The 129251-nt window shown below is 45.9% G+C and overlaps 1 protein-coding gene across 1 annotated transcript; it reads right to left on the bottom strand.

Moving 5' to 3' along the window:
- Positions 1-12036: 12036 nt before the first annotated feature.
- Positions 12037-102575, bottom strand: NALF2 (NALCN channel auxiliary factor 2). The gene is made up of 3 exons (XM_075007677.1): positions 101281-102575; positions 25988-26159; positions 12037-24989 (listed from the first exon to the last, which is right to left on the bottom strand). The coding sequence occupies exons 1-3, from the start codon at positions 102070-102072 to the stop codon at positions 24589-24591; spliced, it is 1365 nt and encodes a 454-aa protein (XP_074863778.1). The 5' UTR covers positions 102073-102575; the 3' UTR covers positions 12037-24588.
- Between the last annotated feature and the right edge of the window lie 26676 nt (positions 102576-129251).

Below are 129251 nucleotides of genomic sequence, written 5' to 3'. Positions count from 1 at the left end.
AGAGAAAAGTTAACCGCAGGTGGTTGTCATACTCATACTTGTTGAGAAAACTAAGGTGAGATGCAGTGAGGCAGTAAGTATAAACCTCAGCCTGCGGGAAGAGAGATGCAGGCTTTCACTTGAGATGTGTGGCTGCTAGAAAGCCTGCTGTAACCTCTAAATGTGGATGCTCTTGAAGAAGATCAGAGGCAGCATGTGAAAAGCATAGTTGACCCTGAAACTGTAATCATCATTGTTGTGAAAAGCTTATGATCACTCTGGCTTTTTCCTCTCACCACTGCAGACTTTTTGTCAGTAGCATTAGAGCTATATAGGCAGGGCAGTGTTCTAATTATCATTAATTTTGCCCAGAGCAGGTCTACGTGAAAGTGGAAAAATACAAGAGAGGACAAACTCTTATCCACACTAGACTCAGGGGAACTGAAATGGAGTTAGCAACAGTAGTACATTTTTTTTCAAGAGAAAATGTCTAATGTCGGCATGCTTTTGGCCATCTACATTATGAATACAACCATGTCAGAGAATCTGTTTTCATCACAGCTTGCCCCTCAGGTAGTTACGAGCATTTCTAGTTTGCATCGTAGACTGGACTTTAACTATATGCTTCAGAAGCAAGCTAAAGACAGTGATTTTGGGAAGAGGGGCAGTGTAACTGACTTTTGGGGGAGGTTGACATTAATGATCTTGGATGAAAGGGGCTTATCAGTAACTCAGTGGTTTTTGGGATAGGAGTTGCAGTAATTGATGTTAGTCAGAGAAGGGCGGTGCTGATACAAATTCATTTTGGAGGGAAGAGCAAGATGAAATGAGGTCTAAGAGAAGACAGAGAAAGTGAGGAGAGGATTACGCCAGTGAGGGAGTGAAAGGGGGACACAGTGTATCAGGAGGTTAGTGGGTGTGAATGGGAGTAAGAGAGAAACTGGAAAATTAAAAGAAGAGAGAGAAGGGCTCCTCCAAGTTACAACTGTGGCAAATCAGAGGCTTTAGTCATTTCTCCATGTGACGGCACCAGATCTTCATCTATTTCCAGAGGGACATCACATGAGAGCCAGGAAAATCCTTTACTTCCTCCTTTTCATAACAGCCTCGAAGCGTAACCAGAAATTTGGTCAGGCAAAATAAATAAGTTGTGATCTTTGTCAATGTTAATAAATGACCATTTGTATAAAATACATTAGATGTGCGGAGTTTGGGAAAGCTAGAAAATTTCCTTGGTCCTCTTTTTGAATAATGAACATGATCTCAAATTGCATTTTAGATAAAAATGAGGCAAGGGAGACAATTAACACCCACTATCTTACCTCAGACACCTTAGACCTACATTTTTCAATGTAAGTGCCAAAAGTTAGGTCCTTAAATCAATGGTTAGGTGCCTAAATAAAAGAGGCCTGATTTTCAGGGAGTCAGAATGTTTAACCTGCAATGAAGTTAAAGGGAGCTGCAGGTTTTCAAAATAGATAAATAGATAGATAGATAGATTAAGTCATCGTCTTAGAATCTGTATTAATCTGTATTAATCTTCTTAACTTCTGAATGAATCTGTATTTTACTGCCACCCTACAGGTAAACAAGTTTGAAAGTGTGGTTTTGCCTCTTCTGACAACAAAGGAACATCCAAAACCTTATCTGTTATCTGTTAAATTATCTTTACAAATAATGGACATTCACATTTCATAACCAAAATCCATTCAGGGCTTCTCTACACGGTGCATTAATTCACACCAGAGAGGTGGAAATCCTAGTGTTCGCTAATATGTTGTGCACTCATTGGCCTGGCATATACCAAAAGTTCTCTAGTGCATATTAGTGCAGTGAAGTTAGACCACAGTCTATCCACCATTTAAGTTTTGGAATGATTTTTTTCCTTTAAAGTATTTTTAAAGTGTCTGTTTTGATTTAGTTTTCCAACATTTCTACTTTCCCCTGGACAGTTGTATTTTCCTTGATTTTACAGGAGAAAATTTTTGCCACTTTTCATTTCAGCCTTTATGGAATCACAAGATGGATTTATAGCTGTTCCTTTGCTTTAGCCAACTTTTCCATCTATCACTTCATTTATCTACGGAAATGACGTGGGTTTCATTTATATCAGTTTTTAATCCATATTACTTAAACCAATGCAACCCCCTTTGTAAAGACTCATGTGCTTTTAAAAGCAGCAAATTTCAGTTCATCTTTAACTCACTCCAGAATTAACTTAAGCTAAATTGATATAAGCAAGATTTATGGATGGAAGGGTGTTCACACTGCCTTTTCTAGCAGTTTAATTAAGTCACAATTTTAAATCACAGCTAGCTAAACTGATGAAATTCTATATGTAGACATGTCCTTTGAGCAGCTTACATTTCATTTAACCTCTCTTTATGACTTGGGAAGTTGACCAAGAGTATAGTTTCTAACCAGATCCCACCAGCATGTGCAGGCCCAGAATTCGAACTGGCTAATGTTACTTTTTGTAACAGAGAATCAAAAAGCTGCTTCTGTGAAATTCGCACATGGTACCGCAATATCTAACTGCTCTGGATGCATCAGTGGTCTTGCCTGCTCTTGAGTTGCCAATATCTCTGCATGTGGGTTGCACAGTATGGCTGATGCAGTCACATAAAAACAGAGGTGGGAAACAACAGGGGAGTGAGGGCTTCTAAGGCTGAGAATATTTAAGCCTTGCAGCTTGTTGACTGGAACATCAACAGGATTAGAAAAAAAGTTGTAAGGATACATCCTTGGAATCCACATGCACTCCAGTGTTTTACAATGTGAGGATAAAGCCGATCAATAGCTGGGGTTTTATTACTAATACACACAAGCCACAAGCAAATCTTGTTAGAAAGGTATGAGTCCCGGGAAATAAATTCCATTCCATTCCAATGCATCTAACAAAGTGAGTCTTTGCACACAAAAGCTGATGCTCCAAACATTCTGTTAGTCTCTAAGGTGTCACAGGACTTCTCATTGTTTTTGTGAAAAATATTTTGAGTTGTGTGTGTTAAACTACATGAATAAATATGCAAATTAATTGCAGCCTTTGGGTTCCCGGAAAGTTGTCCATGTGATCCCTGAGGTGGTCAGAAAGGTTCCAAAGAAAGAACACAGCTCAGTGGACAGTTCAGTTCCCCTTCTGGCAGACTTCAGCTGTTTTCTTCAGCACTTAACTCCTCTGCTGTTGCCTTGAGGAGCTTAGCTGTTTCTAACGCCTACATGAAGAACATCAGTGACATCCAGTGGGCAATTGAAGGAATCACAGGTGAACCAAAATAAATTTTTCATCAGCCCTGGAGTTCTGTTATAATCTCTGTTTCTTGCTTAGCGATGGTGTAGTGACAGAGAGATAGCCCTGTTTGTCGGTATTCTAATAAAACAACCCAGCACTCATGTAGTACTTTAAAGACCAACAAAGTAATTTATTAGGTGGTGAGCTTTCATGGGGCAGACCCATTTCCTTCAGATCTGGAGATATAATATTTCCAGTACAGAACTGACAGTTTTAAAATATAGAGATCCAAAAAAAACCTGAAGTAAAAACAGACAAATCAGATTAATAGAACTGAAGGGGAGGGGTGATGGGTGCAAGATATGAAGTGTCCTGCCTGAGATCATTATGAATATCAAAGGTAGGGAGAGTAATAACAGAGAGAAAGCCGTGCTAGTCTATATACTATCAAAACAAAAAAGCAGTCCAGTAGCACTTTAAAGACGAACAAAGTAATTTATTAGGTGATGAGCTTTCGTGGGACAGACCCACTTGAAGAAGTGGGTCTATCCCACGAAAGCTCATCACCTAATAAATTACTTTGTTCGTCTTTAAAGTGCTACTTTACTGCTTTTTTGTTTTAAAGGTAAGGAAACTGTCTTTAGGTAACGGCTATCTCTATTGAGACCAAGAGCCAATGTATTGAATTTGAGCATGAAATCCAGTTCACACAAACTCCCTTTGTAATCTGCTGTTAAAGTCTGTTTGTTGTAGGATGCATATTCTCAAGCCTTTAACAGAATGACCCATACCGTTGTAATGCTCTCTGACAGGTTTATGTATATTCAGATTCCTAATGTCTGAAGTTTTTGGTCTCTGTCAGTAGAAGCAGAGCAGATGTGATTCTTTCTACGGGGGTGACTAGATGGTATAGTGGTTAGAGTCAATGGGTGCATCCACGCTAGGAATAAACTAACTTCGAAGTTAGGCACTACATCGAAGTAGCCAGAAGAGAGTCTACACACATTTTCCCCTTACTTCAAAGTTAACTTCGAAGTAGAGAGCCCAGCTTTGAAGTCCTTACTCCATTCCCAGGAATGGAGTAGTGCCCTACTTCAAAGTTTAACTTCCAGGTAGGGTGTGTGTAGATACTCAACTCTGAAGTTGCTTACTTCAAAGTTGTACTTCGAAGTAAGCAACTTCGAAGTTAATTTTGCAGTGTAGACACAGCTAATATGAATTTCAGTAGATTCCCTGTGGGAGGCCCTCAGGTATTTGTCCCAGGGCCAGCATCTCTTCTTTGCCATTGTCTACAGCAATCACAGATAGGATAAAACTTCATGTCCAGGACATATGAGAAATCTGAGTACTGAATTGACAACGTTGAGTGAACTCACTGCAAAATGTAAGCAGAGCCAAAATGACTCTGAAACACTGGGTGGAGAAGGCGTTGCCAACTCCTATGATTTTTATCAGGATTCTTGTGATATTTGTTGTTTTTCTCAAAGACCTAGTTCCTGGAGTCAATTGGTTATACAGGAGTCTCAGTTTCACATGAAAAAGTGAGTTTCCCTTATGGTAGCTTAGAAAATCTTGAAAATGAAGCCCCAGGGGACCTGATAGGCTAAGAAGCCACAAGGGAAAAATAACCCCTGAATATTTTTTTTTTTAAAATCCCATGATACTTAAATCTCTTGATTTTGGGACCAGATTAATTTTTTTGACTACCTGGAATTGGCAACACTATGAGCCATTCATCTTGTTAGACACTGATTCCAACCCACATTGGGCTATATATAAAGGGAGCAAAGAGGCCTTAATTCTGTTCTTGCCATATGTTGCCCACATCACAAAAGCACCATACAATTGAGCTCTTGTTGTATAGCATCTGCTCTGGAGATTGTTTAGAGGGGTGAGATTCCCTAGCATGTATGTGGGATGCTTAAAAACGTTAATAGCAGGAAATACTTCAGGCCAAGAATGAAGTATACGGGAAGCACTGCATGAAGAATATCAGGAAAGACTACAGACCATGTGGGAAGCTAGCATCGGGCCTGACGACCCTTATGCTTGCTTCTAGTCAGAGCTATTAGGCCCAGCTCCACAAATGTATTTGGACTCATAGCTTCTATGGCCGTCCATGGCAATCAGAAATCTCAATGCCTTTGTGGATTTTGGCATTCCTATCTGAGTCTGACAACAGGAAACACAGTCTTATTGAAAACTGCTCTTATTTATGATTAAATGCTAATATATGTCCATAAATATGTATGGTGCTGTACATTGGGAAATACAGAGCTGGACAGAAAACAGGTCGGTGCTCTAAGGTTTCATAGTCTAAAGCCATTATACAGAATTGGAGAGAAATGCTACAAAGAGGATGAGTGGAACGAGACCATTTGTGTTTCAATGTTTTCCTTCCAGGAAGGTAGTGATTAAGGAAGGGGCTTGGTATATATTTTTCTTTTAGACTATTGGCCTAAAATTGATCTCACTATATAAACAAAAACTAAGCAGCTCCTGCTCCTGGTAGCAGACATTCACACTCACTTTTGAGAAGGTTATGGTTATGCTTTCTTATTGGAAATCATCTTGACTTTTGCTTGTCTGCATACTTGCGCAATGGGACTTCGATGGGACTGGCCTGTGGGATGACAAGCCGTGCTACTCTTTACAAACAGTTACTCTGTGGGAATGGGGCTTTCCAACAGAGAGCTATAAACTTGGTCTGCGTAGAATTGCATCTGATCCATAAAACCTGCCAGGAAATCTGAGCCACGTGTAAGATGAAATGTTCCTTCCTCTCCCAAACATCTGATTTAGTTAAAGCATCTGATAGTGTCTGAAACCCATAAATGGATTTATATATTTTAAAAGGGACTCTCAAGCCCTACAACAGATTGCAAACCAAGATAATAAATCCAAAACGCAATGTTTGCATTTACAAATTATTACCTTGCTGTGAGCTGGAAAGAAGGGATGGCGACATCTGGACTCTATACTTACCCAGCCCCCATCAAAACAGAATCTGTGTACCTAATCCCAGTGTAACTCCCAGCACTCTATGCCAAGTCCTCTCAAGTTTCCTTTACTAATAAACTGTATGAAAAGCCATGCACATTAAGCTCCAATTAGACTGGTTGGGACTACTTATCTCATCCTACCTAATTAATTAACTAATTATGATTTTTCATTTGTGATGATCAGATTCCCTAGACTCATCATAAAAACCAAAACCACAAACCTCGCGCAAAACTGTCCTTAGAAGAACAGACCTACCCCGAGAGACCTTCCCTACCCCACCAGTGCTCTGCCTCCTTCTTTTCAGTGTTACAAGCAACAGCCGTCCCCACTCCCTGGCTCCCTTGCCTCCTGAGGTCTGAAGAGCACCTCCATTTGTCTCCTTTTTAATTCAAGACCTTGAGTTATTTACAACTATTGTCTCTAAGGCATCAACAAAACAGAACCGGGCCGCGTGGAAAGTTGATATTTACACTGGGGAGCTATATAACTATTGGTACTGGCCTTTAGCAGCGACCTTGGACGATTCCTTTCCTGACATGGCATTTAGCAGGTATCGTCACTGGGATTAGGTCGGTTTATTTGGCAAGATCATTTTCCTCTCGTGGCAGATGTCCTGGAGAACTGGAGGACCTTGGTCCTTCCGCTTTATCTTCTCTGTTACTAACTAGCTACGCCACAGGTATAGAAGCAGCAGTTTCACTTGGCAAGGGGAGCTGTGTAGTACCACAACCCTTGTGATCTAAACCCTGAAATAAAGGTCTGGGACTGCTAAACCCCCACTAGCAAAAAGCTTCATCGAGTTATCCCATCTGAGCTACCCATGTGACTTTCCCCGTCCCCCTTGCAGTTTCTTTGATTTGCGGGCCAGTTGTGTTCTGCTTTGTCCACTCTACCAACAGCAAAAGCAAAGTCCGGGACCTTGTTATAAGCAACAAGGGAAAGGAGACTTGAGTCATAATGTATTACTTGACTAACAGGAAGGAGGATCTGGATCTAGGTCTGCCTCATAAGGTGTAGAGAAGGCGGCAATGTTACTTTTTTATTTTATTTTGGCTTAAGTGATACAGGAACATGGAGAATAACATCTAGACAATTAACACACACTTTCAGAGCAAGCAAAACAATTCATGTATTGAAGCTAGGACCTGGGACTGGAGCTGTTTGCGTGTGACTGACTGAGCTCTAGAGGCTAATGGCTTAGGCTGAACCTCAAGAACTCTACTGCACATCATCACACATTCACTTCAAGGGATTTCACCATATTGCTTATTATTTCTGCCCCTAGACAAATCTAATAACCTCTGGACAAAGTCTGCTGAAAAACTAGTAACTTACCAAACCGATAAGAATAGTTCTAGCTTCAGGCTGCCTGAGTCATCTTGATCTTGAGTCATCTCTGCAGGGACTAATCAAAAGAATCTTCCCTGGGAGATTCAGAGCTGGCCCGGTGGGGTCTGACTGGTGGGCAGGGCCCAAAGCAAGACACTGACAGCAGGGCCTGGCTGATGGGCAGTGGATGGTACAGTCAACTGGAGCACGGCTGTGAAGGTATTGGGCCCAAGGGAACCACCTGGTTTGCCTTGCCCTAAGCCAGGGCCTTGAGAGGAGGGATACCTCAAAAATCCCTAATGTATTCATGGCACCTCACACCCTGAGATGTGCACAAGCAGATGACTGGACAGTGTGGTTTACACATACTGGGTTCTTCCAAGGAAATTTTTTGTGTAATCCTCTGCACAGCAGACAGGTCCTTGGGGCAGAGATGAAAATTGGATGCCAGGCTTCCTGAGGAGAACGCCAGTCTTGTGTACGCAGACATGTCTGGCACCGAGGGAAGCAAAATGTGTACGTGTGTATACATGTGAGAAGAAGCAGGCAGGTGGCAAGGAATCTGTGGCAACCGTGAAAGACTGCAGGTTTATGTTGATGCTGCAGAGCAATTAGTTATATCTGCCTAAGGCCTGAGTGTGAAAATGGAAAGGAACGGAGAGATGCAAGTGTACACGGGGATAGTGAGTAAACATGATTACCAGATGGTAGTGCTAACCAGGTCTGGTTTAGGCCTCAGGAGGACTCATTTATTAGCATAAGGGAGTGAAAACAACTGCAAGGAAATTATTTGCTTCTCATTTGAGATACAGGGAATCCAATTCATTATGTAAATAGGAAATAAGTTGGTTAGAAAATGGGAGTAATCAATAAGTACTCCAATGTCCACTAATTTGCCTTTCCGTAGGGTTGGAAAGTGGGTATACCTGGATTGGCAGGATGATCAGCTTAGGCAACACCATTTGAATACCCCACAAAATATCTAGGGTGAAACTGTGCCATAATTCAAGGAGTATTTTCTCAACCAAATACCAAATTCAAGGACCATAGAATTTACCCTTTATTAATTTTGCTGGCAGCAGAAGTCTTTGTGGGGGAAGGACTCCAGCATCACTTCTCCTGTGCATACTTTTGGAAACTGCTGTATGGTGAAAGCTGGCATTCAAAAGCAAAATATATATTATTCTGAAGTATTTCTGTGGGCCATGGACAAAAGGAATAATTTTAGCTTTAAACAAAGGAGTGGAAGGGGGATGCACCTTGGCTGAGTCCACATCACCTGCTCAATTCTAAGAGCGGTACATTCTCTTTTATTGTGTCCAAAATCAAACAATATATCTTGGTAATGAATATCCTGGCAATCAATTTCTTCCCTCATACATTTTACAGAATACTCCGTCTCCCCTAGTTTTGTTTAATGGATTTTCCTTCCTGTCTTCACACTGCCCATTCTTTCTTCTTCATCTTTTCCTATGGTACACCTTGTTGATTTTTCTCCCTCCATTCATCTTTAATGTCTATTGTTCCCACTTTCCTCCTTTCTCTCTCTGCTTTCTTTAACTGTTCTGGGAGAAAAAGCAGGAAATTTTAACTTAATGCTGGATGAGCAAAATATAGCCTTCAGAGTTAAATTACGTAGCTTCTTGAGTATCAATCTAAAGCACTTGATTTGGTGCTGAATGTCCTTGTTCCAGTGCATGCTGGGATCTAAGTCCAGATTCAATAAATTCCAGATGGGCATCAGTATCATGTCAGTTTTCACAGTGGACCCAGTGCTTTAGTCATTATTCTTACATAAAATCCCTTATTGGAATTGGAGTGTCTGTCATTGTCCCAGACTGTCCTTAGGTTAAGCTCATTGAAAAAAGAAATGTGATGAGCAAGAAGAAAAGAAAAAGAAAGGTAGCAAAATATTCTGTGTTACTGTTCCTCTATTCTGCTGGCTCTGTCCCTGTTTGATAGTGGAAAGAATCGCTAGAACTGACTTATGAGAACCATGGGAATCTTCAGTCATTCTGTATTACTTTCCCAAATATATATTTGAGTAACACTGACAGCTCTTTCCTATGGTTTGCGCAACAGTCTCTGCTATTCACAGAATCATGGAATCCTAAAGCTGGAACAGACCACAGGAGGTAATTAAGTCCAGCCCTCTGTCCAAAACAGGACAAATCCTAACTAAATTATCCCAGTCAGGACTATGTCAAGCAGGGATTTAAAAACCTCTAGAGATGGAGATTCCACCACCTCTCTAGGTAACGCATTCCAGTGTGTCACCACCCTGCTAGTGAAATAGTTTTTCCTAATATCCAACCTAGATTTCCCCCACTGTAACTTGAAGCCATTGCTCCTTGTTCTGCCATCTGTCACTAGTGAGAAGAGCTTTCATGGGACAGACCCACTTCTTCAGACCATATCCAGACCAGAACAGACTCAATATTTAAGACACAGAGAACCAAAACCAGTAAGCAAGGAGGACAAATCAGAAAAAGATAATCAAGGTGAGCAAATCAGAGAGTGGAGGGGTGGGGGGGAAGATCAAGAATTAGATTGAGTTAAGTATGCAGACAAGCCCCTATAGTGACTAAGAAAGTTCACATCCCGATTTAAACCATGTGTTAACGTTCCAAATTTGAATATAAATGTCAATTGGTCCGTTTCCCTTTCTACAAAGGAGCGATAATCTCTTTTCAGTAACACACATACCTTGAGGGTGTTGACAGAATGGCCCATTCCATTAAAATGTTGACTAACTGGTTTGTGGATCTGGAGTGTTTTAATGTCTGTTTTGTGCCCGTTGACCCTTTGTCTAAGGGAGTTAGAAGTCTGTCCAATATACAAAGCATCTGGGCATTGTTGACACATGATGGCATATATGATGTTAGTAGAGGAGCATGAGAAAGTGCCCGTGGTTCTGTGAGTAACCTGGTTAGGTCCAGTGATGGTATTTCCAGAGAAGATATGTGGACAAAACTGGCAGCGGGCTTTGTTGCAGGGAAAGGTTCCAGGACTGGTGTTCCTGGGGTATAGACTGTGGCTGTTAGTAAGGATCCTCATGAGGCTGGGAGGTTGTCTGTAGGAGAGAACAGGCATGTCACCCAGGGCCTTCTGGAGTGTAGCATCCTGATTAAGAATAGGTTGTAGGTCTTTAATAATTCGTTGCAGTGGTCTGAGTTGGGGGCTGTAAGTGATGACCAGTGGTGTTCTGTTCTTGGCTTCAAAAAAGCTTCAAAAAAGTTCTTGGCTTCAAAAAAGCTTCGAACACCACTGGTCATCACTTACAGCCCCCAACTCAGACCACTGCAACGAATTATTAAAGACCTACAACCTATTCTTAATCAGGATGCTACACTCCAGAAGGCCCTGGGTGACATGCCTGTTCTCTCCTACAGACAACCTCCCAGCCTCATGAGGATCCTTACTAACAGCCACAGTCTATACCCCAGGAACACCAGTCCTGGAACCTTTCCCTGCAACAAAGCCCGCTGCCAGCTTTGTCCACATATCTTCTCTGGAAATACCATCACTGGACCTAACCAGGTTACTCACAGAACCACGGGCACTTTCTCATGCTCCTCTACTAACATCATATATGCCATCATGTGTCAACAATGCCCAGATGCTTTGTATATTGGACAGACTTCTAACTCCCTTAGACAAAGGGTCAACGGGCACAAAACAGACATTAAAACACTCCAGATCCACAAACCAGTTAGTCAACATTTTAATGGAATGGGCCATTCTGTCAACACCCTCAAGGTATGTGTGTTACTGAAAAGAGATTATCGCTCCTTTGTAGAAAGGGAAACGGACCAATTGACATTTATATTCAAATTTGGAACGTTAACACATGGTTTAAATCGGGATGTGAACTTTCTTAGTCACTATAGGGGCTTGTCTGCATACTTAACTCAATCTAATTCTTGATCTTCCCCCCAACCCCTCCACACTCTGATTTGCTCACCTTGATTATCTTTTTCTGATTTGTCCTCCTTGCTTACTGGTTTTGGTTCTCTGTGTCTTAAATATTGAGTCTGTTCTGGTCTGGATATGGTCTGAAGAAGTGGGTCTGTCCCACAAAAGCTCACCTAATAAACTATTTTGCTAGTCTTTAAAGTGCTACTTGACTGCTTTTTGTTTTGATAGTGTCTAGACTAGCACGGCTTCCTCTCTGTTACTAGTGAGAAGAGTTTCTCTTCATTCTCTTTAGAACTGCCCTTCAGGAAGTTGAAGGCTGATATCACATCACCTTTCATTCTCTTCTGCAAACAAAATAAGCCCAAATCCCTCATCCGCTCCTCGAGGGTCATGTCCTCCAGCCCCCTAATCATTTTGGTCGCCCTCTGCTACTCATTCATAGGTAAGAGGCAAGTTGGACACTAACAGACAAGGTATAATCTCAGCTAATCCCCCCAGAATACAAAACACGCTGTATAATCTAGTAGTCCCAAATAAAACCATAGAGAAAACAAGGGGAAAGTTATCATCAATTCTTAACATTTTATTTCTTTACTGGGTTAAACAAGGAGCAGAGAAAACCTCTACCCCAAAATACAACAGAACTGAAAGCATTACAGGTACAGAGACTATTGAACACAGAGAGTAGTAGGATAATATTTTTAATACAACTGAATTATAGCATGGTTTTGTTTTTTATTTTGTTTTTTTGTTTTTTGTCAAACCATCTTGGAAAATAAATGTAATAGGAACTAGTGCAAAAAAGTTCTAAACATGAAGCACAGTGTATAAAATGGCATAAGAAAACTGTCCCCTCACCGGACACAGTCACTTTCTTATGACAGAAGTGGGAAGAGAGAGAAATAGAGACAGGAGAAAAGAGGGTAAAGAGAAAGCAAGGGGAAGGGAGAGAGAAAAAAGAAAGCTGGAAAGAAAGAGAAATTGGGCTGGGAGGAGTAGAAAGAATATTTTTATTTCAGCAGTATGTTTTTTTTTTTCACCTCGCCACCATGTACTGTAAAAAGGACCTTTTGTAGGTCTGAGCTCAGTAGCCATCAATATTTCACAAGCACTTGAGAAGGGTTTGATCACAACCAACCTTTTTCATATACGCACAAATCCATCCTATTGGGACTCACTTGATCCCTCGTGAAATTCTCTTGTCTCACTCCACGTGATTCTCCCAGAGCTGTGCTCTCCAGTGCTCGGCTCAGTGAACGGTTGGAGAGGACATGTGTGGTGCATGAGCTGTAGGTGCAGAAACAGCATCTCCTTTGCTTGGGATGGAAAAGTCAAGAAGATTGTATAAGAAATGTCTTCCTCAGGATCCATATTATATTTTCCCCTTCACTTCCCTTACAAAAAAATAAATGAAAATCATGATGCTTGCTCTTCCCACTCTATGGTTTATCCGTGGGAAAAAAGTATTTTGTATCTCCACCCTTCCACCCTTTTAAACACATCTGAGTTTGTGGGGAGATCTCTGGTTTTTAAAAAGCTGCCCAGCTCTGTGCTACGTAAGTGGATGGGGTTAGAAGGGGTTGGCTTGATTTTAATTGGGAAAACAAAATCGGAGCGTGGTTGGCAGAGTGGCGGGAGCCGTCAACATGAGGTCAGATTTTGTGGGGAGTAACTGACACCTTCTTGAAGGTTACAGCATCTCAGTTACACTGGTCTCAGTTAAGAATGCACAGAAGCAATTCTCCAAGTAGGCAGATCTTGGATCAAATGACCGTAATCACCATAAAAACAGAACACACACTCAATTTCACTGCTGATCTGCTGTTCCTGGAACTTCAAAGAATTTGGATAGATGATATTTAATTAAATATTTAATAACTTGAACAAAGAGTATATGTAGTCTAGCAGGAGAAAATCTGATTCAGCTATCCAGTATGTCTCTTGCCTATGGATTAAGATCCCAGGGAGGAGCACCACCATTGCCCAGCATGGAGATTTGTGTGAAGGTCACTTGAACTGATGGCTGCATATTGAATGAGACTCACAAGTTCTTTACAGGATGGGTTTAATGAGGTGCTTTAGAAAGAAAACTGAATGAATGTTTGTGTCGTATGGGAAAGAGTTGGAGTCTGGATATTTGGCTCCTTCAGATGGGGTATGCAGGATTGGGTTAGCTGATAAATCTGGAACAAAATGCAGCAATGCCTTAAAGTCTTAGAATGGGAAGAATGTGTATCTGTGAAGTTCTGGACAACACCATCCTCTGATTTGCCCATAAGCAATTGCTTCTGTCTTATTCACAGGGAGGTGAAGTGAGATTCACTCATGTTGGCCAGGAATTGCCTATTAGGCTGCACCCATAGGGCTCCTCTCTGGGAAGCACATAGAATACTTTCTTCAGTTTACACGAAGAGAATGTTAAAACGTACCACACAAATATATACCAAAATGTGCCAACTTTCTTCTGAGGGAGAATACAGCGGCTGTCTTTGGCCAGTGAGTTTTGTACATGGTGTATAAATCAAATCTGTATGCTCAGGGAATGTCTGATTCAGATAGGTTAAAGTGAAATGGAACAAATTAAAATTCTAACAACATTTAAAATTAATAAAAGATTTTTTAGACTGTCCCTGTCTGAAATGATTTATGCATTGTACATGACCCCCACACGTACATCCCTTCCACACAGAAAGGAACCCTAAAAGGCTGAAGGCGGTACTGCGTCATGTGGAATTGCACCAGAGGTGGCTTGACAGTTCAGGGAAACAACTGTGGACCATAACACATGTGGTCTGAGTTCAGGTTCCAGACTACTCAGGTCAATGGGTTATGAGACCCTCCCTCATTTAGTTTTATCCAGCCTTCCCTAGCTAGAAGGATGAGTGTTTGGCTGTGACATGGGACCTTCCTATGGGGAGGAAATGGCTAAATGGGTGGAGGACTGCTCCCCAAAATGTAAGAGGCCAGAGCAGGTGCTGTTAAATACAGTTGAGACTCATCTAATGGCAAGCCCTCAGACTGCAATGTAAGTCCAGTTTTTATAATGTGTCTCCAGACAGTCCTGGGAAAGAAGGGTCAGTGGTGGGCTTCCACAGCTCTGCAGTGTTACTTCTTGGCTGGAAACAGCACAACTCTTGGGTTGGAACTGGGGCTGTTCTTCCAATTTATGAGACCCTACACAACTGAGACTGTGCCCTCCATGAGTCTTCTGTCAGAGCTTGGAGGCTGGTGGAGCCACAGAGGCTAAGGGCTCCTCTCCCCACAGTCCAGCATGAGGGAGCTGTCAGTTAGCAGCCAAGTAGGATGTGGTGGGAGAGGAGACGGGAGAAGCCCTTCCTTGCTACCACTGGCAGGAGAGAGCAGTGGCGGGGAGGGCCAGAAAAGAACCAGGGCAGCAGAGATGACAGAGCCATCCTTAGGCATACAATCACACATGGCTGCATCATGGCATGAATTTTTGGATGCCCAATTCAGCCACATGTTTCACATATGCTTAAAGACAGACCTAGTTGGAGCTATGGTAACAGTGCAAATCTTTGAGGATTTCAGTGTTCTTGTGAGAACTAGGGAGAAAAACTATACAGCCCATGGACCTTATTCTCCACCATTCACACCAGTGCAAATCAGGGATAGCCCTAAAACAGCCAGTGCATGCACCAGGAAAAAAGCAGTAAGAGTGAATGGAGAGTCAGGCCTCAAGTGTATCACATTATCATGGCTCCTGTCTGACAGCTCCGCAGTTTGTATCAGGTTTTTCCAATGAACAGTTAAATACCATCAGAAAGCTGGTGTCTACAATTATCCACACAACTGAGGTACTGTTTATCCCACTTCTCATGTGTTAACTGACTTCTGTCTTTCTGCTCCAGTCCCTCTTTCAAATATATGCTCAATAAGGCCTTTCAATTTTAACCCACCAAAATGAAAAGTTTTAAATGAACAAACAAATTATATTTTTGAGGTAGGCCCTGGTCATCTAGGCTGTGTCTACACTAGCAAGTTCTTTTGAAATATTTTTCAAAAGAAAGAGCTCTTTCAAAATATCCTGTGGAGCGCCTACACACAAAAAGCGTTCTTTTGAAATTAAATTGAAAGATTGCGGCACTCCTTTCAAAAGTGCTCTTCTGCTCCCATTTCAGGAAAAGTGCCTTCTTTTGAAAACGTGTAGATGCTCCACAGGCCCTTTTTTTTGAAAGAGCAGTCTTCATGGCACTGGATTTTTTGATCGCTGGTCCAGTCTTTTGAAAGAGCAGAGGCTGTGTGGACACTTTATTTCGAAAGAGCAGACCACTCTTTTAATCCGCTTTTGTGTGTGTGTACGCACTCTTTTCAAGGATCTCTTCCAGAAGGTCTTCTTTCTAATGATTGCTGTAGTGTAGACATAGCCCAAGAGGTTTGTTCCTGAGCTCGACCGTCTTACTAACTGAGCCAGTAAGCGAGGTCTGTATCTACCTCTGCATTCCCCTACCATACTTTGAGTAAATGAGAATAGTCACCAAACAAGACCACTATCTAAGGAGCAACACAGGTCTCAGAATAATCTTAATGAGGTGCCAATAAACTACTGCACCTCAAAAATGTAGAACAAAGTGTGTTCTCCTCACGCACATATGCTAATATCAAAAGGATGTACACAGGGACCACTTGAAACAAAATAACTGACATTCTCACATTCCCATTAACTAGACACCTGTATCTTCCCATTGAAATGTGTTAAATAGATTTTTGAAAAATCAGCATGAAACAGAGTGTGAGATTTTGGCTACTTATTGGAGACTTCTTAACCCACATGGCAAATAATTTAAAAGAGAATTCTGTCCCTGTTATTCGATTTCTTTAGGTTGGTTCCAACAGTCTACAGAAAGGATCTCACCTTCTAATAGTTTTTACAGTGAGATCCATAAAATCCTATTACATTTCTGTAGAACTTTATTACTATCAACCATATTAATTTGCGTTAAACATTTTTATGGTAAATTCACTGATGTGGGATAAGGTATCATACTGTCTTTTGTTATAAGACACCGTAAGGTTTTCTGGGCAGAATCTATTCTAAAAAGCATAGCAATAAAGTCTGGACATACACTAGTGACTCTCCCAAATAGAAATTATCATGGAATGTCCCACAATGACCATCCTTCATTTCAAGTGCACCACAAGAAAACCATGATGGTGAGAGAAAGTGAAGAGTGCTTAGAAATGGAAGGTGATACTGTACTGCCAATCAAGTACTGTGTTTTAACAGCAACCAAAGTGGTCAATACTATGAGTGAAGTTCTGTTTAAGGTGGGGCAAGAGGGACTGCCTCCTTCCAAATGTTATCTGGGATGCCGAGGGGCAGTGACTCAGCTGCCCTAATATCTTCCACTGATGCAGAGCAAAAATATATTCAATAAACCCACTTCAAGTGTTTTCTGAGTGTTACCAAGTTACTTGGTGTGTTCTGCTTTAGTTATAAGACTTTTAAAATACTTTCTCTAATGCAGTGCCTGGATGAAGAAGGGACCTCCTGGGAACCCTTCGCCTGCGGCTGTAGCGTATCCATATTTTCACAGATAAGAGGTCCAGCTAATGAGTAGTCTCTGTTAGAGGAAACAAAGCCTTTCTTTCAGATTTTTCTTCAGTTATTTTTAGATAATTTTGTGGAATTTGTATTTTATTTTAAATGCAAATCCCAAAACAAATACCCAGCTAGCTGCAGACAGAAAATGGGCAGCTGTTGCACTAATTTTCCCTTCACAACTTTCCCAGTGCACCTCATCAGTAGAGCTCAGCAACTCACCCTGCTAATTCAGGCTTTTGAACAGAACTTGCCATTAATGCCCAATGACACAGTGGCTAAGAGTGTGAATAAATATTCACCAGGTCTATGTGTCCTATGGAAAGGTAAGAGAATCCTGGCTAGCTCTTCCCCAACAGATCCCCACATAGACTCAGACAGACCCCGTAAGGGAAGAGAAGCACTTTGCCTGTCTCAAAAGGACTGTAATGAGCTACTGCTGTGAAAACAGTTTCTTTCTCTCAACGGAGCAAAGCTCAGTTGTACTGTGGGGAACATTTCATTGTACACATACACATCAATGCATGCTGTCTCCATCCAGGGAAGAGAATTCAAGTCATTGAACTAGAAGGGAAAGTAAAGAGCAGCCTTATTTTGAATTCATAGGAAGTTAAATTCATTTGGGGTCAGTGTTTTCTAAACACCCATCTGGCTGTGTTAAAATCTACTCCAGAGAAGGCTCTTCAGCCTAGGAACCCCTGTTCAGTTATGCAAGTTGTAAATGTACGTGAATGCATTCTGCAGAGAGGCTTGTACTCTCTCCTCTTGCTGTATCTCACCCTAAATAGTAGCAGGAGTAGTAAGAAATGTTATGATGTAAGCAAAGTCAATGGGCTTTATTGAGGCAAGGTTCAGTCTAAGTATGTGGACACATTCCACTGTATATCAGAGAGAGGAATAGCAGAGACAAAGGTTTATTATGAGTGTAATGTCATAGACCAGAAAGAGGATTTTATCAGACAGACTTATAATGATGAAGTCTAATAAACATGGCTTCCAACTGCTCAGTCCTGTTCTGAGAATAGCCCAGCCTGGATTCATTTAAATAGACTGGCAAAGTGTTGAATACAGCATATGGTGCACTAAAATCACAGAACTTACAAACAGCCTGGACTTGTCAGAGGAAATAAATCTTTTCAAAAGCCAGTTTCTGTTGAGATACAGCTTTTTCACCACAATCACTCTCAGTACCAAGCATGGGCATGGACAGGGAAAAAACACTAGTGCAAAACAAATCAGGGATCAGTCCTGATCTTGCCATGCTGATGGAAACACAGCACCAGGCATCCCTGAGTGCCCTCAGGTCAGGCAGATGGGATGGCTTTCCTGTTGGTACAAAAGCAGACATTTATTTATGAATCTTATGGGAGACCTGGGGGCGGGGAGGGAAGGGGGCAACTGGACTAGAGCCTTGCAATTCTAAAAGGCCCAGGGCCTCCCAGTAGTGGTGGCTGCAGCCCTGGACCCTTTAAATTGGTGCCAGAGCCTCAGGCAGCCTGGTCTGAGTGGTACTGAAGGGCCCATGGCACGGAGGCTGAGGGCGAGGAAGCTAGTCCTCAGCTCCATCCCTCCTGGGAGCATGGAGTGGCCCACACACACACTTTGCCCAAGAGCCAGGCAAGTCTATTGGCCCCATTGTGGGATACTGTGACCTGAAAAATTATTTGGATCTCATTTTAATTTCACAGAATAATTATACTGCTAGGCCTCTTTAATTACCATGTAACTGCCTAGCACTTAAGTGATTACAATTGTACAATTACATAGTAGTTACGTGCTCTAGTAGGCTTCTCACTAATTACACTGATGGTGAGGTTTTAGCTGGCCTCAACACCTACAATCAGACCTAGCTTTTGAAAATGGCTTAGCACCCTTCTGCTCCCACTGTTCTCAAAGAACTTTCTGGGATGTAATAAGTGATCTGCCTAACCCAGGCAAGCAAACTATCAGCACTTATCGATTTAGCATTGATCATCAAGGACCAAAATGGACTGCATCTGCATTCTATGTCAACAAAATGTTATTACAATCAACGGAAAGTGGCATTTCTCAAAGTAACAGTGTCATCTGGAAACCAGAAAGCAGTCTCAGGATGATTACAGTGCGTGGTGGATAGAACGAATACAGCAAGTGGAGAGAGGACAGTGACTCAATCTACATCACTAATCACGACAACCCTGAAACACGCACCAAGGTACTTTGGGATGAGGTGCAGCTCATCAATTCACATTGATTAAGATAATCAGATGTCTCAAAGCTCATAGTGCGTTCCAACAAAACTCTACCCCAACCTCCTCTAGCCTCATTCTGTGCCCCCAGAACCCTGTCTTTTTTATTTCAGTTCAGTCAGGCAGCATTTCTCCACTTGACAGTGAGCTGTGACTTGGTGGATAAAAGCCTGTCCTGAAAAATGTAGGCAGTGTCTGCAGTAGATTCAATCTTTTCTTCAGATTCAGACTCTGTCAGGTTTTGCACACCCAGACTCGGAGGACTTCACACAAGTCACATAATAAGGAAGTACACAAAAATTTCTTATATCATTATGTGGCTTCCTGCTATGACACATGTAGGACCTGATTCTCATTTATCCTAAGGACCCTGTATACTGCCCTGGCAGTAGGCTTTAGCAAGGCAAAGGGGGCCTTTAGGTGGGCAAAATTATATTTACATCCATTTTACAATCCCTTTAGATTGCCTTAGAGTAAATGAGATTCAGGGGATTACCTGGCATCTACAGAGAGCAGAAATGACATGAAACAGCCCCAAGCTCCAAGAAACAATCCACTATCCCCACCTGTGGCTGAGCAGTACCAGAGTTTTCCTCTTGGTGTCTGACCTGAACAGAACTCAGATAGGACACTGAAACAAATTTGATGACTCAGGACTATAAGCTGAGGTGCAAATTGGCCTGCTCTTCTCCATCCTATTGTGTTCTTTAAAGATGGGACTTGGTCTGTTTCTGAAGGAGACAGTTGCAATTAGGTGGCCACTCAAACCTTGACAATAGCTATGTAGTCTGGTTTCCTAAAAACGAGTCAGAGTCTGTTGTTTTTATAGGGACATTTTTGTGCATATTCCTTTGGCCTAAACATCTACACAAGTCATCATAGATACCATAAGGGCTGGTTTCAAAGGCTAAGAAAAAAAAATCAAAAAAATCCCAAGACCAAAAAAGTCTGATTCATGTTCGCTAACTACTGCACATACCAGTTCTCAGCTCAGAATGAACCAAACTGCAAATACATGGTAGCTGTTGTGAATATCCACACAATGCCAGTCTACTCACAGTGGGTACAAACAGCAACCGGACCTGTCTTGAGAAGCATCTCTAGAATCTGCCCTGAAAACTAGTTGTATTAGCCCTATAATATAGTTTTAGCCTGATGGCCAATGGGTCTGTTTGGAGCTTTGAGAATGGTTTTCATGGGCTTTATGCATTCAGAACTTTGGTAATACATGGGAAATAACATATAAACATCTTTCAAAGATTCTGAGGTTCAAGTCAAATAAGAAGCCTAACATTCAGCTGATTTTCTGAGCCTCTTTGGTCTGAAAACCGGCTGGAAATAGGAGAAAATCCAGCTTTCCCATGAGATTTCTGGTACTTCCTTCTTCCAGCCAGGCAGGAAGTAGATTTTCTCAGGATGTTTTGGTTATATCTGCTTCAGTTCAACAGAACCCAGGAAATATGAAGTATTATAAATCCTAAATGTTATGAATTTTTTGGCATTCAGACAGGTCTGGGCTTGGTTTGAAATTTACCAGAAGAACCTGTCCAGTTCCGATTTCAATTACACCTGATCCCTAACTAAAACCACTGGGCCACTGAACAAGCTCTCTCAGGTGGTGAGGTCTAGATCCTAATCTTTCTCTAAATGAGCCATGCAAAATGAATAATAAATGCTCCAGGTCACTGTGACCTGGAAAGATGGAGTGCTTCTATCTGTACACAACATGCTTTGCTGTCTCCTTGTACCGCATACTTATGTTGGACAACAAGTTCATCTTGCCCTCCCGCTCTAAAGTGAGCTCCTTCCTCACTAAGATTTGACCCTCAATTCCTCTCTCTGTCTTCATTAGTTTGTCTCCTTCTGTTCCAGGCCGGGCCAGGCATTCCTTCCTAAAATGTCTTTCATCTCCCCAGTGGTATCATCAGCCTGTTGCGCTAGCATCAGTGCGAGTGTATGAGAAAGCACCCTGAATGTGGCTCTGCAGGAGGAAATATTTGCTACCAAAGGACATAAAGACAAGCATAAAGGGAAACAAGAAGGCTTTTTATAAATATATTAGAAACAAGAGGAAGACCAGGGACAGGGTAGGGCCATTGCTCAGTGAGGAGGGAGAAACAGTAACAGGGAACTTGGAAATGGCAGAGATGCTTAATGACTTCTTTGTTTTGGTCTTCACTGAGAAGTCTGATGAAGGAATGCCCAACATAGTGAACGCTAGTGGGAAACGGGTAGGGTTAGAAGTTGAAATAAAGAAAGAACAAGTTAAAAATCACTTAGGAAAATTAGACGTCCGCAAGTCACCAGGGCCTGATGAAATGCACCCTAGAATACTCAAGGAGCTGATAGAGGAGGTATCTGAGCCTTTATCTATCATATTTGGAAAATCATGGGAGACAGGAGAGATTCCAGAAGACTGGAAAAGGGCAAATATAGTGCCCATCTATAAAAAGGGAAATAAGAATAACCCAGGAAACTACAGGCCAGTCAGCTTAACTTCCGTGCCAGGAAAGATAATGGAGCAGGTAATTAAAGAAATCATCTGCAAGCACTTGGAAGGTGGTAAGGTAATAGGAAACAGCCAGCATGGGTTTGTAAAGAATAAATCTTATCAAACTAATCTGATAGCTTTTTTTGATAGGATAACGAGCCTTGTGGATAGGGGAGAAGCGGTAGATGTGGTATACCTAGACTTTAGTAAAACATTTGATACGGTCTCTCATGATAAAAACTAGGCAAATACAATTTAGATGAGGCTGCTACAAGGTGGGTGCATAACTAGCTGGATAACCATACCCAGAGAGTAGTTCTTAATGGTTCTCAATCCTGCTGGAAAAGTATAACAAGTGGGGTTCCACAGGGGTCTGGGTTAGGACCAGTTCTGTTCAATGTCTTCATCAATGGTTTAGATATTGGCATAGAAAGTAAGCTTATTAAGTTTGCAGATGATACCAAGTTGGGAGGGGTTGCAACTGCTTTGGAGGATAGGGTCATAATTCAAAATGATCTGGATAAATTGGAGAAATGGTCTGAGGTAAACAGGATGAAGTTTAATAAGGACAAATGCAAAGTGCTCCACTTGGGAAGGAACAATCAGTTTCACACATACAGAATGGGGAGAGACTTCTAGGAATGACTACAGCTGAAAGGGATCTAGGGATTATAGTGGACCACAAGCTAAATATGAGTCAACAGTGTGATGCTGTTGCAAAAAAAGCAAACATGATTCTGGGATGCATTAACAGGTGTGTTGTGAACAAGACACAAGAAGTCATTCTTCCGCTCTACTCTGCACTGGTTAGGCCTCAGCTGCAGTATTGCGTCCAGTTCTGGGCACTGCAGTTCAAAAAAGATGTGGAGAAACTAGAGAGGGTCCAGAAAAGAGCGACAAGAATGATTAAAGGTCTAGAGAATGTGACCTATGAAAAAAGGTTGAAAGAATTGGGCTTGTTAAGTTTGGAAAAGAGAAGATTGAGGGGAGACATGATAGCAGTTTTCAGGTATCTAAAAGGGAGTCATAAGGAGGAAGGAGAAAACTTGTTCTTCTTGGCCTCTGAGGATAGAACAAGAGGCAACGGGCTTAAACTGCAGCAAGGGAGGTTTAGGTTGGACATTAGGAAAAAGTTCCTAACTGTCAGGGTGGTCAAACAGTGGAATAAATTGCCAAGGGAGGTTGTGAAATCTCCATCGCTGGAGATATTTAAGAACAGGTTAGATAGATGTCTATCAGGGATGGTTTAGATAGTACTTGGTCCTGCCATTGGGGCAGGGGGCTGGACTCGATGGCCTCTTGAGGTTCCTTCCAGTCCTAGTGTTCTATGATTCTATGACAAGAGCATGGCAGGGGGACTATAAATCCCAATCCTTGGGATGAAATCTTTGATTTAGAGGTGGGCTCCTATGTCAGGATGGGGCTCAGTTCCAGTCTATGACTGCGTTTGGATATAAGGGTGAGTCAGTCTAAGCTGTTGCCAGAAAACATCTTGACAGGTAGAGTGTTACTGTTCCAGCAGGACTTCCAGGAGTCATACAATCAGTGCTGGACATAGTTTCCCAAATAAAAGGCCACCAGCTAATTATACACTGCTGATGAAAAGATGTTCCACACGCACTGTTTCCTGATGTGCTGGGTTTTTCCAGTCCTCATCCCACATGCTGTAGGACTTTGTAACTGAGTAACTTTAGAGGGTGCAATTTGAGGCATTTCACCATTTGTCACATTCCCTGGGTCCACTGCAACCCAGTGGACAGCTCTACCCCTGAAGAGTTGGTCAGTGACATGATATTTCCATCGTTGTCAGCCTATGCACTAAGTAGGTGGCATCTGCCTCTTGCAGATTCTTGTTTCCCTAAGTGCTGCCTGCTCCAAATGCAACATGGTATTGGAGAAAACAAATCACAGGACTTGAAGGAAATTCTGGGGACACATTGGGGAATGGAGTGTTAAGAACTCTGGGAATATCATTTCCTGTTCCATTCCATATTCATCCCTCTCTCTACTGCCTGCCAACATCAGCCAGGGACGTTCTTCATATACATGTATCAAAGGACAAGAGTGGCATAGACATTCAGGCACAGAGGAGGAAGAGCTGAGGTAAGAAACACAAATCCAAATGACACATACAATGCTGTGTAATTCATCTTCCACTCCAATAACTAGCCTTAGAAATGGATTCTGTCTGTTAGCAACAGAATGAGCCCAACATTAGGGCTACCCAGCCAGAGGGGTCCCCAGGCCACACTAAGAACCTACTACTATTCCTCAGCAGGGAGAGGTTTGCTGAGAAGTTAGCTGGGGTTTGTTCTGAGGTGTTTGCTTTGCTGTATGTGCCACCTAGCAGCCTTGGGGATAGAGGCTGAGGAGATTCAAAGACTGAGGGAAAGAAGGAATAATGGATAAAGCAATTTCTTGAACCCCTTTGCATCAATTCATCCAATTAGTAGAAAAAGTGTGGGTTCCACATGAGACACAGGTCACAGGGACAGCAGTGGCTTTTCCATGGGGAGAATTCTTTCAAAGGGACCCTCTCCCATCCCATTTCCCCTCCCCTTTGCTGCACCTCTTTGCGCTAGCTCCCAGAGCCTCTACCAGGCAGGATGTACACAGATGAAAGGCTGTTGTAACCAAACCCTTCTCAAAGCTGAGTCCTGCAGCCCTGTGCACATTAAAGACTCTTCATCACGGGGATGCCCCGCGGCGAGCAGCTCTTGGGGGTGTAGGAAGGGGTGCATGTGTGCATCACCCCCAATCCTGTGCCTCCCATTGGAGGAATAGCGTGTGCCCCCCTTGGCAGGAAAAGAGCCAGCACTCTGCTTGGATGTTTCCTTTCCCCTCTGGGTCATTCATCTCTTGTTATGCTCTCATCCATGGCAGGCAGGGCCTCCAAGCTCAGCCCGCTGCTGGTAGTCCCCTCACTGCTGTGCACACTTGAGAAGGACACCATGGTGTGGAGAAGCATAAGGACCAGGACGCACAGTCTGATTTTGCTGTTGCTGAGGCGAGACCCTGCAGAGACAGGCAGCAAAGATGGTGGGTGGGGTTGGTGGTACTGGTGGTGGTGGTGATAGAGGTGATAGTGGTGGTGATAAAGGTGGGGGTCGTGGCGCTGGTAATGGAATGACTCCGACTCTGTGGATTTGGGTGATGTGTTGTAGTTGCTGTCTGGTGGGTGGTCACATGAGTCCCACTGCACATCGCAGCACTTTGCTTCCTCGTTGGATAATTGGTTCTCTAGCAACCCTGGCAAAACATAACAACAGATGGTGAGAATCAGTGGAAGTGCAGGGGAAGTCCAACAGAGAGTAAAGTCATAGGGCCTGCCAGAAAATCCACCTGCAGTAGGAAAAAAGGATTTCAGTTCTGCCTTTTCTTGGATAACTTTCAGCCCAAGGACTGTGATCCTGCACATCTTCGTCAGGGTAGATTTTCTCTGAGACTGATACCTTAGGCCTCGTTCCCCTGGACAAAAAGCAACTATGATCCCAGATCTACTTTTTTCCAAGATTCCAGGGCCAAGGATAAATCATATTTTGCAACACAGCTATGAATATTTGAGGTTGTGTCTTCATCAGATCTTACAAACTATAGAATTAGACCATGTTCATTCATGACTGGGAGAACTGACAGGAAAACTTTGTGCTATTGGAGGTGGCAGGGTAGAAAGTTCGTACTGCCCCTTACTATGCTGTACCTGTTGTATGGAAGGATAAATAGAGGACTTCACTCTCTGAGGACCTGTCATCAGTACTAAACAAACTTTTAAAAAGGAAATTCTCTGATATGCTTTTTAGCTGTTAGTGTCAATGAGCTAGTCAAACTTCAATCCAGTCACATTCTGCCTCACTGAATAGCCCCTTGAAGCTTCAGATAGAGATAGGACTGTTTTTCACTTCCTGCCTGAAACTGTCAGGTACTGCTGTTGCTTAGCTCTTAAACAGCCGTATTTCCTCTCACGGTGGCAATGCTGTATTTTAATAATGGAAAATGTGCTATGTGTCAGACGCAGAAAGAACTGAAGATTTGGCTCATGTTTTGTACCATGCAATAGAAGTGTACAGGCTGAAAGGCTCTAGAGAAATGTAACCTACTACTTGAACACAAACTGAAAACCCTCTCCATTCACCCCACATATTTGCTGGCTTATCTTTTTATATTTCCTCCATATGCTGAAATATACAAAAGGCAGAAGAGGGGAAATCATTATGAGGACACCTGTCCTACTTCGATGACCTTCTTACCCGTACAGATGAAACCAGGCAACCCTCCATAGATCAGCTCATCATTGTCAGGTAACACAAAGGGGCACCTGGTCTGCACTTCCAGGCAGTATTGCTTGCATGGAATCCGGTGTCGGCACTGTTGTTGTGTCACATTGAAATACTCGGAGCACAGCCAGGCCTTGTAGACAGCCTAAAGAAGAGAACAACACACCACAAGATGCAATGACACATCAACAAAAACATGTATACTAAAACCTCTTCATAATCTTGGGGCTCAGTGCAAGTTAAAGGCAGATGAATGGTGAGCTCTTAACTCACTGTTAAATCTCAATAAGTATTTGTTAATATATCAGTGTTACTTATGAAATTAACTGTTTCATTTAAAGCAAACTGTAAGGTGTTAGTGTGAAATTCAATCTACGGCCTAACATTTCTACAAGAGTGAAGTAAATGAACATATAGGCTACTGTCCTCTACTGGTATGTCCTTAGATAAACTCTGCAACAGCTAATCAGCATTGGCCAATAGAACAAACCAAGGTATTAACTCCAGCCCTTGTGAAGAGCCCCAAAACAAACAATGGTTGACAGAAGCATTAAACACAACATAATTATGAATCAGAATAGCATATACAATGATACTAGCTAAGACAAAATGAGCAAGGTTCTTGATTCTCCCATTTCAAGATGTATAATGCTCAATAGCCGGAGTCAGGGAGGACTTTACCTCTAGGAGAATACCACACAATATTATTATAGGGCTTTTATACTTTAAGAACATAAGAATGGCCATACTGTGTCAGAACAAAGGTGCGTCTAGCCCAGTATCCTGTCTTCCGACAGTGGCCAATGCCAGATGCCCCAAAAGGACTGAAACAGAACAGGTAGTTATCAAGTGATCTCTCTCTCCTATCATCCATTTCCAGCTTCTGACAAACAGAGGCAAGGGACATCATTTCTACCATCATGTCTAATAGCCCTTGATGGACCTAACCTCCATGAATTTCTCTATTTCTTTTTTGAATCCTGTGAAAATCCCAGTCTTCCCAACATCCTCTGGCAAGGAGTTCCACAGGTCTACCATGCGCTGCATGAAGAAAAGCTTCCTTTTGTTAGTTTTAAACCAGCTACCCATTAATTTCATTTGGTGAGCCCTAGTTCTTATGTTATGGGAACAAATACATAACTTTTTCTTTTTCACTTTTTCCACACCACTCATGACTTTATAGACCTCTATTTTATCCTCCCTTAGTCTCCTCTTTTCTAAGATTAAACGTCCCAGTTTTTTTTAATCTCTCTTCATATGGCACCAGTTCCAAAACCCTAATAATTTTGGTTGTCCTTTTCTGAAGTTTTTCCAAAGTCAATATATCTTTTTTGAGATGAGTAAACCACATCTGTATGCAGTATTCAAGATGTGGGTGTACTGTGGATTTATTTAGTGGTAATAAGATATTCCCTGTCTTATTCACTATTCCTTTTTAAATGATTCCTAACATCCTGTTTGCATTTTTGACTGCTGCTGCACATTGAGTGGATGTTTTCAGAGAACCATTCACAATGACTCCAAGATCTCTCTCAAGTAGTTATAACTAAATTAGTCCCCGTCCTTTTGTACATAGATTTGGGATTATTTTTTCATGTGCATTAATTTGCATTTATCAGCATTAAATTTCATTTGCCATTTTGTTGCCCAATCACTTAGTTTTGTCAGATCTTTTCGAAGCTCTTCACAGTCTGGTTTGTTCTCAACTATCTTGATCGGTTTAGTAGCATCAGCAAATTTTGTCACCTCACTATTTGCCTCTTTCTTTAGAACATTTAAAAATTGGTTGCATTGGATTGGTCCCAGTTCAGACCCTTGGGGGACATCACTAGTTACCACTCTCCATTCTGAAAACTTACCATTTATTCCTACCCTCTGCTTCCTGCCTTTTTACCAGTTATCAATCCATGAGAAGACCTTCCCTCTTATCTCATGACAACTCACTTTACTTAAGAGCCTTTGATGGGGGACCATGTAAAAGGTTTTCTGGAAATCTAGGTGTACTATCTCCACTGGATCCCTCTTGTCCACATGCTCATTGATCACCTCAAAGAACTCTAGTAGATTTGTAAGTCTTGATTTCCCTTTACAAAAATCATATTGATTTTCCCACATTAATTAACATTTATCTATGTGTCTGACAATTTTACTCTTTATTACAGTTTCAACTAATTGCGCAACACCTGTGTTAGAATTACCAGTTTGTAATTACCAGGATCATCTCTAGAGCCCTTTTCAAATATTGGCATCACATTAGCTATCTTCCAGTCATTCCATACAGAAGCTGATTTAAAGGATGAGTTACAAACCACAGTTAATAGTTCTGCAATTTCAGATTAGAGTTTGTTCAGAATTCTCAGGGGAATGCCATGTGGTCCCAGTGACTTATTACAGTCTTCCCCTGCCTTACGAGGGTAATTCGTTCCTGAAAAACTCCTCTTAGGGTGAATTCTTGTAAGTCAAAAATTTAATTACCATTAATTTCAATGGGAAAAACTTTTATGCGTTCCTGAGCCCTCAAATTTACACCCACTTACGCTTACCTGGCAGAGGGCACAGCTGTGCAGAGCAGGTGGCGGCAGCCCCCTAGCTGCCTGGGGACCGAGCTGCAGGGGCGGGGCCAGGATGGACTGCGCCCCGCAGCCACATCTCCCAGGGGCACCTGGGAGTGGCTGCCGGCTGCTGCAGCACTGAGGCAGACACCAGACCAGCCCCAGGTAAAGGCTGGGCTGCGGGCTCCGGGAAACTGCTGCCTGGAGTCACGGGGAACGAGCAGCAGGGGTGGGGCCAGGATGTACTGTGTGCCCAACAGCCATGTCTCCCAGGAGCACCTGGGAGCCCGTGGCTGCTGGCTGGGCCGGGGACTGCCGCTGCTGCAGTGCCGCGGTGGAGACCAGAGCAGCCCCAGGTAAAGGCTGGGCTGGGGGCACCAGGAAACCGCCACCAGGTGGTGAGCAGCGCCTGAGGCACAGCTATGCAGGGCGAGCGGAGGCGGCCCCATAGCCGCCTGAGGAGTGAGTGGCAGGGGCGGGGCCAGGATGGGCTGACTTTCTCCAGCTGCAGGGTGTCTGCGTCCCGCTGAGGCACTTATAAACTCCAGTAAATGCCTCGTAAGGCAAAGTAGTGGTCCTTAATCAAGCTGCTCGTAAACTTGAACTCTCGTAGACCGAATGGGTGTATCTCGGGGTATGACTGTAGTATTAAGTTTATAAATTTGTTCCAAAACCTCCTCTAATGACAACTCAGTCTGGGACAATTCCTGAGATTGATCACCTGAAAATAATGGCTCAGGTTTGGGAAACTCCCAAACTGTGAAGACTGAAGCAAAGAATTCATTTAGTTTCACCGCAATTGTCTTAGCATCACAATCATCCAGTGACCCCATTGGCTGTTTAGCAGGCTTCATATTCCTCATGGACTTAAAAACATTGTGCTATTACTTTCTGAATTTTTGGCTAGCTGTTCTTCAAACTTGTTTTTTGGCTTTTCTTATACTTTTACATGTAACTTGACAGAGTTTATGCTCCTTTCTATTTTCCTCACTGGGATTTAATTTCCACTTTTGAAATGTTGTTTTATTATCTCTCACTGCTGCTTTTACCAGGTTAAGAGACTGTGGCACTTTTTTTGGTACTTCCTCTGTTTTTTAATTTGGGGTTTGCAACATTTAAATTGGGTCTCTGTTATGGTGTCTTTGAAAAGTTTCCATGCAAATCACAGAGATTTTACTTTTGGCACTGTACTTTTTAATTTCTATTTAACCAATCTCCTCATTTTTGTGTAGTTCCCCTTTCTGAAGTTAAATACCACAGTGTTGGGCTGGTGAGGTATTTTTCCCACCACAGGGATGTTAAATTATGTTATTATGCTAACTATTTCCAAATGTTCCACTTATATTTACCCCTTGGATCAGAACCTGCTCTCCACTTAGGACTAAATCAGGAATTGTCTCTCCCCATGCAGGTTCCAGAACCAGCTGCTGCAAGAAGCAGTCAGTTAAGACATCAAGAAATTTTATGTCTGTATCCCCTCCTGACATGATGTTTACCCAGTCAATATGGGGATAACTGAAATCTCCTATTATTATTTTTTTTATTTTGATAGCCTCTCTAATCTCCCTTAGCATTTCGTAGTCACCATCACTATTCTAGTTAGGTGATTGATAATGTATCCCTACTGTTCTATTATTATTAGAACATGGAATTATTATCCATGGAGATTTTATGGAACATTCTGGTTCATATAAGATTTGTACTTCATTTGATTCTACTCTTTCTTTTATGTTTGGCACCTTTCCCCTCCCCAAGCACTACCTGTTCTGTCCTCCTGATATATTTTGTACCCAGGTATGATTGTGTCCCATTGATTGTCCTCATTTCACCAAGTTTCTGTGATGCCTTTTTTGTCACTATCCTCCTTAAACATGAGGCACTCTAGTTAACCCATCTTATTATTTAGACTTGTACATAAGCACTTAAAAATTGTCACAATTTATTGGTCTGTCATTTCCAGATGTGTTGGATTCTTTTTCATTTGATTGTTTCTCATCTGACTTTATCCATATTTTATCATCTGCAAGCCTCTCCTCCTTACTAGGACATAAAGAATCTCTGTTAATAGACCCCACCTTAAGAAATGGCTCTATCCAATCCATGTGCTCCTCTGCACCCATGAGCTTTCCCACAGTCCTTAGTTTAAAAACTGCTCTATGACCTTTTAAACGTTAAATGCCAGCAGTCTGGTTCCATTTTGGTTTAGGTGGAGCACATCCTTCCTGTATAGGCCCCCCTTTTTAGAAAAGTTTCCCTAGTTCCTAATGAATCTAAACCTCTCCTCCCTATACCATGGTTTCATCCACACATCCAGACTCTGAAGTTCTGCCTGCCTACTTGGCCCTGAATGTGGAACTGGAAAAATTTCAGAGAACACTACCACAGAGGCCTTGGATTTCAATCCCTTTTCTAGCAGCCTAAATTTGGCCCCCAGACCTCTCTTCTACCATTCCCTATATCATTGGTACCTACATGTACGACAAACACCAGCTCCTCCCCAGCACTACACATAAACCTATCTAGATATCTCAAGAGATCCACAACCTTTGGAGCAGGCAGACAAGTCACCATATAGTTCTCCCAGTCATCACAAACCCAGCTATCTATGTTTCTAATGATCAAATACCCCATTACTAATACATACCTTTTCCTAATGACTGGAGTTCCCTCCCCTGGAGAGGCATCCTCCATGCAAGAGGATACCACAACATCATCTGGAAGGAGGGTCCCAACTTTGGGATAGTTTCTCTCTGTTCCGGTTAAATGTTAAATATTCTCCTTCCCTGAATCTGTCACCATTCTCAACAACACAGAGCCTGTCTGAATGGAGGTGGGACAGTTCTACAGTGTCCTGGAAAGCCTTGTCCATGTACCTCTCTGCCTCTCTTAGCTTCTCCAGCTCAGCCACCCTGGCCTCCAAAGTCTGTACACAGTCTCTCAGGGCCAGGCGCTCATTGCATTGAATGCACACACACATCACCTGCCCCTAGGGCAGGTAATCATACATGCTGTACTGGCTGCAATAAACAGGAAAACCCCCACTCTGTTGCTGGGCTTCTGCCAGCATTCCCTCCTACAGACTGATTCTTTCCCATTTTGCATGAAATTTATTATAACTGCAAGAAAATGACGCCCTCAGTGTACATATCACTGTAATATCTAGGCATAGAATACAAAATTATTACATGTATTAAGGATCACATCCAACTCCTATGGAAATCTAATAGAAAGATTTCTACATAGTTCGGTGGGAATAGGGTGAATCTTTGAGTGTGCTTGAAATGACTCTTGTGCTTTTACATTCAGTTGCCTTATTTGGAATTTTACTAGAATATTTTACTCATTGGTTGGACTTCCTTTGTACACAGAGGATTATGATTAGTACTCGTGTATACAATGGTAGCACCACAAGACCCCTGTTCGGAACAGGGCCCTTGTCTGCCTGGGGCTTTGCAGATGCATAGGAAGGTACACCCCCTTTCCCAGAGAGCTTTCAGTCTAAGATTAAAACAAGACACAAGAAGTAATTACAACAACCAGCAAGACAGAAAGGAGGAGGAGGAAGGTAAATTAGATAAGTGTGACATCGGTACAATTTAAAAAAACTTTTGCTGAAGGCTGGGCTCACTGTCATCTCCTCTGAGAGGGAATTCCACAGTTAGGCACCCAGTGTGCATGAAGCTGTTTTCTGGTATCCCATGTCCTATCACCCATTGTTTCAAATCAATTAAAGGTGCATTTCACTGGAAGAGATCTGGCCTTTTGTGAGCCATATGGATATTTCCTACGTGAGCCCATTCACAATCCAAATGTAAATATATGATAGGACATATTGGCTATGTCTACACTAGCCCCGAACTTCGAAATGGCCATGCAAATGGCCATTTCGAAGTTTACTAATGAAGCGCTGAAATACATATTCAGCGCCTCATTAGCATGTGGGCAGCCGTGGCACTTCGAAATTGACGCGGCTTGCCACTGCGTGGCTCGTTCAGATGGGGCTCCTTTTCGAAAGGACCCCCCCTACTTTGAAGTCCCCTTATTCCTATGAGCAGATGGGAATAAGGGGACTTCGAAGTAGGCGGGGTCCTTTCGTAAAGAAGCCCCATCTGGACGAGCCGCGTGGTGGCAATCCGCGTCAATTTCGAAGGGCCGCCGCCGCCCGCATGTTAATGAAGCGCTGAATATGTATTTCAGCGCTTCATTAGTAAACTTCAAAATGGCCATTTGCATGGCCATTTCGAAGTTTGGGGCTAGTGTAGACATGGCCATTGTGACCCAATCACACATGATGTTGGGCAGCACAGAAGACTCAGAAGAAGCAAACTCACTCCTGCTTGCACAGTCATCAGAACTAGTTGCTCCATGCTAACCTCACAGAGCCCTTGCAGAGTGTCCGTCTTACTACACATCCTTTTTTATCATGAAAACCAAAGTAATGGTAATGGTAGTGATATAAGCACTCTCTGGAAAGAAGCAGTCTTGGAAGTATCCCACTTACAGCAGTCCATTCCCAAACTCCTTGCTACTCCTTCCATCTGCACTAAGTGTCCCAATAACCAATCAGAATCTTAAGGAAACAATTTAATGTATCCCAGCACAAAGCAGAACAGGCAGCAAAGGTGTATCTGGGTGAAACTTCCTACCTTATCTTGCAGCATGTGGAAAATCCCCCTTTTCATTTCTCAGTTGTTGTCAGAGTCCAGGAAAATGAAGGTTTGCATAATGGAGTGGAGCAGTGGCAAAGTTAAGACCTGGCTGGCAGGGCCATCCTTAGGATTTATGGAGCTGCACATAATATTATTAAACTGATGTCCCTATTCCAGATCGGAGCAAGTGGGGAGGGAGATTTTTTTGGAGATGTTATTTTATAATCTTCTGCTACACACTAATGAAATATTTTTAAACGAAATTTTAAACTAAGCTCCTGTTGACTAACACAGTAAATTCAGAAACTGACAGTATATACCTGGGGTTGGCAAAAGCCAACGGCTTCATTACCACTTGAATGGTTCTTTCACAGGTTCAGGGTTCTGCTAATAGGTCTGGCAGGATTTATTACTTTTAAGTTAACTAGATCCTTTCCAGAAGAAGCTGAACCACAGAACAGGGATAGGAAGTGATGGGTGGGTGGACGTTAAGAACCAGCGGTACCCCAAATTTTCAGATGTCCTACGCAGCTGCATATTCTGCATATGGGTAAGTACAGCCCTGCTGGCTGGGACCCATGGTGGGAAATCATAGCCCTGAGAAGCTAGCTCAGATGGACATTTCCTGCCTTTGCTAATATGAATTGTTTCAAAGACTGGCTGCTGAGAGCCCTGAAGTCAGATATTGGAGGTTTCCCCTGGGAAAGACTGAGAATAAGCTCCTACCTGCCTTCTAAATTAGCCCAGGCTCCCACAGCACTGACAGCCCCCATTGTACGATCCAATAGCACAGAAACTCTACTAGCTTGGAGCCCTGTGCTGTACTGGAGGCCATGTTCTCACTTTTGCTCTGAATGACCAAGAAGTAGCAAGAGAATATATGGTACAAAATTGCACAAAACTCCCATGTATCCCAGGATGAGGTGGAGGCATGGTGGCAGTTGAAACTTGCAGCCAAAGTGACTAATTCTGGCCCAAATTCTTCACTTCAGTAGGATATACTTAATGCACCAGGAAATACATAATCTGCAGTGTTACTTAAAGCAGCATTCAATAGAAGTTAGATGCCTGGGATATCAGGGACAACTTGTAGGTCCACTTGCCCCACACTGCTGGTTCTCCCTCTGCTACCAAACACAGGCAGGATATTGTTTGTCGTTTGTTATATAATTTTCCTTTGAAAGGGAAAATAGTGCAAGTCAGATTGAGGTTCTGGATTGACAGGTCTAGTGACATGTTTCTGTCTATCCCCACACCAAGTACAATTTAGGCTGCAGTAATATATGCTTTAATACACACATCTCCCTGACTGGCCATTGTCTGGGTGAACATTAGGAGGGAGGGCACTGGGACTTGAAGCAGATCATTCAGAGAATGACTGTGACAGGTCTGTACCCCAAGCAGCTTGTTGTTGAAATTACACAACATGCAATGGTCATAAATGAAGAAAAGGGTGTGGGAAGGCAAGAGTTACAGAGATCAAAGACCAGCCAGGAGATAAACTGTTAGTAACATGTGCTTGCTGTTAACTGCTCTCTTTCTCTCTCTCTCTTTAAAAATGAAGAAGTGAGTTAACTCACGAAAGCTCATGCTCTAAACTTTTCTGTTAGTCTATAAGGTGCCACAGGACCCTTCGTTGCTTTAAAAATGTAGTGTGATAACATTTGGGAACAGTATCTGGAATGACTTCAGAGTGAGGCCTAGCATTGGGAAATGATAACCAAATAGGGAATACATGTAAGAAATGGGCATTTTGGCAGAAAATGTGATTGCAGCAAACTCTAGAGATGGGTCAGTTGCAAAGTCACCCGACAACAATGTTTCCTCCCTAAGGCACTTTCTTGGAATAAAATATCTTGCACTCTGAGGAATCCAAATACAATGTCTCTACTCTCATGATGAAGAAATTTTTATTCCCATCTTCTCCACTAGAGGGTGCATTCATCCCACTCCATCTCGCGCCAGCAGGAATCTGAATGGCCTTCAGGTCTTTTACGGGATAAGAAAAGTAACAGTTGTACAAATGGAAACGGACAAGGGGGACAGAGGGTACAGTGTGTCAGTAGATTATGGTCTGGGTTCAAAGCTGGACTACTTCACAGGAGAAATAACTGCAGGACTTTTTCATAAGGGTGGTGGTTTCATTCTAGTCTCTCTCGGCTGATAGTAGAAAACTGCAGTGTAGACTGATATGAATCACTGTTAATGGTCTCCCTTCGCTAAGCCATTCATTGTGATCAGGAGCTGCCCCAGGTCTGCAGTGGCAGGGGGGTCAACAGAGTTCATTGTTGGAGCAGATTCAACTTTTTAGCCTTGAACATGTCTTGAAGCAATAACTGGAAATAACAGACCATTATGGACCATGATAAACGCCCCAGTGCAGTGTATACACTTTATTGGAAAGCTCCCTGCTTTACTGCATGTGTGTTCCTGGGAATCTATTGTTTCCTTGTGTTTAGAGCAGAATAGGTTTGAATACAACAGGAAGTGATTCCTAAATAGTTGAGACTGAAAATGTTGAGTTCAGTTTGCTGTTATTGGTGTCACACTATTTGTTGTTTGTGAAGGGTTAAATAGTCACAAAAATGTTCACGGGCATTCAAAGTTTGTAAATTTTTGCCCAACTTATTTCTTAGCCTCACAATCTGGGGGGGATGAACAGTGACTGTGTGACCCATTTGTACATACCTCAGAGGATGAAATTTGTTCACATAAATTCTGGTGTGATTACTAACCAATATTCTGTGAGACCTGAAGCAACCCAAATAGCACTGACTGTAGCACCAAAATCATCAGCACAACCTTCTCTGAAGTGTTTAAGAGAGACATGAACGCAATGCTGGCCAAATTATCCAAAATGGACATACAGACATTCAATATTTCAAGTGCTATTGCAGCCAGGCACGCCAATGTAAGGTCTGTTCTTTTCTATCATCCCAAGGGTTTCAGTTAGACAGTAGAGATGGGAAGGACCATTTAGGGTGTAGTTAGCTCATGGCCCGCACCAGCTTGTTCCCCCTAATCTCCTATTCTTCATGACTTTGTCTAGAAATGGAACTGCAGTATCTACCTTAGGGAGACAATTTGATAGTTGAGAACTGTGTATCCTATCAGGATTAGAAATCAAATGCCAATGTATGGATTTGCTAAGAACAAATCACATCAAACCAGCTTAATATCCTTTCTTAAAGGTTAACAAGCCTGGTGAATGGGGGAAAGCAGTAGATATGATATGGGCAGGGGAAGGTTAAGTTTTCCTAAACAGCTTTGGATGGCCCTGCCCATCGGTAGCCACTGGGCCCATTCCTATTTTCCAGCGGTGTTGCTTTGCAGGGGACTCTTCCGCCATAGACCGAGGCTGGCACTGAGGCTAATGGAGAACAGCTCGTCCTGGGAGACTGGGGAACTTCTATTGCAGTAGTAGGGTGCCAACTGCCCGGCACTCTGACTCTGAGGGTGGGGGAAGTGCATTGCCCAGAATGCTGAGGGAGGAGGGAATCACACATGCCCACCCACTAGATGCTCTCAGGCTGAGTGAGGAGTCCCATGCCACTCACCGATCTGCCAGCTGCTCCCGGGCTAGGGATCAGGGCCTGTGCTCTTCACTCACCCATCAGACACTCCAGAGGCTGCATGGGGGTGGAGGGGAGGAAGGCCAGATCAGGCTCATCTTCTCCATCTCTGGTTTCCCCCACCACCCCTGGAGATAGCTCAACTCTGATACAGATGTTGATAGTCTCACAAGACCTTCTCATAAGCAAACTAGAGAAAAACAGCCTAGATGAACTGACTTCAAGGTGGATGCACAACTGGTTTGAAAATTGCACTCAAAGGTAGCATCTACACTTGCATTTCTCTTTCAAAAGAGGCATGCAAATCGAAAGTGCAAATGTAGATGCAGCTCTTTTGAAAGTAAACCCTGTCTTTGAATGAACCCTTCTTCCCTTTTTTAATGGGAAGAAGGGGTCTTTCAAAGATGGGGTTTGCTGTAGAAAGAGCTGTGTCTACACTGCTTTTCCTCTTTCAACAGAATATGCAAATGAGGTGTCCAATACGTAAATCTGCACGTCATTTGCGTTTTTGATTTCCCTCATTTGCATGTCTCTTTCAAAAGAGGAATGCAAGTGTAGACACAGCAGTGGCCGTGTCTACACTAGCCCCAAACTTCAAAATGGCCACGCAAATGGCCATTTTGAAGTTTACTAATGAAGCTCTGAAATGCATATTCAGCACTTCATTAGCATGCGGGCAGCCGCAGCACTTCGAAATTGACGTGGCTCGCCGCCGCACAGCTCGTCCCAACGGGGCTCCTTTTCGAAAGGACCCCACCTACTTCGAAGTCCCCTTATTCCCATCAGCCCATGGGAATAAGGGCATTTCGAAGTAGGCGGGGTCCTTTCGAAAAGGAGCCCCATCGGGATGAGCTGCGCGGCGGCGAGCCGCGTCAATTTCGAAGTGCAGCGGCCACCCGCATGCTAATGAAGCGCTGAACATGCATTTCAGCGCTTCATTAGTAAACTTCGAAAGAAGTTTGGGGCTAGTGTAGATGTAGCCACTGTGGCAAAAAAGCAACCATCATTCTGTGATGCATCAGCAGGAGTGTTGCGATCGAAACACAAGAAGTCACATCTTCTTCTCCGGTACTCAGCACTGGGCACCACACTTCTGGAAAGATGTTGACAAATGATTGAAGTGTAACCCACATGCCTATGTGTGTTTAACTGTCCCATGTAGTGGTACCTAGACCACTTCACAGAGAAAGAATGTGTGTCCGCTACAGCCTAAGCTGAGTGCCAGCTGGCCTTTAGCTCAAGCTGTAGAGGCACCTGCACTAAACTCCAGAAGTCCCAGGTTTGAGTCTTGAAGATCTAGAAAGCAGGAGCTATGAGGAAAGATTGAAAAATCTGGGCTTGTTTAGTCTGGAGAAGAGAAGACTGAGGTGGGAAATGATAATGGTTTTCCAGTACATAACCTCTTTATTCACAGAGAACAGTACAAGATGTAATGGGCTTAAATTAGAGCCAGGGAGGTTTATGTTAGACATTAACTACCCTGACAGATATGAAGTTTTTCCTGAACATTGGAACAAATTACCTAGGGAGGTTGTGAAATCTTCATCTTTGGGGTTTTTTAAGGACAGGTTAGACAAATAGCTGTCATGGATGGTGTAGATACTACTTTATTCTGTTTCAGTACAATGGGCTGCACTAGGTGATCTACCAAGTTCCCTTCCAGTCCTACATTTCTGTGATCTCACTGTCTAGAACAGGTGCCAGCAACCTTTCCAAGGGGGCGGGGGTGCTGAAATTTGGCCTTTTTACTTCTGTGTACAGTCCAAGTGCCAGTGACACATTTTAAAGTCACTAACAGTCCTATTTACAACACCTTCATTAACACATAAATTAAGATGAAAAGCTTTACCATTTAGGTGGTGGTTTGTAGCATTAGCTGGTCTTTTGCTAATCCAATGGCGGCATGGCTTTGAGCAGGCTCACAACTGCGTGGGGGACAATGGGTGGGGATGAGCTCCTGCCTGGTGTGCTGATGAAAATCCACTCGCATGCTACTCTTGGCACCCATGCTAGGGGTTGCTGACCCCTGGTTTAGAGCCATTCTCTGATATTTCACCAACTTTTTCCCTTCCAATAAAGGAAAGAAAAATCTCATCCCCTTGTTTTCTCAAAAATCAATCCTAACCCCCCCAGGTGTTTACATGTACATTTCTAATAAATGTATCATGTTGCCCATTTAAATAATTGCTTAGCTAAACTAGGCTGATTTAACTCTCTTCACCTTTCCCCGTCAGTCGGTCTCTGAGCTCTTTAATGATTAGCAGCTCTTTCTGGGATACCCCTCAGTTTGTCACAACCCTTCAGTTATTAAGGTTCCTGGACCCAAATGCAATGCCCTATGGGATGGACTGTAATTGATCAAAAAAAGCAGGTAAGGACTGGATTCCATTAGGTGAAATCTTCCTCCTCTGCTCCATGTGATCACTCTTAGATTTCTTTGCCAGATTCATCATTACAGCTGTCACTGCACACTGATTGGAAATGGATGTGTTCACATGTAATTGTTTAGGAATCATCAGTTGCTTCCTATTGAGCATGCATGTTCTTCCCCATTAAAAAAAAAAAACCAAAACCTCACCTACTTTTGTCCCCAAAGTTCTTAATCAATATTGCTGCCCCATCTGGCATGGGATATTTCTGTGCCACTAAAATGCATTATTAAAGCTCTTCCTTGCTCCACCTGCACTAAAAGGCCAAAAAAAAAGAAAAAAACCAACCAAACCAAAAAAATTAGCTTGAAAACTGAGTTAACATTTATCATGTAGATTTTCCTTTGGTTCTCTTTGGTATGGTGGGGCCCAGAGTAACGTCCTTTATGGAGTTCCCAGGCTGTGTTTCTTGTCTCAGCTGCACTTGAAGCCTGCTTATGACTAACACCTGCTTGGGTGGCTCACACAAAACAGCACGTGCAGTGGCTTGCTTGGGGTGACAGTTCATCTGGGGCATCTATCAGGAACAGGAGTCAATTCTTGGACGAGGGCTCACTGAAACAATCCTTATGTGAAGTGATGGATACCCCGAGGCCAGGGGAGATGGGGCTCCCTCAGGCATGGGCAGATAGGAAAAACTCAACAACAAGAGAGAAGAGCCCCTTTCATGTTTCCAAAAAGTCTAAGTACCACATGGAATGCTGCTGTATCCCAAACACAGCAAGGACCACTCTCAAATCTCAGTGAAAGCCTGAAAAGAACTTGTTTTGAATGGTGGCAGGGAGGTTGTCATGCTAGTCTGTATCTTCACAAAACACAAAAACAGTCTTGTAGCACTTTGTAGACTAACAACATGATTTATTAGGTGATGAGCTTTTGTGGGACAGACCCACTTCTTCAGATCTGGAAATTCTGTATAGAATCTGAAGAAGTGGGTCTGTCCCACAAAAACTCATCACCTAATAAATCATATTGTTAGTTTTCAAAGTGCTACAAGACTGCTTTTTTGTTTTGTTTTGAATGGTCTTTTTGGTTTGCTCTTTCTTCCAAGAGCACTTGGTGCTTAAGATTCTGTTTGGGGATTGGGGTCCTTGTAGGTTTCTCATTTGTCTCCTGTGTCTCACTTCAAAAGCTACCTCTCATATTGCTTTTTCACTGATTTGGCCATAGGGAAGGACAAAGAAGCTTTCCACAAGACCCAAATGCAGTTGTAAATTTTGTTGCCCCACTAACTTAGGCCTTGCTTTGTAGCATTTCGTCCCAATGATCCACCTTGGTGACACAGGCTCATGTTTCTCCTTTCTGCCTTGCAGTTTCTAGTGGCATCATATGATAGATTGGCAGCAGTTACTGTGTAAATTCTGCTGCTCCATTTCTGTTGGGCAATAAGCCCCTCTTTGTCCAGATATTTCATGGGTACTGTTTTCCCAAGAGCCCCATACCCAGTGCCAAGTCTGATATTTTCTCTTTAGCACATGTTGGATAAGGAAGAACCTACTTGTGATTTCTGTGGGTATCTAGTCTAGGAAATCCTTATACCACGTGCAACAGAAATCTCCTGTTCTTGGTCAAAAATAAAGGTGGCAAAGGGCCACTGGCTAACAACGACTTGCAGCTGTTTCACAGCAAAGCCAACCAGACTGTCACACAGCCCACTTTCTAGGACATAAAAATGCTGACTTCAAACAGACAGTGGTGTTTTCCTGTCAAACACTAAATAGACCCAGAAAAACCCCAACAACATTATGTTAAAGGAATAAAAATAACAAAGGTTACTGAAGCAGCAATTCTTATGGGTTCTGTTGCTGTGGATGTTTCTGAGGTTCCTTCACCATGGCTGCCATTCTTTTCCTATAAGCAGGAAGTGAGAGAAGCTAGCACAGAAAGAAACTTTTTCTCCATTAAAATCAAAGGAAAAAACACTGCTACGAACCGTGATTTTACATTGTTTTATATTTTCTTCAGAAAAGTAAAGCTTGGTTTTAAACTTTACTGGTGTTTATTTTATAGCGAACTTTCAGGTGAAGACAAATAGCCAGGACCACTGAGGACTGGTGTGCCTCTGATATCTGCCACTTTCTCTGCTTTTTTCAGCTCAGAAGTATGACCAGAAGACTACTTCAGGGAGTAGATGGTGCTTGCTATGCCACCAAGCAGAGTGCATGAGCACAGACAAGCTCTTTCCTGGGAGCAAGAAGGACTGATTATCTATCTGCATTTGAAGCAGACACCATCTGGCAAACAAATACCTGAATGTTTAAATAGATTAGATATAAAAAAAAATATTTAGTTTATTTAGCTATCTGCCCTCCTGGTTGCTGACACCTAATATCAGCATTCAAAGTCTAGGCTTCTCCCCTTTGGTTTCAGTACAGAACGAGTTTCATCCTGTCCAGATTTCTCTTCCTGTTTGCTTGTTAACCAAAAAATGAAAGATTCCATAAGAAGAGTTATACCTTTTCTTTACCTTAAGATTTGTGTTAATTTCTTTTTAAAGCAGTTTCACTGCAATTCTAACAAATGTTGAATTTTGCAGAAATTGGCATTTGTCTGTAAACTTCATTAACCAGCTGGAAATAAATCTTTGAGCTTCACCCAACAAGCCCCTCAGCACCTTTCAAGATGCCTCTGTGCCTGGGATAAACTGGGGGCCCCGGAGGGAGAATCATCTGTAATTAACTTAACAAGCTTCTGTTTTCCCATTAAAACAGGAAGTAAGGCTTGGGGAAATCTCCCCTAGGAAACCCTGCTTGTGGCTAATCATCTGAGGGAGGGGTGGGGGGGGGCGGGGAGGGCTGGCCCAGCTGCAACAAAACTCTTCTTTTTAATTAGAGACAGGGGCTCTGCTAATGGCTGCCATGGCAACTGCAGGCAACTGCATCTGCTTATGGAGGAAATAGGATTTGCAAATTGAATGGGCAGAATACAAGGGCTGTGGATATAACAGAGGGAACAGGTAGCCAAGGACAAGAATGGAAGATAATGAGACGAATGAAGGAGGCAGGCAAAATCTCAGGTGCCATTTAATCTGATTCAGCTCAGAAAGATACAATCCTGTGGCTGGTTTCTTTTCTGCTAAAATTGCACCTGGATGAAGCGCAATTATTTCTTCCTATCTATCTGAAGAACAGGAGTATTCTCCCAAAGGCAATTCATACATGCAAGGTTGGGATCACTCAAGGAACCTTCTAAAGGACTAGTTTTATTAACTTATGACAAATTAACACCATTCCTTTCTTCCCCTTTCGCAGGGACAAACTCAGTACTCTCCCAACCTCTCTGCTTGGGCAAATTGGGCTCTCTTCCTGCAGGTATTCATTAAGCAAACACATATTTATATTTAGCAAACACAAAGATCAATTGTCTTGACCCCTAAGTCTAATCATACAAAGTCCAACTGCATTGGTCCCAGCTCAGTTTTCATAAAGCTCACCAGCCTACTTAACTTCTTAACATAAGAACATAAGTACATAAAAATGGCCATTACTGGGTCAGACCAAAGGTCCATCTAGCCCAATATCCCATCTGCCGACAGTGGCCAGTGCCAGGTGCCCCAGAAGGGGTGGACCAAAGACAGTGCTCAAGCAACTTGTCTCCTGCCATCCATCTCCAGCCTCTGACAAATGGAGGCCAGGAACACCATTCCTACCCCTTGGCAAATAGCCTCTTATGGACCTAACCTCCATGAATTTATCTAGCTCTTCTTTGAACTCTCTTATAGTCCTAGCCTTCACAGCCTCCTCTGGCAAGGAGTTCCACAGGTTGACTGTGCACTGGTGAAAAAAGAACTTTCTTTTATTAGTTTTAAACCTGATATACATTAATTTCATTTGGTGTCCCCTATTTTTGATATTATGGGACCAAGTAAAAAGCTTTTCTTTATTCACCCTCTCCACACCACTTGTGATTTTATATACCTCTATCCCCCCCTCAGTCTCTTCTTTTCTAAACTGAAAAGTCCCAGCCTCTTTAGCTTTTCTTCATATGCAACCTATTCCAAATCCCTAATGATTGTAGCTGCCCTTTTCTGAACCTTTTCTAATGCCAAAGTATCTTTTTTGAGGTGAGGAGACCACATTTGTATGCAGTATTCAAGATGTGGGCATACCATAGTTTTACATAGGGGCAGTAAGATCTTCTTTGTCTTATTTGCTTTTTTGTCTGTTGCTGCACACTGTGTGAATGTTTTCAGAGAACTATCCATGCTAGCCCCAAGACGTCTTTCCTGATTAGAGGTAGCTAAATTAGCCCCATCATATAGGCTACGTCTACACGTGCCCCAAACTTCGAAATGGCCATGCAAATGGCCACTTCGAAGTTTACTAATGAAGCGCTGAAATGCATATTCAGCGCTTCATTAGCATGCGGGCGGCAGCTGCGCTTCGAAATTGACGCTCCTTGCCGCCGTGAGGCGCGTCCAGATGGGGCTCCTTTTCGAAAGGACGCCACCTACTTCGAAGTCCCCTTATTCCCATGAGCTCATGGGAATAAGGGGACTTTGAAGAAGGTGGCGTCCTTTCGAAAAGGAGCCCCGTCTGGACGCGCCGCGTGGGGGCAAGGCGTGTCAATTTCGAAGCGCCGCTGCTGCCCGCATGCTAATGAAGCGCTGAATATGCATTTCAGCGCTTCATTAGTAAACTTCGAAATGGACATTTGCATGGCCATTTCGAAGTTTGGGGCACGTGTAGACACGGCCATAGTGTGTATACTTGCGGTTATTGTGTCCAATGTGCATTACTTTACATCTATCCATGTTACATTTAATTTGCCAATTTGTTGTCCAGTCACTCAGGTTGGTGAGATCTTTTTGGAAGTTCTTCACAGTGTGCTTTTGTCTTGAATATTTTGAACAGTTTAGTATCGTCCACAAACTTTACCCCCTCACTATTTACCCCTTTCTAGAGATCATTTATGAATAAGTTGAATAGGATTGGTCTTAGGACTGACCCTTGAGGAACACAGCTCGTTACCCTTCTCCATTCAAAAAATTTACCATTTATGCCTACCCTTTGTTTCCTGTTTTTAACTGGTTCTCAATCCATGAAAGGATCTTCCCTCTTATCCCACAACAACCTAATTTACACAAGAGCCTTTGGTGAGGGCCTTTGTCAAAGGCGTTCTGGAAATCTACGTATACAATATCTACTAGATCCCCCTTGTCTGAACGTTTGTTAACCTCTTCAAAGAATTCTCATAGATTAGTAAGACATAATTTTCTTTTACAGAAACCATGTTGACTTTTGCCCAACAAATTATGTTCTTCTACGTGTCTGAAAATTTTATTCTTTACTATTGTTTCAACTAATTTGCCTGGTACTGATGTTAGACTTACTGGTCTGTAAGTCTTCTTCAGGACTCCACAAGATTCATTACGCCTTCTCTCTGGATCTCCCCACCCAAGAACCTATCTTACACCTAGTGAGTCCCTCTAGACTGTGCTGATCCTCATGCCTCTCAACTCTTCCTTACTACACAGGCAGCCCACATACCCTGTTTTCAGGGCTGGCCCTAATTAACTGGTGCCCCAGAGCTAATGTGGGGTTCTAGGGTGCAAGGGCCAGTGGCTGTGCCCTCCCAGCTATTGTCCTCTCATAGGATGGGAGGGGGCGGGTGCACCCTCCTGGCTGCCACACCCTGCCACTGGTTCTGCTGCACCCCCGGCCACCCACAGTGCACCCTGGCTGCCAGGCTGCTCAGCTGTGGTCCTGCCCCTCCCTCGTCCCCATGCAGCAAGCACCTGTTGTCTCCAGCCCTACATGGGCTGGTCCATTTCAGCAAGCCCATGAAATTGGTGGCCCTGGGGAAAGGCCTGGCTTGCCCACCCCTAGCACCAGCTCTGCCTGTTTTAAGATGCACCATCCTGTTTAACGTTTGTACCCACCCTGAACTGGCACAAAACCAGCAATGTTGTCAGCTATCACGCATGGCTGACGTCGTCTTAGAGAGTGCACTACTCCCCCGCTGCTGGCATGACCTTGCGCACACCATACATGTGGAGTCACAGCGGTGTGGTTGGAGCATCATGCTTCTTAAAACAGTGTTGTCTGTGTGGCCTGGTCTCACACTCACTGTGCATGCAAGGTCACACCCATGGGGGCAGGACTACAGTGTTCCAAAAGTGCCAGAATATACAATATTGTGGGGAAATGCAAATGGCCACCTTATTTTCACAGGAGAGTCCTAGCACTCTCTATTCCTTTGGTCTTTTCCTCCCGATGCCTGGAACTAATCACCACAATAAAGCTCCCATACTAGGAAGGTACTCAGACCAGATGCCCTGAGGGCCTTATTAATTAAGTAATTTCTTGAGTGTTTTGATCAGGCACAGGTGCACTGGCCTTAGTTTACCCTCGAGGGCCAATCGCCCTGTGACAAGTTACTACCCAAGAAAAGCTTTCCAGGGCAAGTAAGATCATTGAGGGGCAGTGATAAATGGTTACACAAGGTGTAGGCAAATTGGATGGTTAAGAGGCTGATCAAAACAAAAAAGCAGTCCAGTAACACTTTAAAGACTAACAAAATAATCTGAAGACGTGGGTCTGTCCCATGAAAGCTCATCATCTAATACATTATTTTGTTAGTCTTTAACACGCTACTGGACTGCTTTTTTGTTTTTATAATATATAGACTAGCATGGCTATCTCTCTGCTACTATTTAAGAAACTGAGTATGAGTTTGTTGGTTGAAATAGCTGGTTATTTTACTGTAATAATATTGCACTCAGTAGTCTAACCTGGAAATGTAATGCATTCAGTGCTGGAGAATGCTCCAAGAATATACTTTAGATAGGTCTACGGTAGCTGTGGAAGATCGAACGCTTACGTTCGATCTTCTGGGGCGCTGTTTTGCGCACGTGTAAAATGGCGCATCCCAGGATCAATATTGAACCTGGAACTCCTTGAGAGCCACAAGAATTAAGGAATGTCTGAGGGAGGAGCGCTCCCGTCGACATTCTGCAGTGAGGACAGGGACCAATGTCAACAGCTGCAGTTTTAGGTATGCAATTGGCACACCTAAAACTGCATAGCAGCTGTCGACATTCCTGGTAAGTGTAGACGTAGCCTTTGATCAGTGGTCTGGGATTTTCCTTGGAAATGGTTTGGCTCAGGTGTGAAGATTCTCCCCTTCTCCTCCCCGCTTTGCTGGCCTGTGTGACTTGATAACTGCTATTTAGAAGCTCAAGCCCCATCCAAGCCAGGAAATGTTGAACACCTCAGTGGACAGTTCTAACAAACACTGGCCCACAGTCTCCTCACACCCTTATATTGAACGTGGCCTCACTCTGAATACAAAAATTTACATATGGCACTTTGGAATTTCTCATTGGCAGCACCTGTCAGTCATGCTACTGTTCAGTGCTAGTCTCAATGAAGAGGCCCTGGACTAGCTAACAAGTGGCTGTGACTGGGAATTTTGGGGTATATGCACTTTTTCACAGAATATTGACATGCAAATGACAAAAAGCCAGGCCAGGACTATGCTTCCACATTCAGTTAAGAGTATCAAGTGTAGTTTGAAATATCCCAGATGATCTGGTCCAACACGGGAAAAGAACCGTTATAGAAATATCAACACCACTTGCAGATATACCTGGATATCTTCACAGGTCTCCTGGACTGACTCAGCCTGGCTTCATTTGCAAGAGCTACTGATTTCAAAGCATAAGGTGGCATAGCAGCCGCCTCTGGGTTTGTATTCTATTTCTTAGCTAGTACAGGTTGAACATCCCTAGCCTGGCACCCTCCGAACCTGACTGGGACTGAATGAGAGAATTAGTTGGACCACAGGAGATCAATATTGTCTAGAAGCATTACCAATGCTTCCACTGCCGGCTGGACTCTTAGAAGACATATAGGGGTGATTACAGATAAATAACAGCACAGACCACTGAAAGCCAGGACTGGTGGCTGTAAACAAATTTCATGGAACTAGGGAAAACGTGGCCACACCCATGATAAGTGGTCATCCATCTAACAAAAATCCTGCTGGATTACAGATAGTGCTGGATGAGAGAGTGCTAGATTAGAGATGTTCAGCCTGTACAGCTCATCATGTCCTTTGTCTGCCTTATCTGTATCCTGGCCTGACAGTTTATGAATCTCCTCAATGAGCTGGGTGACTGCTTCAATTGGCAACCACATTCCCTAGGTGATATTTTTTGTTCTACATCATTTGACTTTTGCTGCCTTCTCACCTAACCCTACTGACTGCTTGGGAATTTGGATAAACTGTTCCTCCATTTTTGTTCTGCCTGAAGGTCTGACTTCATTTGTACTCTTACAGATTTTGTTTTCATTTTGCATACCATGTGGATAAGGAGGCTGATCTGGAAGTTTGCAGGTGTAGAGCTATGGAGGAACAGAGCTCGTAAATCTGTACCCAAGCACATCCTTTCCAACACAAAACCCTCCTCTCTCTCCTGCTCACCTTCTCCCTGGTTCTTTGAAGGTATAGTTGCATTTCCATCCTGACTTGAGGTGAACATCTGGAGTGCCCGTGCCTCATTAATCTTGGACACAAGGAAATGACTGTGGCTAATGAGATGCTTGGGCATCTCTCCAAGCCCTGGATAGAGTGTGGGAGGAAGCAGCACTACCACAGGGGAGAGAAGAACCCCCCTTAACAGTGAATACAAGGGAATGGCTAAACAGTTCACTACTCTCCAGAGGAATCACAGACAAACAAAAATACTACAGCCCAAGTGGCATTGTGCACAATTTTACAGCCACCTGGAATTTTGACATTTACAACACTGAACTTTTTCAGACACTCCCCATTCCACTGGCCTTGCTGAAAACTGTTCTATGTTACAACTGTAACAGCTGCATTTTTGGTGAGTTTTTTTCCTCTTTAGGTCCTGACTTGCCTCTTGGCTGAGCTTTTGCACATTCAGATCCATTGGCTTGGGGAAAAGACTTTGTGATTTTATTTTTTTAATAAGATTACATTTTATTTAGTGGTGATAGTGGCAGAGACCGGGTTTCTCTGTTTTGCAGTTGAATGAGTAGTAACAGAGAGAAAGCCGTGTTAGTCTATATACTATCAAAACAAAAAAGCAGTCAAGTAGCACTTTAAAGACTAACAAAATAATTTATTAGGTGGTGAGCTTTCATGGTACGGCTATGGTCTGAAGAAGTGGGTCTGTCCCATGAAAGCTCACCACCTAATAAATTATTTTGTTAGTTTTTAAAGTGCTACTTGACTGCAGTTAAATGAGGTTAGCTCAGGCAGCAGCAATGTACAATTCATCCCATTGCTGTGTCAATATGTCTCAGCCCTGAGATGGAAGGCCCTGTCCTAGGGCAGAGAGGGGAGGTCAAGATCCGTGTCTCTTTCAGACTCTGCTGAGACTGCCAACAAATTAACACTAATTAGTGTTTGTGATGTGGACACTTGGCTACTGGGACCTGGACTGACAAACTCCAGATTCATTGAACGCAAGACACTGAACAAACCAACCACTTTTATTCAGACTGGTGACCTAGCACCATAATGCGTCCTTTGTCCCCTCGAGCTAACCAGACGCCATCTGTGCTTCCTAATGTAAAGGTTCTGAGCAGAAAACATCTGATGAAAGCAGCACATTAGGAGGCGTATAGAAGTCCCACATGGCTGTCCTCAGTGTCCGTTAGTCAGGAGATGGCACTACATTAAGATGCAGTCGCAATTGTCTCCTTTCTTCTTTGGTGCCTTTCTGCCTCATGATCTTCATACAGAATTGTGTGTACTCTAGCTGGAAACCCCTGCTTTGGCCCCCGATCCCACTTGCTACTCCATGACATTTTGGCTTCTCAGGCCTTGTCAACGCTGGTAAGGTTTGTTGAGGAAAAGTGCATTTTGTTGATAAAAGTGTGTGAACATGCACACTGCAACACGTTTATCATGAAAATTGGCCATTTTTGTCTGCACAAATCTTCCAGCTCCACGAGGGACGTTTTGTCTTTTCCCCTCTCTGTGTTATCAACCAACTTGCAGGGCAGACTCCTTGAGGCATTTTGCTGCTGATTCTGGCCTCCAGGAAGTGGCCTACAATTTCCAATCAGCAGTTTGAACTCCGCTGCCCCGAAGCCAGTTGACCAGCTACTTGCCCCACCCCCTTGCAAGTCCCACAACATGTAAATCTAATTTCTAGCAGCGTGAGTACCTGAACCCCCACCCCACGTGGGCTGGCTCAGCATACACTGGTCTTACAGTGTTTCCTCAGGTGCCCATGTCTGGCCATCACACCAAATGCTCCCCAGCTTAGTCTGCCCTGGAGCTGTTGGATCAGATCAGTGTATGGAGAGAGGACTAGCAGTCCAGTCCCAGCTGTGAGTGACCCGTAGGAAATGGGACATGTATGGACACATTTCTCAATCCTTGTGTGAGGAGGAGTATGAAAGAGATATGCTGCATGCAGCCGGAAGCGGCTCCTCCCCTTCAGGGTCAGTGGGCGGCCACAAATATCCAACAACCCCCAAGTCACTCATTTTTCAGGGGTCCCACCTTGCCTCAGGTGGGTGAGAGGCAATAGTTCAAAGCCCCCTGCCTTACTTCAGGCAACTGCTGGGGAAAATTAGCTCTCATTGCAGTTTAGCCCTAGGTCAGGGCGACAGCAAACCAGTCTTAGAAGGCCCCTGGCCCTAGCTCAGGGCAGACAACAAACTCACAGTTCATAGAAAGCCTCTGGCCCTAGCTCAGGGTGGGGTGGCACCCATCCAAAAGTGCCCAGGCCTTGGAGCAAGGCGGGGCAGCAAACAAGCACAAACAGTTTAGGAGGCCCAGGCCCTAGCTCAGGGCAGGGCAGCAAATGCCACTTGGGAAGGCCCCAGCCTTAGCTCAGGGCAGGGCAACAACCCAGTTCACAGCCCCTGCCGGGCACAGACACTTCACCAGTGCTGGCTGGTGAGGGGGGAGACTGCCACTCATCAAGTGGGTGGTGGGAGTGGGTGGGGGGATGCGGGCCCACCTGCTCCACTGCATCCTGGCCCAGGGGCCCTGGCTGCAGCAGCACGGTCTGCTGGATAGGTCAGTGGGAAATCCAGACTGCAACACACCAACCCGGGGTCCTTTAAGGGCCCACTCCACCCCCTGGACCACTCTTCGCCTCCCCCCGGCACATACCCAGAGTCCAACCAACTTCTTGGGCTTGCAGGGTTCCACGTCTGGCTGGGGTGATTTAGAGCCTCAGGCTGGCTTGGGGTGCAGGCTGAGGCTGGTTCTCCCACTGCCTCAGGCTGGTTCGGGGTGCAGGCTGAGGCTGGTCCATAGGTCGGTCCTCCAGGTCCAGTGGGTCTTCTACAGGCTGGTTCCATTGGGGTCCAAAGGGCAGCAGGATCGGCAAGAGCCCAGGTGGCCCAACCCAGGCCTCGGCCTCCCTCAGCCAGTCCTCAGTCTCCCAGCCTGGGAGCCCAGAGCCGTCCTCTGGCTCCCCTGGCAGCTGGCCCCGGCAGAGTCCTCAGGCTGCCAGGCAGGGAGCACAAAGCTGTCGTCTGGCTCCTCTGGAGGCTCAGTCCCAACTGAGTCCTCAGCCTGGGCTTTTGTAGCCCTGGCCCTGCCTCCTGACTTCCAGTCAAGTGACTGGGAAGGGCCAGGCTTCATACAAAACTGCTCCTGGAATGGGTTCTTCTCTTCCGGGTAGTGGGGTGGCTATCCAGCCCCACTGCACTGCAGTGTAGAGTGAAGATGAAAGAGCTGAGACAAGCCTCTCATAAGGCTGGTGAAGTGAATCGAGGCTTCACTGAAGACCTGTTATTTCTATAAGGAGCTGGATGGTGCCCTCAGTGGTGACCACACCTCCACTGCCAAGAACGCCAGGGATACTTCAGAGCACCTGGCAGCAGTACACAGAAGACCTAATCTGGAGGCTGAAACTGTAGATGAAAAGGTTGAGTTGTGCAAGGACCAGGGGCTCTCCCCAGGGTTACCGAGTGTGCCTGGCAGCCAAGAACTCAACTACTGATGGACACAGTCAATCTAAGCAACTGTTTTCCTGGGACCAGGAAGCAGGAGATGAGAGCCAGAAGAAGTAGCTGTGGCTGGTGGACTGCGAGGCTCTTACCTACCAGTTCTATGTTGTTGGGGAACCTGGGCATAGTATTCCTACCCTCTGCTTGAACCAACGCTGATCAGAGCAGGACTCACAAAAAGCAATGAAAAGACAGATGAAGACAAATCTAAACCCTCTGGACAAGGGTGACAAAATTAAGAAAACACCCCTAGCCTCATTTGCATCAAAGATAGGGCAGAAAGACCTCTCCATTAGCATATAGTGTGGAGAACAGCAATTTCAAAGCAAGAACTGCACTGAACTCTGCAACACAGAAAGCAGGAAAGTATTGCCTGATGTGAAATCATTGCTCCAGATGTTAATGAACCCATGCCTGGACACACCCAGATCAGTAATTATCACCAGTTTTAGTAATAAATCCTCTGTTATCTAAAATACTGAAACTGCCTAATTGCATTTTGAGCTCCCTTGAAAGAATACCACCCATAGTCAGGAAAGAACAGTTGCTATTGTTTAACCTAAAGAAAACATCTTTAGCGTACTCCCTTGAACCATCAGTTTACCCATAAATAAATCTCTGTATTGCCCAAGAATTCTGTGGGGTTTGCTCATCAAATGGGTTACTAGCAGAACAGTTGGGGCATGAAAGTTGCAGTAGAGATGTGCTGAACCTGGTGGGTGTATGAATATGGCAGCTTAAATTGCTGCTTAAATACAGCCCACTGTCTAAGGACACATTTGGCACTGCTGTGCAATCCAACCTCCTGAGTCCAAGGACATATAAAGTGTCAGCTTGTAAGTGCTGATTAAATAGTCCTCTCTGATATACTCTGATAATAAGTGTTCTTGCATTCCTCTGCTTCTATGCAGAACCTAGACCCTGCAGGATAGCTCCACCCAGAGGGAACTGGCAGAAGGGAGCAGTGGAGCTCCATATAAGAACAAAAGTAACACAAGCAGCACATACATAGAACTATCGCCCTCCCGCAAGAAGAGTAAGCCTAATAAACGAGCATACCCCAAAGTAACAGCCAAATCTGGTCCATTTGCGACAGGACATGGAAAAGTGAGAGGCTGGCTGTGTTTTCGAGAGCTGCACATATTCCTGTGCAGCTAATCAACATGGCTGGGCAGCATGCTGATGCTCACGGTGATCTCCATGGAATCTTAACGACAGAGGCTGTCGAAACTTTTGGAGAGGTATTTGTAAATTTTCTGCCACAGATTCCCTGGCAGTGCTGCCTTCTCCCTCACCCATTTTAGGGAGGAGGCCTGTACCATTCAATAATCACTGTTCAGAAATTAAAGCAGAACACGGGCGGGCTGCATATGGAGATGGGAGAAAGTCACACGTCCAGCGAAGTTTGCCAAGGTTTTCTTGCTTACCCTGAGTGTGATGATGTCTGCCAGTCTGTTACCCTCCTATGCAGAAGTGTGGCATAATTAGAACTATGTTCCTGCAGATTTTCTAGCCCTAGCTGGAATTTCTTTTGTCCTTATGCACAGCTGCCATCATGCCCACTCCTCACTCACCAGGATTAAAGTGCTTGCCAAACTGTGTCCCTTGCAAGGGTCAGCAGAAAAGTGAGTGGAAATAAGGAAGGGGTTTGTAAGTGAGATGTTACACTGTCAGAATTGATGTTAACAGGCTCCTTTCTGTGCACTCTGCTGACCTGCAGAGACCTTGGTGGCCCCAGTGTACAGTGCCTCACAGAAACATAGAAAAATAGGGAGGATTTGGTTTGCAAAGAGCTAAATTAACCATCAAGTGAGTGTGGACATCAGCAACAGCACGTGGAAAGGAAGCTCAGGAACCACAAAGACAACCAGGCCTCTGCCAGGCAGGCCACAGAACACTTGAACAGGGTCACGGAGGAACAAACTGAAATCCTAAAGGGCTTGGTGAAGTAGACAGCTAACAGTGTGCCTCCCCATCCCCGGCAGATTCACAATTCTGCATCCAGTAATCCTCCCCCAAATCTTCACATTCCTTTTCTTTCACTGGGAGTCCAAATATTCCCATGCACTCCACCCATCTCCCAACTTAATTAGGATGCCCGGACCACACAGATGTATGAGTTGCAACCCCTTGCCTTATCATTTCTCTGTGTGTGTGTGTGTGTGTTGTGGGGAGGTGCTTTATTGTGTTTCAGTCCACTACTTTCTAATGAATAAAGGCACACTTTTAGAACAGTTCCATGTTTTTATTTACTATTTAACGGTATCACAAGCCAGTCGCTAATCCCAGGTGCAGGCACTAAAGGCATGTTCTGAGTATGTGTGGCACTGTACAGGGGGAGGGCATGGAAGCAACTGTTTCAGAGCTTTATTTCAGTGCCCCTCATTTTCAAAGTACACCCTCAAAGCCTCCCTGATGTTGACAGCAGCCCTTTGAACTCCTCTGACAGGTTTAGGGTCTGGTTGCTCAAACTCTGTACCCAAGCGCTGGGCCTCAGTGCTCCACCCCAAGCAAACAATCTCCCCTTACTTTCACACAAATTATGCCAAATACAACAGGCTGCGATAACTGTGGCAATATTGTCCCAAGTGAGGTCTAGCCTTCTGTAGAAACATCTCCATCTTGCCTTCTTCTCACACAGGTGCATTCAACCACCATGCAGCACCTGCTCAGTCTGTTGGTAAAATGCTCCTCACTGCTGTCCCAGGGCCCCATACGTGGTTTCATGAGCCAGAGATGCAAGAGGTAAACCAGGTCTCCTAAGATCACAATAGGCATTTCCACATTCCCCACTGTAAACGAGGTCCAGGAAGAAAGACTTCAGTTTTCTGAACAGGCCAGTTTTCCTGACGACGCCTTCATCATGCACCTTTCCAACCCTCCCCCACCATGTTGGTGTCCATGATACGCCCAAGCTCCTGCAGCATCATCAAGAAGTATCTCTTTCTGTTGCTTTACTTGGTGACAAGGTAGGCTGGTGCTAAAATTGGAATACGTGTGCTAACTATTACCTCCTTCCCAGTTGGGAAATTCTATGTCTGCAAAGCCAGCCACTACGCCATGCATACTTCCCAGAGTCCTTCATAGCAGTGTGCCCTGCATACTTGTGGCAATATGGCTCCAATGCAGACTTCCCTGCTCTGAACTGATTTGCAGGAGGGAGTTGCCAGCTTCTACACAGCAATTGCCATGTGCTTCTCAGCTGAGAGGGCAGATGTCATTCTGGTGTCCTTATGCCACAGGTTGCGGGCCAGCTTCGCTCACAGCTCCAGGAAGGTTGCTTTACACACCCTAAAGTTCTGTAGCAACTGGTTCTCGTCCCACACTTGCATGACTATGTGATTCCCCAAATCAGTGCTGGTTTCCCTAGCCCAGTAGCAATGGTCCTCTCTATACAGCTGCTCTATGAGCGACAAATACAATGACAGGTTGCCTCTGTCCATATCATGCACACTGTTAAGCTCTTCCAAATCTTCTTCCTTTGTCAGTAACTTCACGACGATCTGCACTGCCACACACAAGGCCCTAACCACAGCTAACAGAGCATGCAGAAATGTGTGGGATCCATTCTTTGTCACCGCAGATGCTGAAGTGCACAGCAGAGAGTGGCAGTTGGAAAAAGGGCATGAAAGGACACTGGTAGCCCCTGAACAAAGCAGTGCCAGATGGGACATTCTGAACATTCCCAAGATTCCCCACGCTGTGTTCCATGGTCCCACAACAGCTAGTGACAGATGATGTCACAAGGCACTGTGGGACACATACCCACAGTGCACTGTTCCTGCTCTTGACAGAGTTGCTAAGGGTGTGGACACAATTTGTTAACAGAAGGAGTAAATGTAAATATGCTTAGCTGACTTTTTTGATGACTTCTGAGGTCCACATTAGTTTCCATGATAAACCACGGTAGTGTAGACATACCCTTGGGTGATTTCATTTGCTGTCTATGTGGAGGTGCTGGGGATGTGCAGTGCTTTTTTTTCTACACAAAAAGGTGTCAGAACTTAAGCCCCATACCACCCCCATGGCCTCCCCAGCTCAACCCCCCTGGAGGGTGAGACTCCTTAGTCCCTCTTTCAAGACCTGCCCACAATAGATAGGGGGCTGCAACTGAGGTTGGCACAGCGTTAACTATACTCACCCTATACCATCCAGGAATTTCTCCTCTGCCAGGGAAGTGCCCAGGAACTCAGTTAAGCTGGCTTTGAAGCTACATTATACTGTTGGAACAGCACAAAGCTGCATTAGAGGGAGCCTGCATCTTGCCCAATCATAGTCAGGCCGTTCAGATGCTTATTAAGGGTGAGAATTTTCCGTAGTGAGTTGCTAATGATGTGCAAGTGTCAAGAACTAACTAGAACCAACATTCCTTTACTAAACTGTTCAGCATGAGCAGGAGCTAGGCCTGCACTAAGCAAGAGGCAATGACATGACTTGGTCACATAATCAGAGGAAATTCAACTTTATAGCTTTGAATGTGTCTTGAAGTAACAACTGGAAATGAGACATTCTGGATCCTATATTCTTTGTATAGGGTGGTATCCTTCAAAGAGCGTGTGCCCTCATGGTATTTCCAAAGTCACCAGATCCATGCCAGAGTAGCAACACATAGGTCTTGTGTATTGCCTATAGTTAGAGAACAGAGTTATTTAAACCCCACTACGTCCATATGGTGCCTTCACATTACATTTGTTGCTTAAAGATCCAGCACTAATAAAAGCCATGACTGACTTTGCCAGTAATATATTGGGAACCTCCAGTGCTTTCCTTGACCTGTGTCTGTGTGCAGGCACATGCAGTTCACTGGACCTCCATTTGTCCCTCCCTCTGAACAGTGTCTCTCACAGAATCAGTATGCATAACAAGCAGCTGCAGGGGCCAGTGTGATGTTCAGAGCCACACAGCCTTCTCACGCCAACCTCTGATAGAAAACGAGGCGTTGCAGTGGTAGAGGTGTATGAGGACCCAAAATTGGAAAGCAGAAGGTGCTGTGAGCGAGGACTGAAGTGCTCTGGCAGAACTGTGTAGGAGGCGAAGATTGGAATAGCAGCAGGCTGTGCTGCAGGGCCATAGGGAGGGGCACCAGCAGAGTGCTGTGTGCACACACAGCCAGCCCTACTATAGCTGTCTTTAATTAGCACTAATTTCTGACTGTGCTGCAGTGTGTAGAACTTACCCTTGCACTCTGACCCAAATAGCAGAGGCTCATGTGTGGAGTGTGGGCTGCATGCACATATGTGAGGACACACGGACACACACACACACTGCTCTAGAGCAGTGATGTGAGGAGGCCTATGGCTCTAGTGATTCATGAGCATTATTGTACCTGACTATATTCTAGGCCCCAGAACTTTCTGGGCTCTCAGAGGTCCCTTTATCTTCCCTCTCCCAATGTCACTCACACCATACATAATCTCTGATTTAGTCCAATGCAACATTTGCCATTGCAGTCTGGTTGCCATAGGAACCTGTGGATGTTGGTTTCCAGTGGTGGAGTGAGGAGGATGGGAGCAGAGAGGAAGGAGGAAGCAACAATTAGACCAGAATCAACAAGGCAAAGCTCTGAATGTTTTCTCCAGGCAGACAGTATGTGCTGTGAAAAGAGGAATGTTTAAGAGGCAGCCAATGGCCTCTGTGTTACTGCAGCTGCTGAGTTCACTATACTTTATGGCTTTGCTAAGAGAAGTGGCTGCCTGAAAGAACAAACAGCTTTCCCATCTTCCCTCTGATTCATGACACGCACAAAAAACAAACGGAGACAAAATCCCCAGTAACCTAGCTGAGTTAAATGAACCTGCCAGAGCACAGGATAAAACTTGTGTCATGGGAACTGCTGAAGGGCTTTCTTGGGGAAACAAAGGGCACCCGAGGGGTTCAAGTGCAAGCTGTAGTGTAGGCAGCTATGCTAACTAATATCCAGACACATTCTTACTCAGTAAAAGATTTGGGGGTGACAGTATGCATGACTGCAGCCAGGCCTGAGCATGGAGCAAGTATTTGCTAAGGCAAATCCATCTTGGCCCATGAAGTCCAGTCTCCTGTCCTTAGTAGATGGAAGTACCTGGTGCTTCAAGAGAAGGCAAACAAATCCCATCCCACCACTGACTGACTGATGTTTCAGTGTCATATATGGCTGAGGAGCAGCTTATTTCCAGATGCCTGGTGTGATCACCTTTCCATTTCTCCTAAGAGGATTTCACATGCAGGTCTGAGCATTACAAAATACATTAGATGAGCTGCAGAAATTTCCTGGTACCAAATCTACGCTTCAAATTTTCCTTTCCAGTTTGCAGGAAAGAGATTAGTTTAACAATGAAACCTGGTATTACAAGCCTTGCTCCTGCAACCCAGAGTTGCTAGCTCACTTAAATTTAAAAAAACAGTTCCTCCCTCACTACAGCAAAGAGCTCTCACCTTGAGCACAGAGATTCTGTGACCATTTTCTCAAATGGCATAATTACAAGTATTACTGTTCATAAAATTAGCTAGCCCTTCATCAAATCTGGTTCCAGCATTTGGCTTGCTGATCTACTACAGATTTAATAGCAGAATATGTAGGGGAATGCAGAAATTTGGTGTGTTTTTTCCCTACATTGAACAGCCGTTAATGTTTTGCATGATGACTTTTTTTAATTATGGGACAGGTTAACTTTGACATCTCTGCCCACTGTAATTTTTCAGAGCTTGCTGTGCTGACAGAACACAAAGAACCTAATTTTCACATTTATGCCCTGACTTTGGCACACACATTTTTCAATAATTTATATGGGCGATCCCTTATTCCCATGCTGTGTCTTTGACTGGTTGATTTAGACTTTAAATTTCTTAAGCCAAGGAGCATTCTGCTTATATGGCTCCTAACCCAAGGTGTCTCCATTCTTGGTTGAGGCCTCTGGCTGGTACTGTAATATAAATTAATAATTGTCACCTCTTTGCTGTTATTTATTGATTTAGAACACTACTAATTTGGATTGCGAACCCTCCAGGATTGTCCTGAAGTTTCCAGGAATTAAAGATTAATTTTTTAATTGAAGATTATGTTCCGCAACGAAACCTCTGGGGATACATCCAACTAAAACTGGCATGTTACTGAGGACCATCCAAGACTGGGGCCTGTATGTGCTAGATGCCATATGACAACAGAGTGGCAGACAATCTCTGCCTTAAAGAACATCAGTCAATATAGCCCAGAGGGACACAGGAAGGTGTATAAACACATAAGCAGAGTGACCACTGGGATAGCAGTGAGTGTCAAGATTTCTCTTTATTTTTTGAGTGGGATTTAGTGGGAATGGCATTAGCTAAACAAAAGGCAAGATGGGGTGGGGACAGGGAAGAACAGGAAAGGGGGAAAATATATAGGGTGAAGCTGAGGTAGCAAGACTGTGAGGGGCAGGGCAAGAGGTGGTTGATGTGAACACGTAATCACCAGAGGGCAGAGGATATCCAGTCAAAACTATATAATATATTTTCATGACACTGTCTGCATCCCATAGTCCCTGCTTAAGTTGTTTCTGCAGCTGTTGTGCTGCTTTCAGTGTACCTGGCAACTCCCTGCAGTTTCTTTCACAGAATTATAGAATCCTAGGGCTGGAAGAGACCTCAAGTGGTCACTAAGTCCAGCTCCCTGCCCAAAGCAGGATCAACCCCAACTAAATCATCCCAGCCAGGATTTTGTCAAGCTGGGACTTAAAAACCTTTGGGGATGGAGAATCCACCACCTCCCTAGGTAACACATCCAGTGCTTACCGCCCTCCTGGTGCAATAGTTTTTCCTAATATGCAACCTACACCTCTTGCTCTGTAACTTCAGACCATTGCCCCTTGTTCTGCCATCTGTCACCACTGAGAAGAGTCTCTCTCCATCCTTTTTAGAACCCCACCTTCCAGGAAGTCGAAGGCTGCTATCAAATCACACCCCCACCATCCTTCTTCTCTGCAAAGAAAATAGGCCCAAATCCCTCAGCCTCTCCTCATAGGTCATGTACTCCAGCCCGATAATCATTCTGGTTGCCCTCTGCTAGACCCACTCCAATGCATCCACATCCTTTCTATACTGGGAGGGGGGCGGGGTCAGAACTGGACAAAATGCTCCAGATTTGGCCTCCTCACCAGTGCCGAGTAAGTGCCAATTCTTTTCCCAAGGCATGTGGCTGGAGCATGGGTAGGATACCATGCCTGATAACGTCTATGTTACAGAGGACAGGTCCTAACATGGTAAACACAATAGTTCCTGGAGGGACCAATGATAAGGGAAACTCATCTGACTGGTGCCTGTACTTCTCCCCCTGGGTGCAGGGAATGGTACCCAGAGGATTCAGCATTGCTAAATGTTAACCATGTGATGGCTCCACAATATGGTATCAGCTTTATCCATGAACGCAAACAAATTCTTGCCAGGTGGATTTGCTAATTTGTGATGCCCCAAATTACAGACATTGGATTAAGGACAGTCTACCTTCTTACCTCAGATTCCTGTGTGAAACAAGAGGTAAATGCCTACCGCAAACTACAGGAAGCAAACTACAAGATGTGTGTGTGTGTGTGTGTGAAATCAGACAATAGAAAACCCACAGAAACTTAAGGCAGTGCAAAGTGTGGTAGGCTTTTATGAATGGGCCCCTTTGCTCCATCTCTGAAACAAGTTTGGGGGCTACCTAGCTGATAAGATGCTTGCCAAAGTGGCATTATAGTTGGAACGGAGCTGCTGTGAAGCCAATTGCACCATTCCCTGTTTTGGGGATGGGAAACTGTCATGTTCTCGCTCTGGAAACAAACATCCACTGAAATCCAGTGAGGGCACTGCAACATCTGGGAAGGGCAAAACTGTCAGAGTAATGTGCAGCTCTGCTGAACCGCCCCTCATGCCCTCTCCCCAGTAATGCCGTCTCCAGGTCAGAGGGTTGTTGGGCTGTTTCATTGTCTCATCAACGCTGCAGACCTTGTGGTGGGATGAGGGTGGGATGAGTTTTCAGCTGTGGGACTTTCATGCCCTCACACTTACTCAGTTGTCTCCCCCTCACTCTCTGAGCTCCCTCAGGGCCTGACTACTCTGGCACTGCTCTTAGTACATGGTTTCCCAAACCAGGGGGCATGAAGAAATTCCAGGGAGGGGGGCATGAGGCAAACTAGCCCCTCCCCCCTGCATCATTCCCCACATCTGAAGAAAAAGCTGGCCCTTGCTTCTGGCTCTCAGCCCCTGCCATTTCACGCGGGCAACCTGGCACAGCTGCTACAAAAAGCAGGCAGCCGGTGAAGGGCCACATGGAACTAGATGCCTCCTGCAAAGGTGAGTGAGTGTGGGGTTGGGGAGGAGGAGGAGGATGTGTTTAGATGAGGGGCTGGCGGTGCCTGGCTTTGGGTGAGGGGAGGGGCTCAGGCAGGTGGCTCATAGGTGGCTGGGGTGGCTGATCCATGGTAAAAGAGAGGTGGCGGGGGCGTGAGGTTTTCTCAAAAATCAAAAGGGGGGGTGTGATGCCAAAAAGTTTGGGAACCACTGTCTTAGCACATACTTCTCACAGTGAGACATGCAGCACTTTAAGGCCTAACAAAATAATTTATTAGGTGATGAGCTTTCGTGGGACAGACCCACTTCAGACCTATCTCTGTTACTTGTCACAGTGAGAGAAAGTTTGCATTGTGGTTGTAACTTTCAGTGCCTCTCTTTTTTCCCTCTTTTGCTGTGGTGAGTAGAGCTTTGACTGGCTGGGTCCCAGCCTGAATTGCATGCCATTCTCTGGTGTCCCTATTTATAGTGAGAAGCCAGCCTTGTGCTCTGTCTGAGGCACTGCATTAGCACAGGCTGTTCCCAGCTAATTGGAGGCTCTGCCTGCAGTCCAGAGGGGAACCCAGCACTGACTGTTATTTGCCAGTTCCCAAAGAAAGAAAGAAAGATGTCACTGTCTTTTACAAGTACATTCATCTTAATAAATGCTGTGACCAGTCAGCTGGTATTTTAGATAACTCACAATAAACATCTGATTGAAATTAATTCACATAGTATAGGTAGGAGCCTTTATTTAACATGTTCTGGGCTTGTCTGTCTCTGACATCCTTTCGACCAAATTCCAGCAGTTTGCATGCCTGCTCTTCTCAAAGCACCAGGCACTGTTGTAATCCACACATTCATTCCCCTCCTCTCCACAGGGTGTGCTATTTGGCACTAGGGCACAGGAATCTGGAACAGGCAAGGCGGGGGAGGCAGCCCTGGAGGCATTGCACCTGTTCTTTATTTTCACCATCCTCACACAAAAGCCTAATGTGTGTAGGAGTTGGCTTCACTTAGAACACCCACATTTGTCTCACACTTTATGCCTGTGCCAATGGGCCACAGTCAGGTGGAAACAGCACAGAAAACGAACTCGCACAAACCTGAGGTGAAGCCATCTGTAGCAGTTAGGTTTTTCAACTAAGCCCGAGCACAATGTTTATCAACCTTTTCATAAAGCATCCCTTTAAAAAAATATAAGTATCCCCCAGACATCTTTCACACACCTCTAAGGGTGCGCCTGCCACTGGCTGAGAAGTGTGGTCCTAAGGTAATCTGAGGCTCTGAAACAAGGGCCATTCAACCTTTCAAGCTAACTGTGCCCCTTTCAGGAGTCAGATTTGATTTGCATACCACCACCAAGGTCCTCCTCCCTTAAAACTACCTACAAAATCATGAAGAAGTATCACAGAAGACTAATACTGAAAACTTGCTGACTTTCTATCATCTTATTATCAAATAAATGAATTGTAATAGAAATACTGTTTTTACATTTCAGAGTAAGGCATATGAAGCGGTAGAAACGAGTTATTGTCTGAATTAATTTTTAGATTGTACTGACTTTACTAGTGTTTTTTATGTAGCCTATTGTAAAACTGGGCAAATATCTAGATGAGCTGATGTACCCCTAGAAGACCTCAGTGCCCCCCCAAGGGTACCCATATCCTAGGATGAGAAACACTGCCCAGCATGACTGTAAAGTCACTTGCTGGCCCTCCAACTATGCTGTGGAGGGCTGGAGAGGTATACACTTGTAATCACGCTGTAGGTTTTTGCACCTCACCTGCTTCCCACCTCAAAGCTCTTTGCTCTCATACATTTTCTTTCATAAATCAAAATTTAAGAACACAGACAGACTGAGGGACAGGGTAACCCCTCACAAACTGGTGATGCTCTTTCTGTTGGTCAAAAGGATTCATGTACTGCGGATTGGTTCTGGGTCGGCAAATAAAAAATAAACTTCCCAGTATTTAAAATGAATTGAATTTCCTCCAGTGTTTATAGCAGAATAATTAGTAACTGAGCTTTTGTTTTTAAGGAAGAGCTCCCAGTTTTGCCTCAGAACCATGATAATCCTCCTGAATTCTCACTGCTACCCTAATGCTCTGGATTGTGGCCATTTACTTTCCAGACGAGAGGAGTGGGAGAGAAGCTCTTTCGCCACAGGGGTGTCAAATGCTTCCTAGGCTGATGTCCAAAGGACAATTTCAAGTGTTTGTTAGCTGGCCGAGTCAGTAGTTATCACCACTCACTCTGATGATTTCTGAGCACCTCAGGTTCTGCCAGCTTTTGGAATGCAATGCAAGAGAATCAAAATGGCAAATGAAATTTAATGTGGATAAATGTAAAGTAATGCACACTGGAAAAAACAATCCCAAGTATACATACAGTATGATGGGGGCTAATTTAGCTACACCTAATCAGGAAACAGATCTTGAGGTTACCATGGACAGTGCTCTGAAAACATCCATGCAGTGTGCAGCAACAATCAAAAAAGCAAATAGGATGTTAGGAATTATTTAAAAAGGGATAGAAATAAGACACAGAATATTTTGCTGCCCCTTTATGAAACTATGGTACACCCACTTCTTGAATACTGCATACAGATATGGTCTCCTCACCTCAAAAAAGATATCTGGGCATTAGAAAAGGTTCAGAAAAGGGCAACTAAAATGATTAGGGGTTTGGAATGGGTCCCATATGAGGAGAAGCTAAAGAGACTGGGGCTTTTCAGTTTAGAAAAGAGGAGACTGAGGGGGAATATGATAGCGGTATATAAAATCACAAGTGGTGTGGAGAGGGTGAATAAAGAAAAACTATTTACTTGGTCCCATAATATCAAAAATAGGGGACACCAAATGAAATTAATGTGTAGCAGGTTTAAAACTAATAAAAGAAAGTTCTTTTTCACAAAGTGCACAGTCAACCTGTGGAACTCCTTGCCAGAGGAGGCTGTGAAGGCTAAGACTATAATAGAGTTCAAAGAAGAGCTAGATAAATTCATGGAGGTTAGGTCCATAAAAGGCTGTTAGCCAGGGGGTAGGAATGGTGTCCCCGGCCTCTATTTGTCAGAGGCTGGAGATGGATGGCAGGAGACAAGTTGCTTGAACATTGTCTTTGGTCCACCCCCGCTGGGGCACTTGGCACTGGTCACTGTTGGCAGACGGAATGCTGGGCTAAGTGGACCTTTGATCTGACCCAGTAATGGCTGTTTTTATGTTCTTTTGCTGTTTCTGCAACAATAATAGCATCTCCTGGAACAGTGAGTGGGAAGGGCAGATTAAGCCATAAAGGCAGCACCATTTGTAAAAAATGACACAATCTAATGAGATAGCGTTCTGAGTGGGAAGCACTATGCAGGGATATGTGAATGGATAAAAATTCCAGGTCATAATGCAAATATACTACAGGCTGAACCTCTCTAGGCCAGCACCCTCAGGACCCAAACGGTGCTTAACAAGACACTTTTCTGGACCATGGGAAGTCACTATTTTCTAGCACATTATCAACACTTCCATGGCTTACTGAGCTCATAGATGACAATTAGGGGTAAACTACAGCTAAAAAACAGCACAGAAAACTGAAAGCCAGGACTGGTGGCTGTAAACCAACTTTATGGGACCACAGGAAATTTGGCTACTCCCATGATAAGTAGTCAGCCAGCTAACTAAAATCATGCCGGATTACAGATGTTGCTGGATAAGGGAGTGCTGGACTAGAGAGGTTCAACCTGTAGTAGGGTTATACTGCTAACCTCTGAGCAGGAAAGGGATATTCAGTACCCAAAGTTTAGGGATATCAAAGACACAATAAAGTCTAACGAAACAGTAATAATGGAGAAATGGCCTTAGCTTAGCACGTCTAAACTGGTCAGGTGTCTCAGCAGGACAAAGTTTAGCGATGCAATTTTCCAATGCCTTAAATGGTTGCCTCTGAATAACCACTACAAGACTGCATGATTGCTTGATTTAGCCCTAAGTAAGGTGCAGGAGTCGATTCAAAGGGTAACTACTTAGCTATTAAATAGCCTCCCTAAAAATAAATGCTCAAGTTAGATGTCCTTGGGAAAAGGATCATATTGAAAACAAGTACTATGATGACAAACTTTAGAGAAGGGGGATTTCCAAAAAAGTGAAGGCACTAGGCAGAAGAATTCTGACATCAGAGCTAAGGAAATGAAAATATTTAGTCCCAGATTAAATGCTACATAAGCAAGCATAACAGACTCACAAAAGGCATATAAACACTTACATAGAAAAAAGGAGGTAATCACTATGGTTAAGTAGCAGTATGGTTCTTAGAACCAAACAAGTGTCCCCATGGAAATCCAGCACCACTTCAGCAACAGAAAGGAACAAACTATGACAGGTAATATGGAAGATGGAAATTGCAAAAGACCTGGGGGCGGGGGGAATTTGAACAGCAATTTGCCCACATCATAAAAGTAACATGTTAAGTGCATCAGAAGCAGAAAGCCTGTGAAAGAGAACCAGTGGTCTTATTTGATACCAGAGGCAATAAAGGCAGAAGAGAAAGCTGCTGAGAAATGAAATGATTTCTTTGCATCAATTTACACTAGAGGATATTGGGAAATCACTACTTCTCTGCAGCTACTTAAGGCACTGTCAAACTGAGGTGACAACGGAATAGTGCAGGACCAAAGGACATACATCCAAAAGTTCTGAAGAAATTTAAGAATTCATATTTTCTTAGTAACTTGGCCACTTCAATCTCTTACAGAGTGTGTCTACACTTGCATTCCTCTTTCGAAAGAGGTATGCAAATGAGTTAAACTGAAAATGCAAATGAGGTATAAATTTGCATATTTGGCACTTTGTTTGCATATTCTAATTTCAAAAGAGCTTCTTTCAAAAGAAGAAAGCCAGTGTAGATGCTGCTCTTTTGAAAGTAAACACCATCTTCGAAAGAATCCTTCTTTTGAAAGAGTGTATCCACACACAAAAAAGAGGATGGAAAATATCAATCCATTCTTTCAATACAGAGCATCCACACCGCCCCTGCTCTTTCAAAAGAATGAGCCAGGGATTGAAAAGTCTGGTCCCATGAGAACTGTTCTTTCGAAAAAAGGGCCGCCAGGGCGTATACACACATTTCCCCCCTCCCCCCCAAAAAAAATCTTTCTGAAAAAGGCACTCTCCCTCATCTGAACAAGTGCTATGTTCTTCCGATTTAATACAGAAAGAATGCATTTTGTTTGTAGACACTCCACGGGATTTTTTAAAAAAACTCGCTAGTGAAGACGTAGCCACAGAGAGAACTTTCAACAAGACAACCACCAGCCCAACCCACTTATGGAAACTACTATGTTCTACAGGGTTGACCGCAGAGCAATATCAGAAGCTACTTTCAGAACACTCATGGTCCTGGTGCCACAGGAAGGCAGGGCCCTATCCTCTGAGCTACTGAGAACATGCAACTGGCACTATGGCTACTAAAGCTGAAGGCACATTACACCTTGCATAATCAGGTTATTTATGAATGGGAATATCTTGAAGCTATTTATAAATTTTTATTTCACTGTTCCTTAGAGCATATTCTGAGCTGCCTCTTGTCCCAAGGATGCTGGATTTTAGCTGATTATAGATGAAAAGGAAGCAGCAGTCTTTCAATTCTTTAGTGCTGCATGCTAGGGAGGGGAGAGCAACCCTTCTCGCTTGACCCTGGATACTATGCTATTTGGTGCTATATAGGTGACAACGGGCTGCTTTGCACTGGGGCCAAGCCAACTTTTATTACAGAATTAGTCCCACATGATGGCAATTGGACAATTTCTTGTTAAAAACAGAAGGTGGCTGCAGGAAGGGGGAAGCTCAGGTGTTTGGAGCAGAAAACAAGAAAGAAAAGCCACTGAGCCCATGAAGGACTGGGAATAGCCTGCTAGGCAGGAGGGACTTTCATCAGGCCAGGAAAATTTGGGTTGTACTCAGCTATAGTGGGTTGTACCCAGCTAAAGGCAAGACATGTTTAGTTTTGAATTTTAATTTAATAAATCAGACCCTAAGGAGGGTGTTGTGGCTGGACTGAAAAAACCTGATGTGGGGGTTTATGTAGGGATCCAAGAAGGAAACCTGAGGTGAGGGGTTGTGTGCAGGAGTACCCTGATGACACCAGGGAGCACTGTGAGATGGTCACTCAGATGTCAAAACAGACAAATTGAAAAATATAGGCAGATCCCACTTCCATGGTATGGGGGAAGAGAGGTGGCAGCTGGCAGTTCAGGTGGCTGGCTATGCTAGCTGTCATACATGATGTGTGTGGAACATGCTCTAACTGAGTACAGGGAAAGCTAGTCATGTGCTAAGCATTTGTGAAATACACAGAAGCTGTAGCTCCCGTTGAGAGAAGTAACTAGCTCTGATTTGGCCCTTGTCAGAGCCAGAATAGATTTGGGAGTCTCATTTTAATCCTTGTTGAGCAAAGCTGAGGAACATCCCTTCCACGTGGGCTCTTAAGGGCTGGTGGCTGAGAGAAAATGAAAGGTTAGGAGGAATCCAGGATCCCTCTGTTTCCATGGTGACCAGCTGGAAGTGAGAGACTCCCAGGCCAGCATCTCCCTCCTGGAGACTGCAGACAAACATGCAGGAGAGAGAGACTCCTCTGCAGATATTAAAGGGGAAACCTTTTCTGTGCCAGGAACTCAAGGAAGGGCTGAAGCTGGAGCCAGTGCTCCCTTATCTCCTGGCAGCTGGGGAAATTGGCTCAATAAAGTAGGGACGAGAGAACAGAAATGAATCTGATCCTTCAGCTGTAGTAAATTCTGGTAGGTCCCCTCCAGACACACCCCTAGAGAGTTCCTGGGAACATAAGAGCTGCCATACTGGGTCAGATCGTGGTTTAAATTGCCCAATTTCCTGTCCCTGACCACAGTTCCTACTATAGCATCATGGTGAGAGTGCAAAACATGGACATTATGAAGTGATCCACCTGTTTTCTGGTTGGTGGAGGTGTAGGGTTATCCTGATCATGGGGTTGTATCACTGACCATCTTGGCTAAGAGCCATTGGTGGACCTATGCTCTGTTAATGTATCGACTAGTTTTTTGAGCCCAGTTATAGTTGTGGCCATCACATCACATTGCAATAAGCTCCACAGGTTTGTTGTGCAAAAGCCAGTATGTCATGTTTGCATTGAACCTGCTGCTTATTAATTTCATTGGGTGAAACCTGGATTTTGTACTGTGGCAAAAGGTAAACACTCCTGTATTCTCTTTTTCACACTATTCATGATGTACTATATCTTGTTAGTTATTTTTTTTGGAAAATAAACAGAACTAATGTTTTCAGTCTACTCATATAGAAGAGTTTCAATACCCTCAATCATTTTTGTTGTCCTTTTCTGAATATTTTCCCATTTTACACTGTTACTTTTTGAGATGGCGTGACCAGAACTGGATACAGCACTCAAAAGCTGCATCTATACAGCCCACTCCCTTCCAGAAAGGGCAAGGTAATAAGCAAAGAGGAATATTCATATAAGACACAGATTTAAATAACTTGTGCCTCATTTGCATAGCACCACAAGATTTTGCTTCCAGAAGCTACAGCATTGTGTAGACGGGGCCCTTCCGGAGGGAAACTCCCACCTTCCAAAAGCCCCCTTATTCCTCAAAAGTTTGTACAGAACCTGCTAGAAAAAATCAGGCATAAAGGGCTGCTGACAAAGGGTTTTTTTGCTGGCAGAACCATGTCTACATAGCCTGAGTTCTGCTGTCAATATGTAAATTAGCCTCAAGGATATGTACATTAGCCACACAAATATGCAAATAACCCACCATTTTGCATTTTCAAGACTACTTATTTGAATCAAACTGTCAGTACTAGGGCCCAGAGTAGACACAGCCAGAGTGATTACCAAAGTAAGCTTGGGCCTTATAATTGGCAACCAAGTCAGAGGTGGAGAGAGAACTTGATATCTATCTGTTGAAACTGGACAAGCACTGAAAACTGGCTAATGGAGCCTAACCACAGAGTAGCAACAATGGGAGCATACAATGATTCTATAACACACGGGCTGCCCTGGGGGAAGAGGTAGAAGCCTTTGGACATTTAAAAACTAGAGTAGATAGAACATGAGTAAAATGTACATTCAGGAATAATCCTAGTCTGCCTCTAGGAGATGGGCTGGAGGAACTCACAGGTCTTTTCTTCTCTCATAATACTAGTGACATAATGGTCCCACTATTGAGGGGAACACTTCTGTCTTCTATGCTACCCTGGTGACATGGGCCAGTGAAAGGATCTGAGTCCCCACTCCCACTTCCTTTACCCAGAGGCCTCCCTGACCTTGAAGGCTTCCTTTCCATCTCCCCGTTTGGCAGAGTCCTCGCAACCCAAACAAGTCTAGGCTTAGGATTCCTGGGGTTTAAACAACCAAACTTGTTGTGGTCACCTAGGACAGAAATTAGTCTGTCCCCACTCTGGGGTGCTCTCTCCACACTGGATGTTTCCCTTTTCCACTCAGGACTACATATAGTTCAAGCAAATAAAATTTACTAAGCAATCAACTTTGGAAAAGGAATTAGGAAACGCTGGAAAGAAAGTTAATGAAAACCTTCACTTTATGGCACGGAGACCTCATAGACAGTGTCTCTGGAGGGTAAGGACAGTTCATAGCTTGTTCACAGTTCACAGTCTGTTCCTTGTAGGTCCCAGGCCTCGTTCCATGCTGCAGGGATCCTGCAGGTTAGACATTTGCTCTGGGTGGCAGGACCCTTCTCCCAGAATCAGCCCTTCCTGCCAGTTGGGGTTTCAATCCCCCTCCAACTCTGGCCTGCAAGGCTTCTGGCCTGGTGGTGTCTCCATGCACTGGGTGCTCCACCCAGAGTTGCCCCTGCTCTCTTCTGCTGCTGTTCACCACAACCATCTCCAGACTGCTCCAGCCCCAGCCCCGGGCTGCTTCCCTGGACCCTGTGGCTCTATGGCTGTACTTTACCAAGCATGGATCTACTCTGAGTACTGGGTCTCAGGCTCTGCCCTCTGTCTGCATCTGAGGCTCTGCCCTATGTGCTGGGTCTCACGTGGAACAATTTCTATACTCTCAAACATTTTTGTTGTCCTTTTCTGAATATTTTCCCATTACACTGTCACTTTTTGAGATGTCGTGACCAAGACTGGATACAGCACTCAAAGGCTGCACCTACACAGCCCCCTCCCTTCCACAAGGGGCATGGTAATAAGCAAAGGGGAATATTCAGCTCAGGGCCCTGCTGTCTCCTTAGCTCCATGCTGCTCAGTCTAATCCAGGAAGATCCAAGTCACACTGACCACAGGACCCCTTGGCCTGTTGACTCCCTCATCAGCCTGCCTGTCCTAGCAATCAGGCTGCTCTGTGTTGTTGACCTCTTTTCATTGTTCCTGGGCATTGTCAGTCTCAGTGTCCTGATTTCTCATTGACCTATCCCCTTTCTTTTGGTACTGGGGCTAGCCAGCCACATAACACACTAAGGCCATGTCTACACTAGCCAAAAACTTCGAAATGGCCATGCAAATGGCCATTCTGAAGTTTACTAATGAAGCGCTGAAATACATATTCAGCGCTTCATTAGCATGCGGGCGGCTGCGGCACTTCGAAATTGACACAGATTGCCACCGCGCAGCTCGTCCAGACGGGGCTCCTTTGCGAAAGGACCCCGCCTACTTTGAAGTCCCCTTATTCCCATCCGCTCATAGGAATAAGGGGACTTCGAAGTAGGCGGGGTGCTTCCGAGAAGGAGTCCCGTCTGGGCGAGCTGCGTCAATTTCGAAGTGCTGCCGCCGCCCGCATCCTAATGAACAGCTGAATATGTATTTCAGCGCTTCATTAGTAAACTTCGAAACGGCCATTTGTGTGGCCATTTCGAAGTTTTTGGCTAGTGTAGACGTAGCCTAAGATTTAGTAAAGGGCCAACAGCCCCCTTACACTAGCATTTATACAGAAGTTTACAGTTCCAAAGCACCGTGTAACCATGCATTATTCTCACTAATGATAAGTGTGATCTATCCCACTGAGAGAAAGAAATTTGGTGAGTTACCAGAGATTGATACCTGGTCTAATTTTAAATATTTTCATTCATTATTTAAAAGAGGAGATAAACAGCATGTTAATTACATTTCTTGATGATTCAGTATAGTGATGCGTTGTGAACACCAGCAGAGATAGAGACATGATATAAAGCTACCCAGGGAGGTTAAGATATATGGGCAGAAAATACATGAGATTCATCTTTAGAAGATGCAGTTAATATAATGTAAAAGTCCTATCTAAGATGCCTACCACCATAGAATGTAGCCACAGTAAAAAGCATTTCAATGAGAGAAAGAAAGCCTATTCCTCAAACTGTTCTTGGATTAATCATTGGCTTCTGCTTTGGAGTAGACCATGGGATTTTTTCTTTTGCTCTGATTCTTTGAGCAATGTCATGGTGAAAGTGAGCTTGGGATGCAATCTCAGAATGTAGAAGGTTGGACCTAAAATACAGAATATTCAGAGGGAAGGAAGCAGCTGGAAAACAGTAGTGTCAAAGGAGAATTAGGGTGATTGTGGTTATCATACTAAATATGAAATTCCAAATGGGAAACAGCAGTGCTATATGGCAGGAGAATATTATCCAGTGCTGTGTACATGAAGACATCACGTCGTGACCTGAGCGCCTCCTTCTCTTTACACTACTGGTGAGACAGTAGTGAGAGTTCTGCATTCATTACTGGACCCATCAGTACCCTAGGTCAACAGATTAGGAAATTCTGTGAAGATCTCCAGAAATGATGGGAGCGGAAGTGTTGCCTTCATGATGTGCTTTATTCTCAAAGACTCTTAATAACTTTTACCTAATGCAGAATCTAGCTTCCTACTTCCTCTGTGCTTTCTGCATCAAGGACTTAACAGCCATGTTCCAAAGTCTAACACTGATGGTCAACTGGTTGTTTCTGCTTCAATGCAGGGAACTTACGTTGACCAGAGCTGGGCAAATTATTTGTAATACATGACCTTGGCTCTGTTTTCTCTTCCCAAACTATATAGGAACTTCTGAGGATTGTCTAATTTCTTGGTTATTTGGAAGAGTCTGTGGTATCATTCATCTGAACTACAGCTAAAAGATTAGCCTAAAATTGAGCATTATAGTTATTTCACATTTCTTTTGTCACTTAAGTCACATGGTATTGTTTCTGTTCCTTAGTTTGATGACAAAATTTTAAGCAGAAAAAAAAGAATTATTACTAATAAGTAGTAAATGAAGAGAGAATAATAGCCATTGTTTCCATGCAAATACAAGGGTTTGTACAAATTTCTCATCCACAGGCATTTGTACAGAGCTTGGACTTTTTTGAAATGTTTTTTTGAAAATTAACAGAAAGAAGCACAATATGGCCAAATCAATAGTTAGATTTAGTGCACATACTCACTGATATATTTTTCTCTATCACTCACCCAGCTCTTACTGTGACCTGTAAAGCTCTAAATATTTCAGATCCTGTGGGCCTCAGGGAGCACATTCTTCCTTCCAGTAGACAGCAGCTATTGCCATCAGCTGAGGTAATGGTGGAGGTGCGTTCTCAATAAGGGATTCTTTACTGTGCCTCACCACCTCAACAGCAGGTTCACAGTGCTGGAATTTATTAATTTTAGGGCTGACTTGGCTGGCCCTCACTGAAATGATATTATGGAAGGCTAAGGCAGTTTCAGAAAGTGAAGACTCAAGGCATTTAGGGCTTTACAGATCAAATATCTAAATTTCACCTGGAAATCTATGGTAGCCAGTGGAAATCATGGAGCATTGGGTCATATGCATCCTGTGTAAAATGTTGCTTAATAAGCAGGCAGATAGGTTATGAAGAAGGGGCAGTTTCCAAATGGTCTTACAGTTCATCTCCCAGTAGAGTGCAGTGATCTAGGCACAGATAGTGGGGCTGAGATTCAGACTGGACAGGATGCAATCTTCTTGCCAAGCACAAATGATAGTAGAAAGTATCCACTAGCTGTCTAGAGAATCAGAAGTAGCCTGGCAGGAACACCCACTCAATAAGTGGAACGATATCTGCCACGTCTACTAGTTGCATCTCCAACTTTTGTTTTGTCTAGGTGGAGTCTCAATCAGTTAGCTCTCTTACAGGTCCATTCTATGCTGAACAGTTGGTAGGACATTGGCACCATAAAGATCAGAAGGAATGGAAAAAGTCACCACAAACCATATTTTGTTCCTGACCTTGCTTAGATACAAGTTCAACTGGAGAGGTGGAACTGCTTAAGATTATGCAATTTTTTTTTTTTAGCCCCAGTTTCACAGCATGGGGAAGACATGAGCAGCTGTCAGTAGTGGAAAAACAGGATAAAGACTATTTAAAAAAGATGGACATGCACAAGTCCATAGGGATGGACCTAATGCATTCAAGGATGCCAAGAATTGCAAAGCCATTGGCCATTATCTGGGAATGTTTGTGGTGACTGGGGGAGGTCCTAGATGCCTGGAAAAAGGCAAATGTAGTGCCCATCTTTAAAAAATGGAAGAAGGAGAATGTGGGGAACTACAGACTGATCAGCTTCACCTCAGTCCCTGGAGACATCATGGAGCTGGTCCTCAGAGAAATCCATTCTGAAACAACTGGATGAGAGGAAAGTGAGCAGGAACTGTCAACATTGATTTACCAAGGCCAACTCATTCCTGACCAACCTAATTGCCTTTTATGATGAGATCACCAGCTCTGTGGACATGGGGAAAGTGGTAGATATGCTATATCTTGACTTTAGCAAGCTTTTGATACAGTTTCTGACAATACTCTTGCCAGCATGTTAAAGAAGAATGGTTTAGGTGAATGAACTTTGGGGTGGATAGAAAGCTGGTTAGATCGTCAAGCTCAAGGGGTGGTGATCAATGACTTGATGTCTAGCTGGCAACAGTAACAAGTACAATGCCCCAGGGGCTTGTTTTATTCAACTTCTTCATTAAACACCTGGGATCAGAGCTGTCTCACTGATAGGATGAATTGGGAGATTTTGGGATCCGTGTGCCCTGCATTTACCACATAGGCAGTGTACGTGATAGTCTACTCTGCTCTGCTCTGCTGTGCCATGCCCTCCTGACCTGTTGAGCCCCACTTCTCTGAAACAGCAGGAAGCAGCATCTGCTCCCTGCTGCGGGATGGGAGGGTGCAGCAGAGTGGGAAGGCTGTCACTCACGCTGCTTGTGTGATGAGTGGTAGAGGGGGATGAGGGGAGGTGACAACCTGATGCTGCCATAGTCCACTGCTGCACCCTGCTCCAGGTATTCCCTGGACCAGCTGGTCATGGAGGGGGTCAGGACGGCGGGTGGTGACAGGACTGTGGGGGTGGGGTTGCCCTGAGCCTCATGCCTGGTGCACTGGGGGAAGAGTTGCCTCAGCCCCTACCCCCAACCCCTCAGGGGCTACGTCTACACGAGCCCCAAACTTCGAAATGGCCATGCAAATGGCCATTTTGAAGTTTGGGGCTCGTGTAGACACGGCCAGGATGGCACTGATCTGGATGATGGAGTGCCCCAAGGGTCTGGGGCCAGTTTTGTTCAACATCTTTATAAATGACTTGGATGATGAGATGGACTGCATCCTCAGCAACTTTGTGGATGACACTAAACTGAGAGAAGATGTAGACACACTGGAGAGTAGAGATAGGGTGCCAGAATGATCTAGAAGGATTGGTGGACTAGGCCAAAAGAAATCTGATAACGTTCAAGAAGGACAAATGCAGCATCCTGCACTTATGCCAAAAGAATCCCATCCGCTGGAACAGGCTGGGGACTGTTTGGCTAAATGGCAGTTCTGTGGAACAGGACCTGGGGATTGCAGTAGATGAGAAGTGGGAAATGAGTCAACAGTGAGTCCTTGTTTCCAAGAAGGCTAACGGCATATTCAGCTGCATTACTCAGAGCACTGTCAGCAGATTAAGGGATGTATTATCCTGCTCAATTCAGCACTGGTGAGGCCAGTCTGGAGTACTGCATCCAGTTTTGGGCCCTCCCACTACAGAAAGGGTGTGGACAAACTGAAGAGACTCTAGTGAAGGGCAACAAAAATCATTAGGGGCCTAGCAGCATATAACTTATGAGGAGAGGCCAAAGGAACTGATCTTATTTAGTCTGCAGAAGAGAAAAATGAGGTTGAGGGGATTTGATAGCAGCCTTCAACGACATGACAGGGAATCCCAAAGAGGGAGAGATAGGCTGTTCTCAGTGGTGGCAGATGACAGAACCAGAAACAGTGGTCTCAAGTTACAGTAGGAAAGGTCTAGGTTGAATATTAAGAAAAATATTTCACTAGGAGGGTGGTGAAATGAGTTACTTAGGGTGGTAGTGACATCTTCATACCTAGATGTTTTTAAGGCCAGTCTTGACAAAGCCCTGGCTGGGAAGATTTAGTTGCATTTGGTCCTCCTTTGAGCAGGGGGTTGGATTAGTTAACCTCCTGAAGTCTCTTCTAACCCTAATCTCCTATGATTCCATGACTGCCTTCTGCAATTTCTGACATGGTTGCCAACTTTCCTGACCAGATGGACTGAACGCCATGGCAATGGCATTCGGTCCTTCTGGTTGAGAAAGTTCACCCTATTCTCAGAAAGAAAAGAGGACACACATTTAAGATAATCTCATCTATTTATGTTAGTGGCTGTAGATAGATCAGATAGAACAGCTTATGCTCCACCAAATGGAAAGCAGCTGACCGATCTAAAATAATCAACATGGACCCTTGATGTGCATTCTTTGCTTGGGCGAGAGAATTAACCAAAGCCACCCACTCATGCTCTGCACTGTATCTATACCTAAGGCTAAGCTGATAGGGATCAAAGATTTGAGTTATTGCTGAGAATGCCTCCCATTACATCTCTTTGTTAATATTCTCCTCAAAGTGGAGTTCTGAAAAGCAGTAATAACTGGAGAGACTGCCAGTGACAAGAGAGGGTCTTGCTGAATAGTCACCTCTTTCAGAGAGGCTGACTTCCTGCCCCTCCTCGAAAGGCAGACCTTGCCAACCGGTCTTGATGGTCCCAGTCAATTTCACATTTATTTTTGTTAGTTCTATAAAGCTGAGGTCATGGCACGCTCATCTTTCAGCAACTCTAGATGTTCACTGGGATTCATCAGCCAAGACTCAAATAGGGAACCCGTGTTTGTTCACTTGGAAAGTCATTGCTAGCATAAAGGCAAATTGCTAAGCCTAAATCTGAACCATCTTCTGTGACAAGTAAACTCAGAGTAGTGGAAAATTGTTAGCTGTCACCAGATGCAAACAACCACAAAGCGATCCAGAAAAGACAATGCCAATTGTAGGTGAAGTTGTGTGGGTGTTCCATTCCTTTGAAAATCAGGGCATTGACTTCCAAGAAATCTTCCTCTAACAAATCAGAAATCTCTTATCCTAAAGGGTGAGTCTGACTCTATAGTCTGAATGAACAGGAAAGAACATGGAAAAGAACACACATTTCTGTAGAGCCTGGTCATAGTGATCCCCTGGAAAAACATCTAACCCCAATAATAGGCCTTATCTGTCAAGTGACTTTTAAACACCTTATATTCCATTTATAATACAGCCCCAAGTGAGGACTATAAAAGTGAGATACAGCTGTCATACATTAAACAACAACCAGATATCAGTCCAGACGGGATAGTCTATCACAGCTCTGCTGAGAGAAGTTATTGATTGTGGTTCCTTAACTTGTTCTTCTTCCAAATTCTCTCCTAGTAGATCTACTGCCCATTACTGGACACTTTCTGAAAGCATATGAAATTTCGCTATTTAGGATGCTGTCTAGGGATGTTAACCAGTTAGCTGATAAGCATACTGGTAGGCATGAGGCTTACAGGTATGCTTACTGGTTAGTAGGTTAACTGGTCCATGCCAGTTAAATTGGATAGTAGCCAGCTGCACTGGTCAGAGCTGCCCTGGCTGTTGCGGGGTTAGTGAGCTGGGCAACTGGACCCCACAGCCACACTGGGGCACGGCAGAGGGGCCTAGGTTCAAATGGTTGACAGGTAAAGTGCTGACTAGTAACAGAGAGGTAGCCGTGTTAGTCTGTACTCTAACAAAGCAGCAGAAACTTAACATTTTAAAGACTAACAAAATGATTTATTCAGTGATGAGCTTTCATAGGACAGACCCACTTCATGAAGCTGATGAACCAGGTTAAGTGCTATCATTTAATGGGTTAATGACTTTAACATTCCTAATGCTGCCAGCTGTGCCCTAATTTGGACAAACTAATCCACCACAGAAGTAAATCTTTATCATCTGAGCTGCACAGAACTAGAAACACCTGAAAATGCACATGCAACAAATCTCTCTTCCTCCCACTTGGTCTCCCTGCTCCCCTGGTCACTTCCCCTCAACTCTGTCTTAAAAGCTGTTTACATCAATTAAAAAGGTTATGATTACACAGTGCTTCTCTTTTGGTGTTTTAGGACTATGGACCTAGCGGGACCCAAACCTTTGGGAAGCGTGCCAAGAAAGGAGAGGCCAAACTTGGCATAGTAGAACCTTGGAGTTATGAACACCAGAGCTACAAAACTGAGCAGTCAACCACAAGCCTCATTTGGAACCAGAAGTAGGCAATCAGGAGGCAGCACACACACACAAATACGGTACAGTACTGAGTTAACTATCCATTGTTACTTTAAAAAAAAAAAAAGGGAAAACAGCATTTTTCTTTGGGATAGTAAATTTCAAAGCTGTATTAAGTCAATAGCTGGAAACTTTTGAAAGAACTATCTTAACATTCAGGGTTATGGATATTTCAGGGTTACGAAATCCTGAGATATTCAGAGTTCTGAAGTTCCACAGGTCAAACCTCTCTAGGCCAGCACCCTTGGGACCTGATTGGTACTGACAGAGAGAATTTGCTGAACCACGGGAGGTGAATATTGTCTAGCACATTACCAACACTTCCACTGCTTACTGGGCTCTTAGAAGCCATGCAGAGGTGAATAAGAGCTAAATAACAGCACAGAACACTGAGAGCCAGGGCTGGTGGCTGTAAATAAACTTGTGGGACCATGGAAAACTTGGCCACTCCCATGATAAGTGGTTGTCCGTCTAACTAAAATCATGCCAGATTGCGGATGTTCCCAGATGATAGAGTGCCAGACCAGAGAGTTTCAACCTGTACTGTACCTGGGACAAGCTGGGCAAAAAAAATCTAGTAGGAACAGTAACAGCATACATGCCTAGGGTTCTTTAGCTACTAGATGCCACGCTCCCCAAGAGTTAAAATCAAGGGCCAAATCTCTGCTTGTGTAAATTGGCACAGCCCTGTCAATGTCAATGAAATTGCACCAGTTTACATCAGGGGAGAATTTGGCCTTGGAAGGGGCTTTCCAAGACTTCCCATTTCCTTGACAGCATGGCATTTTCCATAATAACCATGATGGAAACAACTTTAATGACTGCCCCATCTGTTTCTAACTTATCATGCGCAATACTCACCACTACCCTTGATTAAAGTGACAGAATTTGCTAATTTAGTGATTTGTGGGGGAAATTTGTCTGTCTCTGCCTGTGATTGCTGTCAGGTGTCTTGGTGGACAGTGCCATTTAAAAAGTAATTTCTTAGCTTGATTGATCCACAGCAGGTGGTCCCTCAGCAGTAACACATCCCAGATGCAGCCAACAGAATGCTAACCATTGCTTCCTCCAATCCGCAAGTGTGAGATCTCCACAAGCACTCTAGAGAACTGCCCCATTCCCACTGATCTTCGACCTTCACAGAGCTGTGCAAGAGGGTAGGATTTGCCCCTAAGAAAAGGAAGCTCCACTTATTCCCTCCATCTTGTTAGCTACGTCTACACGTGAATGCTACATCAAAATAAGCTATGAATAACGTCTACACGTCCTTCCAGGCTGGTGCCATCGACGTTCAACGTCGACATTGGGCAGCACTACATCGAAGTAGGCGCTGCAGGGGAGCGTCTACACACCAAAGTGGCCCACATCGAAATAGGGGTGCCAGGAACAGCTGCAGACAGGGTCACAGGGCGGACTCAACAGCAAGCCACTCCCTTAAAGGGCCCCTCCCAGACACACTTGCACTAAACAGCACAAGATCCACAGAGCCGACAACTGGTTGCAGACCCTGTGCATGCAGCATGGATCCCCAGCTGCAGCAGCCCAGCCAGAAGCCCTGGGCTGCTGCACACGCTGACCATAGAGCCCCGCAGGGGCTGGAGAGAGCGTCTCTCAACCCCTCAGCTGATGGCCGCCATGGCGGACCCCGCTATTTTGATGTTACGGGACGCGGATCGGCTACACGTGCCCTACTTCGACATTCAACGTCGAAGTAGGGCGCTATTCCCATCTCCTCATGAGGATAACGACTTCGACGTCTCGCCGCCTTATGTCGATTTCAACTTCGAAATAGCGCTCGCCACGTGTAGACGTGGCGGGCGCTATTTCAAAGTTGGCGCGGCTACTTCGAAGTAGCCGGCATGTGTAAACACGGCTGTTATGTGGTAAGAGTGGAAATGGTAAGTTAAATATTTGTTCTGCTGTTTCTTCTGCAAAGAGCTGCTCTTCTTTGCTCTGTCGAGTGGCAGTCTAGTGCAGAGCAGTCTGCCAGCCATCTCCTCAGCACCTACTTTCAGGGCAGGTGTCTCAGACCAGGTGGAGCCCTCCCTACCATTTCACATGTGGTGAAGTGATCTTTCGAGGCATTAGATAGATCTGCGTGTTGTTGGGCATGTTTGATAATTACAGACACTGCTTCACATCTAGGTATCTGGGAAACCCCCTCTTACCTCACATTTCATGGTTTTTTCACCTCTTTCTCTGCCCACACTGCCAACCTATTTCCCTCAGAACTGGGTTGCAGTTGTTACTGTATGTTTCAGAAGGCATCAGGCCCACTGGTGGCAGGGTCAGTGAAAGGGGGCAAAGCTCTGGTCTCCAGTGCTGCTACTTCAGTAGCCTTGGTGGCATGAGCTCTGGGCCCCTTTGAAATACCATGGCTGTGCTGCTGTGTGTGTCTCTGAAGGCATGGGGAGAGAGCCCAGTACCACAATCAGAGCAGCATAAAGGGCTGCCTGCCCTTGGCCCTGCCCCTTCTGAGGGTGCAGAGCTGGGTTCCCCTCCCACCCTTTCCCAGGGCCTGCGGGGGCTGTTGGCCCCATTGGAAAGCATGGAGCAGAGCTGAGGAGACAATGGGACAGACTTATGCTAAGCATCCTCCTTGCTGGTAGCCTCACTAGAAATGCTCAAGCCGCAGTGTCCAATACGATTGCCACTTTCCACATGTGGCAAATGGGACACCGTGGTGTTGCGATTCCACCTCTGGAGTCTCCTTCAGATGCAGCTTCTCCTAGAGCCACATGTGAGTGCTGTTTGCTTACGCATGTGCCCCCCTACCCTGGGTGGGAGAAGCGTGTGGTGGCTCCAGCCTTGGGGGCAGCCCTGGCAGCCCCATCTGCTCCTGCGGCCCTAGCGGCCATAGCTGTTCCTCTGGCCCCGGTCCCAGCCCTGGTAGCCTCAGCTGTTTCTGTGGCCCTGGTTCCAGCTCCAGCAGCCCCAGCCACTCCTCCAGCCCCGGTGCTGGCCCCAGTGGCCCTAGCCGCTTTATTAACCTTGGTGGCAGCTCTGGTGAGTGGCCAACATTAATTTACAATGGGGACCTGGGGGCACCTGGCTCTGGCGGAGGGGAAGGGAATTTATTTGCGGGGAGTCTGGAGGAGACTGGCTGATGGGGGTGGGTGGGGTGGGCTGTGGCGAATATAGAAAGACGACAACCACAAGTATGGCAATCTTCCAATTCCCACTGGACACCACTGGGTTAAACTTTGAATGGGCCACAGGGCCTTCTCTCCCCAGCTCGAGATGGGCCCTCCATGGCCGGGTTGATGCACAGTGGAAGGGCAGTGTGGAGGGGAGCTTGTGCCAGAACTAACTTCCTATTCCTTCCCCGTCTCCCCCATTAGAAGTTTTGCTGTTTCCATGGCAGCATGTAAGACGCCAGCTGATCTGCTGAATGCTTGAGTCCTACTCCATGGGGACAGAGCACACCAGGGAATCTTTTAGTGAGTCTCGTTTTCTTTTCCTATGCAGCATCCTTGCAAGAGACAGGTATTTCAGTACATGCAGTCACACAGGGTTGGTCTGTTTTTTTTTTTTTTTGACAGAACCTGCGTCAGTTAGCACCATATTGCCAGAGCTCTTTCTAGCTAAAAAACTGGAACCTGAAAATCTTTGAGGTAGGAGAGAGAGTATCTCACTCACGCAGGGTTTTACACCCATAGCACTTTGTCCCCCTACTTCATCTCAAGGGCTCCTGTAGAGCCAAGCCCATCTGCATGATACCCTCAGTGCAGGTAGACAGGAAAGGAAAAGAAAATGCAGGGGAAAGAGTAAAGCAGTAGCCAATGGGAACATAACCCAATTTTCTTTCCATAGTAGACTCATTGCCGGACACTACAGCAGTGCTGGGCTGAATGAACCTGGCAGAGAATAGCTTTGCTGTGTTTCTCCTGTCAAGCTTTTGTCCTTTTTCATTGGCTGAGCTCCAATGTTGCATGCTGTGCATCTCACCAATAAGCTGGCAGCTCGAGGGGAGACAAGGCTACATACACCTATAGTAGAAGGATGGAGCTTCTTATCCAGCCAGCCTGTGTCTCATTCACAGATTTGCTGTCTTTGAGTCACTGCCCTTCAGATGACAGCTGAGTTGAGTGCTCTGTGCAACACCAGGCATGAGTTGCATCCTAATGCCTCTGAGTGACAGCAGGGACAGCCACTTGCATTCCAGCCTCTATCCTCATGCACCAACCTTTCTGGTATTTGAGCCACAGCCCTGAGGACAGAGCCAAGCAGCAGAGCCAATGGTTGAAAGGGCTCTTTAGTTGGTCAGGTGCACATGGGTAGGATCCCTGTTTCAGGAAAGATAAGGAGCCCCATAGACCACCTCTAGAGCCAGAACCAAGACTCTGAAACATTTAGATAAGTGGTTTCATGCCGTCATGTTTTCAGTACAGTTGAAAGTGAATGTTCTGAAATGCTTCAGGCTGTCTCTCACGGCATCTCTGTGAGGCTTGGTCTGCAGCACAAAATTGACTTAGGTTGCCCTATTTAGTTGTAAATGTGTCTACACCTAAATTTGTTTCTCCACCAACATAAGCACCCTATACTGTCATGCAATAACACCACACCCCTGAGAAAAGCAGAGGGGCTTGAACCATATGCATTAATGCAGTGAGTTTGGACACTGCGTTACCTGTCTGCAGGCTAACAATCCTCCAGCAACTGCACCACAATGCCACTCTCCACACCAGCAGTCACTCTAGTCACAATTTGCACCTCCATTGGGCCAGTCATCCAGAGCCAGTTTCCCCTCCTGCTTCCCCCATAAGTTTCCGTATGTTCTTGAAATGCTTTTTACTGATTTCCCACCTTGGAGACCACAGCTACTAGCCCCCTGCTGTGAGCATCTCACTGTGCTAGCTCCCTGCACAGAGAGAATCCAAGACACATTCCTGGCTGGTGCAGGAGAGAAGTCATGGATCCTCTTGGCCTAGAGGGCAGAAAAGACACAAACCCAGCTAAGGAACAGTTGTCTGTCTACAATAGTCTGCATGCCATCTTTGGCATGGACTACGTACAACCAGCCACTTTGCAGGAGCATGATTTGAAGACACCGGTAATGCACATCAGTTTCGTTGAAAGGAAACCAGAAGAGATGCAACCCATGCAGTGAGTGAGGCTCTATGTGAAACTCCACTATAGTTACACATATCCCCACCAGGCGAGCTCAGAAGAACCTGATTACAGGAAACTTGTATACATATATTAGTCCTTACAAGCATTTTTTTTTGGATTGCCTCTAACCTTCTCTCCCTACCTTTCTTCCCTAATTAAAAATGGCATCCAGTGTGTTCCCGTGTTTAGAGAACAGAGACACGACTTACCACTAGATAGGGCAATCTAAGTCAGTTTTGCAGTGCAGGCCAAGCTGTTCCCTCTTTTCCTCACTGATACCTATTACGCAGTGCTAATGATGGGCTGCTGACTGTGCTGAAATCCATCTAGTCAGTAAAAGGTACCAGTGACCCTTCAGTCTACCAGAAGCATATCCAACAGTCATTCTGCACAGCTTCCGCAGGGATCGGAGCAGGCACAGTTGGCCTCTGCAGCTGATGTTGCATGGCGTGGAACTCTGGCACAGCTGTTGAGCTAGCCTGTTGTCTCACTGATAACTACCTTGCTGAGGATGGATTCTTTTCAAGATACACGGGCACACGTGGTATTTGCAAAGACACAGACATACCCAACCTCCTAAAGGTGGGCAAGACCATCCTTCTGCTCTCTGTGGGCAGTGTGACACCTCCTGCCACCAAATGCAGACTGTGCAAGACGGTGTCCTCCCTGCAGCTACAGGTCTTATCTCCTTAGGTATGGGCCACATGAGACCATTGCCATGCAGCTATGTGCTGTGCAAAACCATCCCCCATGCCAGAGGCCAAGCAACTCCACTGCCTATAGCAAAGAGCATTTCGCTACACCCAGAGACATTGCCACACCTACAGCAACGGGGCATGCATGGCCATTTGCTCCAGGCTAATTACTATAAAAGGACAGTAATCGTCATTTGCAATGAACATCATGAATTGCTATGCCCTGACACTATGTCGAGTCTTTCCTGCTCTGCCATCCCAGGCCACAAAACCCCTGTGCAGCAGCATGCAGCCCCATTCATCTTGCTGTTCATCTGTGCACCCAAGTCTGCTCCCCGGTGTGGGTAGCCTCCCGCCACATGGCTGCACTTGCCCATAGGTCAGAGAGCTCTTGCACTGTTTTCTCATTCACCACCTTCTCCTGCCTATCTATACATGACCACTCCACTATACTGGCTCAGCACTTCATCTGCCAGGCTGTTCCTATGGCCATGTGCCTCCTCAGAAATACTGCAATTAACTCACCTCTTCCCTCCATCTGGCACATGCTGAATCCCTCAATTTTGGGACTCTTAGAAAACCGGTCGTATGTCTACACTACTGGGAAGATCAAGCTGGTCAGGGTCGACTTTCTGGAGTTCAATTTCACATACCTCGTAGAGATGAACAAAATCAAACTTGGCAGTCAAGCCGTGTACTCCTCAAGCTCATGTGGAGTAAGTGAGGTCAATGGCAGAGTTTCTCCAGTCGACCTCCCTCTGTGTGGACTGCCAGGCAAGTTGATTGCAGGTAAGCCAATTGTAGCGACTCAACTGCCATAGCTAGAATTAGGTATCTCTAATCCACTTAACTCCCTAGTGTAGACCAAGCTTAAGAGATGTAAGCACCTAAATTAAGTTTACATGGCATCTGTGCTGCCATTCTATGCGGGTTCAGTAAGAGTCACTGAGGGCCCTGTACATCAGTGAAGGAGAATGAGGAGTCTGGGAGAGCAGGGTGCAGTGGAAACAGCAGGTAGATGGGTGCAGCAGGACCCACATGATAACCGGAGACTGAATATTTGACTGTGGCTGCAGGGTATCCACTGCAGAGGCCACTTTAAACATAGTTTGCTGAGAATGACACCTTAGGCTGAGTTTATTGGCTCCCACAAGCTGTCAATAACCTGACAGGACTCGTGTATGCTGGATGCTTTGCAAAAGCAATCATTAGTCACTGAAATACGTGACTCTCATGCTATCACTCTGGCTGCTGCTCCACAAATTCTGTTCTACCCCTCCCTGGTAAATCCAGCTTGGCAGCAATCCCTGTCATACGTTTAAACATTGCTCTAGGTTGCAAATAATTATGCAGTACATAAAAGATTCCATTCCCAGTGACTGACAGTTCCAGATTTGAGGCCCCATTAAATCCTCATCGGGAGACATCTCGGAGGCACAACAGTGTTAGCCAAGGGTTACAAATATAACTCCTGCAAAGCTGTCTACTGTATGCATAGGCAACGCACCTAGATCCAATGGTGACAGACATGAGAGATAAGACACCTGATGCTACCATCTCTGGGAATATACTAAATTCCCCCCCAGAAATCCTCTCTTCTACTGCAGCTTGAGAGATTTGGGCCCAGAGAATGCAGGTGGACTGGCAGCACAGTATTTGGTGATCATTAGAACATTATTTTGATGTATTTTTACATAGGTGTTTTACTTTACAGTACGGACATCTAATATGTGTCCTATGGGTCTCTACAATGCCATGTCTGTCACACTCAGCTTAGTATGGTTGGGAGGGTTGTGCACCATGCAGGCTAGGCCTGATTGCTTCACTGATTTCATAAGGAAGAGGTGGCAAATGTAATTTGTCTTTTTTATACCATTTGAGGCTGGCCCTGGAACTCCTGAGCAGTTTCTAATGAGGTTTCCTTGGCTGGGCAAAGACATATATTTCCTGGTTCAAAATAAAGGGCGAAGAAAACCAGTCTATCCTACTAGTGCCTGAGCACAGTGATCAGAAAGACCTTTTTTTATGGAGCAGAGTAAAGGGGCAGTTGTTAGGCCCAACTTTGAGGTTTGTTAAGAAGAACAGCAGAAGTCTTCAGTCTTCATGCACCAACAGAACTTATCACCCCAGCAGAGCTTCCCGTTGACTAGAAAGTCAGATGAAACTTTGCCAATGCCTTAGAGAGGGTATGTCTACGCTACACAACTTTTAGCAACAAGGCTGTGTTGGTACAACCTGGTTGCTAGAAGTCAACTTGTGTGAATGCTATTTAAAAACTTCCACCCCCAGCAAGCCAGTCTTTCTCAACAGCAGAGCAATCCTGCCAAAAAAGCAGTATTCACACTTTCTCTTACCACTGCAGTTTGGGATGGAGGGTGGGGGTTAAGCACACATGAAAGACAAAAATGTTGTGAATCATGCACAAATGCAGACATACCCTGAAAGTCAGACAGTGTAAACATCATATGGACAAAAATCTTCCACTCCCTAGAAGCCACATTAGCTTTGTTAGCAGGAGAGCAGTCGTGTGGACAGAAATACGTACCACAGGAAATGCTTTTGTCCTTGAGGGCAGAGAGCTGGGGAGACTTAAGCACCTGTGAAGGACTTTAGTCCTCAGTTGCTAGTGTAGACACGTAGACCAAGCTGGGTTGGGGGCCAGGCAGCTTCTAGTGCCACTTTCAGACAGCAGAAGCAGACTGCAGGTGAAGTGTGGTGCAGCGAGATACTGGCCCAACTGGCTGGGAAGCAATAACCAAACGCCTGGGATCAAATTTTAAGCTGGTGTAAACTGGCCTAGCTTCACAGATGTCACTGGAGTGATGCTAATTTAAACCAAGTGAAGACCTGTCCCCCGGTGTCAGCAGGCTGACTGGTCCCAGCTGATGACTGTCTACCTCTCCTGTTATTCTATCTATGTACGCAGCCCGGGTGCCTTTGTGCAGATGGAGTCTTTTCAGTGTGTGACTAATAATGAAGGAGACAGTTATAGTTTTCAGCATTCATTACCTAAGGGTTTCATTATCTGCATCCTTCCTATTAACCCTACATTACAACTGTGGTTCATGCCACACTATGGCAGCATGGGTTACAGGTCAGCCACACCTTCAAAAAGAGCGTGTGGTAAAGTAGCTGATCTGTGCATGGGCAGTGAGTATAATAGGCCAGGGGAAGGTAAGTCTCCCCTAAAGGCCCCACCCACATAGTGCCATCTCCTCCAAGCCAGCAGCAGCTTAGTTTCCCCTGGAGCTGACTCAGCTGGCAATAGGGGAAGGCTAGCATCCCCAGATGTTTGGTCAGAATAAGTGGGGCAGCATGGCTTGCTGCCCCAATGGCAGGACAGTGTGTGTATGTGGAGCGGGGGGGTTGTTAATGCACCACCCATGCACCTGTGGCTTTGTTACATTTGTAACTGGGTGTGAGGTTTAAACCCCACCTCTTCTGAAGTGACCAAGTGCAGGCTCTTAATAATTTTATTTGTACAATGGAGACTGATTGTTATGTGCCCTAAAATGAAGTTGTATGAGAGTTTGGTTAACAGTATGTATGGGGGGCTGGCACAGACATATTTGTCTGCTTGACAGCTAGGATTAGAATATTTGCAAAGCTACAGGACTTGCATGTGGGTTGGTCTCCCTCTCATTTGGTGTCCCTAAAGCCATGTCAAGACAGGAAGCTACTGTGTTTTCCCAACAGGCCCCATTGAAAGGCCAAAGTCACAGTGCTCATGTACAGTCACTGGAGTTGACACTGTGCTGTCAGTAGCTTTCACGTGTTTGTAAAGCACCTTCAGGCTCAGCAGCATGAACAAATGCTGTTGTGATGGGGCAATCTGTATCCCCTTCTCACAGTACCTAGAGACCCTTCCAATTCACCAAATTAGAACTTTAAATATGAAAAAAAAATCTGTGGTAAAAAAGTATTTTAGACATTCATCTTTTTACTACAAGGAAAATGCTTTGATCAGTTCTCATTTATACCAGTTGTTCTGGGGATAGGGTTAAATGTAACGAGGTAAGTGATCTAAATGTGCATATACACCTACCACTGCAGTAGAGGATACAATCTCATGGCATATAAAAAAGCAGATTTGTTTTGCTCATGTTCATGAGTGTTTCTTAAACTTGTTGAGATCCCAAAACACCAAACAATAGTATTTTTTATGCGGAACACCTCTGAAATTTTTTTTTTAAATTTGTTGTCAAACCAAAAAAAAAAAGAACCAGAAACAAAAAAACCAGCAACACCAAAATGGCAACATAAACAGCAAAAACAAAATAAAGCAATTTAATCAGGTATCATAGCAAGGAAGAAATAACATTTTAGTAAGAGAAAATATAGACCCTCGGTGTATGATACGTAAAAAATGTCAGACACTCATGGCACACTTATGAGTTGTTCACGGAACACCACTGTTCTGCGGAACATAGTTTAAGAAACACTGCTTTATATCATATAGTTATATAAGTCTGAAGGCTGAAATAATTACCATTTTTTTTACTGAAGTTGTGTTTGACAGTATGTTATTGAGCTCCGTGAAGTTTATGCAGATGGTCTTGGTAAATGGCTTGTAACCTGGGTGATTTATTACTGGATGTAATGTGAAAGTGTGAAGTAGCTTTAGACAATGATTGATTAATAACATGCTCCCCACTGGTGAGTATTTGCCAGACTGGCAAAAATCTTTGAAAAGCAAAGGCAATGGTCAGGAACTTTTGATCATTCATGCCACAAAGGCCTAACTTTTCAGCACCCGTATGGATACTGGTGATACTTTTCTTTATTTATAGAAACCTAAAGCAACACGATTTAAGTAAGCAACATGGTCTAACAGGATGAATTGAGATCAGAGCTTAGGCCTATCCTTTGGGTTCCCTTGCTTGTATTTGACTCACAACTTCAGCACTGAACACAGCTGTAGTATTTTTATATATATATTTAAATAGCACTTAAAGAAACAGCTCTGCACTAGCAGTGAGAGCTGGCAGGTTAAATTACAGCTTCATTTGAGCATTACACTCCTGTGTGTCCATCTGAAATTTGCTAGACTGCAGCAGCTTTTCTTACATATCTATTCCCAGCATGCATCGTCACTGCTCTTAGGAAAAGCAGTTATAGCACATGTTGTTTTTCCAAAGCTAAATGGCTCAGCCATTTTACAACAGATTTTGTTTGCATTGCCAGAAGCATCTGGGTCACAGGCTAACTGCTCACCACATTCTACTGAATCAAACTTTCTTTGAAGCCCAGGTTCTGAGTCCATAAATGCAAAGGAGTCCTGCTGACCTCCAGGGACAAGTGAGCACTGTGGGACGGGGCCCTACAGGGATACATTGTTGGGGTGAATGTTGAATGCTTTAGCTGAATAACCCGCCGAGTCAAGCGCTTGTTCCAGGCTCACGATATTACTGCTTGGCTTCACGCTGCAATTCCCTGGCTTGTGCAGCGGCCAACATGACACCCTTGACTGGGACACAGAGAGGCTAGTGCACATGCAGTGAAATGGGAAGCAGCTGCCATATGGTGCTTGCACAAGCTATGCACATGCTGCTGCCACGAAATATCAGGCCAGGAACGGGTAGTGGGAGGAAGAGCTGAAACTCAGCCAGGACAGATGAGGGGTATGTAAATCAAACCTCATTGCGACTTTAACTGGGAACTCGGTACAGTCACTGAGGCAAACCTCCAGGGTCTCGTCTTTTTCAGGATGCAGCATGGCCAGGCTGCTCCTGCTCCCCCTTCCCCACACCCACATCCTCACCATAAAGGGGAAGTCAAAACAGAGTCAATGGTCAGTGAGCAGAACACTGGACTAGGACATGGGAGAGGTGTTCTCTTCCTAACTCTGCTACTGACCAGCTGTGTGACCATGGGCTAGCGGGGAGGGGTCACTGCCACTCTGTGCCTCCATTTCCCTAGTGTGACATGAGGGTAATGTTACTTCAGGAGATGCTTTGAGACGAGCTAAATGCTATCATTACTACCAACATTTGCAGCAGACTTTGGAGGATGTGGACCTGCAGTTCTGTGCCAGGATTTCATTGCTTCCCTGTGAAGTCAGTGAGAAGGGCTGCTGCTCATTCTGGGTTAGTGACAATGGCTTCCATGTCAGTCACTATATTGCTGGGCCTTGTTGCTCCAGTCCAGGTACGTTGTGAGGCCCAACATTAACCTCACAGGAGCAAATCTTAAACTGAACCTTTTCCTAGTCTCCAGAGAGCTGTATACAGAATAGAAATCACAGATGGCAGAGACCCGTGCAACCATATCTTATCGCCATCTCAGAGGTGAAATCCTGACTCCACCTCACTCTACAGGAGTTTTGCTGTTGACTTCCATGGAGCCAGGATCTCCTCCTCGTCCCCTCAGGGGAGAAGCAGGGATGTTCTCTCCAATCTATTCTGCAATCTGGTTTTAAGTGACATGAAAACAATCGGTGAACCCTTCCCTTGAAGACTAATTCCTGCCTGAGAGATTTTGCCAGTAATCAGCCTATATCTCCATGTGCTTAATTTTATCCTGTTCCTTCTAGTTTTATCCCTTGTGTGCCTCCCAAACAGCGTTTTTTTCCCCTTCTTGTTGTTTGACCCTTCTGATACTTCCAGACAGATACTAGATTTTTCATTTCCCCTTTGCCACAGGGGCCCATTTCATCCTCATCCTCAACCATCAGTGATGGCTTTTGTCCTGGGATAGTTCTAGGGAAATCCCAGCCTGAAACACCCTGTCAGTGAATGCTGTCGCCTGGGATATTTCCAGGGAGCCCTAGCTGGGGAGAACACTTTCCTTTTGACCCTGGTGCATCCGTGGACCAATGGTCTGGTGTATCACATTTGGCAGTGACCTCCGCTGTCTTAGAAGATGCTGACCTCCCTTCATGTGTATGGCCAATTACTGTATATGGCAAGGAAGAAAAATCCTTCCTCTATCCTGCACGGATCAGCCGATGCATGAAGCTTGCTTAACCTTCCTTTAGCAAACCTTGTTGTTACTCATCAGGAAATAAAAAGCTCCTTTTATATCTCCCAAATGATAGCATTTGACACTCCAGCCTCCAGGAGCTCCTCAGACTGTGGGTGGAATATTTCCCGAGTTTAAACTTATCAGTCAGTAACTTTATTTCAGCAATATCAATTCTCCTATGACAGGAGTGGGGAACCTGCAGCCCACAGTCCGGATCCAGCCCACAGACTGCCTAGATCCAGCCCCTGAGGCTCGGGGAGCCCCTCCCCAGGATCCACACTGCAGTGGGTGAAGAGTATAGAGCCCTGACCCTTGTGGGCTGGAGTCAGGCAAGCCAGGGCTGGATCTGGAGGGGGGCGGGGTGGGCAGGCAAAGGGGGAAACTGCCCCTGCGTGTTCCGTGTGCTGCCACTGTCACTGCTGCTTCTGCCACCACTGCCACTCCCCCTCCCGCAGCTGGGGGAATGGCAGTTCAGGGAAGCGCTGCCTGGAGGCTTTTCCCCTGCTTCTCTGATTGGCTGGAATTGCATCCAATAAGAACAGCCAGAGGGCGGTGCCTGGGAGCAATGAAGGTCATGGAGCCATGCATTCCCCCAGGGAGGTGCACCAGGTAAGTCCTGCTCCATTGCCCAGACCCCTTACTCCCATCTACTCCTGCACCCCCATCTCAGATTTCCTACCTTGCTCCTGCACCCCCTCCGTCTCAGACCCCAACTCCTAGCCTTCTCCTGCACCCACTCCTGCCCAGACCACCCACCTCAGCCCCCTACTGTACCCCCATGTGGCCCAAACCACCCCACGCATGTCCCTGAACCCACTCCCATCCAGATCACCCACCTCAGCCCACTCCTGCACCCTTCCATCCTCCCAGAGTCCCCAGCCCAATCCTGCACCCTCTTTCCCACCAGATCCCACATCCCAAGCCCTCTTCCTGGCACCCCCTTCCACTCTGACCCCCTCATTTTGGCCCTACCCCAGAACCTAGGGGAGCCCACAAAATCTACTAGCCCTGGCTTGCTCTAAGTGGGTGTGCAAGGGAAATGAGAGGAGTGCCTTTTTGTTGTTGTTGTTTTTTTCAGTTGGGGACCATGTCAGTGAGGCGTGCATGTGTGTGTGGGTGGGAGGAGGTTGGTTTTTGTTTTTTGCTTCTCCTCTGTGGGGCACCCAACTGATTTTTTTGTGGGTCAGTGGACCCCAAACCAAAAAAAGTTCCCCAGCCTTGTCTTATCACAATGCCATAGGGTTAGAAGGGACCATAAGGGTCATCAAGTCAAGCTCCATGCCAAGATATAGGATGACTTAAACTTGACAAATCCAAGACAAGTAACCATCCAGCCTCCTTTTGAGAACCTCCAGTTAGGGACTTCCATGACCTCCTAGGCAGTCTGTTCCTTTGTCTAACAGTTCTTATAGTTAGGAAGTTTTTCCTGAGATTTAAGCTAAATCTGCTCTACTATGGTTTGAACCCATTGCTTCTTGTCCTGTGCGGGTGGCAACTGAAACTTTTTCTTTTTTTTAATGGCAGCCTTTCAGGTATTTGAACAGTGATATCATGTCTCCCACCAATCACCTCTTTTCCAAATTAACCATGCCCAGTTCCTTCAGCCATTGTTCATGTGGCTTACATTCCACCCCTTTGCTCATCTTTGTCAAGTCACCACTGGAGTCTTTCCAGTTTCTCCACATCCTTTCCATACACTGGTGACCAAAATTGGTCATGTTACTCCAGCTGAGGCCTAACCAGCACCCAGCAGAGTGGCACTATCACCTCGCGGGACTTGCATACTATGCCGCTGTTAATGAAAACTAAAATCGCATTTCCTTGTTTGCAACCGTGTTGCACAATTGATTCATGTTGAGGTTGTGATCCACTACAGCTCCCAGACTGTTGGCACAGCACCACTGCCAACCCTGCTATCCCTTCTCTACTTATGAGTTTGGTTTTCCCTCTTTAAGTGCTTTAAGAATCCAGGGCGAGGACTCCAGACTTTGAGATGCTGGTACATAAATTCTATACAATTAACTGACCTAAAAGATATGCATCTCTTCCAACTTATTCTTCCACCTCTCTATTCCTGTCTCTTCTTTCATTCTGACTCACCAATTCCCTTCTTTGGGCTCATTTCCATACCTAGTTCAGATTTTTTTTTCCCTCCTCTCTAGAAAAACAGTATCTCCTCTCCTGTCCATGCTCCGCTACCCCATTCTCTGTTGAACCCCCCGCTGTCTCACAGGATTACATTCTCTCTCTCCTACTGCTATTCTTTTTGCTCCCCATTGTCTCAGGGGGGGTCACCCCTGCTCCCCTCTGCATTACATTGTCTTCTCAACAGCAACACTGAGTTTAATGTGTATCATGGATCTAGTGCTTTAATAAAAAGAGCTAATGTTTGTAAATGTGCTGAAGGTGCAATACGCAAAGGTAAACTCACTTCACGTCCTGCTGATCTTGTATTCTGACAGGAGAGACTTTGTTTTTTGTAAATTCTAATGATATAAATGCTGGCCCCATCCAGGCCTGGACATTACAGCATGCCTCCAACATACCATTCTGGATCCTTTACCACCAGTTCAAGAATAATATGGATCAATCTCGGCACCTGAATTCTTCCCTCTCCCACCTTTCACCAGCATTGATTGCTCCAGCTTTCTCCGCAATGCTCAGGCTTGCAATCTTAGGGGCATCTTGGACTTTTCTCTCTTCCCTCCACCCAACCAGGAAATCAGTGCATCTCTGAATCACTCCTCTAGCTCCCTCCTGCTAATCGTATTGGATTTAAATTTCTCTCCACCTTCAGAGCCCATGTAAGTCAACACCCAGCTATAGTCCTGGCAGCCCTGGCTCTTTTCGTTCCATTAGCAATACAGGTTTAGACCTTAGGTTCCTTTACCCATTCCCACTTTCACGCCTGTTCCCATCTTTCCTCTCTCTGTCTTCATCTGTTAACCCCACTCTCTGCTCATTTAATTCCTCCTATGGACTCACTTCTGCTGTAATGCCCAAAGAAAAGAACTGAGGGCTTAAAAGTGATCTAAAGGAAACTGCCCATTCTGTGAGTCTCCCAAGATATCTTATCAGGCTGTCTCCTAGACTAGAATGTCTCCAGGGCAAGAACTGTCAAGTACAGTGGGGGGCACATTATCAAAGCTTAAAAAATGTAATGAGAAATATTTTACATACAGAGATTTGACAATTTCAGATCCAGGGAAGCATTTGTCAACATGAACTTCTGCTTTGACTCACTAAGAGCATGTGCTGGTTAGCCAGTGTCCCCATGTGGTTCCCAAAATCTTGCTGTGCCCTGCCCACTGGTGCCTTTTTGGGATGTGTGCCTCTGACCCCAGATGGAGGGACGGGTGAGTGGAGCTTGAGTGAAAAGCAAAAAGGGCTTTCAGAGTCCAAGCTGGGGAGACTTCCTACCTTGAGGGACTGAGAGGCAGCAAAGCTTGGGCTCATACTGGGAGGAAGTCTGATTTGAGCAGAAGCCAGGACTGTACACTTTGGGGATATAACACACATAGGACAGCACTTTGGTTTGATTTCCTTTTCTTGGCTTGGAATTTGCAGTCCAATAAGCTGCAGGAAAGAAAGGCAGAAGCAGACTTTGTGTGTTGTTTCTGACTGAACAAGGATGATAAGAGGGAAACCCCAGAGAGGGTTTTATTGTTTAAGCCGGGCCATCTGTGAAGTCTCTTTCCAGCTGCTCCAGCTCCGGCCTTGCCACACTCACTGAGGTGTGTAACTTGTGTCATAGTATGTCCATTAACGACATGTCGTTTGGATCTAGCTGAAATTTGGACAAGTGACATCTGGATGACAACAACAACAAAACCTGATTCAATCAATACAAGCACTGTGCAAAAATCCCATTCTGTAATGAAACTCTTCCTGCCTTGTGCTTCACCACATCTCATAAATAGGGTTTATAGATGGGGACACCTGGCCAAGTCCCTTAACATCTCTGGCTCAAGGCTGCAACAGGTCTCAGCGGCAGAAATCCCTTGCTTGGTCCAGATGAGCATGATGCTGCCACATGTAACTGAGTTGTCCCCTAGAGGCCAGAGGCCACACTAGTGACTCAACACAGAACATCTCGGCTGCCAGGAGGGAAAGTTGGTTTACTTCTAGCATCACCAGTTGTTCCTGCTCCTCACAGCTCTGAAGTGATGATCTAGGTTTCAGGATGATGCACAGATGACAGTCCCTCTATCACTGGAATGGGTTCATATTACTTGCTTTTCTCAGCTAGGAAAGAGCAGGAGACGGGGCTGTATATTTTCGAAAATATTTAATTGTGTAGTAAACTGAGCCAGAAAGCACTGATTTGTGTCTCTCTCCTGGCAGAGGGCACCTCCAGCACTGCTGCCAATAAATATCATGAAGGCCGTTGATTCTCAAAGGGTCTTAAAGGGGCAAGTACCACCCACTATGACTTCTCCATCTTTATATTAGACCATCACTCTCACAGCACTGAGCCTTCACCTTTTCAATTACAGCGGATCAAATAAGGGGGAAAACTTACCAAATATGCTAATGAATTAATGTGTCATTTTCACTCTGCTGCTACTCACAATGGAGCCTGGATCATGCTTGGATTTTTAGACACATCCATCATACAAAGAGTTAAGAGCCAGTTTGCCAGCAATTAGGTGACCATAGGGGACTTGTGAAAGCATTCTTAGAAGTATCACATTCTAGCAGCAAAGATAGTTTTTCTGGTACCTTGCACCAGGAAGAGTTAACACATGAGTCATTTGCTGTTCTATTCAAAAAGTATTTCATGCATCCAATCAAAAAGTAGCAGTATTGCCACATGACATAAGTGAGCCTTCAGCCGTCATAAATAAGTAGCAGCAAATGATTTGACTAAAGAGAATGTTAAAAAAAAAAACCAAAAACTAAAAACCTATGAACTGAAAGTAGTTTGTCCAAAATATTTGGCCAAATGTTAATAACTACTTAGGGGTAGAGTCTTCACTGGTGAAAATTGACATAGGGTCATCAACTCCAATGGAGCTACACTGATGGATACCAGCAGAGAATCTGGTCCTCATATTGAAGGAGTGCCCAGAGGCCCAAACTAGAGCCTGTTATGCTTGGTGCTCTACAAACACAAGGTAAGACCCAGTCCCTGCCCTGAGGATCTTACAGTCTTAAGGTTTGAATAACACACTGTAAGTGGTCCCGCCAGCTAGGATTTAGGTAGTAAATTCAACAGAGTTTGTGTCCTTAACTCCCTTAGATCTTTGGATTTCCACCCTCCCACATCTGTTGACTTCAAGAAAACTGCTCTGTGTATGCACTTATACACATATAAAGTAATGACCAGGTATCCCTTTTTCAACCTGGCAAAGGGATCCTGGCACAACTCTGGTCAGCATGACTGACCAGGCCATTAACTACCAGTTCGTGGCACCACTCAGTGGGGCTGGCAGGTTTCCTGCTAGCCTCCATGTCACATGGCTCCTGAGAATCAGCCAGCATGACCCCCTTCTCTGGTTCCTATTCCTGTGAGCAGCTGAAGAGTTTCACATGCTGCCTCTACCTCAAGCACTTCCCCACAACTCCCGTTGTCCAGGAATCATGGCCAACATGAATTGCAAGGGTGGCACCTGTGCATGTGGGTGGTGGGTAGTGCTGCCTGACTGCAGCTCTGCATAGGATCCAGAGTGGGTCATGCCACTGTTCTGGGAGTTGCTTGGGGTAAGCGCTGCTCATGAGCCTGTTCTCCATGCCCCTCCACCCATGTCTCAGCCTTAGTCCTGATTCCCCCCCTCCACCCCTTAATCTCAGCCTAGAGCACCCTCCTGCATGCCACACCCCTCAACCCCAGCCCCACCCCAGAGCCCTCACCCCCTCCTGCAGCCCAACACCCTGAGCAGGCCCAGTTAAAATGGTCATGTGAATAACCAGGGGAGAGGGGAAGGAGGCTCCCTCAGTGAAGGAGCAGAGCAAGGATTTTAAATTGTGTGTGAGTAGAATGTTGGTAACTGCAACTCTGTTTCAATCTTTGCAACATCAGGGCCTGAGAAGACAAGAAACATATCAAGGGTGGGGGGAAAACGGCCGAAGTAGGTAGACAACCAAACCCACACACAAACTTGCTTTTTGTTTGCCTGTCATTATAAAGAGGAAGAGCAAAAGCCAATCATACGTCATTGGTGCTCAAACTAGCCATTGCTCTGTGGCTTATAAGAATCAAAACAGTCGCAGTCAGCCTGAAATCTAGTTAAAAACAAAGAAGAAAACAAAAAAACCAAAACATTCCACACACAGAGTAGAAGCTGTCTCACATTGTCAGTAAGTGGCCTCCTCATAATGGCCATGATGGCAACCCCAAATCTCAGCTTCCCCCTCTGAGTTCCTCAATAAACTGAACTAAAATATAAAACATTTCTCAAGTCCAGTAACCATGGCCTTACTTGGGGTCTGGCTTATTAACTTAAAACTCAAATCAAAGCCCAAACCGCTCTGGTCTGGTCAGGTGCCTTTCCCTAGCGGGCTACTCCCTTCCAAGCCTCCTCCGCCTGACGTAACCGCTGTGGGTTTAGTATATATTAGACAGGTAAGTTGACTGCAGATACGTGATTCTAGCTACAGCAACTGTGTTGCTAGAATTGACTTATCTGCCATCGACTTACCTGGCCACCTACACCAAGGGAGGTCGACAGGGGAGTTTCTCCCTTTGACCTCTTTTTGACCACAATAATGAGAACTACAGGGGTCAACTGCTGACCCCAGATAGTTTGATTTCACGCAGCTCTACCAGACATGCAAAATCTAACTCTGAGAGAGCAATCCTTTTATGCAGGATTTTTGCAGCTGCCACTGATTTTCAAACTGGATTTCACTGCATTTATCTTTCATTCTCACACTTTCTCTCTTTTTTATCATAACCCTCTCCCAAATATCCAAACAAAAAAGAAAACAAAACTTTAGGTGAAAAGTGCTCTGCAGTGCATCGTAAATGAAAATATTCTCTGAGCAGCATATAGCCAAAAGTCACATTTTCAAATATGATGGTAGTCAGCATTTGTTTAGTACTTTACAAATGTAAGATAGTAACAGAGAGGTAGCCAAAAGCTCATCACCTAATACATTATTTTGTTAGTCTTTAAAGTGCTACATGACTGTTTTTTTTAAACAAATGTAAGTTGCTTTATGCAGATAAATAGCTTGAATTTTCAGACATGGTGAATAATCACAACCTCAGCTGAAGGAAATGAGAGCTCCGGGTACTCAGAACCTTTGAAAAATCAGGTCATAATAATTCACTAATCACCACAACAACTGATGTGTTTGTTATTATCCTCCTTTTGCAAATGGAGAGCTCCATGGCTATTTTTCAAATATATCTTGTCAAACGTGTAAAACTGATGTTATTTGGTGATACAAATAATCATAGTAATTACTTGACAACCTAACAAATTACCTGATATATATCATATTATCACTACCCTGACCCCTACATTTAAAAATATATTTTCTACATATTATTCTTTCTAAGTTCCAGGGTAAGCCCATCACTATATCATCTGGGCATCCATTTACATGCAGACATATAAGTAGTAGATTTTAGTTGTATCAGTTTTTCATCCGAGTCCCCAACCCACTAATTTCTTTAGTACTTTCATCCTTTAAAGCTCTCATTCCACAAATCACATGTTAAACTCAACAAAGATCGATGTTAAGCAAGTGCTTAAATGTTTTGCTGAATTGATGGGTAAACCTTTCACTGAAAATGTCCAGGCAGATAGCCACTGAGGATTAATATGTCTGGGGCTTTTCACCTGGAAAAGAGATGATGAAGGGGAGAAAACGATGGAGAGCTATAAAACCACCTCTGGTGTGGTGAAAGTAAATAAGGAAGTGTAACTTAATCTTCGTAACACAAGAACTAGGGCCCCCAAATGAAATGAATGGGCAGGGGTTTAACACGATCAAAGGTAGTATTTTTTCACACAACCTACAGTCAACCTGTGGAGCTCTTTGCCACAGGATGTTATGCAGGCCAAGGCTATAGCAGGATGCACAACAGAACTAGGTAAATTCATGGAGGATAGATCCATGCATCCCTACTGTCTCTGTAATTGTCAGAAGCTGATGAGCAACTTACTTGATGATTACCTCTTCTGTTCATTCCCTCTGAAGCAGCTGGCATTGGCCACTGTCAGAAGACAGGATACTGAGCTAGATGGACCTTTGCCCTGATCCCGGATGACCATTTTATGTTCTTGTATACAAAGCTCCCTCTTATATTGCTCCCTCTATGTAAGTCTCCTGCATTTTGGTTATTTACACCCTTGACTCTATGGTAGTCATACACACAGATAGTGTCTGACTCTCCTATAGGTCCTTTATCCTAAGGGATGCCAACATGCTTTTAAAATTATGCACACTGGAAACACACACATCTCTCCCACTCCCTACCTTTGGCTTACTGTCACCCCACCAAAATCCGTGCCCGTTTGCTCTCTACTCCCACAAATGTCTGTATTTTCTTCTAGTCTGCTCCTCACATCTAGAACACAATCCTCACACTGGTCCATAAAGCCACTGCCTTCTCCCTCCTTAAGACGCACGTTGTCTGTGATGCCTATGGAAAGCTGCCATCTGAAAATACCAAGGTAACTGGCAATAAGGATTGTTGGTATTAGTTTATTTGTTACTGTTTATTTTAAAAGATTCAGTATCAACAAGCTGTGAAAGTAGCTAATCTATAGAGCCATATATCCTAATCACTATTACCCTTCCCTTTCCTCCTCCATTCCCTCCCTTTCTAACACTTATTCTGTGACCTGTCTTAATCGAGATTCTGAATGGTTGGGGGGCAGAGATCATTTCTTTGTACAGGTGTATAGAGTGGCAAGCACTATGAGGTTCTGACCAATACCTCAGGATGTTATTGTAATACAAATAATAAATTGCAGTAATGCAGTCATTTTCCAGTGGAATGTGATGACAATTTAACAGAGCAGAGCAACAATGCAAAACAATTTAGTGTGAGCAGATCATATACCTTTGAAACGGCAGGAAGAATTTAGTAGGCAGAATATAATTACTCAGATGGAAATTTTCAGGGCTATCTTTCCAGAAATGTTCATTAGGGAAACAATACAAAAAATGTCACAAAGGGATCAGAATCTCAGTTTTACATCACCTGACAGATGGTTCTTGCAGCAGCAACTCCATGCTCCAGCACTATATTAAGGTGTTAGTTCAAGTACTTCCCTGGGGAGGAGAACACTTAATGTGTCACGAGTACCTTTACTGCAACTTTGAGTTCTCCTTAGAGGTCACCCACACAAGTTTTGACCAAGAGCAACCCTGGTCTGTTTGTGAATGCTGACACCACGGCTCTGTGAGGTGATGAGGAAGCAAAGCCTTTGCTGTATCACACAGACACTCTCTCTTCCCCAAGAAAATGCTCTGAGAAAATAATTCAGGTATCACTATCAAGACAGTTACAATTCCTGGGCAGGTAAATTCAGGAAATCTCATCAGAATCACTCAGGGACTCTTGAACATGTTGAAGTTCAAAGAGCCACATTATGGGGATTAGGCCTTTATGCCATTTCCATGAGACACAACTGAAGAGTTTAATGTAATACAAGGAATCTAGATGGGAATAGGAATACATTCAATATGTAATTGACTAAAATGGGCTGGGAAGTCTGTTCCAATTGATGCTGGAGCATGGCAACCTCTTATGCTTCTTGAACATGAACCAATCACCTGCAGCCTTGGGAATGAATTCCTCTCCACAAGAGATACAGCAGTACACAATTAGCTAAGTGCATTGTGGGTATTTTTGCCTTCTTTTGAAATACTGGCCACACATGTCACTGCCCATTATATGGACTAATGCTCCTAGGTACAAAATAACTATTTGGTTATGGAAATTATTTCTCTGTATTATAGCAACATTCACATTGTGCAAGGCATTGTCCACATACACATGGGTGGGCCCAGGCCCAGCCCCTTGAGGTCTCGGTCTTTGGTCTACATAAGTTAAGTGGAATTTCCCCAGTGCCTGTTTACTGCTGGTACTGTCATCCAGCCCTGCATCCAGCCTCAGAGTCCAGAGGGGAAGAAAGTTCACTTTCCACCCCCTGGATCATCACCCACCATGTGCCCTACTGCTGCCTCTCTCCTACCTGCCAGGGCCAGCTCACCGTGGCTCAGTGAGGAGAACTAACAGAAAGCTGCCTCCAGCCCTGCTCAGAGGGGACATGTGTGTGCTGATGAGTAACACTGACCCAGGGGTCTGCTAGGAATGTAATGAGGCACTAGTCTTCACCCGGGAGGGATTGTGGGTGAGTAGGTATACATTTTTGGAGAATGCAGGCTTCTCCTAACACTGCACTGCAGGGGGATGGAGGGCTTAGCACAAGCAGCTCCGGGGGCCTCTTCTAGCAAGGGAAAGGGCATCCTTCCTTCCCCTCCCGCTTCTGGGAAACAGAGGGGAAATACTTTGCAACAATAGGTGGTTAAGAGTAAACAATGTGGAGAAGTTCAAAGGCCTGGCCTCTGCTAACTCCAAACTCCCTGATCCACCAGGTACTTCCCTCAGGACACAGACATGTCAGGGACCTTCCTTCACAAATGCCTGGTTCTTCCCTTTCTCTGACGAGCCTCCTGGAGACCTGCCAGCATGGCAGAGGGCAATCTGAGAGAGCTGGGGGGAGGGGACAGCCCTCTTGGGTCATGTCAGGTCAGCATTTCATTTCTAAAACACCTTTGCCTAATTACCCATCAACAGGCTCCCTTTCACCCCCTGCACTGTGCAGGAGCACCCCTGATTTACAATGGGCTGGAGGAAGCAGAACCCAAAGGGCTCCCACCCCTGCCCCGTGGGCAAATTCCGGTCCCCAGACCAAAGTCCGGGCTGCACTCAAGGGGGTGAATGTGTCTCTAGGGGCTTTCCTATGGGACTGGCCGTATGCAGCGCTTGGATTCACCTGATCTGAGGAATGGGCTCTGTCCTGGCATCCCCCAGGCTAGCTGCCCCTTCCAGCCTCCTCTGTGGGACTGGAGTTGGAAAGACCAGCTAGCCCGGGGGGTGCCACTGACTTCCAGCTCAGGAAGACATCTAGGAAATGACTTCTGCCAGCCCCTGCTGGGTGAGAGGAAAGAGCCCGGGGGACCCCCCCTAGCGCTCAAGTCATAACCTCCACGGGCTTTTATTATTATTATTATTTTTACCGGATTGTACGGTTTCATCCCCTTTTCCTCCTCTTCCTCCTGCTGCTGGGACTTTTGCCCGTACATTATCACATTGCGGGGCTCCAGCACATCCAAAGAGGCCACATCAGCATTAACCAATTCTTGGGAGAGCCAAAGAGTCCAACCAGCCAACAGACAGAACAAAGGGACACCAGGGGAGAGGGGGAAGGGGAGTCTGGGGCCAAGGAAAAGAGTGTGATTTGCCTTAAGCTACTTTTCTTCTAGTGCGGTTGGGCAGGGCTCGGAGGCCCCTGGGCTGCCCCCTCCTACCTTGCAGTCTCTTATGCAGGATCTAACTGAATATTCCTCTGATTGCAAGTATTTCTCCAGCAAGAGGTCAAACTCCTCATATTTTTCCTGAGCGTGTTGGTCCAGCCTCTGATAAGCCTGGACGCAGCTGCCACACGCCTCCCCGTCCAGAGCATCGCCTGCAGCAGCCACGAAATCCACCATCAGGTTCTCCAAGCTGCAATCCAAGCTGTCCGGGCCGGCCATGCCCAGCAGCAGGTCCCAGATGGTGTAAGTATCACAAAAGGAGAGGTTGAAGTTCCTAAAATAAGCCTTTAAGAAGTTGATTTTGGAGGAGGGAGAGGGGAGAAAGGAGGCGGCGGCGGAGGGGGGCGGCCGGAGGGGAACGGAGGGGAAGGGGCCCCAGAGTCGCTGCAAGGAGTACAGCGTGGTGCATGCTGAGTCCAGATCGAAGCGAGCCCGGGCCCCGGCGCAGTGTGGGATCGGGACAGCCAGTTTGGTCAAATTGCTTAAAAACATCTCGCAGCGCCCCTCCTGGGAGTGCGGCTCCCCGGTCCGTGGGAAGCGGGGCTGGGCCGCCCCGCGGGGCGGCGGCATGGCGAGGCTCCTCTCCTTGGCTCTGAGCTTGGCCCCGGCGCAGAGCCAGAGGCGATCAGAGAGCAGGACGGTGACAACCAGCAGGGAGGCCAGAGACATTCGCCATCGTTGGGCCCTCTCGGAGTCGGCGCAGGGCTTGTCGGCGGCTCTGGGCGCGCAACAAATGCTCAGCACGGCCTCATCTTCTCGTGGATACATCCAAGCCCCGCTGCTCATATTTCAGGGGCGGCGGCGGGGGAGGGGCGGCGGCGGCGGGCTCCGGGGCGGCGCGCGGGGCTTGGAGTCTCCCCCCCGCAATGTCACCTCCCTCCGCCGGAGCCGGGGCTGAGGATGGGCATGGTTCTCCCGGCTGGGAACAAGGACGTGCCTCCCCCCCCGCCGCCGCGGCCGCCGCCGCCGCCGCCGCCCGGGCTGCTACCGGCCGCCGCCGCCGGCCATCGCATGGTGCTGCGGGCGGGAAAAGCGGCGCCGCGGGCCTCAGCAGCGCCCGGCTGCGCTCCGCCGGCGCCAGGCCGCGCAGCGCGCCCTCAGCCCCGAGCGGAGCCGGGCGGGAGCCTCGTCCGCCGGCCCCTGCTCAGCGCCCGGCCCCCGGCATCCTCCCGCGGCCGGCGCCGCGCCCAGCCGCTCACGCCGCTTTCCGCTTTCTCTTCTGGGGGGCGACGCTGTCCCCGCTCCGGAGCCGCCGGGCCCGGGCTCGCCTGCCTCCCATCCCCCCTCACGCTGGCGCCATCTTCAGCCGCGCGGAGAACACCTTGAGAAACCGGTGGGGGAGGGGGGAGGCCCGCGAGGAGGGCGGGGGGGGGGGGGGGGGGAGGCGCCTGCGCGCGCCGCACCCCCTCCCCTCCACGCGCCTCGGCCCCGCCGTGTTCTGCGCTCCCCTCCCCCACGCCAGCCTCTCCATTCACTGCCGGGCGGGTTCGCTCGCGCGCTCGTTCATTCATTCATTCATCCGCCGCGCGCCGCGCTGCGCCTTCGTTCATCCCCGCCCCCCGCCCGGCCCCTGCGCGCCGGGCTGCTCCCTGCCCCGCGCTCGGCCCCTGCGCACAGTCCCCGGCGTGCACCCTGCTGGGGGGGCAACGCCCCCCTCCCCCACCGCTGGCGGATCCCAGGGCGCCCCCTCCCCCGCCCCCCGGCACACTCAGGTACCCGGGTTGAGGCAGCCAGGCCCGGGCGGGCGCAGGCCGAGCTCCCGGCCGCGTGGTGCTGAAGGACAGCGAAGGGGTTATTGGTGCGCGAGTCTGGGGTGGCTCTGGCCGAGCCCCGTTCCCTGGTTCCCGCAGGAAGCAGCCGGTTAGGGACCCCCCCCCACCCCCCGGGACTGACGGGCAGCGGAGACCGCCGCTGGAGCCTGGTCCGAGAGCCGAACCCGCAGCGACCCGGCGGGGGTGGCTAGCCATGGAGATGGGTCCCGGCTCTTGAGCCTCCTTCGCCCGCAGGAGTGACCCGGCCAGCCCGCGGAGAAGCCCGAGCCGCAGCGTGCCTCTGTGATTCCCCCCGGGGAGGTGGCTGAGCAGCTTCACGTTAAGGGCCCCCCAGTGCCAGGCCAATTCCCTTGGCCTGGGGGAGCCCCAGCAGGACAGCCACAGCCCCGTGCGGCTGCCTGTATTGCTGCATGCCAGGGCCTCTGCACCCATTGTCTATTGCCTTGGCACCAGCCCTGGGAGCTTGCCTGGGAGAGGACCCCAGTGCCAGCCCCTTGGGTCCAGCCACCAGCCCACTGGCTCTGGCCACCATCCCACAGAGAGCACAGCCGCCTGGCCTGGCCAATGCCCCACACTCTGCCGCCTGTGCAAGCAGCTAAGGAGTGTTCCGGGCCCTGCAGCTGTCCCTGGAGACCTGGCCATGGTGCTGCCGGACACACATGACAGACCCTGGGCTACCCTGGGGAGGGGAAGGGTCTGTGCCACCTGGGTTTGTTCCCAGCCCCAACCCAGCTGAACACTGGGGGCCAGAGCAGTGCTGGGGCTGTGTCTTCAGAGCAGAGGCTCTAACACACACACCGCCCACCCCCCGGCAGAAGGAGAGAGGCCTTGGGCCTGAACATCAGCCAAAATGAGCCCTCCGAGGAGGCCCCACTGGCCCATCTCCAGGTCAGGGCCAGTATGCTCCAAACTGCTGCTAAAACCAAAGAAGGTCCCAACCTCTAGGGAACATGTCCCATCCTGCTAGAGATTTCCCGGGCAAGAGAAAGGAAGACTCAGCCAAACTCTGCCACATGAGCCCCTGGTGTGACCAGTGCCATGCGCCCAGCTGGCCTTCCCAAACACAGCCATCAGCCGGAGGGTCCTCGGTGGGAGGTTTTCCTCTAGCTGCCCCTGCACGGAGCCTGTTATTCCTTCCAGCTCTATGAACAGGCAGTGCCGGGCTCTGGGGCTGCTCAGTCACTTTGAAGGGATCATAGAGGAGGGAGATCTGGGAGGTGGCAAAGAAAGGGCTGGACATGGAGCAGGGACTTGCAGGCTAATGACAGGGCAATGAGCAGCAGGCAGAATAAGTCTTGTTGTTCATTCTTCTGTGCCCCACAGAATCCAGCCAAGCCCTGCTCACGATGCCCAGGGACCTGGTGGTACCAGTTAGGGATTTCCACAGGGCATTTTGCCCTATAGTGAATCCTGGAGATCTCTACACAGAGGGCAGAGGTCTCCTTGGGCGCAAGAGATGGAGAGCATTCAGAGACCAGGGCAGGGGACAGGGAGTCGGGGAAGCTGCAGGGTGGCCTTGGCAAGTCACTCTGGCTTGTCTAGTCACACTGTCAGTTCTGTCAGGAAGACCTTTTTCATACTTTTGTACAGTGCCTGGCGCAATGAGGTCATGGTATTGGGTGGGGTCTCTAAGTGCTACTGTAATACCAACAGAAATAACAACATGAACTTCATCCACAGAGTTATCACCACCTCAGTGTTAACTGCACTGTCCAAGCTATGTGACTATGGGCTTTGCCTTCATTCCTCCCAGCTCTATTCCACCCTGATTCCCCAGTGTTTACACTTGCAGAGACTGGGAAGTCAGGGCCTAAGCAGCAGCTGGGAGAAGACTTTCACTGAAACCTTCAGTCTTAACAGAGCCAGGGACATGCTGAAGTCCTGGCTGAGGCTTCAGTGCCAATCCCCAGGCTGTAGAGGGGGTTATGAATGCTGCAACCACCTATCTCTCCACAAATATTAGGCAAGTCTCTAATCATGGGACTGAGGAGGAATCCGGAGTCACTCCTTAGTCCTATCCTCCCATCTAGGATTGTGATGCTGAGGCAGCAGCTTTGCCCAGTTGCTTTAATTTCTTCAAAAACCACAAGATGTCCTGTGGCACCTTATAGACTAACAGATATTTTGGAGCACGAGTTTTTGTGGGCAATGACTCACTTCATCAGATGCATGAGTGGGGGTTTCAGAGGAGGGTTTAAAGAGAGAGTCTCAGTCAAGGGGAGGGCCAGAGTTCACAAGGTCTGTTCAGTCAGGAACGATGTGGCCTATTATCAACAGTTAATGTGGAGTTGTGAACTTCAGGGGAGGAGAAATCAAGTCAGTTCAGTCAGGGACAATGTGGCCCATTATCAGTAGCTAATGTGGAGGTGTGAACATCAAAATCAGAGAAACTGCTTTTGTAATGGGCCAACCACTCCCGGTCCCTTGGTTGATGGTATCATATTTGCAAATGAATTGAAGCTCTGAAGTTTCTCTTTGGAGTTTATTTTTGAAGTTTTTTTGGTTGTAGGATTGCTACTTTCAAATCTGTTACTGAGTGTCTAGGGAGATGGAAGTGTTCTCCCACAGGTTTTTGTATGTTACTGTTCCTGATGTCTGATTTACGTCCATTTATCCTTTTATGTAAAGACTGTCCAGTTTGGCCAATTATATTGCAGTGGGGTATTGCTGACACATGATGGCATATATTATATTAGTAGATGTGCAGGTGAAAGAACCCCTGGTGGTATGATTGATGCGGTTAGGTCCTGTGATGATATCATGGGTGTAGATATGTGAGCAGAGTTGGCATCAAGGTTTGTTGCAGGGACTGGTTCCAGGTTTAAAGTTACTATGGTGTGGACTATAGTTGCTGGTGAGAATTTGTTTAAGGTTGGCAGGTTGTCTGTAGACGAGGACTGGCCTGCCTCCCAAGGTCTGTGAGAGTGAAGGATCTTTGTCCAGGATGGGTTGTAGATCACTGATGATGCTCTGGAGAGGCTCTAGCTGGAGGCTGTATGTGATGGCCAGTGGTGTTCTCTTGTTTTCCTTGTTGGGCCTGTCTTGTAGTAGGTGGCTTCTGGGTACACGTCTGGCTCTGTCAATCTGTTTCTTCACTTCCTTAGGTGGGTATTGTAGTTGCAGCAAAGCCTGGTAAAGGTCTTGTAGATATTTGTCTCTGTCTGTGGGACTGGAGCACATGTGATTGTACCTTTGTGCCTGGCTTTATACAACGGATCATGTCGTGTGCCCTGGATGGAAGCTGGAGGCATGTAGATAAGCATAGCGGTCCGTGGGTTTCCCATATAGGGTGTTATTTATGTAACCATCACTTATTTGCACAGTAGTGTCCAAGAAGTAGATCTCTCATTTCTTGAGAGACAGCAGGAGTAAAGGGGGGTTGTGCAATGCTTCCCCTTCCCCAGTTTCCTCTTCCTCCAGTCATATCACAATGGCACTCTCTTGACTCCTGGTCCAATGCAATAGACCCAATGCCATCCGTTCCTTTCTTACAATTTTACACTGGAAAGTTTGGTAGGGTGAGGCCAAGATTCCTGCAACTACAGACAAGTGGTGCTACGTACAGGCCTGAATATGTCTGTGCCGTATTTTGCTGATTGCCATAGGGAGGAACCATATCAGCAGGCATCAGGGCCTGAAGGCAATGCAACTGGCCCACAGAAGATGGCTTCTTCCCCATCCCCCCACCTCCAGCCCGGCTTCTTCTGTACTCTGGAGGATGCATGCTTGTGGGGCAAAGTAGCCGCCAATGGTTCATTATCCACAACTGCACGTCTCCTTCTGTAAGATAGCTGCCTTTTTCATGTGTTGTCCCCTCCTCCACCCTCTTAGGGCTGTCCTCTTACCACCTCTCTTCCTAGCTACACCTGTGTCCCAGTGAGACACAGAAGGTGGCCTCTCACATTGATTCCACCAGAGATATACACCCCTCAGGCCTAGGGTCCTCATTCGCAAGAAGCAAATCCTGACCCTCTAAATGAGTAACCAGTCTTACTCTCAGGACCTGGCTAGCCCACAACAGAGTCTCCTGGGACTGATCTTCTCTAGACATTACAAAAACATCTATAAGTTTGGCTCTCACCAACAGAGGTTGGTCCAATAACATATATTAATTCCATCTTGTTCGTCTAATGTCTTGAGTTTGAAGTGGCTACTCGCTACCTTCTGCACTGCATACATTCTGTAACCACACAGCATACACTCTATAAGCTTGGTAAACACACGGCCCAAAGGGAACAGTCTGCAAAATCATACCCAGGGGAAGCAGAAATCCTAGTCTCTGTTCTTTCATGCAACAGTGACTAGAAGTGGCTCCCTTCAGAGGTCTGGGCCTGGAGTCACCTGGCCACAATGACTGCCCTGACAGCTGTGCTTCTCAGTAAACAAAGGAGATATCAAGAGCTGGAGACAGAGCTGCTCTGGTACGGGAGTTCTTTCTTGAGGCTTGGATGATTTCGTATGTCAGCACTTTCAAGTCACAGTGTAGGACTTTCAAGTCATAAGCCTCAGTGCTTCGCTTTGGCTCTCCACAACAGTAAAGGAAGAGTAATAATGGTAACACCGAGTTTGCTGTTGGATGGGGAGAGAGACACCCTGTCTGCCACATCATGTTTTTTTATAAGGAGCTCAGATGCCATAGTGACAACAAAGAGCATGGTGTAAATACTTAGTAGGAACACACATCCTTGGGACTTATTCTGCCTGCCAGCACTTTGTGTGCCTGGAATGTGGACAAAGGCAGAACCTCTATTCACCCCTCCTCCAGGTGCTATTTGGGGTTGCTTTAAATTGTGCTAGCTGGCAAAGGGACCATTCTGCTTTCTACAAACTGTGGGAGTGCAGAACCAGGAGCACCTCAGCCATGCCTCTGACCCAGCATGTATACAGGGATGGCCCAAAGGGGAAGCATAGCTGGCTCAGTGCCAGCAGAGGATTCCCTCCATATTGGTGACACTAAACTGCCAATGTTGCTTGACTTCCAGTGGAAGTCAATAGCCTATTAGCACATAGTGGGAATGTCCAGCTGCTTGGCAGGTGTGCTCCAGCAGGATATACTTGAAATGTTTGGTGACGTGAAGACACCTTATTCATTATCGAGTGACCGTCAAAAAGGAGGAGAAGTAGTCCAGGGGTTAATGGCATATAAGGCATAACAAATAGCAAGCAGTCCTGTAACATCTTAGAGACTAAAATTGATTAGGTCATGAGCTTCCATGGTAAAACCCACTTCTTCAGGTATTAGAAAAATAGTATTCAGGGTTTATATAGCAAGTAGTGGTGGGGGAGGGGGTTGGGGAGAAAGGAAATTAAGTAGTATGTGTCCCATTGCTGTGAATATCGAAGTTGGGGAAATTGCCCTCGTAATGCAAATGATAGTTAAGATCTCTGTTCAGGTCAAATTGTAAAAGAAATCCAATTCAGATGCCTTCCTCTGCAATTCTTGTGGGAAAATTCTCTTATAGAAGAACAGTTACTTGTAAATCCATTAATGAACGTCCAGAGAGGTTCAAGGGTTCCCCTGTAGGTTTATGAGTATTCCAGTTCTTGATGGTGGATTTATGTCCATGCAGCCTTTGGAGTAGACAGTATCCTGTCCATAAGGCATATGGTTAATCACTGCAGATGCTTCTTATTGGGCTGTGTGGTACATTTAATGTAATGGAATGCATGGATGTTTCTTCCCATAGGATCTATCCATCTAGCACCAAGTCTATGTTAGGAAGAGCTCTTGCTACTTAATTCTAGGAGTTGTTGTGATGGCTTGTTAGTTCAGGTTCACTCTTCACATTCTCCCACTGTGCCTCTAACTGTCCTGCAGTTAACCCTTTTCAATTTTCAAGTCAAACTGTGTCTGGAGAACCTTGCTTTGCTAATTAATCCCCATCACTGCACAACTAGCAAATGCACACAGATCATCATGCTGTGCTCCTGGGGAGGTAAGAAACTAATTGACTTCTGGCCAGAAAGCATGGAGCTAAGTCCTAATATGCAGAATAAAGGAAGGCCACTGGTGAGAGACGATTCTCTATCTGGCAGAGAGAGGGCCTTAACACTAAGATCTAAGGGTAGGTTCTATAAGGTAAATTAGGCTCTCCCTGAGGAAGATTTGGGGTAGGGTTTGTGAAGAGAGAGAGCAGTTCAGTAGCCCCAAAGGGTAGAAGATTATTCAGGTTTGTCTCCCTAAAAGGTGTCTGAACTTTGATTTGCTGGAGGGCTGACCCATAGACGGCAACAAGAGGTAATATCACCAGAGTCTGCTGCTTTATTATGCCTGGATGCAAAAGCATCACTCCAAGGATGTGTGCTGCCATTGTCTGCTATTAATGTCTGGGTAGATTTAGAGCAGGATAGCACTGGGGGATGCTTCATTCTCTGTGAGATGAGCAGTGTATGTGAGTGAAGTATTATATGGGCCTGTTGCTGCTGTGCTTAATGGCAGGAAGGCAGACACTCTCTGAGGGCCTCTGCAGCTGCTAAAATGGCAGTGGGTGCAACGGATGACATCTCATCTAGTTCCTTGGGGAAAAATAAGGCCATTCCCCTGAGCATTAGGGACATGTACCTTTTCTCGCCACTGACAGCAGGCAGGTTTTGATGGAAATACTGATCAAGACACTCTACTATTTCCCCTCTAAACTAGAAATTTCTGATCATGTCCCAAAGGCCCCAAACATAACTTGTCTACTTTTACAAAACAAAAAAGCAGTTCTGTAGCACTTTAAAGACTAACAAAATAATTTATTAGGTGATGAGCTTTCAGGGGATGGACCCACTTCTTCAGATCTGGAAAACTGTGATAAAAGTAAACTGACACAATGAGAATGTAACACAAAGTTAGAAACAAATAAAATGAAAACCGAATATCAGCTACTTAGGACAGAAGGAGGTGGGGGGTATGAAGACAGGGAGGTGGGGAAAAATTACTTACTGCAAGTGTCTATTAAGTGGGTTGCCTGAGGTCACTCTGAAGATCAAAGATGGGGAGACTGTCCCTGTAGTATGTAAGGTAATTGATATCTTTGTTGAGACCAAGGTGTCAAGTACTGAACTTGAGAATGACCTCCAGTTCAGATGTCTCCCTTTGCAAGCTGGTGTTACAGTCTTTTTGTTTTAGGATGCAGTTTTTCAAGTCTTGAATGCTATGGCCTGCTCCATTGAAATGCTCACTGATAGATGTATGTGTATTCAGATTCCTAATGACTGATTTGTTCTTTGGTGAAGTGGTTGTCCAGTTTGTCCAATAAACCATTTTTAGTTTCTATTTTTAGTTTCTTAGCCAGAGGATCCTGACAGTCTTTACCTTTTGCCATACATACCCATAACAGCTGTAAACTTTAAATCTGAACTATTTTTATTTTAGTCAGAAAAAAATTACAAGGAAGAAAAAAAGAAAGTAAAGTCTTCCAAGAGACCAGAGTGTGTTTGTTTTCCCTACAACTGCTTTGAAAAAAAAAGTGGCTGCTGTCTTTGCACACAACTGCTTAGACATTTAAAGGCAGGGTATTTGGAAAACCATCAATGCTGCATCACGTCAGACCTATCTTGTTTCTTAATTCACTGGGCCTCTGTATTGTAGAAACAGGTACAAACAAAAGAGTTCAGCTCAGGGTCCAAACTTTCCCCAAAGCTCACAGGTGTGTGACTCCATGGTTGTGAGTGGGCACTCACTGCTACAAGTAACACCCTTTTGATTTCCTTCCAGGCTCCAAGCTGAACAGTCAGCAAATGAAGATAAAGCCAATGCAGATATTGAGTGGCTTACCTGGTTTGAGGAATGGGTTTGTTTCCAAGGTATAAAGCTACGTTTCATCTGGGAGTGTTTCCTTATCAGAAGAACATTAACAGTTCCTCCCACTTTTGTCCTGTTCATTAAAAAAACTGCTGGTTTATACATATCCCTAATTAGACAACTGATTCATTTGCTCAGCCTTCCTTAGACTGCTCTTTACTACCACTGCTGTGGTTATCCAGGAAGTAATTTCATTTAATAACATTTTTATTATTCCAAGCAGAGAAACGTGGGCTGGCTGACAATGTCATGGCTGCTCAGCTGGAGAGTCTGGGCTCCAGTACAGCCTTCGTCTTAAGGTTCAGCATAACCTGAGCCTGGTAATGGAACCAATGAATGTTACCAGTTCAGTTCTAGTCAATGTCAGGCTACGTCTACACTAGGTAAAACAAGTCAACCACAGACATGCAATTTTAGCTACAGCAGTTGCATAGCACAAATCAATGTATCAGTGCTCAGCTAACTTGGCTGTCTATACTGGGGAAGGCTGATGTGAGAGTGTTTCCCATTGACCTCCCTTACTTCTTGCATCTCATGAGGATTACAGGGAGTAAAGGAGTACAGGCAGTACGGGAGTACTGCGACCCTGAGAGGTCGACTTCACTTGTCCATATTGGATGCATGAAATCGAACCCTGGAAGATTGACCCTGGGTCGATCTTTGGGGATAGTGTAGACATAGCATCAGTACCCATAAGAATCACTACAGGATTGGTTTCAGCTCCGCTTGCAAGTGGAAGTTGGGTTGGAGGAAAGCTCTGGACAGAAACTTGTAATACACATCCAAAGTCTATGGACCAGGCTCCGTGCTGGCCGGGGATAGGACTGGTGCTTACATGGTGGGAGGGGGCTCCACTGGGAGGTTGGGCTGAGCCATGCAGTGGGTGGGGGAGGGCCTGGTATGGTGCAGGGGGGCTCCTTTGGGGAGCTGAACTGGACTGGGCTGGGCCCTGTGCTGGCCAAGGGAGGGGCTGACGCCCGCACAGTGTGTGTGTGTTGGGGGGGGTGGGTCAGTGAACAGAACCTTGAGTGGATAGACACGGATGGACACAGCACAAGTAATATATATGATGACAATTACCATCAAGATGACTATCCAGGGACTGTGTAAGATGAGGACTTCCAATTCCTGGAGGTTGGATGTTCACATCATAAATACCACCACTTGAAATGGTCTCCATCTTGTCCCCAGCAGTGTCCTTTCAGATCAGGGAAGAGGCAGGTTGCCAGGAATGACATATTTGGTAACTAGCACTGCTGCGACCTGCCTCACCTCCCTCCCCCGGACCACGGGCTCTGGTGCCACCCGGGTGCTGACAACAAGCGGTCGCACATCACTCTCAACAGCTGCAGGCAGCACTGTCCCCTGGCCACTATGCCACAGTGATTAGCGCCTGGGTAACAGGTGCAGGAGTTACCCATGTGATTTCTCTCAGAATGAGAAGGTTAATAAAAAAATATGACAGCAAAGCAGGTGCTGCAGTCAAAGATGGAAGGAGGGGTGGACCCATGCTGTGCAACTCAGAGTTCTGTATTTCGCACCCAGCTAACACAGGGATGCAAGGTTACAGAAATGCTACAGATAAACTGGTTAGTACACAGCTCCAGAATCAGAAACGTCCTTGTTATCAGAAAGGGTTCCTGGGTTTGCCCGTCTTTATTCTTTCAGAGATGCTCAGATCAGTGCCTGTCCCATGTCACACCGATCACCATGTCACTCCTTATGAGTTGTGTTCTTGGCAAAGTTGTATTTGGCTTGTATAGAATATGCACAATGTATAGCTGTCAGCATTTTGTTCCTGTTAATACATGTGGGAGCCAGGGTGAGGGGATGTAAGCTCAGATCCTGACTATCAAATCTCCGTTTTGCAAAGTCTCCTAGTCACCCTGTCTGCATTTGGGTTTGGCATGTGAAATCAGAGCTGCCACACTGTAACTTTTGTTCTCAAGAATGAAACTGTCACATCACAACAGTGTGTTGCTCTTGCTCACTTTGCAATGCCACAATTCCTGCTGTAACTGAATCACCTCCATACCCTGATGTGTTTTCACCCATGAGAGACTGGCCAGGTCAGGAGCTGACGTGGAAATACCCCTGCTGGCCTCATACGGAACTAAGCTCTGGACATGTTGCTAGGCAGGGGTTCTTCGGCTACTCTGTGCTAGGCAGTACAGACTCAGCATGGTGGAGATGAAAGGATCGCCATGGAGAAGTTCTCCCTCTGTGGGATGCTGGGGCACAGCTCACCTCTCAGCCAGCCAGGGCACAAGCACTTTACAATTCTCTATCAGGCCTCTGGCCTTTGTTTCCCCTCAGTGGTCTCTAGTGACTGCAGCCTGGGACATAGTGCAGAGATCAAGTGCCTCATGCTGCTGGTGCAACAAATAACATTTGGCAGCAGCCTGTGAGTTAGCGCTGGCAAAAATCTGTGCACTTGAAAGCAGCAGTAAGATTTAATGCCGAATGCTGATTTATTGCCCCGGATCTGTACTACAGGAGCGCTAAGCACATTAAAGGCCTCGACTGTAATGCAGGAAAGCTCTTAATTTATATTATTGGAATAGGCTGGATAAGAGATGGAGTCTGACTGGCTGCTGTGGCTCAAGCCCACGTGGGTATCAAGTGAAATAGAACAGGGCACAACAGTGTCCACAGCACCTCCCTTTCCTCATAGTCTGTGAATGCGTTTAGTGCTCCACTGTGATATCGGAGGAGGGATACAGAGCTGGCTAGAACCAGGTGTCGTGCAGGCAGGGACTGCACGAACAGCCCACACAGCAGAGGCGCCTGCCAATGCACTTCAGGGCTGACACATAGCATTTTCTTCTTCCAGCCCTGCATCCCCACCAGAGTTCCCTGCAAGCTGAGCGCTTGGACGACCTCCCCCAGGTGAGATTCCGGGGCTGCCCAGCTGATAAGCAGAGCGCCCACAGCCAGCAGCGTGTGTTTTGACTGGCGGTGCACCTTTGCATCTGCCTCAGTGCACATGACAAAATTTATTCTGCACTTGGACGGGAAAAAGGAGAGGGAACTTTGGTCCCACGCTCCTCACCCTATTCCTGCAGTACCCCGGCTGGCTAGCCCCGAGCCCACAGTCAGTCCAGGGCAAGTGGTTTAGTTCTTTGGCTTTATACCAAAAGTAAGCGAACACAGTCTGGGTTTCTGCTTTCTGGCCTATGGATGGGCTTCAAAAAGCTTCCTTAGAGATCAGTTCTGCTCTGACAAGTGGCCCCTTCTTTCCCATCCAATTGGCAGAGTCACTGCTGCTGACTTCAGTAACAAAGAGCACGTGGGCTATGTCTGCACAACAGCTGGGAGTGTGCTTCCCAGCACAGAGAGGCACAGGCTACCTCTGCTCCAGCCAGCAGGCTAGAAAGAGCAGCAGGGCTCCAGCACCCCAGAGCGCAGCTCAGGCTGCCTGCTTGAGTATAAACCTGCCCGACCCCATGGACAGCTGCAGCCACGCTGGTATAGTTGGCAAACTTGCTTGGGCAGAGCTAGCCTGTGTCTTTCAGCCCATCTTGGGAAGCTGGCTTCCAGCTGCACTGTAGACATATCCTGAGAGCTAAAAGCGGGGTGGCTGGGAAGTGAGGTTACTTTACTATTCAACACCAACAGGCTTGTTAACGAAGTTCTAATTTCAGGTCCACCTGGGTAATCCATCGGGCCATGTCCTGAGCTATAAATCCTCCCAGCTCTGTTGCAGTACCTGGAGTTCCACTGCCTGACTGGCTGAGGACCTGGCCCTCAGTTACGTCTTTCAAGCCAGAAGGCTGCAGAGCTGTACAGGTGCAGCCAAGCGAAGCCTTTGCCTGGCAGATTCAGTATTGCTAGTAATGATGCATGAGCCACAAAGGGTGATATGACTTTTGGAGCACACAGGGAATTTGTAGAGCTGGCCTCAGGAAGCTTCCTCCTCCATATTTTTCTTGTAAAATGAACATATTCAATTAAGAATCCACTGTTAGGCAATAAACAGGCTGCAGCAATGGAACATTGCTTACAGTGAGGGGAGCTGAAAGCTGGTAATCCTTACCCCTTCCCCCCATCTTAGTCCTGTCTATCCTTCTCCATCTTCCACAGCTGGGCCAGAAGATGGGCTGTGGCTCCTGGGGATGTAGATGGGAAACAAAGACAGGCCTACGGAAGCCCAGGCTGGGATCTTGTGTGTGGGTTCTGGAGTGGCTGGGACCCGGCATATGGAGTCCAGTGAACAGAGCCCTGGGCATGGGGCCAGCAGCAGCCAGGAGCTGAATCCCAGGTGCATGGATGGAGGCAGCTAGGACCCTCCTTGCAGGGCTGGGAGCAGAGCCCTGAGCATGGGTCTGGTGGCAGCTGGAACCATGAACACGTGTCCCGGAGCAGAGCCCTCACCACGGGGCTGACGGCAGCTGAAGTCCCAAGTGAAGGTCCGGGAACAAAGTCCTGGTAGAGGTCCTGCAGCTGGGACTCAGATACAGGGCCAGGAGTGGAGCCCTGGCATAGGCAGCATGAGGGACATGCACAAAACCTGGTGATGCTGCAGCAGCCCCTCGTACCTCAAGGTTTTGTGCCCCTATAAACAGAGCATCCACGATGCCGTTTGACACAGCCACTTGTCAGACCTGTACTTTACTGACAACTCGCAGCTCGCTCTGGCCAGAGGAGACAGCTGTTCAGGGGGCGAACACCTGCACCTAAAAGCCGAGCACATCGTCTAACAAAAGTCAGGCTTCTTTAGGTGACCAGCCGTTCTGTTTTTGCTGGGACAGTCCTGTATGTCAAGTGTCAGGAAGGCGTCCTGCCTTATTTTAACAGAAGGGCTAATTGTCCCATATTCATGCCTCCTGCTGAGCTGTCCTTCCCCCAAGTCAGCACAGCGGCAGCTGCAGGGACCAGGCGCTGGCCAGACAGCAGCACGTACTGACCAGCCAGGTGTGCAGGCAGCAGCACGAGAGGGACCTTGAGGCCCTGCCATATGGTAAAGCAGGGTACGTTGGGCCCGGGAGCAGGGGGGAGTAGTGAGTGTCCCCCATTCACTTGTTTAAGATTTTAAGGGGACCTGGTGCCCCTCTTTGGGGCAGCTAGCCCTCCAGCCAGGATGTCGCCTGCAGAGAGGCAGCCATGTCGCCACTGAACTGCCTGTGGAGACAGGGAACCCCCTGTGGAGCAGCTGCCTTCTGCCTCCAGGGACTCCTTCCCCCCCGGGGCAGGGCTACAATCCTGTTCCCAGCTCCCCACAGCTTGGGACACCCAGGAGCTGCACCCACAGGGCTGCAGCCCCATTCCCAGATTCCTGTGGAGTGTACATGGTTACAGTTGGTAAATGCTGACTTTGTAATGTCATATACACCTCACTGCAAGACAAGAAGGAAGCTTTTGCATTGGAAACCATGAGCACTTAGCATTCTCTATTATAAATTTCGGGCTAACTTCAGTTCAGTTCAAATACATATTTTTATTTTTTTTACCTATTGGTTATAAAAATGTAGTAAGTCTTTTCAACAGATGCTCAGGAAAAATGTTATTTTGAACTTTTGTACTGCATAGGTCTGATTGGTGCCAGGTGATCTGTGTTTGGCATAGGGAAATATGGTCATCCAAGGCTTTGTTCAAGATAGTTTCTCTCACCAGCAACTCTTTCCAGTCATGACTAATCTTCCCTCAGTCAGGAGCTGACACAGAAGCACAAGGAGCTGGATTCCCTGTCTTCGTAGTTGAAAGATATTTGCCTGAGCAGGTTTCTCAGCTAGCTGCAGTTCTAGCAACATCAAACTCCCTTGCTGAAGGACCCATCTTTTTCACCTTTTCCTGTCCACTCATGTCTGTTTGTTATGGATACCAAAGCTCAATTACCATTTTGAAGAGGCAGATGGCCTTATGATAGTCTTCCCTGTCTGTAGGCTTCCCATCTTTTCATCCTACCACACTTCATTTACATAGGAGACAGGCAAGTACCTGAGGGAACTTGTTTCTTCCTGTTTGGCCACATGTTATGTATCAAATATCTATCATTAATTATGTGTATTTCCTCACACAGCACCAATATATGACATCATTGTGAAATGGAATCACCAGCATGCTGTTGGCTTTCAAGAAAGACTAGAGATAAAAGTAAGCTATTGCGCCCCATGATGCCACTCTGGTAAGAAGGAACCAGCTGCAGGAGGAGATGGGGTGTGCTCCCAGCCCAGTTCCTGAGGCTCTGCTATAGACTGCAGCACTAAGCAGCAGGCAGCCTAGCAGGTGAAAGGGGCTGGTTGGGGACACAGGCTCCCCCTTCAGGGACTGCCCTAGACATGAGCCCCTGTCAGGTGACATTTAGGGATGATGGAGGGGAGCTGAAGCTCTCCCCTGCCAATATTCACAGGGGGATGCTGTGTTCCCCTTCATCGCTGTCAGGGAGTGAGAGAAAAGTGCACAGTTTGCTGCATTCTGCACTCTGGCTGCGGAGGGCAGGGGACAGACAAGCTGTGTGCGTTGCTGTCGCTCCCTAACAGGGACAGAAAGGGTAAAAGTGAGCAGTGTCCTGTTAAAAATCTTGGGGGGACCTCAGCCCCCCCTCCCAGCTCTCCCCGCACAACCCTCCGTACACACACCAACCCCTGTCTTGAGCCCATCCTCACCCCCAACCCTGACTCCTGCACTCCACACACATCTCAGCCCTCTTCCCCAACCTGTCTCATCCCCAGGCCTTTGCCTTGTCCTCTGCTCCCTCCACACACATCCCAAACTCCTGGCCTGAGCCCCTCACCCCTCCTGCACCCACCCCCATCAACCCCCTGCTCTGATTCCTGTATCCCCACCACACACACACAAAAACCAAACAAGCTAACAATAGATATAAAGGCCCAAGGGGGAAGATGGGAGAAGATCCATCAGGGGTCATTCATATCTTGCTAAATGCCCCCTCTCAGCCAGTGACTGTGGCTAGGGATTTCCCTAACATGCATCTCTGCAGTGGGCAGCAGTATGGACCAAACTACCTACCCTCAGACCCTGCAACTCTGTCCCTAAGATACAGAGGATCCACTTTGAAAATCAACCAGCATCACAAGCCTCAGTGTGTGTGCGTTTACTCTCTATGTCCCTTTGCACAGCTGCCCAGGAGCCCCCTCTGATTACTTCTTATCTTGCTGCAGACACCCTGGTAAAATGGAAATCTCTCTTGTCATCAAGGCTGCTGATCAGCTGTCTGCATAGAGCAGTGCAGGTGATGGGCCCTCATCTGGCCTAGAGCAAGAGAACGAAAAAAAAAAAGGCAGGAAAGTAGACTGCGACAAAATGATAATCCTGGAATATGAACCTCATGGGATTTGGGCAGGGGTGGGATTTGCACGTACAGAAAACAATGAATAAACACACATTCCCATTTCCACACGTTTTCACCTATACAGAGGGGGGCCATCAACCCCACTACAGTTGATGTACTTGTTGGGGAGCTGATTTGCAAATATCAGCCCCATAATAAACCGATCAAATCTGCCTTCTGGTCCCTCACAGTAGCAGGCAGACGTGTGAGAGTGGCAAATCTGGATATGGTGACCGCAAAACCAGCTCAATGAAAACAGTGGTCCTCAGCTTTCCAAACTAGCACACCCCTTACAGGAGTCTGATTTGTCCTGTGTACCCCAAGTTTCACCCCACTTAAAAACCACTTGCTTACAAAATCAGGCATAAAAATACAAACGTGTGACAGCACACTTACTAAAAATAGCTCTCTATCTCATTTGTATCATACAATTATAAAATAAATCAACTGGAATATAAAAGTTGCGTTTACAAGACTGTGATTTTTGTTTGCCTGTCAATTATAGTTCATACAGCAGTCTAAACAAGTCATGCTCTGTGTGAAATTTAGTTTGTACTGACTTTGCTAGTGCTTGTTATGCAGCCTGTTGTAAAACTAGGCATGTGTCTAGATGAGGTGACTTACTTAGACTATTATGTGCCCCAACGGAGGACCACTGCTCTAGTGTTCCAGGCTGGAATCCCACTAAAGTCAATGTGCCAAGAGGGACATGTCACAATGGGTCAGGGGTGACTGGTTAGGAAGGAAACAGGTTGAATACTGGCCATGTGACTGCCTTTCCCTAATGAGACTCCTCCCTGTGCCATCGGGGGACACTGGGATGCCGCCTCTGGAAAAAGTTGTAAACAGCGAGGTGGTAGAATTGTCATGCTGAAAAATTACTCAAGAGAGTTAACTTCAGAACAGACTGGGAAGACTTACAAGGACCGGATCTCGCAAAATTGAAGGGGTGAGCAACAAAATGGCAAATTAAATTTAATGTCAACAAGGCATATTGGAAAACATAACTCCATCTATATGTCCAAAATGATAGGGTCTAAATTATGGTAGCTGTTACCACTCAAAAATGAGATCTTGGAGTCATTGTGAATGGTTCTCTGAAAACATCCACTCAGCAATGTGCAGTAGCAGTCAGGAAAACAAAAACAAAATCCAAACCTAATGGGATGTAAGGAACCATTAGGATAGAGCTAGATAATATTAAGACATTAAATATCATAATGATGCTCTATAAATCCACAGTACCACCACCCCTTGACTGCTGCATGCAGTTCTGGTCACCTTATCTCAAAAATGAAGAAGCAGGCTTGATTGCTTGGATAATAAAGCACTCAGATAAGCACTTGAAGACCTACATCTGGAACAGCAAAGCGGTAACATTAATAATCTGGAGCAGCTGGGAGAATGCAACCCATATAGAGACTTTACAAGCTCATGTCACCCAAAAGTGAAGCTGTGCTGCATTTGGGAGCAGGGTGTGGCTAAGTTTTGTGCTGTTTTGCTCATTCCTTGTTAGATGGCTAGTTTCTTCTTCTTTCTCCCTCTCCCTTTCTTGTATGGTTGATGAGGGAGGCTTCCGTTTCAATTTCTGCTTTATATTTGCATGAGAAAAGCTGGTTCACCTCCCCTCCTTCCCTCCTTCCTTTGACACGCAGATAACACTGTGCCTGACGCCTGGCATCGCACTTCAAGGATTTCCTCTTGCAATGACTCCTCATAATTGTTGCTTAAGGAAACCATTTCCCTCTTCTCATCCTGAGAGAACTTTTCTGCTTTGAGCCCAGGTTGAACCTGGGACTTGATGGACACAGCTTGTCTTGGCTCCTCTCCAGTCAGTGGAGCTGACTGTCGTTTTGGGAGGGTACTGGGCTCACACTCAGGCTTTTGGGATGCTCTCTCGGGGCTGGAAGGGAAAGTGACCACAACAAGGAAGTAATTGTCAGGGGTGGAAGAAGAAAAGAGTGAATATCTCAGTTACAAATTCTCACCAGACCTTTTAGGCACTGGGGGGGATTTGTGTGTATTGTGGGAGGAGCTGCTATTGTCCTCCCAAATGCATAATGAAACTGGAGGGAGACTGGTTTCTAGTCACTGACCCTAAGAGAAGGGGAGTTGAGACTAGGGTCATCAGTGTGGCTGCAGCTAGCACCAGGCTCTGAAATCCCTGTTTTAACGGCAGATCTCAACAGGCAGTGAGAGGAATTTTCCTCTGCAGGGATGCACACTCCGCTCTGCACCATGAGGAGAAGGGACGACAGTGTCCTCACAAGGGAAGAGTCCTCCCCTCCCGTGGAAAGCTGGCCAGGGCCGTGGCTGTTCATATCCTCGCTTTGCATGTCCAGTTTGTGCCCTTCAGCGACCCACTGCCAGCACAGGCTCTGGCCAGCTTTGTGGGGCGGGGGAGGGGAGCACAGTCCTGGGGTTAGCTGGAGGGCCTGGGTTCCAGGCCTGGCTTTCTCTCTGACTGGTTGTGTGACCTTGAGCTAGTCATTCCTTTGCTGTAATGCCTCAGCCACTGAGTAGGGATAGTAATAATTGCTCACCTTGTGGGGCAGTGGGATTGTGTGGCTTTAGGAATAGATACTGGTATAAGGCGCCAGGATCAGGGCTGGAGCTTTTACTTGGCTGTATAATGACCAGTCAGGTTGTACCTGAGCTGTGTGGTCCCCTCCCCATACAGCTTTTGAATCATCCTGGCCCTACCCTGGGATTTCCACTCTTCCCTCTTTTGGACTTTGCATCAGAGTCTGCCCAGAAAAGGTGGAATGTGTTTCCCTCCAGCACCACTGGAGCAGGGCTGCCATTTAGGGAGAGTGAGGGGATGCTCTGCCCTACCCCCTGAAGTCTGAACCCCTGTATTTTATACTGAGGTCTGCTTAAAGCACATGCCCTAGCTCCAGAAGTAGCTCTTAACTGCAGCAGCGCTTGTGTGGCTCCCAGATTTCAGTTTGGGACAGGGGTGTTGTTTATAAACAGAGGGAAGATGGATGATTAAGATAACAAAAGAGTTGTCATTCCAGTAATTGAAGGCTCCTTAGATTACCAGGAAAACATTGCTGGACACTCCACTTAAAGGATAGGACAAAAAATAAGACTAAATAGTTGTGTGCTCCAGGGATCTGCATTGGGCCCAATGCTGTTCAACTTACTCAAAAATGTTCTTAGAATCATAGAATGCTAGGACTGGAAGAGACCTCAAGAGGTCATATAGTCCAGTCCTCTGTCCTTGTGGCAGGACCAAACACCATCTATACCATCCCTGATAGTTGTCTATCTAACTTGATCGTAAATATCTCCAGTGATGGAGATTCTACAACCTCCCTAGGCAATTTATTCCAGCATTTAACCATCCTGACAGGAAGTTTTTCCTAACGTCCAACCTAAACCTCCTTTGCTGCAGTTTACTCTCATTACTCCTTGTTCTATCCTCAGAGGCCAAGAAAAACATTTTTTCTCCCTCCTCCTTGTAGCCCTCTTTTAAGTAATTGAAAACCACTATTATGTCCCCGCTAAGTCCTCTCATTTCTAAACTAAACAAGCCCAGTTCTTTCAGTCTTCCCTCATAGCTCATGTTCTCTAGATCTTTAATCTTTTATGTTGCTCTTTTCTGAATCTTCTCCAATTTCTCCACATCCAGTTTCTCCACATCTTTCTTGAAATGTGATGCCCAAAACTGGATACAATGCTCCGACTGAGACCTAAACAGTGCTGAGTAGAGCGGAAGAAAGACTTTTCATGCCTTACTCACAACACTCCTGTTAATGCATCCCAGAATCATGTTTTCTTTTTTTGCAAAAACATCACACTGTTGACTCATATTTAGCTTGTGGTCCACTCTGACCCCTAGATATTTTTCTGCAGTACTCCTTCCTAGACAGTTGCTTCACCTTCTGTATATATGAAACTGATTGTTCCTTCCTAAGTGGACTACTTTGCATTTGTTCTCATTAAACTTCATCCTATTTACCTCAGACCATTTCTCCAGTTTGTCCAGATCATTTTGAATTATGACCCTATTCTCCAAAGCAGTTGCAACCCCTCCCAGTGAGGTGGAAAAACTGTAGCTACTACAAAATTACTCAGAATACTTAAGTCCAAACTGATGGCAAAAGGGATTTCACAAAACTGGGTGACTGGGCAATACAGTGGCAGATGGATTTCAATATTGATAAATGCTAAGTAATACACAAGGGAAAATAGAATCCCAACTATACATACTGAATAACGGTGTTTAAATTAACTGTTACCACTCAAGAAAGAGATCTTGGAATCATTGTAGATAGTTCCCTGAAAACATCTGCTCAATGTGCAGTGGCAATCTAAAAATCTAACAGAATATTGGGAATAATTAGGAAAGGAATATGCAATAAAACAGAAAATATCATATTGGTGTTATATAAAATCATGATCTGCCCGCATCTTGAATATCATGCCTGGATATCTGGGATCCCCGTCTGAAAAAAGATGTATTGGAGTTAAGAAAGGTACTCAGAAGGGCAACAGAAATGATTAAGGAGTAAGGAACAGCTTCTGCATGAGGAGCGATTAAAAACACTGGTACTTCTCAGCTTGGAAAACAAGACTAAGGATTGAGGGATATGTTAGAGGTCTAGAAAATCATGAATGGTGTGGAGAAGACAAATAATGAAATGTTATTTACTCTTTTACTAACATAACACAAGAAGGTCACCCAATTACATTTATAGGCAGCAGATTTAAAACAACAAAAGAAATTATTTCTTCAAAGTCAACCTGTGGAATTCTTTGCCAGGGAATATTGGAATGGGAGAAACTATAACAGGGTTCCAATAAGAATGAAATATGTTCAAGGAAGGTAGGTCCATTAATGGCTACTGACCAGGATGGACGGGAATGGTGTCCGTACCCTCTTTGCCAGAAGCTGGAAATAGGTGACAGGAGATGTACCACTTGCCTCTGTTGTGTATTCTTTCAGAAGCATGGGGCATTGGTCACTGTAGGATGACAGGATACTGGGCTTGATGGACCATTGGCCTGACCCAGTATGGGTGTTCTGATGCTCTTATGTAGAACTCAAATGTATCTGCTCCCTGCTGTAACCCACCAGACTGCACTCCTCTCCCACAGAGCACAAGAGACCTGACAGTCTCTTCTCTTCCACATAAAAATGGGAAAAAATGGGGAGTTTGGGGTTCAGTGGATGAGAAGGGGCTTCTGGGGACCAGTTGTGGGGTCTGGATGGTAGGTAGAGTGCAGGAGTGAGCTGGGGGGTAGAAGTTTGGGATCAGAGTGGGAGAGAGGATGCAGGAGAGGGCTGGGAGTGGGGTCTGGGTAGGAGGGAGGGAAAAGAGACAGGCTGAGGGTGGGTGTCTGAGCAGGAGGGAGTGGGGGGGGTCTGGGCAGAAGAGGGTACAGGAGCAGGGTGCAGGTGGAGTGTCTGAGTGATGGTGGGGGGCGTTTACCTATGTGCACCACCACTGCTGCCCCCTCCCCCAGCCAAGGTAATGGCAGCATGAAGAAAAGTTCCCTGGAGAGGCCATTCTTCCATCACTCCTAGGCATCCCCCTGCTGCTCTGGTTGTCCCAATCAAAGCAGTGGGAGAAACCTCCTAGGCACCCTAGTGCTGCTGTTCCCCCCAGCCACAGGAGGGGAAAAAGAGCTGAGGCAGAACCACTTCATGCCCCCAATCAAGCAGAGCCCATGAGCCAGACCCAGCACTGGCCTGGCCTGGATGATGGAGAGGGGAGCCCTGAGCCTTAGGGGCCAGATCCAGGCAAGCTGTGGTCTGGATCTGGAGCACAGGTCAGGGGCTCCCCATAAAGTTTTCTGGCACTTGCACCAGTGACCCTCCTAGAATCAGACTGCTTGGGTGGAAGGTGCGTGTGTGTGTTTCTGCAGAGCCCACAACCTATGAGGAGAGGCTGAAGGATTTGGGGTTATTTAATTTGCAGACGAGAAGAGTGAGGGGTGATATAATAGCAGCCTTCAACTTCCTGAAGGGGGACTCTGAAGAATATGGAGAGAGGCTGTTCTCAGTAGTGGCAGACGGCAGAACAAGGAGCAGTGGTCTCAAGTTATAAAGCAAGACATGCAGGTTGAATATTAGGAAAAACTATTTCCCTAGGAGGGTGGTGAAGCACTAGAATGGGTTACCTAGGGAGGTAATGGAATTTCTCTCCCAAGAGGCTTTTAAGTTCCAGCTTGACAAAGTCTTGACTGGGATGATTTAGTTGGGGTTGATCCTGCTTTTGGCAGGGGGCTGGACTAGACGACCTCCTAAGGTCTCTTCCAGACCTAGGACTCTAAGAGTCTATGATCTGAGGGACCCTTCACCAAGCCAAAACTTCTCCAGCCTGGTTGTATGGGGAGAGGGCTCAGAATCCAATGCTGACCAGACCACCGGATCAGCTCATACTATTATCACTTGCTGTCCTGATCCCCTTCTCATGTCTCAGTGATGCACTTTAAATCATCCTTCATCTGGACTTAAAGGGGCTGCAGCCTGGAGCCAAGGGGGGTGCTGCAGAATTCTTTCAAATGAAGCACTACACAGTTGCCGGCAGGTAGTCTGCTCCTGCACTGGGCAGCAGTACTGGAAACTCCCAGCTCTTTCCTACTGTCCTGCAGCAGGAAGATTTGCTGCAAGTTAAAGGAATTCCCTGGATATTTCTGGCTGCGGCTTCATGCGGTTTCCAGCTGTGAATTCTCAGAGGGGAGAGGAGAGGGTTTCATATCCCACAAAAGCAGATGTTGCTAATTGAGCCTTTGAGCTCAGTGCCAAGCCGTGGCACAGAAACTCTGCCCGGGTTTCAGAACAGCTGCCAGGGCTCTGGCTTTGAAGATCGGGGGAGGGAGGCTGCGGGGAGAGGGAGGCCATGGGTGCATAGCACATTCGGCATGTGGGACTGCAGCCAAAGTGATAGAACCAGTGTCATCTTGGCATGCACAGCAGAAGGAGAGAGGCTGTGAGCATTCATCCCTCTGTAACAAGGGAGCACTGGAAAGAGCTGCTTTTTATAACCTGGCCTCAGTTACCAGACATGAGGCAAGGTTACAAAAGCTTAATACCCTGTTGTGAGACCGCAGTCAGTATCTGTCTGCTCCAGTGGCTACAGCTACCTCTTCATTTTTGTTTTCTTTGAAAATGAAATGCCAATAATAAACTCTAAGGCTATGCCTACACTAGACTGAGAAAGTCAACAGCAGATATGCAATGCTAGCTACACCAATTGTGTCGCTAAAATCAACGTATCTGGGCTCGACTACCATGACTGCCTATATAGGGGAAGGTTGACAGGAGAGTTTCTCCCATCGATCTCCAACTGTCCAGTCAACCTCCCCTACTCCTCACATCTCGTGAGGAGTATAGGGGTCGACTGCGACCCCTGAGAGGCCAATTTCATGCATCCCTACTAGACGTGTAAAATCAAACCCTGGAAGATCGACCTGAGCTGGTCAATCTTCCATGGTAGGTAGACCTGGAGTAATACTAACCGCAATCACCACCACAGACCAGTGGAACTAGATACTCGGAATGCATAGAATGGCTGGGAAGTCCTCAGAAACAACCTGGAACCTCTGACTGAGCAGAGGATTATTTTACATCTGTTAACACCTACTCTCTCTTACCCTCACCGGCTTTCCCATCACATGGCCAAGTCTCAGTCCCAAAAAGGTCACTTTAGCAACGCTCTGTTTGACCCTGGAAAGAGTCCACTACCTGGAGCCCATGTTTGCTGCATCCTCTCTCTGTCAGTGAGTAGGTAAGGAATATTGCTTCTGTCAGCAGCATGCTGGGTATCCCCAGGAAACAGAAAGGTGTTGCCTTTCTTGGCTTTGGTTAGATGTTCTGTTTCCCACCTCAAGCTGTCCAGAAAGGATGGTTAAACTATATGACCTTGGCGCAGATGGAAGAGCTGTTCCTGCAGGTTGCCAGACACAGTCTGTCTGGAATGAAACATTCTCTTCCACTTGCAGAGGGAAATACTTGCCTTAGTGTTGCTTTCACTCTGGACTGTAGCTTCTTCTGGGTCAATAGTTTTTGGCTTGTTAGAGGTTGGCTCTAAATTTTTTGCCCTTTGTCCATCAGTTTCAGAACTGACAAGCCCAAAACTGGAGTATCTAACAATGCTACCTCTAGATCCCTCGAATGGGTCAGGGCCATTTGAATGGATTTTTCTGTAAGCCCATTTTATTTCATCCTATATTGGCCTGGGGTACATGAGTTGCTGTTGTAAAGGCAATGGCCAGATGAGCTACTTCTGAATGGTGAGCAAATGTTCTTAATGCTTCTGGTACCCTATGGTGAGAAAGTCCTTCGGGAGTTACATTGTCTAGAAGCCTGGGGGTACACAAGACCCCAGGAAAGGTTAGTGAGGCTGTGACCCTGTACAGTTGCTGGTGTTTCTGGAGATTAACTGAAATAAGAGCTGTTTGATGAATGATATGGAAAGGCTTTGCTGGAAATCCACAATGGAAAGTTACCAGGGAGCGACTGGAGCCTGGGGCCCCTTAAATCACTGTTGGAGCCAATGCTGAAGGAGCGGCTGGGGTAAGTTGCCCAAGGCCCTGCCTCTCCCACCTAAGGTCCTGGGACTCCTGGGGGCCAGAGCTGGGCCTCTGCATTGGTGAGATTTTAAAATTACTTTTACCCTATCGCTGCTTACACACGATCTCCACTATTAGAAATAAGCAGGGTTGTCTTAGGTTATGTATCTGACCCCCCATTCCTAGTGAGACCAGATAATCAAATGAAGAAGCAAGTACGGCCTCCAAAATTTGCCGTATGTTTCCCAGAGCCAGTCAAATTCTTATGAGGCCTCTGCCTTTCACCCAGGCCCACATCTCAGCCAGAGGCTGAGCCAGAGGTCACACTACAGCTGCGTCTACACGTGCACGCTACTTCGAAGTAGCGGCACCAACTTCGAAATAGTGCCCGTCGCGTCTACACGCGTCGGGCGCTATTTCGAAGTTAACTTCGACTTTAGGCGGCGAGATGTCGAAGTCGCTAACCTCATGAGGAGATAGGAATAGCGCCCTACTTCGACGTTCAACGTCGAAGTAGGGACCGTGTAGATGATCCGCGTCCTGCAATGTCGAAATTGCTGGGTCCTCCATGGCGGCCATCAGCTGGGGGGTTGAGAGATGCTCTCTCTCCAGCCCCTGCGGGGCTCTATGGTCACCGTGGGCAGCAGCCCTTAGCCCAGGGCTTCTGGCTGCTTCTGCGGCAGCTGGGGATCTATGCTGCAGGCACAGGGTCTGCAACCAGTTGTCAGCTCTGTGTATCTTGTGTTGTTTAGTGCAACTGTGTCTGGGAGGGGCCCTTTAAGGGAGCGGCTGGCTGTTGAGTCCGCCCTGTGACCCTGTCTGCAGCTGTGCCTGGCATCCCTATTTCGATGTGTGCTACTTTGACGTGTAGACGTTCCCTCGCTGCGCCTATTTCGATGTTGGGCTGAGCAACGTCGAAGTTGAACATCGACGTTGCCGGCCCTGGAGGACGTGTAGACGTTATTCATCGAAATAGACTATTTCGATGTCGCAACATCGAAATAAGCTATTTCGATGTTGGCTGCACCTGTAGACGTAGCCTAGCTGCGTCTGATGGAGCTTCAGAAGTCACTCTATCCTCTCTCCCAGCTGCTGGCCTGGCTGTCAGACCATGAGCACTGGCACACAGGAGAGCTCTGAGGACAGAGGAGCAGCTGCTGAACCCTCTGGGGTCTCTCAGAAAGGAAAGGAAGAAGGAACCTGTCTGGCTCTGCCTGCCGCTGGGTCCTCAGCAATGTCAACAATAAAGGTCAGCGATCTCAAAGGCTCAGCCCAGACACCTGATATTTATCCCCACCAGAATGAGACCAGCACTATTTCATATCCAGGACCCTTGCCCAAGTGATGGGGTCAAGGAATTCTGGCCTTTCCCCCAAGGGAGGGTTAGAGACAGAGCAATAGCTAGCAAGACTGTCAGTGTGAAGAGACCATGTCTTGAGCAGTTGCTTGTTCTGAGCATGCAGGTCTCTTGCCCTTCCCCGAGGGAGCTGTTGTCAGGATCCATGAATAGCAAACCCAGTATCCTCCTCCCAGTTTCTCTCGCCCATGAGGAGTGTGGGTTAAAGGGGCAGGCTGCAGCCTGCAACTTTATTTGTCCCTCAGGGAGCTGTGTTTGCCCGTGTTCAGTGCTGATCTTCAGCAGTAGCACAGAGGCGGCCAATCTGGCCCAAACCCTGTTTGTCTTGGCTGTGAATTAGGTGGAAAATCCTGCCCAGGGATGAGTATCAGAGAGGTAGCCGTGGTAGTCTGTAGCTTCAAGAACAATAAGAAGTCTTGTGGCACCTTATAGACTAACAGATATTTTGGAGCATAAGCTTTCGTAGGCAAAGACCCGCTTTATCAGATGCAGGGATGCCCAGGGATGCACACTCAAACCTTTTTCTCAGTGAAGATTGCCCACTTCACTGCAGCTTGGAGCTCTGGGGACAAAAGCAGCCAGGAGAGAGCTCCTGTGATGGAAAGAGTTCCCTGGGGCTGTTTACAGTCCACCCACCATGTGCCCCTCTGTGTGTGTGTGTGTGTTTCTCGCCTCCCCTCCCGCCCCAAAGCAAAGACTTCTCATTTAGGTTTTAAAGTTCAGTTAGCTTCAGTGTAGCTCGTTGAAAAGAGTAAAACCCAACCCAACCCATCTGGCAAAAAACTAGGGAGGGAAAGGTGGGACAGGAGAGGTGAGACGCTCTCAGCAGTCAGAGAGAAGAGCTGGTGGCAGACAGAAAAGCTATCACTGACTCACAGCAAAGCTGAAGTCTTTCCAGTGAGAAAACCTTCCAGTCATTGCCTAATTTTATATCTATTTATTCCAGCCTCTGCAGGAAATGAAACGGGCTATTTCTTACCCTCTGCTTCCCTCTAGTGGGCTGCCCAGACCAGTGCAATCCCACCCGCCCATAGTCACTGCTTTGCGCATCACCGTGTATCACTTTCCTCACAAGCTCTGTATCAGAGCTGCAGCTGCGTTAGTCTGTATTCACAAAAACAACGAAAAGTCCTTTGGCACCTTATAGGCTAACAGGTATATTGGAGCATCAGCTGTTGTGGACTTTTTGTTAAGTGGGTCTTTGCCCACGACAGCTGATGCTCCAATATA

The sequence above is a fragment of the Carettochelys insculpta genome, chromosome 13 (genome assembly GCF_033958435.1).
Source record: "Carettochelys insculpta isolate YL-2023 chromosome 13, ASM3395843v1, whole genome shotgun sequence".
Lineage (NCBI taxonomy): Eukaryota > Metazoa > Chordata > Testudines > Carettochelyidae > Carettochelys > Carettochelys insculpta.
This window is presented reverse-complemented; position numbering and strand designations above follow the sequence as displayed.

Bases quoted from the DNA above. Each gene is read 5' to 3' on its own strand.
- NALF2 (XM_075007677.1), bottom strand. From the start codon at position 102,072: ATGAGCAGCGGGGCTTGGATGTATCCACGAGAAGATGAGGCCGTGCTG. The intron at 26,160-101,280 runs GTAGGAGGGGGC...TCTCTTCTTTAG, and splicing joins CCTGCATAAGAGACTGCAAG to GCTGTCTACAAGGCCTGGCT. The intron at 24,990-25,987 runs GTAAGAAGGTCA...ATGTTTTGCCAG, and splicing joins GCCTGGTTTCATCTGTACGG to GGTTGCTAGAGAACCAATTA.